The sequence below is a fragment of the Electrona antarctica genome (assembly GCF_951216825.1).
Source record: "Electrona antarctica genome assembly, chromosome: 10".
Taxonomy (NCBI): Eukaryota; Metazoa; Chordata; class Actinopteri; order Myctophiformes; family Myctophidae; genus Electrona; species Electrona antarctica.
In genome coordinates this window covers 33,806,599-33,950,777 of record NC_136791.1, presented here as the reverse complement: position 1 = coordinate 33,950,777, position 144,179 = coordinate 33,806,599, and the positions used below count along the sequence as shown (strand labels likewise).

The window sequence follows — 144,179 nt, the reverse complement described above, 5'->3', positions numbered from 1 at the left end:
ACCTAAAAAACACTGAAAGCTAAGTGGCACCCTTGTTAAGATGATGTCCATGTGAGCCAGAGGTTGTGAGTTCAAATCCAGCTGAGTTCCTCCTACTTTCACTCTGCAGCATGTTTTGGAGAATAACATCCAGAAGAGAACTGGAAAGAGATGGAAAGCTGAGGAGATTCTCAGAGAGCATGGTGGCACTCTGTGATAAGCTGCTGTCTATGTGAGCCACAGGTCGTGGGTTCAAGTTCAGCCCATGGCCTCAGACGGCATACTATAGCATGCCATTTTTGAGGATTTGAAAAAAAGAGTGATTTTCGTCTTTTTCACCGTAAGATGAACCTAAATAGGTTTGAATGGGGTTTCTAGGTGTAAGTATGTAGGACTAGTAGCATGCCAAAGTTTGTGTTTTTGCCCTTGAGAATGCATTGGGCGTTTAAGTTAAATAACTCAGAAACTACAAAACATTTCAAAGTTAAAAGTTCCAGCATGTGTCTCCACAGTAAGCTGAATTATAAAACGTGTGAATGGAGTTTCTAGGTGAAAGTGATATTTTGACGTGCCACAATCTGCCATTACAAATTTCTCAAATTTAAAGCACTATATTTCTAAAACTATGAAACATTTCTAAGATTCCTTTTCAGGCAAACATGTCCACCGTAAGATGAACCTAAATACGTTTAAATGGGGTTTCTAGGTGTAAGTATGTAGGACTAGTAGCATGCCAAAGTTTAAAAAAAAAAATTGGACGGCATACTATAGCATGTCGTTTTTCATGATTTTTGAGGATTTGAAAAAAAGATAAAAATCATGAAAAAACGACATACGTCCATGGTTTCGGACGGAATACTATAGTATGTTGTTTTTCAAGATTTTTGAGGATTTGAAAAAAATGTGAAAATTCTGAGAAAAGAAACGACATACTATAGTTCATGATTTCGGACGGCATACTATAGGATGTCGTTTTTCATGATAGAAGAGCCAGAGGCTTGTTTCCATTGTGGTTCATAAACATTCGATCATTCTAGATAAACAACAGCACAACAAACATTAGACAAATCTCCTGTTATTTTATATATTTTATTTCTTTTTTGTATCGATGTTGTAACTCAAAGGCAAAGGAAGACTGTGTTGTGGCATATAGCAAGTAGCTCAGTGGGTTAGCCCACATGATTATGATCACATGATCTGGAGGTAGTGGGTTCAAACCCCATTTAATTCAAGTCTTTACTTTCAAGACCAATTCTAAGAAGTTCAAAACAAAAAAAAAGCGGTGTGAAGTGGCTGGTACCAATGGCGCAGTGGGCTAATCATACGGGACACCACAGGATACTTTGATACCTTGACGGTTCAAACCACTTGTCGGTTCGATTTAAATTGTTCAACGATTTGAATCGTTTGATTTAAATTGTCGCAGCACGGCCTAATAGTTCATGGTTTTGTATAGTGTGAGGATTTGAAAAAAAGTTGGAAAAAACGACATACTATAGTCCATGGTTTCGGATGGCAAGCAATCAAATCAAATCAAAGTTTATTTGTATAGCACATTTACATTGACCAAAGACAAACCAAAGTGCTGAACAAGAGCATGTAAACAAGAACAGAGCAACAACAAGAGCATGTAAACAAGAACAGAGCAACAACAAGAGCATGTAAACAAGAACAGAGCAACAACAAAAGCATGTAAACAAGAACAGAGCAACAACAAGAGCATGTAAAGAAAAGAAAACTAAAACAAAAAACAAAGCAACAAGTGAGAGCAGAAGTATATACAAACATGGTATAAGAAGGATATGCGTTTTCAGGCAACATTAAAATCCAGTGAGAAAAAGTGGGTCTTTAGGAGAGATTTAAAAACACCCAGGGACTGGGCAGAACGAATGGGAGGGGCAGGGCATTCCACAGTGTGGGAACGGCCACAGAGAAGAAACAATGATGATTTGACCCCCTGGGGACCCCCACACGGTAACTGTCATTTCTCCGGGCCAGCACCTGTGGGTCTTGAAGTTCCTGGGACCCCCCCGGGGACATCCACATGGAGTTTCACCACTCAGTTCACACAGGTGTGATTTTTTTAATAACATTCAGTGCAAATTTTCAATCTAAGCTCCAAAGAGAGACTTTATGTACTTTATTTATTATTCCATCCTGCTCATTCATAACAATAGCCCTAGGCCATTAGTCCTACTCTGTATATGTGCTTTGTTTTTAATTATGTTCACAGAGGATATTATCATTTTCAGTAAGTAAATTAACAGCTAAAACAATGAAATACTAATCAACCAGCATGCTAATAATGAGCGACCAGTAGACGAGCACAAACAACAGCACGGCGCTGTACAGTAATACAGGGGCAAAACACTAAATCAGAACAAAACAAGGATAAGCAAAAAGAAAAAGGACCAATAACAGTCTAAACTAGCAGTAAACAATTACTTTAAGTGTGATATATTCAAGTACAGGGCCCCCCAAATGCCCCCCGACCCTCATCATACAATGTCCACATACAATGTAAAAAATAAAAAAAGTCTCAGAGTAGTACCTTGTGTTTATATATTCTTTCTGGGCCTCTAAAAGCTGTATCCAGTGGTTATCATTTATCAGAATTCCCAGTTCTCTTTCCGCATTTTTCTTTATTCAGCCTGTATCTGAGTGCATGCGAATAAAAAAAACGCATTTTGGCACCAAAGTAGGATGTAAGATTTTCTGATAAGTACGTTAAAAAAGAAAGACTGTTGACTTTATATGAATCGACTCGACTGCGTTTGGGTCACAGTGCAACCAGTCTAAATTCAGTCTAAATTCCAGAAGGTTGTGAACATCATTTAAACCTGATTTATACTTTGTCGTCCCTCGCCAAAAAACAAAAACACAATTAAGCATTACTCAGCAACACTCAGAGGAGATCTAGCATGTGAATAAACAAATCCTGGCCTCATTACACGTACCAACCAAGAGCGTGACTGTAGTTATAGAAACGTCCTTGATTCAAGGTATGCACCCTGCCTGGAGCCAAAATTATACTCCATACTATGGTGTCGCTTGCCGAAAATAATAGATTATTTAGATAGATACACTGTTGTACTATGGAGTATAAATTGAGTTTAACGTTATCAGTTTTTTAATCTATGGTTTGGAAATTAAGACTTTTTTGATGGTGACATTTTATTACTCACCCCCACACCTACAAATTGTAACAGATTTGTTTTAGTCATTAAATCAAATGGGCATTATCGCATGTTGCCGAAACAAACATTAATCATTGGGCATAATCTGGACAGGTAATCTACTCTCCCCACTACAGCTCGCCTGTGAAAGGGATAGATAAATATATTTACGGCCCTCCTCTGCAGGGAGTAGGTATCCTCGCAAAATGATGTCATTAGTCCTGAACAATAGCTTCTAGCTCCCACTGCTGTTTGCCGTTGTGCAGTGTGCACATTCAATAGGCCGTAGCTCAAGATCAAAATCAATAATAATATTCTTGGACGAGTGAGTCTAATGGCTGAAGAATCCCATCACGTGCTAGATGCCTGTCGGCAGCCCAGGCTCTTGTGTACTGTTACCGTAACTAAAAAGATAACTTAATCGACACATCTGGGGCAGCACAGACATAATCTGTACACAAACATTATGTATGAGTACACAAGGAAACTAAACAGCTTCACAAGAACTATGTTGGTGGAACTAAGTAAAGTAAGTAGCAATTGGGAACCATAGGCCCCGAGCCGAGCCATGTGGCCCATAGGTCAGGAGGAGCCCATCTCCTGTTCCCATAGGTCAGGAGGAGCCCATCTCCTGTTTCCGTAGTGCAAGGAGACATTACGCTAGTATGTCACAGTAACCAAGACATTCACGAAACTATACTGACCAACTTTCACGCTCTTCATGAGTTTAACCTTTACTTCACCATGCATTTCAGGCTTTATTATGCACATTGTATGTACAGTACATACTATAGTTAGTGACATGATCTTGGACAGACGATACGGACACACCCTGTTGTAGTAAAAAATAAGTTAGGTCCATGATAGTCCTGGTCTAGGATTTAACTGAACTGAATTTACAAAAAATAAGGTAGGCTTTACTGTTTTGTTGTGGTGGTCGAATGTTTGAAGTGATTTATAATGACATGCTATTTTTCCATTTTCTTTTTTCTTTGTTGTTTTTTCTTTGAAAGGTATTTCTTTGAAGAGTTTGTAATCTTTATATCTTTGAAAGGATGTGCCTTCCCAGTATTCTGTTTGTGGTGCTAAACCAAAGTTATATGTTTCAACATTGAATTCAGGACAAAGTTTGGTAACACTTTACAATAACGACCTGTTATAAAGCATTTATAAACATTAATATCCGTAAATGTTTATCATCCGTAAATGACATCCGTAAATGTTTACCATCCGTAAATGTTTACCTAAACATTTACACATTTTAACTTCATAAGGTCCCATATAGACTATACATATTTCCTTGACAATGACAGGTGAAAGCCAATTTTTTTTGAAGTGTCAGGTTCTGTTGATATACATTATGTTTCTGTATTGTTAAACTTGTTCGGACAAAGCATTTGAAACCGAAATCATCATTTAGACGACCATGGTCTCATTATTGTGTTGAGAGTAGTTATTGTAGATTGCATTGCCCCCTCTGACTGGAGGAGAGATACAAGGTCCAAAATGCATTTACTTTTTTATTTTCGTAATGTTCTGAGATTTGTTGTTTGAGTACTCTCTTTGTTTGCCCAACATATGCTTGTCCATGGGGTGATGTAAGCATGTAGAGTACTGAAGTATTACAATTTTGAGTTGTTTGACAGAAACGTGTGTGGATGGTTGAAGCCTGGTGGGATGAAATGTATACTGTACAAGGTTGCCTCTGATTGTTGGTGCTCATCAGAATGATAGGAAATCAATTATTTGACAGAGAGGAAACCAGAGTAAAGATCTGAGAACTGATGTGATATGATCCACTTTCTTTGTATTAGAAAGAACTCGCAACAGCGTTCTGAATCAACAGTAGCTATGTCCGATCGATTTGTTTTAGGGAGATTTGTAAAGACGGTACTCGTGTCTACTGAAGATGAATGCAAGTTTTTTTCCAAATCCTGCTGAGCCATAAGTCCTTTAATCATTGATACTTTTGTTGTTTTTGTAGTTTTTTGGGGGACATTTTCAATCCTTTATTTATTAGATAGTGACAGTGGAGAGAGACGGGAAATGGCAGGAGATAGACAGCAAAGGGCCTCTGGTCAGACTCGACCCCAGTGGTATGTGCTCTAGCAGGCGAGTTCCCCCTACCAGGGAATCTGCCTATGATCTGATCTGATTATGATTATTATGCTGCGTTCACACGGGCAGATACAGTCTCCAATTATTCATTGTCAAAGATACAAAGATGCATCAATTAATTTGGGACTAAAGTGGTGAACGGACAGACTTGACAGAGGGTGGCCACCCTTAGAGCCCTGCCACTAGCAAAGCTAAAAAGAAATCGCTTGGGAATACAAAGTGTGTGCTGACATACAAAACAAAACATCCAACAAAGAATAATATTTGATAGTAGTATATATTATATATATTATATATATATATATATATATATATATATAGTATATATTGTTTGCAGAAAATGGTATAATATGTTTTCTTAGTTTTTGTATGGATTTTCAGTGAAGAGCAGTGAGACTTTGCTCTCGTGTGGGCCGACAGTGACATTAGCATGGTTCCTGAGGGACTTCAGTGGATTAGCATCATGACCACGTCCTGCGCATCTTTGATTCCTGTTCTCCTCTTCTTCCTCTTCTCCACTCATCGATCTTCTCTCTCCTCCTGTCCGTCGCTCTGTTCTTCCATTTCATTCCCTTCCTGCCTGCTCACTCTGCAACCCATCATGCTGGCTTTGCTTCTATGCTGTCTCTTCGCCTCAGCATGGGTTGCTACTTGCTCCCATGCCCTCCTCCACTTGCGTCTCCCCCCTCCCTTCCTACTCTCCTGTGGTATCACAGCCAGCGAGCTTGCTTCACGCTAGCTCAATATCACCACGTAAGACACCATTTCGCATTGACAGGACAGCAGAATTTACATTCCTCTTGGCACCCACAGGGAATTTGAACAGCAACGACGATGGGATTATAAAAGTAAGAAAATGTTTTTTAATGTTTTGTTATGTGCCTGGGATGTTCAGGAGAAAAGACCCTGTGCATTCCTAAAGCTTGGCTGACATTTTCATCACAAGAAACTTGACGTTGAAGGGGCATAAAAATAAAAGAAAAATCAATGTTTAATGAGCTTTTTGCGCCTGTCGTAGACATGCGCAGAGCAAGTTCAGTCAGGGAACCTCAGTACCGCCTCAGCATCACGCTCCCATTCACATGATTCACTCAGCCAATCACACACTCACTCCATCTTCATACCGGCTACTTTAACCGGAGGTTTACATTCCTCCTTCTGCTTGCTTGCTCGCTGCTGCTACCGTATACCTGCGCGCTGCAGTATACAACTTGCTTGCTGCTACTGTATCAGCGTGCCGCTGTATACCAACCTTCTGCGCACCCACCTCCACCCCAGCTACCACCTGTCGTTTTGGATCTACTGTTTAGGTACGGGGGATTCAGAGTCCCTATGGTCGGGACTGATGCGCTTGATCTAAGTACCTAAAAAGCAGATCCAATACATCGCCAAACCTTAATAAATATACTGTATTGCTCATCTATATTCAATAAATATATATTACATCCTTCTTGAGTTGTCTGACTGAACTAGTATAAGGCTGGTTTAAGAGGTGCAGTCCATACCCAGAGGTGCAACACAACGTTCTGATAAAACCTCACACTGTTTAGCAGAACATTTTCCTAGTTACACAAAGGAAAATGAGAAATCCTAGCCTGGCATGGCCAGACTAATATCACTATGCGTACAGTGCGTAGACATTAGTCTGGAACTTCGGTGTGGAAGATTTATTTCCAAGGGGCGATTACAAACAGATCCCAACGTCACAGCAAAAATGTCTCACTTTGAATAGATTGGTCACCCACAAGTTTGGGGTGAGCAAAATATAATTCAAAGTGCCAGACCAATCTCCCCAGGGAATTTTCTTTTCCTGTGGCAGATTTGTCTGGTTTCTAGGAGAAAATCCTGAGAAATCCTGCTTCAGGCCAACTTCAGACAGGATAACGTTTTGGTGAAAGGAGTATCTCCTTCAAACTGAATGCTATAGCGGCTCAAACAAATCAATAAGACTTCTGTGCTCATTCACTGAATCAATTGCAACCCATTTGTTGTGGGAATATTTGCTCCCGTCCCACTGTTGCTGTTCTGATCCATACAGGTGTATAGTAGGATCAATCCCCATTCCCTGAGCCTGCAACTCATCATGTAAGACCAAGGTTCAGACCACATTGCCAGTGCCATAGTGCCAATAACCAATTGTGTTCAGCATATGATAATCAAGTTTGCTCCTTGAAATAAAAAAGCCTCAATCATCAATCTGCAGCCTGGTATTTAATGAGTAAATAATGTAGTTAGTTAAAGTGATTGCATAGATAATTATTACATACAAAGTCAAATTGATGTATAAAGGTTGACCTATTATTAACACCGTTATTGAACGGCACATTAAAGAGCTCTTTACGGATCAATGTGTAATAAGTGAATACGGTATAGGAAGATTCCCACTAAAATGGGATATTGGCAAGTTTTATAATAGCTAACAAAATGACTGAACGCACACTATGAAACTCAGTCACAATACTTCTAACTGTGTATATAGTTTGAAGTGATGTTAATTCAAGATACATATCCAAAAATCTAACGTGATGAAAATTGTGGAGTTTTGATTGGTGTACTGCTTTCATATATTACCCTGCCCTCATGCACATATTGTTCTATATGTGTAGCATAATCTTTATTGTAATATTTTGTATACTGTATACTTTTTAAGTCTGTGAAGCACTTTGCCCAAGACAAATGTCCCCTTTGGAGGCAATACATATTTACCGTACCTTTCAAATGACCTAGGAGGACATGAATAATATGCCTATAGGCCATATATTAATCATAAAAAAACTCAAGTCTCCTAGAGGTTATAACTAATTTAAAGGTAGAGCAGTGCATCTAAACTTTAATAAACAGAACGTTAAAAAACAGTTTTCCTTGGAGCCCCATCCATCATACATTGGACAAAGCTGAGATCCCCACAGGTGCGCATGCAGGCACACACTGCATGTATTTTTCTGACATTTCTGACATATTAAGCCCTACACTCGTATGATGAATAGCAAGAAATGATGATCTACAAGAGTCTTTATTTAGACCTTTTGGCGATAAGGTCTAAATAAAGTGGGTAGATCTAAAAGGCTTCCCTTCTAAGTAGCTGGGAGTTAATATCTCCACCATGACTATAGGACCTTTTACATGTTAAATTACCACACATTGAGAGAGGAAATATTGTGCTTCATTGAAATGTACTGCACATGAGCTTCTGATGCCTCTATTCCTTTTTTTAAAGATATTTCTGGGGCTTTTTCTGACTTTATTGATAGATTGAAAGTAGGTTGACGGGTAAATGGGGAGAGAGATGGGGTCGCCGGGATCAGGAGTCAAACCCGCAACACGCTGTCAGGCTTTCCAGCCTCTGTGCCCAGACCGCTAGGCCGGCCCGTGCCCTGATGATGCCTCTATTCCAAATAGTAAATCTGCATTCTGAGATTTGATAGTGTTGAGGGTTTTTTGTAACCATCCTTTCATAGAATGACGAGGGCAATGGTACTTTTGTAATACTTCCATTTATTCGGCATTAGAACCGCAATACTACAAATTGGTATAGTACAATAGGTATAGAGCCCTGCTTTAAGAATGGTATGTAGTGGGTCCCACGAGACCCAATGCAAATATCACATGCAGGCGTGAGCGGTTATTCATTTGTTGCGGGCAGGAACATGCAGTCAAAAATAACCTGCCGGTCTTGGGATTTAGCACTAACCAGAAGGATTAATTCAATGCAGTGTTTCTCACAGCATACTGTATATGTATGTGTAAATTCTACACACTACAGTATCTCTGGATCCATATAGTTTATGGCTATTCCCTATGCTCTATAAGTGTTGGTGAGTCATTCGCATTGGGTTCCTGCAGGACACAATGCAAATCTCGTGGGAGCAGGCAGTTTAAACTTTGCTGTGGGCGGTCAAAAATACACATCGCCGGAGCGGCCGGTAATGGTCAGAAATCCTGCGGGAGTGGGACTTAAGAAAACAGTCCCGTGAGGGGCTCTAGCACAAAGTCCAGATCGAGGACACAACGTTTGCAAAGCCAGAAGATGATGTGACATACTGTAAGCAAGCAGCAATATGTACTGCCTTTAAACCTCTGGAAACATAACAGTAGCATCTTCTCAGTACTGAAAGAGCTGATTCTTTTTTTTTAAACTTTTTTATCCCACAATTTTGTAACCCATTTTCTTCACCCAGTGCCTATTTCCTATTTCCTAAACTGTAATCCTGTGTGGTACTCCCTCTCTGCCAACCTGGAGAGAGCCTCAAACTGAGCTCATGCTTCCCTCAATGCATGAGGAGTGAGCAGGGCGCTTCTTATCACTTGACAGGGGGGAGTTTCCCTATAGGACGTACAGTTGGGTGCCACCGATATTGTCCCTTATCATTTGACCCATTTAGGCCTGACCTCAACATTTTTAAAAAATCTTCTAAAACCTCCAGTTTTCTGAAATAAATATTTTCACGATTTTTCAAAAATAGCAGATCTACAAGCTCGTAGCGCGCCACTCGGTGGCGCGCTATGAGCTTGTAGATCTGCTATTTTTCAATAGCTAAATTATAACAATGTTTAAAACACCAAAAGGGGTTCCCGCCCAAAATGGGTTAACTGTCCTTTTGCGCAGATCACGCAAACCTCAGCAAAAAGAAAAGGACAATATCGATGGCCTCCAACTGTAGCACGTTGAAGGAACACATTCCAACCAGTTCCTTTCCCCTCCATCAGGTGCCAACGGCTGACCAGGGGGAGGCAGTATAGAGACCAGTATTACTGCATGTTTTTTGTGAGGGTATACGTAGTGGACACAGGGAGAACATGCAAATTCCACACAGAAAGGCCATTTTGCCAACCCCACTATAGGGTAGCGGAGGTGTTTTAAGGATTTACAGTATAGGTAGGTATTGTTTACTTGGGAACGCCTCTTACACAATACTAAATCCCAAAATGAAGGATCTAGGGCTCCTGGCGCGAGATGGAGCCCATAGTCACAGTGCACTTTATGCTGCGCTTTTAAACAGAAGCACACGTTCATTACATTGGGATTACTTCACAAGGAAAGTGATCTAAAAGAAGAAAAGACTGTGATATATAGTAAGAGTTTGAATATAGGCTATAGCAACTCTGATTCTGATGTAGGAAGAAAAAGTACATTTTCACCATGTCTGTCTTACTATATGCTTTTATTTAGCAGAGATGAGTGATTACAAGTCTTAAAAGAGTGATGAGGAGGAGGAGAGAGAAAGTAAGGGGGCTAGTGAACAAAGGGAGACCAGAGGAGAAGTAAAAAAGAAAAAGTCTGTTTTCATTTTTTTATCTTCTTCCTTGAAAGAGGAAACGACTCATAACTCAAATCCTGTGAGTCAGGAGGTAGTGCGCTTTCACTGCCAGCACAGCTGTTGATGTTGACAAATGGTTTTGATTTCTTACCACCTAAAATCTATTACAGAGAGAGCTCAAGCCTCCCCTACAGTCTGCAGCAAATATCAGTACTGTGGCAGCTGAGACCGCCTCCACCTTTCCAGGGGAAAATAAATCTAGACAGCACTTTAAATAAAACATCTGTGATATCAGGTGCCCTCTTGATGACCCCAGTGACACATCTCTGCCACCTGTAACCCCTCCTATAACATCTAAACTATCGCTTGTATCTCCATATTTGTCTCCACCAGGTCGAAGGCATGGGGAGAGAGTATGTTTTGCACTCCGTCCGTGTGTCCGTCCGTCCTTCCGTCCGTCCGTTACCAGCTAATCTCCGGCACCGTTAACCCGGTCGATGCCAAACTTTGCACACACACTCCCTGGATGCCAATGATGAACCTCTGCCCCACATTTTCCAGAACGGCCTGTTATAGCGCCACCATGAGGCAGCTTTTCACATTTTTTACCTAAAACTGCACCGATCTGCGTGAAACGTTGCATGCACACTCCCTAGAGGCCAAGGACAAATCTTTGACCTGCATTTTCCGCATCTGCCTTTTATAGCGCCACCAGGAGGCCGACTTTTGTAAAACACATTTTTGATATTACTCCTCCAGATTCTGTCCAAAAATCTCACAAATCGTTACACAGTATCTCTATGGTCATGTGCTCAAGTCGGATCTGTCCGATATTTCATATTCCATCCTAATTGGCTATAATTGGCTTTCACAGTTTGCAAGATTGCCCCGTTTTGAACAAAAGCCTCAAATCATGAACGCAGCATGCAATTTACGTGAAATCTTTCACACATTTTCTTACTAGGCTGAGGAATATATCCCACCCTTTTCACATTGAACTGTTATAGCGCCACCAACAGGTTGATTTTTGCAAAACACATTTTTAGAACAAAATGCCTCAAATCATCCAATTGGCGTCACCAGGCACTCTGCATTTCCTCAACAAAATGAAGAAAACTGTTGCAAAAAACAAAAAAACATGTTTATATTACTCCTAAACATTTTGCCAAAAATCTCACACAGTCCTATCCTCCTGGTGGAGACCTGTGCCCAGAAGGGCACTTTTTCTAGTTTATGTTTTTTATGTGACTGGATGCAAGTCGGGAACGGGAAAGCATGCTTCACCCAGTTATTCAGTACCCGTTGTCATTGTACCTGTTGTCAAGAGTACCTAATGTGGTACCCACACAACCATAGTAGTTACAGGCTAGTCTATGACATCAGTTTGACATCAGGGATCTCCATAAGCCCATATATGAGCATAGTGCCGCGGTCGGATCAGCGGTTCTGGCCTGACTTCCGACTGACATCGCACCGGGTCACAGATAGGTCAGACAGTTCTTGAGATGCTGTTCTTGAGAACTGTGGAGTCTCACTCTTTTTCAAAGATATTTTTGGGGGCTTTTTGCCTTTTTATTGGTAGTTTACAGTAGACTGACAGGAACGAGTTAGAATCCGACTCCTGTCTATTCTCTGCCTTTGGTTTTCTGTTTCACTGCATCCTCCAATCTGAAATAAAAATCAATCAATCAATCAATAAAAAACATAGTCAAATAAAACACGCACGCACGCACGCACGCACGCACGCACGCACGCACGCACCCCCCCCCCCCCCCCACACACACACACACACACACACACACACACAGCATGTGACTCCATGAGAACTGACCATAAACAAAGGTTTGCTTTGTCTATATGGTCTCAACATGAGACCATATAGACAACAAGAACAGCAGTGCACACTGAAACAGGTTTTCAGTTAATTCCTTCACCATGGGCAGATGCTCTCTCTGCAGACTATGACCTTGCCCTGAAAGGTCCCTTTCATTGTTGCGATGTGATGCACAGCGTCAGCACAGCGACAGATGAAAGCATGCCTCCATGTGACACACACACACACAGTGACACACACAGTGACACACACACACACACACACACACACACACACACACACACACACACACACACACACACACACACACACACACACACACACACACACACACACACACACACACACGACCTTCTCCTTACTAACAGGTTGAATGCACTAATTGTGGAAATCAAAGGTAGTCTTCCAGCTTTTGCTGTATTGACAGCTGGCCAGCAGGTAGAAAATACCACTCAATAAACCATCTCAGTCCTGAACAGAAATCCATTTTTGTTCAGGGCTTACCAGCCTTTCAATCCATCAGCCAGAGTTAAGAACCACACAAAAACAAGCGAACAGATACCAGGAGGGTGAGAGGGTACAGAATGGTCCCTGGCAAACACTGTATAAAACAGAAACAGAGGAGTATTGTCTTCAAGTAAACTGAATGAAAATGCTTTAATTCAATGTTAAAAAATCTCTCTTTAACCTTTGGTTGGGGGGTGGTCACATTTACTATGAAAACCTGCATCTCCCGTCCGTCCGTCCGTCCGTCCGTCCGTCCGTCCGTCCGTCCGTCCCGCACCTCCATATATGGTCAAGCCTCATGACATCACGTCTACATAGCCTATGTGGTCACGCCTTGTGACAGCTCATGACATCACGTGACATCATGGAGACCCTTAGATCTCCATGACATCACACCTCGTGACACGTCACGCCACCATATGTGGCATCTCCATATATGAAGATCACGACACTGACCTAATGTAACCCTGGATAACCATACATAGAGAAGACTGGATCATCACCTACATAGATCTGCATATACGGAGCCGGCTAGCAAATCTACATCTGACCTCAAACCCTTAGATCTCCATATATGGAGCTCAGCTGACCTGTTCAGGTGTTCTGACATTCCATATGTTGATCTGACCTCATCAAACCCTGTACACTCAAGACACGCTCCATATATGAGTAATATGACCAGTACAGAAATTCATTACATATGATCTGACCCCCCATGCCAAAGTGCCAGCGCTCGTCCAGCAGTCTGCCGTCACCCAGGTGGATTATTAATTATTATTGTTTAAGCAAAACAATTGCAATATTCTAGTGCCTAATTAAAATAGCCCTCTGTGGCTGAATGTGTTCTAGCAGTTGTAGGAATGCATATGAACAGGATTGTGCATCAATTGACCCTGGTGCTTCAAGATGACTTTTTCTATGAAGAAATACACAGCTTAATGGAAATACAATCATCACATTTAATTTCTCCTAGGCTTAGCATAAATTAATCATTTAAGACAAGCATAACAATTGTGTTAGTACAAGAATGCTTTTGAAAGATAAACAGTGAAACCCTATTAACATATTGCAAATGCCCATGAATTAAGACAACCCATATTTTGCTCCTTAAATATATTTAAAAAAAAACATTATCTCCACACACGAACAGCCTTAAAATAGCCTCTTCCTCTAGCGAATGCCCCCATCTGCATGGGACAGGATGTGTTTCCGGGGAGTGAGGGTAACAGAGGGTTAGGACACCTGCCTTAGAAACATATGGAACAAGCAGCTAGTGATGAGATGGGATGTGACAGTCTAGAAGATCCCTGGAGATGCACCTGTGTTGGGGGTCAGCCAATAGCTGTGGAGACATCTGTGGACCACCAGAACCAAAGTAAGATTTCTCGGCCCCTTAACATTGGCTAATGACCTCGCCTCTCAACACACCAAGCCCATATGGACTTAGTAGTGGGATATTTTAACCGTTGGTATGTAAGGGAGCAAGCAAAACACATGACAATAATTGTAAGTAATCATGAAAAAGCCTATTCACTTAGGAGAACTGGATACTATCCAGTGGATAGTCAATAAAATGTACTTTGAACAGTCTGCCCATGTGTTCTTAAACTGTACGATCAGCAGAAAACAGTCAAATGATAGCCCTAATTCATTGATTATTACTTGCGCAAGCAGAGCGCGCAAGTACTAGTTTCGCCCAGGACGATGCGTATGCACTGTCCCAGCAAATTACGTAATGACTACTTGTGCCTGATACGGCAGTGGTGCCAGACTACATACATGTATACATAGGAGCATTACCTCTAATCCTCCCGACACTAAAACATATCGTCATTCCGTCACCATCGAAAACCAATTACACTCTGGCATTGGGACCTTTAATCCACATCTTTATTACGTCATCATTGAGAGCTAGTCATCATTGAGAGCTAGCATATGACGCCAGTTATACCCCGACGTCATATGCTGGGACGGTGCATACGCATCAAAAGTAACCACAGTATACCACTAATCAACTTACAAATTACATATACATATACATAGAGGCATTTCCTGTAATCCACCCGACACTGATCGAGATATACGTCACCATCGAAGGCATTGGGTCCTTTAATCCACATCTTTATTACGATATACTTCATAATACTACTTTTTTACGTGCAAAAAGTAGGTACGTAGCAAATAGCTAAACCTAATAATTCAATATTTCAATCATTCTTTCAAAGAGAAGCTGAGATTTGAAAGTTTGTAGCGGTCGACAGTACTTGCGCGCTCTGCTTGCGCACAAGCAAGTAGGCACTCGACAGAGTGCAGTTCTAGTTATTATTTTTTTCATGAGCATATTATAAGGAGCAGTTTTGAGATATTGAAAACCAAAGATTTGATATACCATATGGCTTTACTGTACATCAAATGATATTGATTCAAGTACATCCATTCCAGACAAACACCACTGAGGTGGCTGCAGATGATTATTTTTGTTGTTCCACATTCATCTTCTTGAAAAGCTGACTGCCCAGGTGTTGAGTATTTAGATCTGTTTGAGACATATTTGCAATTGCATTTAACAGAGTTACAGTTTTGTGGTACAGTGCATGTCTGTACCACTCTAGGCTGAGGTGCACTGCAGTGTGTGTTTCTGTTTTGGTGGTCTTACCAGTTAGGCAGTTACCATGCAGTCACTGTGGAGAATTTTGATCAGTTCCCATTTCCAACCCCACCCCACCATGGTTTTCCGTGCAAACAGTGCAACATCATTTCTTTGTCAATAAGCTGTGTGCTGTAAGGTTATACATGTTCGATTAAGGAGGAGCTAATTTATGCGTATCACATTTTGTAAATTGAAACAGACATTCATCTCAGCATTTATTTAAACTCAAAGCCTTACCAAGTTTTAAGGCTGTTTTGTAAGCCTTATAGCCTACAGGACTGGTCTAACTTGCTGACATGGAAACAGAGCTTCGACTCTGTATTGCATGCAGAGGAGTGTCTCCATGACTCCATTCTCCTCATGTTTTAATTCATAGATCATATGGGGGGGAGTATTTTTTGATTGATTGAAATATTTATTAACAGTTTGCAGAATTACAGTACATTTCAAGCACAAACTCAATACAAAGACTTAACTGAGTGGACGACCCAATTAAGCATTACACTTGTTTACAAGAGGGTCCACCTTGTTCAATTCATCAAAACATTTAGAGACTACAAATATATACTTCTATAATTGCCTTGCCTTATTGCCTTGTGGTTGCTCTGCAATAGTCATCACTTCCTTTGCTGTAACAGTAAAATGACCTCAATATTTTAATATTAGAATATATAAGCAGAAATCAGTTTTCCCCACAGCATTTCCGTCGTTACTGCACTGGCGACGCAATAGTGTAGAATAGATTGAGAACATTGGTGACAAAATAATAAATAAACATATTGGCCACTAGGTGGCGACGTTCGTCCAGTGAGAGACACCGGCGCCTCATTCATTCCAATGTCAAAAACTGAGGAGAATAAAGAATATCTGATATTGCATTAACTATAAACCATTAACGACAATGAATAATAAAAAGCAATATATTTGTTTTAAAGAAGAAGTTGTTCAGAAAAGCCAAAAGATTCTGTGAAGTTTTGATGAATTAATGAAACAACAAAGCTCTGTTATTGTCTGTGTGTCTTCTTGTGGCGTTTTAAATTCTAGCATATTAACATATTTTGTCGGTGAATATACGTTTAGGAAAGTGCATGTAGCCTACCTACTTGATTGTGTTATGTTCCACCAAGAGTTGTCTGGCTACACAAGACTACTCCAGGAGTAACCCAGACCCAGCTGAAAACTATTAATGGCAGAAGAGGTTACATTACAGTGATTTCACTTTAAGTTGTTCAGGCAGGATGAGTTGTTCAGGCAGGATGTTGAAATTAAATTAGCCATTGGGCTGGTGGGGCCTTCATGGCTCTCAGGGGCCCTTCGGGCAAACTGGACCACACGAGAGAGAGAGAGATATATATATATATATATATATATATATATATATATATAAATATAAATGAGGACCCTCGTAGGGGTTAATCCATCCCTGGCCTGAACTAGCTTACAGCATTAAACCCAAACAGAAAACGCAATCATAGTTCATCCAGAGCTGCCAAGTTTCAAGACAAGGCAAGAGTGAGACTTCAGTGTCCTGATGCGTTTTATATGTGCCACATATGATTAACATATTTGTGGATATATATAATAATAATAATAATAATAATAATAATAATGGATTTTATTTATAATGCACTTTACATTCCTCAGAATCTCAAAGTGCTACAGTAGGCATAATATATGAAACAATAGGTAAAAGCAGAAAAAATTACAAAATTACATGATTAAAAGCAGGAAATAAAAAACAACAGTTAATGAACACGAGGTCAGAGAATAAAATCAGTGGGTTTGGGGGAAGGCCTTATTAAAAAGGTAGGTCTTTAGTCCTCTCTTGAAGCAGTCGATTGACTGTGGCACTCTCAGGTGTGGGGGGAGAGCATTCCACAGTTCAGGGGCAGCTGTGCAGAAGGCCCTGTCACCCATGGTGCGCAGGTTGGCCGTGACGGGGTTGAGGCAGTATGTATTTGATGAGCGGAGGGTGCGGGTCGAGGGTTTCAGGGAGACTAATATATATAGGCTATATAATATAATATAATATAAATATAATATTTTTCCTTAAACTGTAAAAGAAAATTATAGCTATAGCATATGATGCTGAATGATAACCCACCTTTTGAATAATATAGCATTTAACAAAATGAGTGAAAGAGTTGCACCAGGTGAATAAGAGATGGCCAATCAGGATGGAGTCTGAAAATTCTGAAAGACCCGTTTCGTTTAATGGTTATAGAGAGACTGTGTACCAATTTGCGTGATGTTTGGACAAATCTGACTCATGGCCAATGACAGGCCAAGTTGCGTCTCTCACACACACACACACACACACACACACACACACACACACACACACACACACACACACACACACACACACACACACACACACACACACACACACACACACACACACACACACACACACACACACACACACACACACACACACACACACACACACACACACACACACACACACACACACACACACACACACACACACACACACACACACACACACACACACACACACACGGAAAGGAAATATATTAACATATATGCCAATATATGGCAAGTATATGCAGAATATATGCCGCATATATGCCATATTCAGGTTCATATATGTGCATATATGTGAATGTGTATCATATATAGCTTATATATGACCACATTGCTCTGACGTCACTCACTTTACCTCTGCGTTTTGAACCCAGCTTTTGATTGGAAAATGAATGGAAAATGCAACAACAATAGTGACAATAGCAAAGGTCTGTTTGCCTATATGCAAATTTTCACTGAGTTGGGTATGTCACCGGTGTATAGGCCTATTGTCCAATCAGATGAGGGCAAAGCACATAAAAGAGTTCCGAATTGCTGGCCAATCGGAGTGGAGAATAGAACGTTTTTTGCACGATTTAAACGTTTTTAAACGTTTTCAACGATTTAGGCAATTGAGGAGTGTAATACATAGTCTGCTTGCCTATCATTTCTCACTAATAAACTCAACTAATTATGTTAAAAACTGCAGCTGAATCTAATTTTAAAATAGCACTCAAAGTTAAGTTAAGTCAAACATCATGTCATCACTGTTTAATTACTAAAACTTGAATAAAATGACACTCAGGTCGATGGTACGATAGTTAGATAGCCCCCGAGCACAGGGATCATAGTTATACTAACTGCTACAAGGACAAGCTCAACCATAACCGACAGGCTGTACCAAAAACAATATCTATCAGGCCTATAGCGGAGGCCAAATAGTATGTCATATCATAATGTATTTAACAGTAAGTATAAGTAAGTGGCCAGTTGTTATTGGGTGACCAGATATCTGGAAGATGCTGAATAAATATCCTGGCTCAGCTAAAGAAGTCTGTGTCATTCATACTTAATGTTCATAGTGTTACCATTCATACTTATTAATGTTCATAGTGCTACTATAGTGTCAGAAACGGTATGTATTACGATAGCAAAGAGTCGGATGTATGACCCGTTCATGGTAACAGGAGATAATTCACGTCAAATTATTTACTAGCAGTACGGGCGGGAGACCGTGCTAACAAGCGGATGTAGCACTTTAGCGGTTTCCTGTTTCCCCGCCGCCTACAAAGCCCATAGAGTATATAAAAGGATAGAGACTGAACTGGCGCGAAGCTCCGCCCCCCCCAGCTATTCATGTCAGTGGAAGTTGCTCAGTGGCGTTTTGAAGCACCCGGAAGACTGCCGGAAGTACCGTCTCAGAACGTCTACTTCCGCATTTGACCACCAAATTTTGGTGGTCAAATGCGGAAGTGCAACCGAGCGCTCAATGTTAAAGCCCAGCTGCACGGGGTTTCCCGGTCATGAATCCACGGGTCCGCCTGTAGTCCCTCCTCCTACCACTAGGGCCCAGTGCTTCAACGTTGAATAGCCTCACTGGCCCCTTGACAAAGCCTGATATGAAGAATGGATTAGCTGTTTCGAACGATTCTGGCTTGCATCAGGGTTCGTATTGCAACCCGAGGAAAACTAAGTGAATACACTGATTTACACGATGGGAGACGCCGCTGAGGATGTACTAACGTCACTGAATTTGACAGACGAGAAGGAAAGTGACTACCACACCTTGAAAACGAAGCTGGATGGACATTTCGTGGTGAGAAGGAATGTCATTTTTGAACGTGCAAAATTCTACCGAAGAAATCACTAAAAAGGTGAGAAGGCGGACTGTTTCATTACTGCTTTGCATTGCTTAGCAGAGTACTGTGAGTACGGAGCACTGCACAGTGAAATGATAAGGAACAGACTGGTCGTTGGACTCACAGACCAGATACTCTCTGGTCCAGAGACTAGTCCAAAGACCAGATACTCTCTGGTCCAGAGACTAGTCCACAGACCAGATACTCTCTGGTCCAGAGGCTGGTCCACAGACCAGATACTCTCTGGTCCAGAGACTGGTCCACAGACCAGATACTCTCTGGTCCAGAGACTGGTCCACAGACCAGATACTCTCTGGTCCAGAGACTGGTCCACAGACCAGATAATCTCTGGTCCAGAGACTAGTCCACAGACCAGATACTCTCTGGTCCAGAGACTGGTCCACAGACCAGATACTCTCTGGTCCAGAGACTGGTCCACAGACCAGATACTCTCTGGTCCAGAGACTGGTCCACAGACCAGTGACTCTCTGGTCCAGAGACTGGTCCACAGACCAGATACTCTCTGGTCCAGAGACTGGTCCACAGACCAGATACTCTCTGGTCCAGAGACTGGTCCACAGACCAGTGACTCTCTGGTCCAGAGACTGGTCCACAGACCAGTGACTCTCTGGTCCAGAGACTGGTCCACAGACCAGATACTCTCATTTGAAACCCATAATTCCGACCTACCAATATTCCGACCATGAAGCGCCTTGCGCACGGCAGCCAAGAGTCTCACGCACTGGGCGGCCGTGCACAAAGGTGCCGGGCATGAATGGAAACAGGAACGCAAGGACTTTTTGCTATCCCTTTTCGGCAAATACAAAACTGTACTCTGCTGCTGTTTTTACATTTCTGTCCAATAATAAACTATTCATTCAATCAATCAATCAATCAATCAATCAATCAATCAAAAGCACTTTGTGCACAATGCACTCTGTAGTGGCACTCCGTCTAAATGTTCTTAAAAATGTACCCCTTGGTGGAGTAGACGGGAGGCATCCTTTGGTTAGACATAGCATTGGTTAGACATAGCATTGGTCCGACTGGATTAAGGTTGGTGATGATAAGACAAAAATAACTTTTCTTAAAAAGGTTTTACTCAGACTCAGGTCAGGTCAGCTAGACCTTTTTAGACACACATCACTCATGAAAAGCAATTCAATCACCAGCATAGCTTTTTAACCTTTTTTAGCCAAACTAAATCTTAATCTTTATCATGAATTTACTTAAACATAAAACATTGACAATTGGCTCCTACACACTCGATTTTTCATGGGGATATAGGCCTATGGGCTAATTATAGTAGAGGAGGCCAGCTCTGCCAGCACCCAAATGACATGTTTTTTTAGGACCCTTTAAAACCCATTTTGGGCGGGAACCCCTTTTGGTGTTAGCATTATGTTATGCTTTAGCTATTGAAAAATAGCAGATCTACAAGCTCATAGCTCGCCACCGAGTGGCGCGCTACAAGCTTGTAGGTCTGCTATTTTTGAAAACTGACGACTGACATAGAAACATAGCTTTTTCAGAAAATTGTCAGGATGTAGAAGACATTTTTAGAATCTGATCTCAGGTCAAAATGGGTTAAAATGTCCCATGGCCCATGGGGTTCCTTTTTAACCCTTTCTTACACCTATCCCCAATCCCAACAATGGAGATAATCGAAAATACCATAACTCTTGAAGTAAACAACATACATAAACACATTAACACATTTTTCTATATAATTCGGACCAAGGAAACAGAACAGAAACAGCAAAAAATTACATCTATATTTTTTCTTTCCAAATTCCACTACATACTCAAAATTAATGTTTTAGCCACATGTTTTTTTAGGGCCCTAATGTTCTAGTTAAGATGTTGTCTTGTTCACTAATTCATTGTACGATACTACGTAAAAAAAATCAAGCCCAGACATTAGTTGACGGAAATATATGAAACATTTTTTCTTTTCTTTTCTTTTCTTTTCTTTTCTTTCAAATTCTATTGTAGTAATTAAAAGACATGTTTGAGTATTATTAAGTGCAGGGGCTGTGCAGCATATAATTTATAGCATGCAGGGTGGGGCCACCCCCACAGAACTGGCATGCCTGCAGGCGAAATAAGGAAACCCTGTTTGCTTTGACCTACTGATCAGTTGACAGTGGGTATAAATTAAATTTCATCACACACGCTGCAGAAGGGCCTGCTTGTGCCTGCTATGCCTAGTCCTGTTGCTGAATCATCGCCTGACGCCAATAAAAACATATTTGGGGAGATAAACACTTCCACAGAACCGTGCAGTTTAGTGCACTGTTCCGTGGAAGGAAATACAATATCTTCAGTTTCCTACGTCCTACTAAACAGGTACTTTACTCACCTGTCACTGTCTTCAGGTCAAAGGGAGAGAAGGTGATTGACACCCCCCCCCCCCCCCCCCCCCTTTATGTTTTATTAATGTATTTCTATTCCAACCTGTACATGTAGATTTAATGTGTTTGAGAAACTTATTGTTTGTTGTCACTGTTGTCATTGTGAATGAATGCATGGGACCCGAATGGAAACAAGACCGCAAGGTCTTTCTTCGGTGCTGTCCTTTTGGACCAATGCTGTGCTTGACTGTACCCTGTACTGTTTGCATCTTATTGTCTAATAAAATTATCAATCAATCAATCAATCAATGGTAGGGAACCACATGCAATACCATCACGGACCACCAGTTGTCCACGGAACACCTGTTGAAAACCCAGATTGATTATGTGAGGTATAATAAACAGGTCATTATCGAGAAATAAAATCCTGACAAGATGATTAAACACAGAGACGACATGTTTATCCCGCTTATCACACGGCTACTTAATATATAAATTAATACATTGACCCAAAAGTAACATCAAAATGAGGTATTTCCTTGCTTACGGTACTGAAAGTATTCCATAAGTGTTGTGCCCAGCGCAACACGGTTGATCAAATACATTTTTGATTACTGCATAGTCTATTTCTCGCTTCAAAAAACATTCTTGAGAGCAACGTTTAGTTGTAAATGCGTTTGTTTACATCAGGGGTTTTCAACAGGTGGTCCGTGGACCACTGGTGGTCCGTCAAGAAGGTGTTGCATGTGGTCCCTGACCATGCATTTAGTATTGTAGCAAAGTGAAGATTTTGTATTTTCTTCCACAGAACAATGCACTACTTTTGGCAGACGTGGAAGTGCATAAATGTTATCATTTATTGGGAAGTCTGAGGTTAAGAAATTCCACAGAAAAGGGAGTTCTCAAGAAGGGTGCAGTCTACCAGTTTACCTGATTGAGTCATCATTATTAGGAAATGTGCCCATGTCTGCTCTATCATTACTGTATCAGTTAACCTGAGTTTAATGGGAGGATGGATAAAGTAACCGTGGGATAGGAATAGATCAGTGGTTCTCAAAAGATATATATCTTTTGGCTCCGGACCACTCGTATATTTCAGTTAAATAATGCCGTGGCTTGATATAATTTGTTGCACCTAGTATCGTGCAATGAATTAAATCAATCCCTTAACAGTCATGATTCTTTTTTATTAGCTATCAATTCAAATATTTTCTTACATTTGATGGACTTTTGAAATACTGTATTATTTAAACATTATTTTAATACATAGATCTAACAAAGACATTTTATTTATATTTTAAAACATTTTCTCATGGACCACCTGCAGGCCTATTATGCCATGGACCACTAGTAGTCCATGGACCACCTGCAGGCCTATTATGCCATGGACCACTAGTAGTCCATGGACCACCTGCAGGCCTATTATGCCATGGACCACTAGTAGTCTCATGGACCACCTGCAGGCCTATTATGCCATGGACCACTAGTAGTCCATGGACCACCTGCAGGCCTATTATGCCATGGACCACTAGTAGTCCGTGGACCACCTGCAGGCCTATTATGCCATGGACCACTAGTAGTCCGTGGACCACCTGCAGGCCTATTATGCCATGGACCACTAGTAGTCCGTGGACCACCTGCAGGCCTATTATGCCATGGACCACTAGTAGTCCATGGACCACCTGCAGGCCTATTATGCCATGGACCACTAGTAGTCCATGGACCACCTGCAGGCCTATTATGCCATGGACCACTAGTAGTCCATGGACCACCTACAGGCCTATTATGCCATGGACCACTAGTAGTCCATGGACCACCTGCAGGCCTATTATGCCATGGACCACTAGTAGTCTCATGGACCACCTGCAGGCCTATTATGCCATGGACCACTAGTAGTCCATGGACCACCTGCAGGCCTATTATGCCATGGACCACTAGTAGTCCATGGACCACCTGCAGGCCTATTATGACATGGACCACTAGTAGTCCATGGACCACCTACAGGCCTATTATGCCATGGACCACTAGTAGTCCATGGACCACCTGCAGGCCTATTATGCCATGGACCACTAGTAGTCTCATGGACCACCTGCAGGCCTATTATGCCATGGACCACTAGTAGTCCGTGGACCATCGGTTGAGAAACAATGGTACAGTATGTAGGCCTATGTATATATTGCATAGCATATATGCACATAAGTGTTATGAAAGCGCTACTTCATCATGTATAAATATCACAATTTGACAAACTAAACATTTCTGGTTCTGTTCAAACATAATGTAAAATGTATGTCAAGTAATATTAAATGATTGTGTGTTAGCAGTGTTGGTTTCAATGGGTGCTGTCAGTGTCATACACTGTGTGCAATGCCTAACTCTGACCACAAGGCAGTAGTATTGCTTAGGCCTGTCAACATAGCCATTCTTACCACTATATAGGTTCGTGTTTAAAAAAAAATACCTCATTTGTGGGCTATGTCTTCTTTCACCTTGTCACAGACTACAAACAACTTTAATAATTAAAGGTTGATTACAAAATTGTTTTCATAATTCAAATTCAATTATATTTGTAGGGCCTACATCTTACAGTAGCCTACACAACAGTCTTTGGAGTTTGCTGCTCAACATTGTAGCAGCAACAACATTGGTTGAACTGTAACATATGTTAACTCTGTGTCTTATCTGTCTACCTGATACTCTCTTCTTCTCCACCTCTCCAAACAGTAGCTCTTCTGGTTTCTCGTCTGCCATCTTCCACACTAAATGCATGTGTGCCAAGTACTGGGAAGTAGATCTGCTGCTTAAATGACACAAATTGATCAACGATATGCATGATTGATATTATAGATAACTAGATCAAGGGCTATATATTTTGTATTCCTTTTGTTAAAGAAAAAAAGCCAATCATTCTGTTTTTATCTAACCACAGCACTGGAAAAGCCCTCCTCAAAATAGTTATTGAGTTATTTAGCAGACAGATGCAAACAGACACGCATTAGTGCTGTTAGACCCGAGTGTGGCCTTTGATGTCAATCATGATGTTGATAACAGTATCATTGTTGAACACATACACAGCACCATAGATGACATGGAAGCACCATAGATGTCAGTATCATGTAAAGTATCGTCTTATTCTCTCAAGAACAGAACATATTCCGAGCTGCGAACAAACAGCAGAGGGCACAGTTTTTGAGTGGTGCAACCACTCCCTTACGGAGCTATGTGTGTGGCTGCCTGGGTGCCTGTGTATGAGCACGAAAATAGCATGGTTGTTTTTCACCACCTGTGCGCAACCTAAGACACACACAAACACATATTAACTGTATATATGATTTTGGGTGTGCCAGTACAGTACAGTACAGTAGAGGGTACATGGGAGACAGTACAGTATGATATATGGTATACAGTACATAGAGGGAACCCCACACGGTAACTCTGTCATTTCTCAACCGTTTCGGACGTGGGGCGGCTCGCCGCAATCGGCCCGGCCCCCTGGGGGTCTGGATCTGGATGTTCCGGAGACCCCCACATGGTAACTCTCTCATTTCTCTACCGTTTCGGACGTGGGACGGCTCGCCGGAACCGGGCCGACACACTGGCTGGACATGTGGGTCTGGAACTTCCGGGGACCCCCACACAGGGTTGCACCACTCACTTCACACGGGTGTGATTTTTCCTCTTTTTTTGCCAATCCATGGGTTCCCAGATTAGTATTATGTCGTATTATGGTCAGTATCATGCAGGTCACTGGTCAGCATCATGTCAAAGCACCACCATAACCATTAATATAGTCATCGCCATAGTCAGCACCATAGTCATTAAGTCAGCATCATAATCATTACCATAATATAGAGCCTGTGCAAACTTAGACCAAACATTTGAGGCAGAGGTTTTGAAATGAGTGTCACACTAATTATGTTAATATGTTCCACCACTACCTACAGTCCATTATGCTCTTTGTAGGCCTAATGTTTAACTTTATAGCTGGATGGAAAGGTCTGTAAACGTCTGTAAGAAAGGGGTCGAGAGGCTTTGATCTTCAAGAGTCTTTTCTTTTTACATAAACTGGTTCACTTAGCCTATATAGGCTATTTATGTGGCTTCAATTATAAAACACAAAGAACACTCTGCCTCAACCAATCAGGCTCTGCCAGTGGGCCGAATTGATTGCCAAGTACACTTTTCAGTTTGCAGTCTTCACACACAGGCACATACAGATTTCCATGTGGGACACCGGCTGACAGTTAAAACGGGTGCTATGACAACGTATATCATTAGGTTCCCAAGTTGCATCGTTCCCAAGTAGGCCGGTGGCCGACTGCGACGGGCACGTACAGGTCTAGTTATACCAAGCACCGAACCAGAGGCGATGATGGGGCTTTTTCTGTTACTGCCCAATCCCTGTGGAATGCACTCCAAACACTACCAAAGAAGCCCCAACCCTCCTCCAATCCATCAGAACGGCTCTCAAAACCCACCTCTTCAATGTAGCTAGGCGGGAAATTGCTGTTTTCAATACATGATAGTTCAGTTGGTGATGAAAGCATGAAATTCGGCACAGATGACCTTCATATGACCCTAATCGATAATCAACCTCGGGCCACGCAGAATTTCAATTTTGTTTCAAGGTTTCCCACGAGTTTCAAAAATGGCTGCAACTGGACATACGTTTTGGACTATATCACTTCGCTGGGGCTGTAAATAGATTTATTTCCCCTCATTTTGATGTAAGAGAATATGTTCTGGAGGTATTTCTACCAAGTACGATATAAAAAGTAACATTAGGTTCAAATATGGCGGCATGTTTTCCAATATGGCTGCCAATAAACTGTATAAATGTACATCTGCTCATGGTTAATGCACAGTTGGTGATACAAACATGACATTTGGCACAGATCACCTTTATGACACCCTAATTCATAATCAACCTTGGGCAATGCAGAATTCCTAAATTTTTCAAGATGGCCGCCAGTTTTCAAAATCGCTGCAACTGGACCTACGTTTTGGATAATATCACTTTGCTGGGGCAGAATCTTTGATCTCCCCCTAATTTTGATATAAGAGAATATGTTCTGGAGGTATTTCTACCAGGTAAGATAACAAAATTACATTAAGTTCCAATATGGCGGCATGTTTTCCAATATGGCTGCCAATAAACTGTATAAATGTACATCTGCTCATGGTTAATGCACAGTTGGTGATACAAACATGACATTTGGCACAGATCACCTTTATGACACCCTAATTCATAATCAACCTTGGGCAATGCAGAATTCCTAAATTTTTCAAGATGGCCGCCAGTTTTCAAAATCGCTGCAACTGGACCTACGTTTTGGATAATATCACTTTGCTGGGGCAGAATCTTTGATCTCCCCCTAATTTTGATATAAGAGAATATGTTCTGGAGGTATTTCTACCAGGTAAAATAACAAAATTACATTAAGTTCCAATATGGAGGCATGTTTTCCAATATGGCTGCCGATAAATTGCATAACTGTACTACTCATGGTTCATGCGGCTCATGGTTAATCCACAGTTGGTGATACAAGCATAACATTTGTCACAGATCACCTTTATACCACCCTAATTGGTAATCAACCTCGGGCCATGCATAATTCCTCTATTTTTCAAGATGGCCACCAGGTTTCACCAGTTGAAATGGCTTCAACTGGGCCTACGTTTTGGACTATATCCTTTTACTGAGACTGTAATAAGAGAATATGTTCTGGAGGTATTTCTACAAAGTAAGATCAGAAATAACATTAGGTTCCAATATGGTGGCATGTTTTCCAATATGGCTGCCGATAAATTGCATGAATGTACATCTGCTCATGGATAATACACAGACCGGATACAAGCATGAAATATGGCACAGATCACCTTTATACCACCCTAATTGGTAATCAACCTTGTGCCATGCAGAATTCCTCAATTTGGGAAGATGCCCGACAGGTTTTCAAAAGCCCAAAGCCCAATTGACAAGTTTTTATTGTGTTATTGCAGTACCAGGGCACACTGGTTGACACTATAGCTGTGATACTCAGCATGGGGTTCAATGCTAATACATTGTCTAGTTTCCTAAATGCTGTTTAGCTTGCCCCAAATTAAATAGCCACACCTGAATTGACAGGATGTGCCAGCGTGGGAGAGCCGAGCCAAGGAAGACAGGGCTTTAGTATTTCGGAAGGTGTACAGATCATATAGGAATTACATAGCATTGGATGAATGATCGGACTGGGGGTAGGATAGTGATGTTACTGAGCCCAGCCCAGTTGTAAAGCCCATAATTATTGTAAAGTGCATTTTTTGCCAGGTGGAAACCTGGCATACAACAACTCATTTTATTTTAGTGACCTAGTCATGATTGGCTGCCCCTATTAAAGCCAATGGGAGTCTGACCACATACTCTGAAATGCCTAAGCTATGAGAGTCGGAACCACTTGTGTAGCAAATCGCGTAGTAGCAACCTAGTCATGATTGGCTGCCTCCGAAGCCCTGACACGACGCAACGCGGCCATAACAAAACACAGTGATTGAACTAACAAAGTTGTTTTTACAAAATTAATTGCATGCCAATTATTTTTTACCCCAAGCAACTTGATGATGGAATTCAGTTGACACTTGAACAAAGCTACATACCATGACTCATGGTAACATAAGTTAAAAACATCAAAATTGGAAAGAAAAAGGAAGTTAATATCAGAACAGAAGTGTAAAGTATCTTCGGCTAAATTCACTCGCAGCAGCCTTAAAAGTAACATCTGCCCATTTGCGCCACATTTTAAAGTGATTTGGTAGCTTTTGAATGGCCTGTAACAAGACAGACAAAACTAAGAATCTGCACAAAGCCATAACTTCATACCAAGCTGCAAAGATGTGCCAAAAACCTTCACCAAGCTTTATAGGATCTAATATTGGAACCTAATGTTATTTCTGATCTTACTTGGTAGAAATACCTCCAGAACATGTTCTCTTATATCAAAATGAAGGGGAAATTAAAAAATACAGCCCCAGCAAAAGGATATAGTCAAAAACGTAGGACAAGTTGAAGCCATTTCAACTGGCGAAAACTGGCGACCATCTTGTAAAATGGAGGAATTATGCGTGGCCCGAGGTTGATTACCAATTAGGGTGGTATAAAGGTGATCTGTGCCAAATTTCATACTTGTATCACCAACTGTGGATTAACCATGAGCAGATGTAGTTATGCAATTTATCGGCAGCCATATTGGAAAACATGCCACCATATTGGAATTTAATGTTATTTTGTATCTTAGTTGGTAGAAATAACTCCAGGACATATTCCCTTAGGTGGAAATCAAAGATTCAGCCTCAGCAAAGTGCTATAGTCCAAAATATAGGTCCAGTTGCAGCCATTTTTAAAACTGGCGGCCATCTTGACAAATTTAGGAATTCTGCATGGCCCAAGGTTGATTATCAATTAGGGTGTCATAAAGGTGATCTGTGCCAAATGTCATGTTTGTATCACCAACTGTGCATTAACCATGAGCATTTATGCAGTTTATTGGCAGCCATATTGGAAAACATGCCGCCATATTGAAACCTAAAGTTATTTTGATCTTCTCTTATATCAAAATGGTGAAATCAAAGATTTACAGCCCTAGAAAAGTGATATAGTCCAAAACGTATAGGTCCAATTGCAAACTGGCGGCCATCTTGAAAAATTGAATTCTGTGTGGCACCGGGGTTGATTATCAATTAGGGTCATATGAAGGTCATCTGTGCCGAATTTCATGCTTTTATCACCAACTGAACTATCATGTCAATTTCCCGCCTAGCTAATGGGCTTATATAGCTTTCCCCAACTAATAGCACACCCCCTTGTTTTACTATTCCAGCATTTTACTTTGCGATTTCCTATTTATTCAAAGCATTTTTCTATAACAAGTTTTTTTTCCTCCTATCGATTTACATAATTAGTTGACGGCTCTTCTGGTTTGAGGAATGATTTATCCTATTGACTTTCTATTTATCAGTTTGATTTGGTGTCCGTTTTACTTTTTTGTTGAGGCATTTGAACCAGTTTCTAAATAATCTTCCGATTGACTTCATAGTTGTTTAAATTGTTGAGTTTGAGTTTTGAACCTGGAACCCTTGGTTTATAAACCCGACATTATTTATTGTGCTTAAAGTGGGTGAAGTGGTCCTTTACGCTTTTAGAATTGACATGGTTCTAACATCTAACAGCAGCTTTGAACCCTAAACCTTCCGTTTACACATGGAAGACATCAATGACTAAATCTTTAAGCTCATAGGATTTAAATGGGGAATGAACATTTTCCAAGTAATGGCATCAAGAGTACAGACTAGCAAACAGCAACTAGACTGACCTGAATCTCTGCCCTCCACACCCTCCTGTCTACCATCAGGGTATTGAGCTCCTCCACACCCTCCTGTCTACCATCAGGGTATTGAGCTCCTCCACACCCTCCGGTCTACCATCAGGGTATTGAGCTCCTCCACACCCTCCTGTCTACCATCAGGGTATTGAGCTCCTCCACACCCTCCTGTCTACCATCAGGGTATTGAGCTCCTCCACACCCTCCTGTCTACCATCAGGGTATTGAGCTCTGTTGTGTCGTTAGCTCTGCTGTCGTGCCAGTGTCTACAAAGAGAGACAAAGACCACAGTGATGGGTACATGGTTTATTTTTAAACATAAATGATTTTTATTGAAAAATAAATTACAGTAAATTGTTTTCTCTTCTTGAAAAGACAAGGTATCTCCGACTCCAACCCCCTCACCACATTCAATAGAATGCTTACTCTGCATGATGGAATCCATGTGTTCAGGCCAGGTTTCTACATAAACGTCCAACATGATGAAAGGAGGGTGCTACTGAAAATTGTACAGCAACAAAAGTAATATCCTCTTAACATACCACTCGATTTAAATCAGAAAAAAAGCCACCGTCAATTTCACTATAAAATGTATACAAACTTTATTTAAATATTCAATGTCACATACATGCCCTGTTTGTCATACACAGAAAATGAGACTGTACAAGACTGGCGCTTGATGGAAGACAGCTGTGGATGGAATTGGTTTGATAGAGCAGCTTTGACATAACTGCCATTACCAGTAGTGCCGTGTTGGGTTTCTCAAGTTCATGGACTTCTAACAGTAATGGATAATTTCACAGACGGTTTCCTCTGACTTGGACAGAATCAGAGTCGACCTTATTGCTACAAAGGCTTTCAAGAATCCCAGCTCAGCGAGACAATTTTTAACAATTTGGGGAATCGGTCTGTCATTTGAGTTCATGATTAGGCTACAATCCCCTAAAGAGGGCTGCAATAGTTGGATTAAAGAGAACTCAAGATTGCCAAACACTGGTTAATTACACATCCAAGAAAGATCACATACTGACAGATCTTCTCTATACGTTCAGACACACCGTCCAATCACTATGAGCTTCCAAAAAGTAAAAACCACTTTCATTGTACAGACTAATGAATTACGATGCCTTTGCTGGTAAATATACTTCAGGAAACCCAGGATGAGAGGCTTTAGCAAAGGCAGTGGAACAGAAATATGGTATGAAATGACAATCCTCTCTGGGCTTTAAAAGGGCCTAGCTAGCTTTAATGCTGTACAGCAGCTCTCAACAAGCATGCAGAGGGTCCACACTGGCCCACTACTTATAACACTAAGGGCAGATAAAATGTGTCAGTTCCTCTAAAACAACAAATAAAATAAAGGAAAACTTCAGCTTAGAGGCTCAAGACTTCCTGCAGAGCTCCTTGGGGTTACAGTCATGACAATATAAAATCACAGTCCCAGAATTACCACAATGCCATTATGCAAGTTCTTAATATGCCATAGTTGGGACTCCTCTCAAACAGTGTCAGAGGACAAAAAAGGTTAAATGGAGGGATCATCCACCTTCATACAGTACCTGGTCAAATCCATAATGTCCATGGCAAGTCCATGGCAAGGTTGGTGTCAATTTGCTTACAGTTCAACAGATTCAGGAAATATTTCCGTAAAGGTTTCGACAACTAATAACTTCCAGTTCCATCATTTCATTTACTTACAATTCTTGGATGAGGCCCTGTCGAATATGCTGAACAATAAGTGAATTGAGGTCAGCTCTGAACTCTCTGGTGGCATTATGGTCATTTCAGACGAGACAGGTTTCCTGTGACCGTTTAAAACCGTGGAGAGGAAGGCTTTCAGAATGCATTCCTTATTTCATACAGCTGCTGGGGGCTGTGACAGTTATCCCTGAAAGACTGCTGAATCCTCAACGAAGTGCAGTTAAGCTTATTGCTGAACGTCAGACACATTATGTACATGTCAGTAGTGTACAATCTTTTGTGTGTGTGTGTGTGTGTGTGTGTGTGTGTGTGTGTGTGTGTGTGTATATATATATATATCTGTCAGCATACAGTTACATATATCACGACGTGATTTGATGGGATGTGTCGCAACATGGCACATTGGAGAAGATGACACATTGTTCAGGTCCTGTTTTGCTAAACACACAACGCTGGACAACTTAAAAATGTCCTCTTCTCCTTGTAACATTTTGCGCTTTGTCCTCCTGGCCACCAGGGGGAGGTGGCTGTGTGTGTTCAGGTCCACTAACAGCAGACGGAACAGGAGGACAAGGGGGGCGTTCAACTTTGCTTTTCGAAACAGTTCCACAGTTAACTTGTAGGACCTCAGCACATGGAGCAAGTGGGTGGGAGGCAGGGGAAGATGGGAGGGAGCGAGAAGCAGCGGGGACAGGGAGGGTCAGTGGGACTTTAGCCTGGTGTTCTGCGACACCTGTTCTTGTAAACTGGCTCTGATGGAGTTGACCACCGTCTGCCTGACGTTATCTTCCATATATTGTTCGCTTAGCGGCTTCAACACCTGCAAGAGGATAGAGGGGTGTCGGAGGGGGAGTGGGGGTAAGAAGCAGAAAAGGGGGTGGGTGGGTGAGGGGAGACATGGAGGAGAGTCTGGTGTGAGAAACGATCAAATGGACAGATACAAACACCCAATACACGACACCAAAAAGGAACTGAAAGAAAGGAGGAAAAAAGGTGAAGGGGGGGAAACATAACAGGATATACTCTCCAAACATGCTGGGGATGGAAACTCAATATGACCGGTCTACGAAAACCAAAAACAATATCACACCGCACGAAAAAAACCCAGACACAACCCCACCCTCTTGACTCACAGTCGCCGTGACTGGAAGAGGAGCCAGACAACGCATCCATCCGTCATAAACTAGGGAATAAGACATTTAAAGGCCGTAGGGGTAAAGCTCCATGTGTCCTTGTGTCCCTGAGATCCTGCGGAGCCAGGCCTGCCTGGCGTCACGTACTGAAACCTGTTGGGGACCGTGGATGAATAAAAGTTTGCTGAGGATTCGATGCGAGAGAAACTTAAGTTTGACGGCTAGTCGATAAGGTCGGCCAACAAGCCGTTAGTATTTCTTCTTCTTGAAGCCGTGGTTGAGAGGGGCCGGCCCTCCGAGGCCATGCGGTGCTGCTGCTCCTGGTAGCAACGAAGGGAGGAGAGAGGCCGGCCAGGGCAGGCGACTGCTGAAGGGCGCCCATAGCTTGGAAATCACCTGAGAGACAGCAGGGAAGGGATCAGAGGAGTTAAAACACTGGTAGCTGGACACAGAAAGGTGGCTAGATGGAATGTGTCGGGTGGGGGGAAAGGGTGCAAGAAGGGTGTAGAGATTTAAGGAGTTGGGGAACGGAGAAATAATCGTACAAAGAAAGGGAGAGAGAGAAGGATGGAAGGATACCGACGACGGGTTAGGAAGAAAAAGGGGTTGTGGAAAAAAAGAAGGTAAAAAAGGTAGAGTGGTCGGGACACAGGAAGTATTTGCAGGCAAATTTAAAAAGTAAAATCATTTAAACAGGAGCCGAAACGCCTCTCACCTTTCTGGGAGTCCTCTGTTAAGTAGGGGAGCAGGGAGGAAGGAGCAGAGCAGAGGAGGGAGTGAGAGAGGGAGGGGAGTAAAGGAGGAGCTGAGGATAAGGTCTTTACACACTGGTAGAATAATAAACGCTCCTATAATAAATGTGTTAATATCTTTGCATCATTTATAGAGTTTATACCTTATTCATATAGGTTGATGCTTTTATTTGCATTATTTGATCTTGTTTCACTGTCTAATAATTTTGTTCTATGATACAAACAACACTTTGAAAACGTATTTTTGGGGTGCGTTAATTGCATGAAGAATAAATAAACTGCTTCTGGTGTGTAAAGACCTTAAGGGGGTAGGAGAGTTCAGGTGACATTACATTTTACAACTTTTTTTTCTTTAGTGCACAACACAAATCTAACAACAACAATTTCTTCCAAGTCTATGTTCAGAACATTTGGACCCCCTGCTGCTTCCTAGAGTTAATTCAGCAGCCTATTGGAGGAACAGGTGAGATAAAGGGAGAAAGTAGGAGCCGACTGGCTCAGAGTGAAAGGGGATTGCTGGCAGGCTGAAAAGTTGGTGATGAAAGGAAATGAAAGAACTGATCGAGGATGGATGATGGGGTTTAAAGTCTGTTAAACAAAATCAGAACTAACTTTAACGTAACTATACAAAAGTATAGACTATATCTATAAAGTCATTATATGCAAGGTGATTTCAGAGAATCGTCAATCATTTGCTGCAACCAGGCTGAAAAGGACACAAGTAGACAACCATGTATACAAGTAGACAACCATAGTATAACATGAGGTAGACGGTACATAACCACACACACACAGTCAACAGATCCATGTAAATTATGTCTGACCTGTAAATGTCATTCTAACCACCGTTTTGACCATTTTGCCAGTATTAACAAATTGACTGCCACCTGGTGGACGCAAGAGCTAACGCTAGACTCCGACCCGGAACTACTTTGTTTGAGTGTGTTGCACACAGGATTGGGCGGCCATCTTAGATTTTAGCAAGCTAAAATGAAGCCATCCTTGCTCTAGAAAGCGCCAATGTTCCAATCGGGATCACCGGATAATCAGCGAAGACCTCCGAACATCGCACGTTTTATCAAAACCATGGAGAGCTTCATAGATTTAGAGTTATTCTGCTTTTTAGTCCGGCTGTATACAAGAAGTGAACGGCACTGCGGATGCGCGAAACCAGCCTAGGATCACTGAAGGAGGAAAGGCCAAGCCAAAATAAATAAATATGCGATCCAGTTTGATATCAATAATAATGCTTATCTGACGTAACATTCCGCCAATAGCGGTTGCCGGTTGGATTCTAATTGGCGGAACGTTCCGTCACGAGCAGTCAATTTGTTAAGGTGCGTTTATTCCGAGTTCTCAAGCACACACACAAACCATTCAATCTGCTGCCCATGACGACCCACCTGTTCCCAGAGCGTTTCGGCCACCAGGTCTATTATCGTGCCCAACTCGCGGAACTCTCCAGAGTACTTGACGTAGGCCCAGGCACAGAGAGACATCAGCGCCACGCCCATGACCAGGTTGGCAAGCACTGCCAGCCCAGTGAGGCCAATGAAGCCCGTCACGGCCGACACTATATAGGTGACGAACATGACGGCAAACAGTGTGGCAGGCGTGCGCGCCGCGTAGAAGATGTTCTTGCCGTCGTTGTGCTTGGAGAAGTTGCTGTAAGCCTCATCGAGCTCCGCTTCCAGCTGGCTCTGGTAGCGCTGGCAGAAATCATCCCCGCCCATCTTCTTTACGGAGCGGAACTGGCGCACCGAACAGTCGCGGGCCTCGTCGTGGCAGCGCTCCAGATCGGTTGGCGCGATGTACGGCTTGTCCCCACCGCAGATCTGAAGTTGGGGGGGGGGAGGATTAAATGGTATTGTATTTCTGCTTCAGGAAATTGCTTTATTGCAGTTGCCACACAATTGGGAAATTAAAAGAAAATGTAGGTACAAAAATTGGAATAGAAACTACTTATTATATAATAATTGGCCTGTACTCTGCAGGCCAAAGAGTACACAGAGGTGATGTCACTGATCACATGACCCCAAATTCTAGACCTCCAGTTCTAGGCTAAACAGAAGTGGGGGGGACTGTATTATTTCCACACAACAACGCTAAGTTATATTAAGGACAGTTCAATGTTGAAAATGAGTGGTATTCCCCTAAAAATAAAAAAAACACACAATCAATATAATGCATAAATAATACATAGTACTAAACAGCTACAGCTAGAAATGCACTCTGTCGAGGTGTCAACTTGTGGGCAAGCAGAGCGCGCAAGTACTGCTACTAACTAATGTCTATTACAACTGCTGTTCTAAATCCTTTAGACCCGTTATTGACCTTATACCAACCTTGAAACTACCTTAGTTGCATCACCATCAACAGCCAATAAACCACCACACACACACACACAAGTTACGCTTGCGCAAGTAATTACAGACAAATATAAGGTGTCCGAGGTGTCTCATATGTGGCCATCCAACAAGACAGTTGGAGGGTACAGCTCTATGGTGGGTGTTTATAGCTGTAATACAACAGGTAGTCATTCATTACTTGCGCAAGCAGAGCGTGCAAGTCATGTTTTCAGTCAGGTGCTACGATGCGCGTGTTTGGGGCCAGCACATGTTATGACGTGCTGGCCCCAAGCTGACCGTGCAGGTATGTTTTTGTCATGCTACGAAGCATATGTCCTATACAATTAAGATCTCCTTGCTGAAAATAGCTCACAATACATCATGAGCTTGTAGATCAGCTATTTTCACTGTACGTTCACCCAAGATATTGATGAGGTCAGTAGATTAATTCAAATACACTGGGTTTAAAGTGTGGTGTGAAGTAATTATTATGTAGATATTTGCCGGCTGTTATGTGTAGCAGTTACTCTTGTGTCTGCGGTGTGTTGAAGAAAATCTTAACCCATTTTGGGCGGGAACCCCTTTGTGTTTCAAGCATTATGTTATACTTTAGCTATTGAAAAATAGCAGACCTACAAGCTCATAACGCTGCACCGAGTGCCGCGCTACGAGCTTGTAGGTCTGCTATTTTTGAAAGATCATGGAAATGTAGTGCAAAGCTTTGAATATATATTCTTTCAGAGCGAACGTTTTAACTCAAATCTTTGATGCTGGGGGGTCCCTGGCTGGAACTACATATTTTCAGATGGGGGTCCGTGGCCAAATGCAGATATTTCTGGGGGTCCTTGACATGAAATGGTTTGAGAACGACTGAGACCGAGTCATGATTTAGAAGGCCTTTGTAGAATCGGCCTTAGGTCAAAATGGGTTTTGTTAAGTATTCGTTCACGAAATACTTCACTCTATGGGATGTTTCCCTTGCGGAGCAAAAGGGCAGAAACTTCATTAATATACTCCCGCAGTACATATTAATCCATGTATGTACTGCGGGTTTAAGACTGATGACGTCAGACGCCCTGCTTCTCGAAGCATGTAGTGAGCGCCTACGTCATGCGTCTTCATTCGCTTTCCTTCTGCCGAGCTGTTAGGACAGGCTTCTGTTTTTGAGTCAAGTGTTTTGGGCGATTTATACCTTGAAAACCGGACAAGAGTTACAAACTCGAGTACCGTAAGGTTCCCTAATACCTAGACTTTCTTCCGACAGAAACTTTTCACGAAAAACTCTGCAGAAACAAAGCTCCACGGTCTGAGTAAGTTCTAGCTAGAACAATTTTAAAAAGACCGCCTTTTCTGACTAAAAGGCTAGTGCTAGCTACAGCATAGCACCGCGCTAGCGGTTAGCTTAGCAAAGCTCTACCCTTTTTCTCGCTAGCTTCTCGTTTCGGGGCTAGGACGCCCGCTACTTTTGGCTTAGCTTTTCTCTCCACGAAGGTTCTATCCTTTTTAGTTAGCTAGCTCGTTCGGGGGCTAAGAAGCCTCTTACTCGCTAGCTAGCTTAGCACCGCAGCCGCGGTTTGTTAACGAGGGTTCCTCCTTCAACGTTAGCTAGCTAGTTTCACGCGGCTAAGAAGCCCTTTCACTAGCCTAGTTTTCACCCTTAGCTACGCGGCCGAGAAGCCCTTAGCAAGTTAGCTTTCTCCACGTTAGCGGACACCGACGCCCTTTCATAAAGTCAGCTAACTCCTGGACCCCTTCACGACGGAAGACTACCAGCATGTATTCCCCGTCGAAGGAGTCCGCCGCCGCCGCGAGACGCCACCGCAGAGGCATTGTTCTACGACCCCAGAAGAGATGCGCTGTGGCGGGATGCGGCAACACGATGTCGGGCACCGACAATCACCAGGTATGTCTGTACTGCCTCGGCGTACAGCATGCCCGCGACGCCCTGGATACCGAGGACTTATCCCATTTCCCTAAATGTGGAACAATGGACGTAAGGTTCCTGAGAGGAAGACTGAGGCGCGTCGAGGAATTCTACAAGAAGTACGAATTCAAAGACGGCCATGCTCCGGAATCCTACGAGGACCCCGGGCTCGATGACTATACCCAGGAACCTCCACGGGCCAGACCGAGGCAAAGGCTGGACTACAGTCCGGTTGCACGTAGCACCCCAGCTTTGCCGCGCACAGGAGACGCTCGATCCAGAGGCCCCGCTCTAGCGCGGCCTATACCGGCTCCTCGTAGCCGCGCTACAGCCACGGTCTCCTCCCAGGCAGCTGCAGACAGGGCCGACGAGGCCCGCTACGAAGCTTGTGGAGCCAGACCAAAAGCGGCGCCAAGAACGTCGACCATTGCTCGCCCTCTCATTCCTCGTCAGGTAAGCACCGAGGCTCGACACCCAGTAGCTGGGCCTCGCCACGAGATCCCAGTTATTGTGGAAGGGCGCTCCGCCAGGCCGATAGCGAAGCCCCGTCTTCGCACCGCGGCCTCCACTACCATGGCAGCCCGCCTAGACCCCTCTCCACCACGCAGCACAGGTCCTGTGCAGGACTGGGCTGGTCTTGAAGAGGGGGAAATCGACTATGACGAACTCCCCTCCCCCCAGGAGAGGAACTACGATGAGTATGATGTCATAGACGAGGGCTACTACCGAGAGGACGGGCGAGAGCAGGACTACTCGGAGGAGGAAGACGAGTATGTCTATCGTCGCCAGTTCCAGGACGGTGAGGACTTCGAGATGGAGGATTTTCCTCCCCTCGTCGTCAAACAAGTGCTCGAGGCAGTACACCCACCACCTCAGCCCCTCGCTGATCTCCCCAAGGATTCTTCTACCTTGATGGAGATTTACAAGAGGGCTGCGATCCGCTGTAACCACACCTGGGAGGAGGTCGCTAGCGAAACGGTGCTGTTCGAGGGACGCTCTGAAGACAACCTCCCCCCTCCTGCACCAAGAAAGCAAGCCATTCCTCAGGCCAAAGGCTTCGTGGACACCATGACCAAAGCCTGGAATAACCCCATGGCCAAGACAGAGGCTATGCACCGCCGTGGCAAGGGGACAGCCACTGAAATGAAGGGCATGGACAAGCTGAACCTGCTCAACATGCCTCCCATGGACAGAGCCATGGCCTCTTATCTGGCCAACCCCCAAGCCCCCACTGTGATCCCACAGGACAAGGAGCCAGTCTTCTCCAATGCAGCCGACAAGGAAGGGTCAAAGGTCAACAAGTGGCTGTATGACCATATGACCTTCGTCGCCAGGGGACTCAACGCGGGGTCTCTCCTCCATGGGTCCATGAAGGCTCTCCTCTTGACGATGGGCAACATATCTACCCCAGAGAACCTGGCTGAGATGCGCCGCCTGGTACACGAGCAGGCCCAGCTCCAGTACAACATCACCAAGCACACTGGAGCGGCTCTGGCGTCCTGCATCCTTCTGGAGCGGATGAGGTGGGTGAACCTCGCCCCTCTCCCAGATTCCGTCAAGAAGGACATGGTGGGGAAGAACATATCACACGAGAGCCTGTTCCATGGGGTTCTCGAGGATATGTCAGTCTCCATCCAGAAGGCGGAGACGTCAAACAAAACCATGAAGGCCCTCCAGCCACTGGCTGTCAAGAACCCAGTCGGCCGCCCCAAGGCCAAGCGTCCCCCATGGAAGCCCAAGGCGGACGGAAAGGGCCCACCCAGGCCCCCGAGGGACTACTCCGACGACAGGCAGCGTCCACCACAGGGTCCACGCCCTGACCGCCGCCGCTCCCCTCCGCCCTACAAGCCCAGAGGAGGAGGACCCAGAGGACGAGGAGCCGGGAAGCGGAAATGACCCGCATGGCGGGTCCCTGAGGGGGGTCAGAGCCTCACCCCCCCATTTTCTCCCACAGAGTTCAAGGCCGGAGGGAGTGGTCACGGACCTCACCTCCGAGCCGGCGTCGAAGCGCTTGAGGACGTGTGTACAAACTGCCATGGGCAGCAATGTACACACGTACCAAAATGTTGTTATGTGCAATTCACGTGCAAGTGTTCAAAATGTTTTTCTTACATTAAAGATTCAAAAAACAAAAAAAACACAAAAAACAACAAAACGAACTCTGAAGGGCATATGCCCACCTATGGGAGAAATAACCCATTCTGCATCAGCACAGGCTGGTGCAGTCCAGGACCGTCACGCCAAATTTTTTCTTCACTACCCGAAGAAACCACTAGAGGGAGACATTCCACACAAGGTGAGTCTTCCCCTAGGCAAACCGTTTCAACATGCCCACAAGCCACAAGAAGACGTCACCAAACAGGCGGGCCTCCCCCCACACACGGGGAACCCCCTGTCACGTCATCTGTCGAAATGGCGGGAGTGCGGGGCATCCTCATGGATCATGCGCACTATAGCGACCGGATACAGGCTCCAATTCGCGTCGAAACCGCCCACTTTCGAGAGAATCTTATTCTCTCAAGCGAGTGGACAGGAAGCAGGCATTCTGCGGGAGGAGATCACATCCCTCCTGCAAAAAAGCGCCATCACGGAGGTTTCTCACAAGCAGGAAATGAACGGATTTTATTCCCGCTATTTCCTGGTGAAAAAGAAAGGCGGCGGGCTGAGACCCATTTTAGATCTCAGAGCCCTCAACCGCTATCTGAAAACCTTCCGCTTCAAAATGTTGACACCACCAGTCCTACTGCGATCTATCCGCAAAGGGGACTGGTTTACGTCAATAGACCTACAGGACGCTTATTTTCACGTTCCAATATACCCACCGCACAGAAAATTTCTGCGCTTCGGGTTCGAGGGGAGAGTGTACGAGTACACGGTCCTCCCCTTCGGAATGTCACTGAGTCCGAGAGTCTTTGTAAAATGTACAGCAGCGGCTATCGCCCCACTGCGACAACAGGGCCTTCGTCTAGCAACTTACATAGACGATTGGATCCTATCTGCGGACTCTCAACAAGAGGCGCTGTCACACACACACGTAGTGCTCAGCCACCTCCGCTCTCTCGGGTTTCTAATCAACTACGAGAAGAGCATGTTAACGCCGACGCAGTCAATAGACTTCATCGGTATAACCCTGGACTCCGCCTCTTACAGAGCTTGTCTGAGTCAAGAGAGAATAGACGCAATGCTACAAACTGCGACATCATTCAAGAAGGGACGCTCGATTCCCTTCCATGTATGTCTCAGGATGGCGGGGCTTATGGCTTCCTAAATCCATTTAATCCGCCTGGCCAGGCTACACATGAGACCATTCCAGCAATGGATGAACTCTCTGCGTGTACCTATGTACCGTCGCCACCAACGGGTAGAAGTGACATCACACTGCATACTAGCCCTGAAATGGTGGACAGACAGACGGATCCTTTCAGAAGGCGTCCCCATGGGGAGACCTCTGATCAGGAAAGTGGTCACCACAGACGCAAGCATGACCGGCTGGGGAGCCACGCTAGAGGGTACCACGACCAGGGGGGTGTGGTCGGAGCGCTTACGCTCCTCCCACATCAACTATTTGGAACTGATGGCGGTTTTCCTCGCACTGAGGCAATTCGAACCGCTCATACAGGGCTGCCACGTGCTGGTGAGGACAGACAACACAACGACGATGTGTTACATAAACAAACAAGGCGGTCTCAGGTCCCCCCCTCTTCATCAGTTAGCTCGAGAGCTCATTCTATGGAGCGACTCTCGGCTGCTGTCCATCACAGCATGTCATGTCCCCGGTATTCTGAACACAGGAGCAGACCTGTTGTCCAGAGGACCTCTCCGCTACTCAGACTGGTCTCTACACCCACAGGTAGTCACACAGATCTGGAGCAAGTACGGGACACCCAAAGTGGATCTGTTCGCCACAGAAGGGAACACAAAGTGCCCTCTCTTCTTCTCGATAGAGGGGCCATCGACGCTGGGACTGGACGCCCTGTCACACCGATGGCCCAAAGACCTACTCTATGCATTTCCCCCACTGACCCTCATTCCTCCCACTCTGGACAGGGTGAGGATTCAGGGCCTGACAATGCTCCTAGTAGCCCCAGCCTGGGGGGTCTGGAGGTCGGAAATAACTCACCTCCTCTACGACCAACCGTGGCGACTCCCTCTACGAGTGGATCTTCTCACTCAAGCAGGTCGGGAGATCTTCCACCCTCGCCCAGGGGACCTAGACCTATGGGTCTGGCCCGTGAGAGGGTGATGTTGTCTGACGTAGGTCTCCCTCCGAATGTCATAGACACAATTCAGAGGGCAAGGGCTCAGTCAACAAGGGCCCGCTACGACACGGCCTGGCGCGTCTTCGAGCAGTGGTGCTCAACACGGCCTACCCAGGTGGTCCCCTACCAGGCGTCAGTAGTGGACATTTTGACTTTCCTACAGGAATTCCTAGACAGGGGTCTAGGCCTCTCCTCAGTCAAAAACAACCTGGCAGCAATCTCAGTCTGCCATGTGGGGTTTGATAACGAGACGGTATGGAAACACCCTCTCGTTAGGCAGTTCGTTAAAGGCGTACGAAGGGAACACAGGGTCAACAGATCCCTGGTCCCCTCCTGGGATCTAACGCTGGTCCTGAAGGCTTTAACCATGGACCCCTTCGAACCACTGTCGACAGTTAGTTTGAAGAACCTGACACTGAAGGTAGCCCTCCTAGTTGCCTTGACAACTGCTAAAAGGGTCAGTGACCTACACGCCCTCTCGACCTCGCCAGAGTGCATGAGGTTCGATGACAGGTCAACCAAGGTCACCATCAAACCTAACCCAGCCTTTATCCCCAAGAACGCTCTCTCTGTGTGCGTTCCAGTGGACCTACAGGCTTTCCACCCCCCTCCTTTTGCTTCAGATGAAGACAGGAGGCTAAACTGTCTCTGTCCAGTAAGAGCTTTACGCACATACGTGGACAGGACGGTTCCCTTTAGGATAGGGAACCAACTATTTGTATCCTGGGGTACCAGGACCAAAGGAAAGCCTGTCACAACGGTTAGTATCTCCAACTGGATAGTGCAAGCCATCCGCCTGGCTTATACTAGTCAGGGAGTGGAGCCCCCACAAGCGCTGAGGGCTCACTCCACAAGAGGCATGGCAGCATCCTGGGCACTCTGTAAGGGTGTCCCAATCCAAGAGGTCTGCACCGCTGCGAGCTGGTCCTCTCCCTCAACATTTGCCACATACTATAACCTAGACGTGGCAGCGCCCTCGGTGGCGCACGCAGTGTTGGGGGCTGCCGCACCATAATGGACCTATTAGGCCATTAAACCATGTGTAATCACATGAGTCTAGATGCCCTGGCCCATAATGGACCTATAAGGCCATTAAACCATGTGTAATCACATGAGTCTAGATGCCCTGGACATACCAGGCCTGCCAATAAGCATCTACCCCGGGAATGTATATCAGCCCGAAGCTGCTGCCATTCTCCACTGGGACCGGGCGACCAACCAGAGGTTGTCCAGCCCTCATTAGGTTGCCATATAACCCTGAACACACTTGACTAAGTTCAAGACACGGGAGTTCATAAGGTCCCATAGAGTGAAGTATTTTGTGAACGAATACTTAACAAAACGAAGAGGTTTCTTTAGAAACCAAGGTTTTGTAAGTAGAGTGAGCGAAATACTTCACTCGAAACACCCTTCTGTCTTGGCCCGGCAGAAGGAAAGTGTTCGAATGAAGACGCATGACGTAGGCGCTCACTACATGCTTCGAGAAGCAGGGCGTCTGACGTCATCAGTCTTAAACCCGCAGTACATACATGGATTAATATGTACTGCGGGAGTATATTAATGAAGTTTCTGCCCTTTTGCTCCGCAAGGGAAACATCCCATAGAGTGAAGTATTTCGCTCACTCTACTTACAAAACCTTGGTTTCTAAAGAAACCTCTTCGTTTTAATGTCATTCCACCACCAATAAAAATGGAGTGTTCGTCCTTACCTGCTCCATGTTCTTGCTGTACAAGTCCTTGGCTCCTGCCACAGCAGTTAGGTTATTGGCTTCTGCGGTCGCCTGGGAAGAAAGGAAAGCTCTTACAAAGCAGAATGGGAGGAAATGGAACGTGAAATCGTAGCAATGTAGCCTTGTTAAAAATACATTAGAGGAGTGATTCTCAACCTCTGGATAAGGGCCCACTTGAAAAGAAGAAAAAAAGAAAAGTGTCTGTGGCTCACCCATATGACCACTTAACATACCATACCAACGTAGTATATTTTAAGTTCTTATTTGATGGTATGGCTGTGAAAGCACACTGTTCAAGGTTTTAAAGAAATAATATAAATTATACCATTATAAATAAATAGGAATATGAATGTTAAATTATCATTTAAATCTGAATATTTTGCCAATTATTTGGGGGTCCACTTGCAATACCCTTCCACAAGTTGAGAATCACAGCATTAGACACTCTCAGGAGAACAGACCTGTAGCATAGACTTGGGATGAGGCAGCTCCTCTCCTTGGTAGATCTTGATGTAGGCCTGCAGGAAGGTGGAATCACGGATATTAGAACTATTTATTTAGTTTAGGGGGGGGGCATTGCCATCTTCATGTGGGCCATCATTGTGTGCCTGATTGACTATGTTTCTATTGACAGCAATATTCTGAAATGAACACACCACATTGTGTTACCTTTATCCAGGTCCGGTCAAAATCCTAATTGAATTAAGATGTCAAGTATTCCAATTGTACTAACATTATTGCAGGACAATTTTGACATGTATACACCTTAATCAAACTATGACTAAGAGAATGTTCCATGATGTCCTGTGTTTTTGGAATCCAACACAAACCTGCACGGTCCAGTCACTACGCAGACTATGCTTCATGAAGTAGCATGTAAGCAGGATTATGAAAAGAAATATGCTCTATAAACAACCCAGGCAAACAGCTCAATATATATTTTTAATAATGGTTCAAGATTCAAGAGTTCTATTTCTTGGTGTAGATAGCTACGTATTTGTTTTTTGATTCCAATGGTTATGTATTCTTCGGTTATTCTAGTAGTACTTTCTCAATGTAATTCTTTTATCATGTTCTTATACCATGTTTTTATATACATAGTTTCTATACTTTGTCTACTGTGAAGCACTTTGGTCAACTTCAGTTGTGTAAATGTGCTATATAAATAAAGGTTGATTGATTACTGCTTGATTACTTATTAACCCATTTTGGGCGGGAACCCCTTTTGGTGTTATGTTATACTTTAGCTATTGAAAAATAGCAGATCTACAAGCTCATAGCGCGGCACTCGGTGCCGCGCTATGAACTTGTAGGTCTGCAATTTTTGAAAAATCATGAAAATGTGCCTCAAATCTTTGAATATATATTCTTTCAGAGTTTGGGGGGCATGTTACATATAATTTTTGTGGTTCTTGACATGAAATATTGAGCACCACTGATACAGAAATACATTTTAAAAAATAAAACATTTTTTATTTCGACATCAGGCCTAAATGGGTTCAATCGTAAACCAGTAGAATATGACATGAAAATGCTGGGACCTTGAAATACTCTACGAGGTCTCTGCAGGTGACTTTGTTCCCTCCGATCTCCTTCTCCACCAGCCGGTCGGGTGCCAGCAGCAGAGGAACCAGTTTGGCCAGCTGCCGTGTGAAGTCCCCGTCGATATCTTTGTAAGACAAACACACAAATGCACATGGGAACAGGACGTTATATTTAAGTAAAGGGGTTGGAATCTTTAATCTCACTATCAAGTGACAGCAAAAGAAAAAAAATCTATTGTAGGGTAGGCCAGGGGTTCTCAACCCGTGGGTCGCGACCCCTCAAGGGGTCGCCAAATTATTTTGGGGGTCCCCCAAATTATTAAAAAATATGTTTTGCAACTGAATGGCTGTAAAGTGGAAATGAAGAGTTTACATATAGTACACATAGTACATGCATACACCTTCCCTAATGATTATGGTTTCAGTATTTATTTATGGTGTATTGTCTCTATTATTAAGGTTATTGTAGCAGTCAATTTATATTGGGGGTCGGGAGGGGGCGGGGCGCCCGAGACGTTGCCAAAGCATTTTCGGGGGTCCCCGGCCAAAAAGGTTGAGAACCCCTGGGGTAGGCTATATATATATTCATTAAAGTATCCTCTTCTATACCTCAAAGGGTGAAAATATGTTTTTGATACCATGTTAACACAAAATATATGATTTGTCCTTTAAAATATATATTTTTTAAATATATTTAAGTGTGCACTCGCCAAGTATCTTTGCTCCTCAGCATTGATTGGAGTTACAGAGTTTATGATGGGAAACCAATTTCAGTACAACCGACGACTTTTCCATTGCATAGAACAGGCTCAACTCGACTAGTTGTACAAATACAAATTTGACTAAGCAACTTTCACTTAAAGTTGAGTAATATTTGACCAGGAGTATCTATACATATGTACAGTACATATCTGTACTGTACTGGAGTGGAGTACTTTGTGTACCACTGGTTGTCAGTGTCACACAACATCCAAGCCCCTGCGTAGCAGTAATGCTACATAATGGTAATCTTAAAGCTAATGCTAACCCCAATACTGTCAGATGTATGAATGAAAGTAGATGTTTAGAATAGTGAGATAAAAGTGGCATACTGTGTCATAATGTGTTTCTGGTCGAATGAAGCTCTGTAGCTAACATTACTTAAGCTAACATTACCCACTTGGTTGCTTCTTGAGTTGCACAACATGCGCAGGGGGAAAACAACAAAGTTTGACAATTCGACTAAGACAAGTGATCTGAATAGCACAACACCAGCGCTAAGGGCCCCAGTACCATGCTTAAAATTCAGGGGATACCCTTGTGTACGTATACGGTACAACTCTGGTTAGTAGATGTGCAACCATTGACATAGAAAGGTTGATGGCTCCTTCGGCTCTGGGGAAACATGGAGGCAAGCTTTTGCGGAAGCATAGCAGAAGCTTCCGTGTGCGTCCAAGGAATGTAATGGTGCGTCACAGAAGGGGATGTTCGGTAGGCCAATCAGAGGCAATGTAAACATTTGTTTTCTCATGCCAATAAAGCTCCTTTGGATTGAATTGATAAGTCCCAGAAAAGATGCGCTGTGATTGGCCAGTAGTCACTAGGAGTGGCAGTGACACAGGGTGCCTTCCGCACGCACACTTCACTTACGCTGGAGACACTTCTCCAACAAACTGCAGCGGCCAACATTATATCCATGTGTGTACCCACCTTTGAGTCGGCCATCAAAGTATGGGTTAGTGGCCACCTTGAGGCCGGGGTGGGGCAGCAGGAAGCAGCCGATGTTGGAGAAACAGGAGTGGATGTGTTTCCGCACATTCTGAAGCTCCTCGTGTTGGTTCTGCTTCACCTGGAGGACAGGTTGAAGGGACATATACTTTGTTTGTATGGCGTGTGTCAACTGGAGGACAGGTTGAAGGGACATATACTGTGTTTGTATGGCGTGTGTCAACTGCGTTCCTGTGGGCATTTGAAACTCTGAGCTAATTCTGTTGATCATGATGTGTAGTTCAGAAACATTTCAGAAAATGTAGGGAGGTATATCATTTCCCCAAATCTAGTACTTTCTAGAATTTGAGGTGCACTTAAAATGCATATGGAAAAGATATTAATCTAAATGATTAACATTTCAGCAGAATATAAAAGGGGCAATTTATGGCACTCTGTGATTGTGCCCTTTGCCCCATCTTTATGCTTAGGAAAACTCATCACACTCATGTGAAGTGAGGGGCGCTCTTATCATACATCACATTCTGTGCTCAGCCAATCAAATCATCACGTCATTCCGGCCAATCACTTGACGTCCTCAATAAGTACTTTTCTCAGCCAATCAAATCATCACCATGGGGTGATCAGCCAATCAAATCGTCGTGTTTGTGTTCACACAAACAGACAAAGCTGGGCATAGGAGGGGGATAGCCTACCTCGAAAAAGACATGCCCTTTGGATTATGCATTTCTGATTATTTTTTTATCACACCCGTGTGAAGTGATGGGCACTCTTATCATCATACCTCATCTCATTCCGGCCAATCAATTGCGCCCTCACTTTTGTCTTCAATGTTTGCGTTTACGTAATGTTTGCGTTTACACAAACACTCAAATTCATTGTCATTTGTCAATGGCATTTAATGTTTGGTTTTGGGACAATGACATAAAACTGGCCATTCATTATCAATGGCATTTAATGTTTGTGTTAAGATAATGTTTATGTTTACACACACCCTCAAAGGTGGACATAGGTGGGGCTAGCGCACCTCCAAAAATAACGGTGATTATAGGACTTTTCTTCCCAGCTCCTTACCTGTAGCCGTTTCTCCAGGAAGGCTTTGCCTCCCTCCAGACCATAGTCATGCTCATAAGGATAGCTCCAGTCTCGAATCAGGAACATCAGGGACTGGAACACACACCCCATAGAGTTACAGGTCAGACTCAAGAGTAGTTTAATGCGTGATTTATTTATTTTGGGTCAATGCCGGAGCTTGTGGGTAAATATACTACACACTTGAACACAAATCAAACGTCAGCAGAATAAGAGCTGTACCTGGAAAGGTTTCAGGTAGATCTCTTCCATAGCCAGGCGTCCATATTCTGTGAAGAGCTACAGAACAGAGACAATATCAAGAGCTGGAATGTATGACAAAGAATATGATATTGATGTAATTCAACAACATACTTCCAACGTTTTTATGTGTCCCTTTACTTAAAACTGCTATAAGGAATATTTGGTCAAATTTTTAATAAAAAAAGAAAGTAGTCTGTGACACATCTGGGGGCTGCAATCTGCAATCAAAGATTTTCCTAGAAGCTTTGTCATTGGTCGATTTGTTTGTCTACTTCCTGATTGGTCATTTCTGCAGGGTTTTGACCAATGACAAAGCTTCTAGGAAAATCTCTGAATGCAGATTGTGGCCCCTAGATGTTTCACAGAGACTTAATTTTTTTTGGAGCGTTTTACTCATTGCTGGCTGTCTGAATACCAAAAATCACACCTGTGTGAAGTGAGGGGCGCTCTTATCATCTTACATCAATTACAACATAACTTGTTTAAGCAACGGGTGCTAATGCTTGTTTTAGTCCTCAAAACAAACATTACATTTCTCTTTATTGTCTATGGTGTTATCTTAAACAAGCATCGTTGAAAGACAAACATTAAAGCTGTATATAGGAGGGGCTAGTACCCCTCAAAAAAAAAAAAAAAAAAAAAAAAAAAAAAAAGGGAAAAAAAAGGACATTACATTTTTGACATATTATTGCTTATAGCTACACGCCAGCCAGCAAAGTGGCCAACATGCACCACACAGTGCTGAATATGAAAATGATGTGTAATTATGGTTCCATAAGATTCTTTACTTTAAAGGGGAAAATCACCCATTTTCAACATTTTACTATGTCATTAATATACCTTAGAGCTGTTGTGTGGAAATAATTAAAAAAAGTCCCCCCCATTCTGTGTTTCCTAGAACTGTAAGTATGAAAAAAATCATTAACATGGTGAAACACATCTTGATGATGTCATCAAGATGTGTTTCACCATGTTAATGATTTTTTTCAGACCTCTAGTTCTAGGAAACACAGAATGGGGGGGGAATTTTGTATTATTTCCACACAACAGCTCTAAGGTATATTAATGACATAGTAAAATGTTGAAAATGAGTGGAATGCCCCTTTAAATCACTACTATCAATTCAATCAATTGTGGTTAGAGCGTCCGCCCTGAGACTGGGAGGTCGAGAGTTCGATCCCCGGCCGGGTCATACCAAAGACTAAAATGACCCAATGCCTCCCTGCTTGGCACCCAGCATCAAGGGTTGGATCAGGGGTAAATCCCTGCGACATACTGGAGTCATGTCCAGGGGGTGTACTTGTGCAACAAAGTTGCCTCACGCTACAGAAACAGGAGATAGGCTCCTGACCTATGGGCCTCATGGCTCAGCTGGGCCTCAAGTGACCTCGCTGTGGAGCCATGTTGATGGAGCCATGTGGATGGAGCCACGTGGATGAGACTCGTCCACCAAACATAGTTCAGCTCAGTTTCAGTTTATTTTTATTTATAGTACAAAATCATCCCAAGGGGTCTCTGTGCACTTCGCAGCATTAATCCATCAAAAACAAATCAAAAGACACAAAACATAGCAATTGATTTCCGTTGCAGCATTGATTTGAAGATTGTATCTTTCCTGCACGATTTGGTACAAGTCACGGCTGAGGAGACACTAGCGTTTATCCAGCTGCAGACCATGACAACAAGTAGTAACTGCCAGCAGCACCTGTCGTGTTCTTTTCTCAGCCACCTCTTTACACTGTCAGTAGGATCCCTGCCTACCACGTCCTTCAACCCAATGTTAATCAAATGTAAATTTCTCCTCGTCTTGTGGCACCTTGAATAACGTCCTGCACCATATTGCACAGTACACAGCAGCTGCTATGCACCATATATAGTATATATATTATCGTTGGTACTGTGTGTAATTCTTCTTGTGGAAAAGAGACCCCTGTATGACTGTACAGCCTGTAAATAAAACCCCACGGTTGTGCCGTTTGTGAAACAAGCTTGTAAATATCTGGAAACCCCTTACTTGTATTGTAAATAATGATAAGAGACCCTATGAGTGTGCCATTTGTGCGATCATGAGACAATAAAGATTGTAAAGATTCTGATTCTAACTAAGTAAATAAGGTTACGGGTATGTGATACAAATTCTTATCCCTCAATCACTCATCTGAACCTCAGGCCCCTGGTTAATAACCGCAACAAATGCTCGGGTGATTGATCGCATGCATTCTGGTTGTACCTTATGGTACAACATGATACTGACCTGCAGATGTTGGAGGTCGTCTTCCTGTATGTTCTGGGACAGATTGTAAACCTGAAAAACGGATAGAAAAAACAACATGTGCCGTGAGAGAGAGACTAATTTTTTATGAAAGAATATTAAAATACAAATAAAAATAACATACATAGAAACACAGAGGCTTTTTAAAATCACACCTGTACAGAGCTGGTCATGGTGCTGAGGGCGAACACAGTAGCACAATCCTTGATGGTAGATTGGCTGTCAAATGCTCCCTGTGTGTCGACTAGCAGCACTGCAACCTGGAGGGACAAAGGAGAGTAGTTCAACCCATTGACTACCAAAGGACATGTTTTGACGACCCGTCAATGCAAAGCCCACACCGGAGTCTTTGGTGTCACTGGTGTTTCCAGTGTTTACATTAGATGGCGCTCTTCGCCAACATAACCCTCAGTCATACAGGGAAACAGGAGATCACGTGATCGTGAAATCTCATTCGCCGTTGACTTTCTTGTTATTGAATAAAAGAAAAACAAAATTTCTCGCCTTGCTTCTTTTCCTCTATTTTTGGCCAGACATGCCATTTTCAACAGACAATAATTGGAGGATCGAAATGAAAAAAAAAAATGCGCAAGCACACGGAAAACCTCCGTTTATCAACGATCGGGGGATCGATCGTACTAGAGAAAGGTAAGTAAAAACCAAACAATACTGACAGGGACTGCATTATTTATTCATTTACTCTGGTAGTAAATATAAAATGCTTTTCAGATACAATCAGTGTCAGAAAAGTACTGGTGAAAATGGAAGAAAACCTCCCTTTAAATCTCAAAATGACCCCGATTTTATTTTTTTATTTTGACTGTCATGTAGCACTTACAGACATAACTAGGGGTGCACGATTATGAAATTATGACCGATATCAGATTATTTGCAAAGTCATATCTGCCGATACCGATTCCGATATTATACGGATTATGCTGCCTTCAAACATTAGAAATACACAAAACAAAGTCATTGACGGTCACATAATTATAGCATCATCAATATCTGTGAAAATAGTCGGGATTAATTTTAGACAGATCCGATACAGCATTTTTATGGCCGATACGGCCGATTCGATACGCTACAGATTATATCATGCATCACTAGACGCAACTCTTAGTAAATGTATCCATTAATAGCAAAAGAGTGGGAAAACCTGCCTATAATAAATCATCACATAGACACGTACGTGTGTGCGGGTCATGTGCCCAGCTGCACCATGAGGGTAAAGGTTTGGTTGTTCAGACCCAGCTGCTTCATGAATTGACGGATTGAAAGCATGTGCAGCATTTTCTCTGTGTGCTTATGTGTCTGCAAGTACATGCTGGTCTCCTATTCATTACATCCCTATCTTTGCTACATCATGCATTGCCTACGTAACTACTTGTTGCTGCAACAACTTTATTTCAAAGACAAACAACCACACAATCTCAATGATTAAAATCTTAATGAGAACAAGACAGACCCAAAATTGGCACTACTCTACTTAAAGGGATAGTTCACTCCCACATTTTTTTCTATCGATTTCTCACCCCATGGAGACTTGAATTCATGCAGATTTGTGTTTTAGTCGCATTCTTTAGCCAATAATTTGATGAACAGGGTTATCCCTATGAAGCATCCCTTTACCACCATTTAGGCCAGAGGCCAAGTTCTTAAAAACCTATGTAGTTATATACGATAGCCAAAATCTAAATGACACAGATCCTTAACCGGATTTAACGGGTTGAACACAAGGGTACCCAACTGTGGTCCTGAGCTTCCACCTGGTTGGGCCCATATAATGTGTCTCTGACAAAGTTATATTTAACACATTCAGACCGTGCAACGTGTGGGAACGTCATAACTAATCCAACAGACGGATCCACATCCTAGCGCATTTTCATTGATATCAAACTAGAGAAAAATATTCAGAATTTTTATTTATTTCTTTTTAGTTGGCCTCCAAGGCCACCATACTCCTTGCTCTTCGCACATCCACGGTCCCGTTCACTTCGCCGTTTACCGCTGCACTTCTGACCTGCCTCTCGTTCAAAAAATGAACGAGGGATTATTCAGCGATTTTTATCGTAACGAGAGCAAGGTAAGCAAGCAAAAATATGTCTCCGTTTTTCCGGAACGGAAGGGGTGGGCTTTACAGAGTAAAAGCGGCCATATCTTCCCAGCACCCCAAGCTTCTATTTTGAAAGAAATCCCGGCGCTGATTGTGTTAATTGGTTTAAATGTCAGTTTATTCTCTGAAGAACTTTGTGTCTGGCAACAGTTGGCGCCTACCTTAGTGCCGTCAGGCTTTTCGACCACGAAGACCTCACTCCACACCTGGATACCTGTTGTCTCCCTCTCACAGCCTCCCCTCCAGGTGAATCCTGTCAGGGGCTCATCGTCCCCTCCTATCCACACATTGTTCTGTTGCTGCTGCTGCTGCTGCTGTGAAGGAGACAGGTGAGAAAATACATTCGAATTAAATTAACATTAAGGATTTTACTGTGTAGAGCGGACTAGCCATATTCTCACTTTGTAGAACAAAAATGGTGGACGTTATGGCAAGAAAATAAGATTAGATTAGTGTTTCACACAGGGTTAAGCCACACATTCCAATTATGTTTTTCATGGACAGGATCCATGAAAAACATAATTTTCAATTTCAACCAATTATGTTTTATTTTATGTTTTAGGTATAGAATCAAGTATTACACAAAATATACATTGGGTGCCACAAGAGAAAAGCTCCCATCTGTGAACACTGCATCCACCATTGTCTGCACCTCCACTGGGCAGATTTCTAATCACTTCAAATAAGGACGTATAATGGCGAAAGGGAACAATGTTTACAAAGGTGACATGGTTTACTAAAGGGACCAGACTGACCACACTATGAAAATGTTTAAACTGCCCTCAAAATCAAAGCACTGATTTACAATGCAAAGTATGTCTCAACAATGATTCCTGGTGACTGGCTTAGACAGGGCTCAGTCTCAGTGACTGTGTGGCAAGTGGAGAAAAAAACGTTTTAATACCAGCTTGTATGACCTCTACAGTGGTTCACTTTTGTTTTGTTATACTAAGCATAACAAACAAGTCCTACTTGCATAGGTAGAATAAGCAAATTGTCAACTAAAGCATAGTTTTATAAAATGCACGTAGTCTTCTCAGAATTAGATGAAAGCTGCTGCTCCTCCTCACAACAACTGAGCAGCTTAACATATGGCAGGTTCAGACTTTCAGTTGTGTGTGTGTGTGTGTGTGTGTGTGTGTGTGTGTGTGTGTGTGTGTGTGTGTGTGTGTGTGTGTGTGTGTGTGTGTCATGGGTCCAGCTGCTCCTATAAGGTCTGAAGGACAAGTTAATACTTCCAGTTGTCAGCCTTACACTCAACACCCATCTGCTTCATGGCTTAATGGATTGAAAGCCATTGCAGGATGTGCTTGTATGTCTGCAAGACATGGATGCTATATTGCTGGTCACTCCTATGAGTGGACACATTTTTGACATGAAGTGTTTGCATAATTGCTGGTCACTCCTATGAGTGGACACATTTTTGACATGAAGTGTTTGCATAACATAAGGGTTGGAATGCCCGGATGTTAAAATAGGACAAAGGAAGCTAAATGTTTATTGTTTTTGCACGATTATGCAAGCATGATCATTGCGAGCCGATGTGTGATCTAGGGCCTACAGGCTCAGTGTTTTACACAAAAGTGAATAGAATTGGCTGTGTGAATAGGAGGAAGGATTATGTGCAGGAGGTCATTTATGTCTTAAGATTTTATTTTAAAACGGCACACGTGCCTAATGTGGCCTAACCCTAATTATCTCCACTTGGCTGAAGGCAAGGGGGGACAATTATGTGTGTGGCTAATCCTGCAAACTACTGAACTGCTCAGTGTTTTGGAAATATTTTGGTGGGATCAGGCTGAAACCATGCCCAAATATGGACTCACACATCCTAAATGACACATCATAGACTGGACACCTGGCCTGGGGGGAGACACAGACACTATGCACTTCAGTGAGCACAGGCACTCTAGTAAAACTGGCCAAATTGTAATGCTATGTCAAGCATTATTTCCACTAAACTGCTTACGGCACAAAGATTTAATTTCAAAGACAAAAACCACATTGATGATCTTTGGAAATGTCATTTTGACAATCAACAAGACTGTCCCAAGATTAGCACACATCTACTGAACCCATTTAGACCTGGAGCACCTATTCATTGTCTCCGCCAGGCCAAAGGCATGGAGGTCCGTTTTTGAAAATCATAAATGCAGTGTCCGATTGCCCTGAAAGGCAATCAAATGCCTCCCTTTTCATATTGTCCCATTATAGCGCCACCCGGAGGCCACAATAACATACCTGACATGGTGGAGACCTGGGGTCCGAGGAGCACTTTTTCTATATTCCAATCTTTAATTCAAATGTGAAGTTTTTCAGAAATCTTGGGACAGGATTTAGAAGGCGTTTAAAAAAACATAATCTGCCTCAGTCAGGTTTAAATGGGTTAAAACACAACTATCCCAGTGCTCCAAACTATTTGTGGCCATAGTAATTAGCATTGTTCCCATTTCTTGCAACTATGCTACTACCACATGATTGTTGAAGCACTTAGCGAGGTGACGCAATACACGACGACATTTTAGGTTATTACCAGACCAGTGTTATGCCATATTACCATGTATGCGTATAATAAGCGACATTGGGCTTATTTTTCTGTTAAGTCGCTTGTAAATATTGGTAGTTGTGGCCCAGGTTGTGTTTTTTTGGGCTTTTGAGTGTAGTTGCTTTTTTGGGCTTGCTTCCAAATGTTGTATAAACCAATGGTTTTAAAACATTTTCATGTCAAGCTCACAACGCATCGCAGCTTGTAGATAGTCTAATTTCAAATATCCAATGTAATATAGGTTTAAAGTAAAGTGCTCATGTGGTGGCTTCTTTAGGGCTTGTTTTCATAGAAAACAAAATCTGGCAACACCAGTAATTACTGTGTGTGGGGGAAGCGTCTGACCTGGTTGAGCATGTAGCGCAGCATGAAGTCCAGCAGGAAGGACTTGCCCTTGCGGAAGGCTCCGGCCACAGACACCACCACCACGTTGAGGTCCTTCACGTGGTCCTGGAGCAGGATCTTCTCCAGCGCTGCCGTGTCCAGCTCAAAGTTATGCTCATCTTCATCGGCCAGTACGATCTGGACAGGCCCGGGCTTTGGCTTCTCCTCCACCCTCATCTGAGGGAAACAGTTTTGACATGACATTTTTTCTCTTTTTACACATGCAGCATTCTAAATCATAGCCGATTTTTGTCCTGTATATTCTGAAAAAGCATTGAATTATTAAATGCATTCACATTTTTCTGTTATCATTATGTGTCTCCTCTTGTGGAGACACATAATGAAGGCAGAATAAAAGCAACCATAAAGGCAAATAAGGAGATAGGCCTATTTAAAGCTGCTGTAAGTGAATCAGGGGTCCAGGACCATTTGGTTGCCTCACGCTTGAGACGATGGTATCCCTCACCCTTTAGAACATTCTAATGCAGGAGGGGCTGTGATTCTTCCATTACTTTTTTCATTTCTTTCTTTCTTTTATTTGAAAGTGAAATATCCCTTTAAAAAAAGAAATTGTTACTTTTTAGTTTGACTTATAGGGCTACATGCTTTGTATGCTTTGAGACTTTAGCCTATTTGTGCCTTGGCTTGAGCACAGCGTGTGCTTTGGATTGCGAGATAAGAAACCAAAAGAGGCCAAGACAAAATCAAGATATTCTTTCCATTTTACATTCTCTACATTTGTGCAGTTCCTGCAAAGAGGCTTTATGTGCCAATTCTCACCACCTAGAAACAGTTTAGCTGCTCATAAAAAAAAGAATGATTTGAATAAATCAAATGTTATGTTTAAATGGTGCTATATTCTGATTTACTTTACTGCGATAGTGTGTTTGTTCAGTAACAGGAGTCTCCATGTCTCTCCAGATCTTTATTAAACATAAAATGCATTTGCAGGTTGGGGTACCAATTTCATCCAATCAGGAGAGAGAACTCACACTTGATACAGAGATTAAACAAGTGAAATTGGAAGTCATGTCAAGTCAAGTGGAACACAATAAAATGTAAATCCCTGTACCGTGTGTGTTTGGTCGTCGTCGTTCATTCTGCTGAAATGAGTGCGTTTGGCTTTTCTTTTTTTTACTAAAATAGATGTTGGTCCATTGTTGTCTATGGCAATGAAGCGATTTTCCCTAGAAATGCTCTGAACGGGACATTTGTTTACAAATGTTGGTTGCTAAACACAGGATGGTATAACTGCCTCTGTGTCAGTCCATTGTCATTTGGTCCCCAAGTTGGTTGGGGAAGTCCCATACAGAGAACACACGTTAAGGGAAGGTAAGAATAGAGTGTCCTTAGTAAAGCATCACCTCTTCCTCCTGGACCTCTTCGTCTGGTGAGGGGGTTAACCCTGCATCTGTGCCCGAATCAGAGTCCAGCGTGAGTAGTAGCCGTTTGCGATTGCGGCCCTCGTCCCCATCCACGTCCTCAGGCCGTGCTAGCGGAGCCCTCTGCTTACGCCGGGCAGCGGGGACATCTTCCACCCCGCTCACGCCTGCCAGAAGAAACAACAGTGAGATGGATAAGACGACAACGATAACTTAGGGAATATACTGCTTGGGCATGGCATCAAAGAGCAATTTGTTGGTCACAAAAAAAAAGAGAACCAGGAGACTCATCTGACCTAATAGTAAAAGATGGTTTATTGTGTTAAAAATGTGAAACCGTGCAGCAGTGTGGAATTAGTTGGGTCATGTTGTTGTTGGGAATGATTCCAAAACCAACAACATTCTGCACTAGGCTACATGTTGTTATCCATCTAGGTCAGATTCTGAAATAGCGCTGAATGGAAATCCAAAAGGGGCAGAGAAAAGGGATGGGAACAGGACGTTAAAGGGATAACGTTTCACATCTTCTGTAGTTTTACTTTGATTTCTGTGAAAGCCAATTACCAAATGAAGAGTCTGAAGAACAATGTTATACATGGCCAGGTGGCAGAGGCTTTATGCTTAACCCACGACTCGAGTATCTTCATGATGCCACCATGCTGTATCGTTCTACAGCTGCGATGCTAAAGATGTGTTGCTATATTGTTGTGGTCCCAACAGGACCGCCGTAGTCAACGTTAACACAAAAAAGGAACATTTGACATTGTTGGCGTGTCTGTAACAACCAGCAAATATTTATCAACATGGAAAATGTCAATATTCTATGTAGCAGCATCACAATATTAAAATGATACTGTACTCTAATTTTGACTTCCATTTCCAGGTAGGAGGTAGTTATTCTGATGCTGACCCCAAGAATAAAGCCAGCACTCCCTAAAGTGCAATATAAAAACAGCAAGCCTGTACATGACTAGGCTATCCACTGAACAGGTAGGACAAGTAATTACACACTGCTCATTGAGCCACTCACTAGCACTCAAGCGTGTGTGATTGTAGCAATGTGTGGGGTGGTACCACTACCAACCAACCCAAAACTCAGCTTCTGCTAAAAAATAAAGTATAAAAACAGTGCCCTTTACTGTGGTGTTTATATGACCAAGACAAACATCCTTAATACAACAGAAACCTGAGATCAATGGGCAATATACATTTTAATATTCATGGTAGGATGTCAATACGACATCATAGTACTGATGTCAGACTTGAAGTACAACAGGTACAACGATTGATTATTGCATAACCAGAGGTGCATTCATTCCACAGGCATCGTTCTCATTCCAACAGTCATCGGCCTAGTAAGTGAAAGAGAACTTAGGGGTCAACCACACAGTCTGGTTGTGTGTCCTTAAATCACTGATGGGTAATGGATGGCAAAATGGCTCACGGACGGTCCAGACTCGTTTTTAGTTCACCGAGCCCCATGTTTACAAACTCAGTGGTTTCGTCCACAGCCTGTCCATTCTGGAGACAAGGCGCAGTAATGTTCACGCAGAGTGGGACGCCTTCTGCTGTGATGTTATTTTCCTCTCTGCCAGTTCTAACCGGCCTAGGGCCAAAGGGTGCTGTGATCCTGGACAGATATCATGATGACACACAAACAAAACACCACCTGTCGCAAACCACAGCTCAGAGTGGGACTGGCTGGATTGGCGAGTGCCTGTACAGCATATTGACACTCCACTCTCTGTGATGTCATGCACAAGCACAACTGCACAAAAGTTAGGCTAAAACATTTTAGATAATCTTAAAACCTACTGATATTTAGTACAGTGCTGAGTACAGTAGTGCATGATGGGGTCCACAGATGGGTCCATTTGACTCCATTCAATCAATCTGCAAAATGCACCCTATTAGCATCACTGAAGTGTTCATATACCTCATACGGCCCAGGGGGGGGCCACATGTGACCCCACCATCACTTAATGCGGCCCGCAGGTTAATATCAGAATACTGATATATTATTGATTTCAGCTGTTACAATTCCAAATATGCAAACATTACATGAACCGCTTTAATTACTTAAGTCTATATAAGTAGCTTAATGACTAGTATTAAAATGTTAGTCTTTTTTATGTCCAATGTATTCAACTAAATGCATTTGAAACTAGAAAAAGTGCCCCTCGGGGGACAGGTCTCCACCAGGCCAGGTCAGGTTGTGGCCTCCTGGTGGCACTATAATAGGCCAATGTGAAAAGGGTGCCATTTGTTCTTACACCATTGATGGCAATTGGATGATTTGAGGCATTTTGTTCCAAAAAATGTGTTTTGCAAACTGTTGGTGGCCAGTGTGAAAAGGGTGGGATTATATTCCTCAGCCTAGTAGGAAAGTCTGTGAAAGATTTCATGTAAATTGCACGCTGCGTTCATGATTTGAGGCTTTTTGTTTCAAAAGGGCCAATCCTGCAAACTTTGAAAGCCAATGTTAATAGCCAATTAGGATGGAATATGAAATAACAGACAGATCCATCTTGAACACATGATTATAGAGATAGTGTGTAACGATTTGCGGGATTTTGGGACAGAAACTGGAGGAGTAGCGCCACCTCCTGGTGCTATAACAGGCCGTTCTGGAAATTTTGGGGCAGAGGTTCATCGTTGGCATCCAGGGAGTGTGTGTGTAAAATTTGGCATCGACCGGGTTAACGGTGCCGGAGATTAGCTGTTCACGGACGGACGGACAGACACACGGACGGAGTGCAAAACATACTCTCTCCCCATGCCTTCGGCCTGATGGAGACAATTAAATAAAACAAAAAAAATAATAATCAGGATTTCAATTAAATAGCAAAGATAGCTGATCTACAAGCTCAAAACGTGTTGCAGTGATATGACATTAGGCTAATATGCAATGTGGCCCTCTGGAGTGAGTGTGGAAATATAGTGGCCCTCTCCATCGTCAAAGTTGCCCACCCCTGATATACCTGAAATGTAGAAATATCATATCACAACCCTCTGGCAAACATAATTGTCATTATAAAGCAAGCCAAACATAAACAGCCCATCGGTCTGTCAACTGATAATGTCGCCCAAGGCAGGTAGTCTTATACTTGTTCTACAAGCCTGCTCAGAACAGAAGTTAGGGTTCATGACTTATGACTTTTGCTCTGAACATAATTAGGCTTCACGACTTCTGACTTTTAGGCATTAGTCTCATATAGCAAACGAGACATTAGAATCTGATATCCAAAGTTAAACGTGTAAAGGTGTCTCTCCAAAACATGGTGGCGTCAGAACCTGACAATTAGGGACGCCCTGATCCCATCTGTAAGATTAATAGGGCTTAACATAATATTGCAATTTTAAGCAGTTTAAAACGCAACAATTTATTTTGCATTGTAGCTTATTAGGCAGCATTCACCACCTTAAAAAAGTAGTAACAGCAATCATAACTTATGATCTGTTCTAAATGGATTGTGATTTAGAAAGTGAGTGAGTGAGTATATATACACACACACACACATATATACAAAGCACTTGACGAAGCCTACACAGCAAAACACGTTGTGCAATAAAAATAAATGAAGCAAATCTTGTTCTGAGTGTCTCACTCACACACACACACACACACAATTCCAAAACAATCAAGCCATTTAAAAAAGTTAAAGCAGTCCACCATTGACCACTTACCTAAATTGTATTCATTTTACCAACTTTAATGTGCTGAAAAATGTGCTGGTGGTATAAATGCACAAAGCCGGTCAGGCAAAGCAAGCAATGCTGTCTGTGGTCTGCACCTACAAAACAGCATGACTATTCTGCTCAGCACACACAAATTAGGCCTGGACATTTCCCGAGTGTGAGGCAGCATGTCACAGGTTGCCGTCATGGCCAGAGCAACCCTCAGCATGATGAAGTGGCACTGTAGCCACAGAGAGGATAAACACAAAGACACCATTCTGCTGGGATTGCAAGCAGAGAGAGAGAGAGAGAGAGAGAGAGAGAGAGCGATACAATCCAGTATGTTAGCTATAAACTCCACCGCTCTACATCATAAACGAGTATTAGTTTTTCCCAATACCTACTCATTGAAGTGATATATCTAGCGCAAGACTGACTGTCCTATCCGTCAGCTTGCACTAATTTGGGCTACAAGTTAAAATTAGATGCTTCATTTCTTATCTTGTTGAAGCATTGAGCAGATGTTTTCTGGGCTGCCCTAGTGGAGCGTTCACACGAGGCATATGCAAAGATGCAAAGATCACAGAAGACAGAATATTTGTCGCTTTTGTATATCACTGCTCACACGGTCATTAACGGCATCAAGCGTGCGTCCGTAGTGACGTGTGTCGGAGGCTCGGCAGCTGGCGGGGGAGTTGAGAAGAAAAAAAACAATCCAGCATGTAGCTTTGCATCTGGAAGTTGAACCCAGCTCAGCTTCAATGTGTAGCTTTGCATCTGGAAGTTGAACCCAGCTCAGCTTCAATGTGTAGCTTTGTATCTTTTGCAGGAGCTACAAATGTCGATTTTCTTCGCAGCTTCACGTCGCTGGCTTCCACTTACATTGAATGCATCTGCCCATGTGAACGCAACATATGTTCCACACACACACACACACACACACACACACACACACACACACACACACACACACACACCATTAGGTCAAGGGAATGATATAAGGCGGTGGGATAGCCGGTGAAACTCGTCACCATCAGCGGCTTTGCTACATATTGTGGGCTTGTAGGTTATTTTCGAGATTTGGTGTCAAGCAAAAAACAGATAAGCAAAGCGCTGTACCATCAATAAATACAATAAAAGCCCAGTGAAGCACAATAAACAAAAATACTAAGTTACAAACATGGGTTAAAAGTGGAATAAAAATGTGATTTAAAAACAGGTAGTGGAGGCCAGCGTGATGTGGGTGGGCAACTCGTTCAAAAGTTTGGGGGCTTAATCAGAGAAGGCCCGTTCACGATACGACTGCACTCTCTTTACACCAGTCTACAAATACTGAATAGTGCACCTCAAGTCATCTTAAGGTTGAGAGTTTCAGTTAACAATATTCAACCCATTTTATTATTTATTGAAATACTATTAAATGGGCGCCTGCCACACCTGCTGGCCTAGTGGTCCAGGCGCATGCCACATATAGGCTCTGGCCTGGCAGCGTGTCACGTTTTCGAGTCCCGTTCATCACAACCTTTGCTGCATGACTCTCCCCTTCTCTCTCTCTCTCTCCCTCCCTCTTTCCTGTCCGTCTTCACTGTAACTATCAATGAAGGCACAAAAGCCAAAAACAAATCTTACTATTAAATACACTCAATAAAGAGTAAGAACAAACCTATGACGTGAGGTTTGATCTAATACAGTTTAGAAATGTAATTATCTGAATCACTGATAAAAATGAAGAAAAATATCACACCCGTGTGAAGTGAGGGGCGCTCTTATCTTACAACAGCAATTACAACATAATGTTTGTTTAAGCAACGGGTGCTAAATGTTTGTTTTAGTTGTTTCTTAAACAAGCATTGTTGAAAGACAAACATTAAAACTGTATATAGGAGGGGCTAGTGCCCCTCAAAAAGTAAAAATAGAATCCATGGACTGGAGCCCTTAGGGCTCCAGTCCATGGATTCTATTTGCCCTACATTATCAGGGTACACTACTACAGGACCCTGTGCTCCAATCTATCTTGCATTGTCCCTTCCTTTTCTAAGCAGTGTCTATCTTTAACTATGCAGGCCAAGTAGCGTGAGAGAGCGACTGGGCAAGCTAGCCTACATCTCAGCTCTGTATCCCAAAACAGCTCTCCTCCCCAGACTCGTGCACTATATCTGAGGCAGATCTTGTTGAAGGCCAGGTCCACCACTGTTAATTCAGCTATCTAAATATGTTATGTTCCACCAGTTTTAAGGGTAATTTTCCACTGATTTGTATGAGGCTTGGTTGGTACAATAATTCACCATTCATTAGATTTTTGTAGGTGAATGTGAGGATGAGGATATTCAATTCTCAGTACTCAAGTTATTAAAGGAAAACATAAAATATAGTATGCATGACGGCACGACACCAGACCTCGTTTCACGTTTTCATTGCTATTCAAAACAGGGGTAGTCTGGCAATTTTGTAGGTAAGGAGAACACTGCCATTACGCAAAAACAATCAACTGCTTCTTCTGCTCATGCACTGGCCCCCTCCTCTGTTACAGATGAAGATCAATGCAAAATCGAAGGGTTTCCATTAATTGGGCTCCTGCAGCCTCATGGATTGTCAAGTTAAACTCATTTGAACAACAGGCTGAAAGCAAATCATATGGATGTTTTCAAGGCTACTTTTACTTGGCCACAGGACTCTGGAGAATGAGGTTGTGAAAGAGCGCAAGGGAGCAACTACAGCCAATTGAGATGCAGGCACACAATTCCTTGCCACACACACACACACACACACACACGTGGTCGACTTGATTCGGCTTCTCTGGATGCAAGTCAAGCAGGGCAAACTTCAACTGCGCCAAGCTAAGAGAGATTTGAGTCTGTGCTAAGAGGACAAAGTGCAAATTAAGAATGACCAGAGTGAGTGTGTGTTACAGTGACTGTTACGACAGAGCCAGCAGGCCTGTACAAAACAAGACACAAATGGTATTACGATATGGGCAGGCTTATGGGGTACTGTTGTTGAAACAATGATACTTGGGATTTGGTACCAGTACGCCACAGTACCTTTTCCTGGTACTTAACTGTAATCATTTTTATTTTTTAAATCAATCACCCCTGTGTGAAGTGAGGGGCGCTCTTATCATCATACATCATCTCATTCCGGCCAATCACAATTTGCGTCCTCACCTTTGTCGTCAATGTTTAGTGTTACGCAATGTAAATCAATTCAATATAGTTATTTCAAATGTAAATTCTGTTGTAACACTCCTGTATGGAAATAAATTTCACTTGGAATTACACTATTTATCCAAAAAAGATGGTGGAAGCGCATAGCTTTGCTCAAGGACCCAAATGGTGTCAAACTGTGTTTTCCAACACCATTTCAGCTAGCCATTACCCTCTGTCAATTTATACACATTCCTTTAGGGGATAAAATTTTGATTTCAGGTTAACCCATATACTGCCACGTGCTGGACGCACAGCCAACCTCAGACTGCCGAGGCCATTTCAATGCTGCACACGCTGGACCCACATCCTGTTTTGGGTGTCCATGTTTAATGCTACATAAATAGCGTCAATGCTAGAGAGCTAAAATGAAGCCATCCTTGCTCTAGAAAGCGCCAATGTTTCCATCTAAACCACCGGATAATCAGCAAAGACCTCCGATAATCGCGCATTTTATCCAAACCACAGAGAGCTCCGTAGATTGAGTTATTCAGCTTTTTAGTCAGCCTGTATAAAGGGAGGTGGACGGCAGCGCGGTTGCGCAACCCGGTCTAGGATCGCTAAAGAAGGAAAGGCCAAGCCAAAATAATAATAAAAATAGAAATCAGCGATCCGGTTTGATATCAATAATAAAGCTTATCAGACGGAACATTACGCCAGAAGCAGTTGCTGGTTGGATTCCTTCTGACGGAACGTTCCGCCACGAGCAGTTAAACCGTTAAGAGAGTGATGCAAGGCAGTGTTGAGCATCACGTACAGCCATTCAGAGAAATTTGTTTTAACACATTTTCGAGGTACCACAATTAAGCACACATTAGAGCTAATGGAATTAAAGAAAACAAATAAATATCACAGTAATATTTTGGTCAATACTGAGACCATGATTATTTAATATGAGTACATGTAAACAGTTTTTTCTTCGTATTGCCTTGAGGTCCAGACACACACCATGTAACAATAACAAATACAATATTTGTCAGACTCCTTGAAACCCAAATTCAGAGAATTTTAACCCATTCTCGAGGTACCAAAATTAAACACAGATTAGGGCTGCTGGAATTACAATATTTGTTGTTTTTCTCACATTAGCCTCCTTGAAACCCAAACGCAAACAACTGAATTGGTTTTACCTTTCTTGATGACGAAAGGCTCTCTTTCTTGGCTCAAGCTGGACTAAACATCCCAGTCTATTTGGATTTAGAGAGTGGTTAAAACAAACCACTGTAAATGAAAGCGGGGTTGGGGACGAAATGAGAGCATCATTGCCAAACATAATAAAGCGCAAAAATCCTATCGTCATTATCATGTTTTCATAATCATTGACCTGAAAATAATTTATTGATTGAGCAGCTCGAGCCATAAAGATGTAAAGTCCCACATATTTTGTTTCCCGTTCGAACCTGCTGCTGAGCCAATCAGAAGAAGCTATTGGAAAATGTAACCTGGGACTACAGTTATGCACAGAGCCTATTATTAATATAATGTGAATAGGTACTCTGTAGTACCGAGTCTACAGGGGCAATTCTCTGATTTCTGACTCTCAGTAAAGGTACCAAGTTCGGTACTCAACCTTAGATATGGGACTCAGGATCATATCTCAGTGATATGCACGGTAGAGATTGTTTATCAACTCTTTCCATAACAGTCTGGAGTTAGAGATTAGCCAAAGACTTGGCAAAAAGTTGGGTTTTTAGCTGTGCCGTTTCAGATCCATATAAAGCGATACAACACGTATATATGCATGTCAATTGCAGACAACAGATGGCTATTAAAACATGTAAACAGGTATATATGTCAATAGCAGACTATGTATTAAGAAGGCACTATGCTCAGGAATGAATTTAATCAATTCACCATTGTTGCTAAACTAACCACTTAAACCCTATACATATAGTTCAATAGGGCCCCCCAAGCTCTGTACTAGGTCTGCTCCTTTTTTCCCCCTCGACACCAAATCTCCTTGGAGAAAATAGCTGATCTACAAGCTCACATCGCATAACATACAACACATTGTTAGCCGTTAGATCTGCCATCTTTGGCAAATGTTTCCCCCAGAATAGGGATGCTAGGGGCGAGCTCAATTGGAACACAATGGCCATCATCCAATAGTTTATCATAAGAAACGTATTTTTTTGATTTATGAATGATTCCGACATCCAGCAGCCACACAAATAGGTTTACGATTATTGCATTATACTAGCTTTTCAGCCATGGTGGCTGATAGACTAGCATAGCAGCCTACGAGCCAAGTAGCCACAGTTAAAATGTATCAGCATTTGGCTGGTGGCTAGTGTTCATTTCCTAGCCCGTTTGCAACTGAAATGAAACATAACATAAAAGCCGATTGTGAGTGTGAGTAGATTAATGTTTCAAGTTAAGCTTAACTGGAAAATATAGGCACATGATTCAAATCCATTCCCTTTTACATTTGTGCATGCAATGAAACCATGTAAATAGATTAAAATAAATGTTATAGTGCAGAATCTTGGTATGTTATATTGCAACGATCAATATTTGATGTCTCTAGCCTTCATAAATTACACAATTATTCAACAATGATTTGTATGTCTTTATATACTGAAACCAGGCTTCTGACTAATACAGGGGAGAGCAACAGCAGGTTAGAGATGCTTAGTGTGAACCCTTTATTCCTTTACAACATTGGCTGATACAATGTATTGTTTTATATCAATACTTGATATTGAACAGTTGAACTTCATGTTTATCATTTAGGTTTTGGAGCAGGCCTATATGCACTTCAGCAGGCGAAATGAGCATCTGGTTGGATGTGCTCTCTCTCTCTCTCACATAATCTCACAGCATCAACCAACACACAGTCACGGCACGCACACGATAATTGTATGCCATTGCCAACAAATAACAAACAAGGATTCCCAAAAGAGGCTGCTTTAGGCTGCAGCCATTGGACCAAACTAGCTTGTAAATTAGCTTTAAAGTGGACCACCAATAATAGAGCACATAAAAATAACCAGGTCATTACCAGGATGAGCTCAGGCTTTACTGGAGCCAAGTCAAGAAGACCGTTGGTCTAAAGAAAACAGCTACTGTAGTGTAAACTAGTAGAGGTTAGTTCAGATAGAGACCGAGGTGAGCTGAAGCATGTGGATGGTCCGTCATCCGCCAGTGGACCGAGGGTGAAAACAAAAGTGACTGTCGAAGCTACAACATTGTAACAGAAAAATACAACGAATCGTTCAGTCAGCTGACGGTGTGTATTACACCAGAAAGTTTGACCCATCGGGTTCTGTGACGGCAGGGGTCGCTTTTTTCCACAAATTCGCAGAGAATCTGTCGAAATTCGTCAAACAATCGAGAGCTAGATTGAGTCCCTTTCGCCCCGTTTCGTAACAACCATCGGGATATTTGTGTAACGGCAAAGCATCGCTTTGTTGAAAAGGTAAACAAGAACCAGAGTCACTGGATTTGATAGGGCACTAAATTCGGTGTACCCGAATGTGTACCGCAGAGTGTCTTACTAGTGAAAACATAGGCTAACGAAATAGCGACAATTTGCCACTGACACAACTACGACGACTGCAGTCGATTCCAAAATTTTCGCAACACAATAACGTAGATTATTTCAGTCAATGAAATGTTCAACTCACCTTCTTTGAAGACGCGGCTTTTGCTTTTTGGTTCGAAGTGATTTCGGTTTCTCAGCCCGCTTACCTCCGCCATCTTGCTGTAACTGAAATTGAACGTGGCTGACGTCAGAGATAATTTCTTTTTACCCTCCTCCTGGCTCAAGTTCACATAGCTGCTCCGAAATAAAACAGTAATATCTTTTAATATCGCAGCAATATGAATATTTTGTTAAAATGTTAGCGATGGTAGCCTGGTGTGTTTGTTAAGTTAAAGAAGATCCCCCGTCTCTCGAGCTCTTATAAACAGAATGAAACATTTTCAAATGGGTCACAAATATCATCCAATCAGGAGAGAGAGAGAACCCTTTTATTAGTTTAAATTTGATAGCGTGCTAATTCAAAAATGGTCTGCTAGTTTTTTCTTCTTCATCACTTCCAATTTCTCTTGTTTATCCTGTATCTTACTGTACACATTTCTTTCTTTTGATTTCTAAACGTTTACTTAAATATCAGGGGTTTTCAAGTAGGCTACTCATTGTGAATCAGGGACTACCCAGGGACCACCACTCTGACTAAGAATCAACCTGACCACTGTTGTGTTGGGATGGGATATCGATATGGGCTAAGATTAGTGCTTTCATAACACTTGCTAGTAATGCATGGATACACTACACTGTTTCTCAACCGATGGTTCACTGACTACTGGTACATCGTACATGGCATAATAGGCCTGCAGGTGGTCCAGGGGAAAATGTTTTAAAATATAAATAAAATGCCTTTGTTAAATGTAATAAAATGTGTTTAAAATAAATAATACAGTATTTCAAAAGTCAATCAATGTAAGACCAGTAAGACGCCTGAGGGCGAGAAGCGACCTTGCCCTTTAGGGCGTGCACGCATCCGCCTGGCTGACAGCAGACTACTGGGCGAGCGCTGGCGCTTTGGAATGGGGGGTCAGATCAACATATCCGCCTGGGTGACAGCAGACTGCTGGGCGAGCGCTGGTGCTTTGGCATGGGGGGTAAGATCTTAATTTTTGGGCCTGTTGAGAACTAGTTTTCGCCAGCTGCCGGGCGCAACTGCACTAATTACTTTGGGGCAGGCCCGTCTAGAGTTTGAATGGACAGGTATCAGTCAAAAGGGAGACATCAAAGAGGAAGGATGGATGGGGAAGGATCAACATGGAATGTTAGAACAGGTCAGCTCCATATATGGAGATTTAACAGTATATTATATCAAGCCCAGGCATTATTTAACTCTAACTGAAATATAAGTGGTCCTCAGAGACTTTTTTTTCTTTCTTTGTTTCTTTTTATTTTATTTTATTTTTATTTATTTTTAGAACCACTGATAGTGATCTAGTCTTGCGTAGCCAGACAAGTATTCCACAATCTGTGAGAGGCAACAGTCTGTAAACGCAAGACTTTCTTCTGGGATTCCTATCCCACGGTGTTACCCTTATTTCATTCTCTTACTTTAGCCAACCTTCCATTAAACTCAGGTTAACTGATATACAGTACTGATAGAGCATCTAGACACATGATGACATCATTATATTATGGGCACCTTTCCTAACAATGATGACTCAATCAGGCAAGCTGGTACACTTACCCTTCTTGAGATTCTAACTCCCTTTTCTGTGAAATGTCTTAACCTCAGACTTCCCAGTAACTGACTAACTTGGCGCACTTCAACGGAACAGTGCACAAAAGTTTAGTGCACCGTTCCATGGAAGAAAATACAAAATATTCACTTTGCTACATTACTAAATGCATGGTCAACAGTTAGGGGCCGCATGCAATACCTTCACTGACCTTTTATTTTATTATATTTTTTGCATAGTACTGTATGTCAATAAATGTTCTGATGAATTGAAAATGGAGGACCCCATGTAAACAAGCCATTGTGCTTTTCTGGGTATCTCAATCTTAGCAGGCCTTGTATTGAACTGTGCTTTCTCGAACTGTATTTATTTACCCTACAAACTGTCAAAACAATTTCCAATCAATCAATCAATCAACACTGTAGGCCTACTAGTTGTCCTGTTTGTTTTGGGGGGGTTTTATCCATTTTTTATTTATTTTATATTTTCTAACAAGACAAACATGTAAATCCCCAATGCACATAGGTGGCCTTACACAGGGACAGCTAAAACAATGAAACAAAAACAATAAAAAGGGGGGAAAAATAAGAGAAAAAAGAACCGTTAAAGACAAACAAAATCGATATTCATATATAAATAATATACTGTAACTCGAAAAACTCATGAGTCAGCAAATTATAATAGGATTTTTTTTGTTAAAAAAAAGGGAAAACAAAAAACAGAAGAACAAAAAACAAAAAAACATAGACACTACAAACCAGTACAAGACAAACACAAACAAACACAGACAAGGACGAGACAAATAAGACATGTACAGTACAAGGGCTACAGATACAGACAAGGGAGCCAAAAGCAAACCGTTGGTCACAACGTCATATCAATTCAATAATGAATTGAACTGCGTCAAGAGCTTTGGACCAGTTGTCCACAGTGTCCGCTCTAGTTGTCCTGTTTGTCACTAAGGGTTGGAGAGACAGGGAGACCCCTGTTACTAGACTATATAGCAATGATTATAGGCTACTATGGGAATATAGAGCTATTTGACACACAAAAACATCCCCCTATATTCCATTCCCTTCATTGGCTCCCGGTTGCTGCCCACACAGAGTACAAACGCTGAGGCAAAGGCATGGCACCCCATACCTCCAAGGCCTGATCAAACCCTTCCACTCACTTACAGTATCTACAGGGCTCCGTACTTATCAGCTAACAAGCCTTCCCCAAAACACCCTGGACAAGGCTCCACACAACCTAGAATCCTAGATTCTTCTGCCTCCTGGCTCCCAAACTGTGGAATAAACTCTCCATTGCCGTCTATATGGAGATTCACTCCCAATATCCTGCCATAATCTGCAGACTCACCTCTTCAGAATCAGAATCCACCTCACCCACTATAGCACGAATGGCCAAGATATGGCTACTATATGCATATCTTGGTCACTCGTGTGTTTTGATTCCAAGATCTTAGAAATACATTCAGGAAGAGCAAATAATGAACATGCAATTTTGATATGATTTTGATAGAATATTAGCGTGTTAGTGTGTTAATAACATCTTATCATCTAGGGAATTATTTAAACAGATGCTGGGATGCTGGAGAAAATTGTACTTTACTGCCACACAGGCATCATTGGCAAAATCATAAACAGGATAGGAAACTATTAGATGTCATGCAATAAAGGCAATCTATCAACCCTTGCATCATTGAGGGATTTTATAAAGTCTCCTCTGTTCAGTAGGCCTAACACTGGCGTCATGTGTGGCATGCAGGAATGGGAGAGGAAACTAGACATTTCCTCCTCCATGTTTATGTCAGCATAATTGCTTTGATGTATTTTGATTATTCTATTCTATTCTGAGAGAGAGAGAGAGAGAGAGAGAGAGAGAGAGAGAGAGAGAGAGAGAGAGAAGAGAGAGAGAGAAAGATGGTGAGGTTGGGGGCTTAAATGAAGAAACATTTGAACTTACATTATGTAACACTGAGGTTCATTGCACATGAACCTTTCAAAACTATGTGATGGTTCATTAAAAAAACATGGGCTTTTTTTATTGACTCATCATGGGGAACTGTTATCTTCTAAATCATAATCCATGTTTCTTCAGAAATGAGACAATGAAACCTACTGGAATGTAGCTCCCGGCTCTACTGAATTAAACGTTGTCCTGTCCATTACTAAATAGCTGTATCAAAGAGATAAGGTCAGCTTCATCTAATCACTTTATAGTGTTTTACTACCCTCAATCAACCCATGAACCCGTGACATGACATAATGATGTTTACAAATCTGCTGAAAAGACTACCTGCTGTGTGGTGGAGCAGGTAGTCTTGAATGTATTTCTAATACTAATATTTAAGTATTCTGTTCGCTTGGCTTTTTTGTTGTTGTTGTTGGTGCTTTTATCTAGATTAATAACTTAAAATGAACGCGCAGAGGGGTGGTTCACTCTTGACAGGATGAACCCAGTCTGTCACTTTCCCACCATACTGGAAAGTTGGCCCGCCCCCAAGAACAAGTAAGAAAACAAAGGAAGTAGATCCCTTTTATTATTTTAGTCCCTGGAAACAAAGGTTTTGTTTTTGTCGCTCTGCATGTTTTCTTTATTTCAATAATCTCAACCCTAACGTTCATGCAGATTTTCATACATACACTTATTTTTACTTGATGTCATGTCAAGAACCTGATGTTGGATAGGAAATTGTGGAGGGCAGCGATCCAGGAATCCCGAGTTGGTGTTGGCTAGACCTCACTCTCGCAGCAACTAACTAACTAACTAACTAACTAACTTGATGTCATGGTGTTGAACAAATACAAATATAAACAAAGGCACTGCATATAATGCAGGCACAATTATAAGAACACATAACACAGCAACAAAACAAGTTAAAGAAAATAAAAGTACCATAAAACATGACCCAAACTTGCAAGATGCACACATACACAGGTCGGTAATAGAATACAGACTCACACAATTGACCCCAAATAGCACCATACATACTGTAGCCTATATGTGCTGTAGGTATGACTGTTTTACTGGACCCTAATGGACAGTGTGGATCACACTCACTCACGAGTGAGGGGCTGCCCCACACACATATCCTGGACATCATACTCCATCCTGGGATTAGATATGGCATCATACTCCATCCTGGGATTAGATATGACATTTATAAAGTATCTGTGCTACTGCTAACTTTACATTTAGAGTCATACTCACAGTGATCATAGATAATTTATTTTAGGCATAGAGGGCAGTCTAGTGCCCTATTTCTGCTAGGGAGTGGTTTTATTTTTCTAATTGGACCTGATTTGTTTCCAAAGACTTGGTGAAAATAATTGTTTTCATTTGGACTTTGGAAGAATTGGCACATGGGTCCGATACTTTTGCAGAGGGTACTCTTTTAGGTGCAAGTAATATAGTTTGAAATCCTTTCCGTTAAATCACACTTGTGTAATGAAACGAACAGAAACTATTCTTAGTAATCCAAATATGACAATGTTTTGACTTTCCTGCAGAGGACACAGGGGGAGAGGATGAAGGTCCAGGGTCAGGGAACTGTGTATATGAGCATACAAAGGGGCATGCCACCCCGCTATGATGGACTATATTCACTGAGAATGTATAGCAAACAGCATGCCCATTGTCCAGAAAGACAAACATAATAAACAGGGAGTAAAAACATGCACAGAACTGCTCCTCACTTTGTGCATCTTTCAAAACACTATGCAAACAAAGGCAGAGAGATGTGCAAGTCGGAGGTTCGATTCCCAAACCTGGCAGCCTTTACTGCATGTCACTCCCCATCTGTTTCCTGTCACTCTTCACTATAAAAAAAGGAAAAAAGGTGACAGGTTGGGGGACATTTGCAGGTGCATTTGTGTCAGTGTAACAGGGCACAGTGGGAATTCAAGTCAGGGACAAACATTGATTTCAAGATTTTAAGCATTCAAAATTAAATTTCACAATGAATAACATTTGGTGAGAAACATTAGAACTATACTATATAATAAGAATTCATATTTCTTTATTTAGATTGAATTTGATTAGTTATATTTGTAACTAAAGCTGAATAAACATAATGGGGGACATAGCATTTTAGCATACCTCTACTCAAATCAAAGGGATTCTTTTATATTTATTTCACCCTGAGGTACAAATCATTGTGTTCTATGGTAGAGAAGTATTAATATTAATAGTACAAGATAAGCTTTTTGCAATTAGTGTTTTTTCTGTGTATCTTGTGAATTTACTATACTGTATTATGTCATGGGGACACAAATGGCACCGAATGCGAATACTAATATTTGTTTGAGGAATAGATTTTTAATGATATGCAAAATCTAATCTATCTAGATAAATAAATGGGTTGTAAATTTGACAGAGAAAGAGAGGGAAAGGGGGGGTTACAGTATCGGTGTGAGAGGTTGGGCTAATCTATGTCACAGCTCCTCTATTCTTAGCTTGTCCCAGTAGCTAGAAGAAATATGAGAGACACGAGGACAGCAACAAGCTGGGATAAATTTAGAAAGGGTGAGAGAACAGTGACAAAATCCCCAAATCTAGCCCTGTGACCAGGTGTGCCTTTCTAATAGATGGTTGGGGAAGAACAAGTGGGGGGGGTGTTCATGTGCGCTATTAAAGCACTCACCTGCATCATTGCTGTTTCTCATCAGCTCTCCAAAAACATTGAACCTTGTACCTGGGTTCTTAGAAGTTCTTCTCCCCGTCACTGCGATTTATATATTAACATGAATACCTGTGACAATGTTTTTTTGTCTTGTCATGGCCCAAATAAGAGCCATTTAAACATGCTTGAACCCAAGGACAGTCTCTACGTGAACCTTTGGTTGGCTTCCCAGTGACACCAGAAAGAGGTCATTGTATATTTAAAGTGTGCCATCTAGTGGAATCAAAGTGAAATAACAATACATCAGACAATATCTTCTGAAATATAACTGATTAAACAATTACAAATGAAAAGGACAAAGAGATCCATTCATACAATGCAATGGATACAATAAATACAATTTATACATTAATCATCAAGGAAAACTAGTAATTTATATGTTTTCCACAATGGAGGCCTCAGATGAATATGATGAATCTTCCAACCACCAAACTGTACAAGATAAGAGTTAGCCAGACCAACACCAAGAAGATTACACACAGATGTTTGAGATGTCTGGGTCACATGCTGAGAATGAAGCAGTCTCACATGCTGAGAATGGAGCAAAGCATCCTTCAAGCATGTTGAATGGTTTGTTGTGTCCGACATCAGTGCATATTGGAATCTCCATTTATATGCATTTCCATTTGACACAGACAGTATATGTTGTGTCTGACACGAGTGCATATTGATCTCCATATATGTGCATTTGACGCCATGCTGTAGTGGTCCAGCAACCGAAACCAGTTAACAACACAAGATAAGTCTAGTGTTTTGACTCTGTATGATGGAATGCCAAGGTTGAACCAGAAAATAGCAACAGGGGGAATAAGACTAGCCACTGCCAAAGACAGGAGCGTTTGTTACACTGCGCTGAAAAGTACTGCATTCATAACAGCTAGTTTTGCATTGGCAACGGGTGGCATAACTCAATTAAAAAGTTGGAACATACCCATAAAACGAAAGTTGCATTACCAAAAATGACCAACAGAGGAAGACAGATTATTACAAATACACAAGGTTTATTTCCTCCTCATTAAACTGTTTTATGCAATATCAGTAACATTTCATTGGTCTGAGCCAACCTCGCATTAGACCACCCCAAATCACAGGATGGAAAAAAAAAACAAGACCAAAGTTGTGCTTGCACTGTTAAAGAGTATATACAGCTGATATAAAGCATAATATAGTATACAACAAAAGCAGCCTTTAAAAAGGCATTCAAATGCACAAAACAATAAAAAAATAAAAAACGTAACACTGACAGGTGTCATACATTTCTATTCATACAAACAACTAAAATGGACTCATACTAATCAAGTGATAAGTGGCAAATATTTTACTAAAAAAAACATATTGAAAACATTCTTTAAAAAAAAATCTACTTCAACTTTCTTTTTGATAGGAAATGGCACCAAGTTTGCAATGAACAACTTCACTGGCACAATTCATGTCAACAGCTGCTTTTGTTTTGTTTACCATTTACAAAGACAATTGTCTGATACTAAATATCTATCAGGAAGACACTCGACTAGAACATTGCAACTTACACAAGGACTGGAATCAGATTCACTAGACAGAAAACATGATCTCTCTTCAATACCTGTACCCTCATCAGCGTTCCTTACTTCCTTCCAAATCAAGGAATATTAAACACAGAACAATTCCAGACAGAAAGTGGTGAAGCTTCAGCTAAAACTACAAACAACTAGCGAACAGACACGAGAGGTACAAACATGACAACCCTCAGGGTAAGACACCGGAAACCTCGTCTTTCGATGGAAAGCCATCTGTGAAACTGAACTGACACAACCTTCCACTCTGAGAAATCATTGACAAGAAGTGCCAAAAAGACCCAAGGGCAGTGTCCTCCACCTCCAGGCAAAAAAGACACACATACTGTACATGTATGAGGTTTGCATTCTGTGACTACTAAAACGGAGAGACATATTTATATTTGATCAGATGTTTTTACATGCAAAATCATTGGTGGATTTAACTGAATTAGTGGTTCTCAAAGTGGGGCCTGGGGACCCCAAGGGGTCTTTGAGGGCATTCCAGAGAGTACCCAACAAATTGATAATTAAGAACCAAATGAACGCTTATGGGTCTGGAACTCTATTTGTACTCACCTAGAGTTCACTAAGGTTTTTACAGGGTAGACGCGGTTCCTAAATGAGTGTGTGTAGTTCTTCTGAGCACGTACAAATGCATGCTAGGTCAATATCAATACTACAGATGTTTGGTGCTCCCTGTTGCATCACAAAGCCTTGTCAAAATGTATTCCTCACCACAAAATGTTAAATGTATGCCACATAACTGATTAAGTTTTCTTGAACTAGCACATATTTATGATATTCATTTTTTTTAAGGTGGTTTAAGTAATATTTCAAGGTTAAAACAATAAGTTTATATTCCGATAGTAATCATTGCTATAGTTTGTTCGGTAATGGGGGTCTCCCCCATCTCTCCAGCAACGTACGCATTTCAGCTTATAACCTGCGTCAGCGTTGCATCAAAATCATGCAACGCTAACGAAGGCGATAAGCCGAAACGTGTACGTTGTGCTGTCTGCTCTGCAGCATACTATGCCAATTTATAATAACGAATAAAGTGCCTTAATGGACATGCATTTCCGTGAGTTCTCTTTTTTAGACATTTCTTGTAAAGTTATCCAATCAAGATAGACTACCCATTTGTGAGGTTACATTTTATAGGTTTCGAGTGCCAGTTTTGTGCCACCACTTCCAATTTGACTTGTTTATCATGTAGGGGTTGTATTTTCAATTTGCTAAAGAGCTGGAGAGACAGGGAGAATGTAACTGAACAGTCTATTGCAATTGATTACTATCAGAATATAGTTATTTTATTTAACATTAAAATATAAGTTGCTGCACCTTTAAATGGATATCAGTTTACATTTTTGGTATCACTGTACTAGTTGCAAAAAAATTATAAAAAGGTTGATATTAGAAACCGCTTTAGTTTTCCCTCCCACAAGTCCAATTTGAACTTTAACAGAAGCTTTGCGCACATTTTAAGGGTGATTTATATGTTGCGTGCTCCGAAAATAGCCAATCTACAAGCTCACAGCGTGTTGCGATGCATTGTGAGCTTGAAGATCTATTTTTGGTGATTTGTTTTGCACCTGGTGAACTTTATCTAACACACATCAAGAATTCCAACCACTGTTAACGTGACAACCGTTCTAATCTACCACAAATATGTCATGCCACACCTGTGCTGCATTCCCTCTCCAGTTTCTCCATTAAAAAACACCTGTGCTGCATTACCTCTCCAGTTTCTCCATTAAAAAACTAAAAACAAAACAAAGCATACATCAGGCAGCCGAAGAACGGCTAAATTTCTGCAGCTCTCCTAAAATGGAAAGCAAATACTGATGGTTCCTTTTTTTCTTTTGCTGCTTTACAGCTGATATTCTGTGTGCAGTCATAGTAGGAAGCGTATGTGAGTGCATAAAAAATATAAAACAAAAACAAAGTTCAACTTATGTCAGTTCCATGGGGTCTGAATTAAATAGTTACTGTGAGTTTAGATTGTGGCTGTGGACCTTTACTTAAAATCATTTCAAGCTTGTCCTTTTAGGGGTGTGTGTGTGTGTGTGTGTGTGTGTGTGTGTGTGTGTGTGTGTGATCACAAAATGTTAGGCAGAGCTCTCCAATTGGGTTGCAATTGTTCTAGATCATGGTCCTAAAGGCGAATGACAGTGCCGCACCCAGTGCCAATCCAAGGGACAGGAAGAAGGCCATGATGGCTCCAGCAGTCTCTGCTTCGTGCTGCGCCACCTTCCTATACCACCAGAGGGACAAACTCATTAGGCCTGGGCAATTCCAACTTTATTGTCACATCACTGGTTAAAGACGTTTTTTCGTTTTTGTGCAAGATCCATCATTTTGTTGTTTTTCAGAAAGGGAGAAGAAAAGGGAGGGGGGACGGTAAACTGGCTTATCGAAGCAGTACACCTTCTATGCAAACACTTGAAGCAAAAGCTTCCTAGAGCATTTTGTCAAGATGGCATCAAGACAGCATCGTGAAACCCATTTGATTTTAGTCTGCACCCTTTTTTTGTAGCAGTCATTTTTGCACCGCTGCCAACGTTAACATTACACCACGGTTCCGTATCCGCCTGTCATTGGCGAATACATAACGTGTTTAATGACTGGGCCTGGAAAGACCTGGGTGGGCCTGAGTTTTTTTAAACGAGCTTAGATAATATAATGATCAGTGGACGGTATAATTTACAATTTAGTAAATTTAGAGTGACTTTTACAATAAGCAAGAACACCACAATAGAGGATCATAAGTAAACTAAGAACCTATCATCCATCTAACAATAGAATATCTGTACATTGAAACTATAAACAGAAACACTGTAGAATGCAATAGAATAATGACCTGGCATCTGTCTACATAACATGCTATCTGACAAAAAAAAAATCTGACAAAGCATCCTCTAGTGGATTTCATGAATCTCATATGGTGCGTGAAGAAGTCAGTCTGGGTTGGCCTGGACCCATCCAGGCACACCTGTAGCTCCATCCCTGCCATGCGCCATTTACCGTTATTCAGCCATTTGATATTTTCTGTTGACTTTAATAGTCATGTATGGATGAGTGAGGAAATGGCTTAAACCAACATTACAGATAAACTTGTTACAGTCTGTAAATTATATAATTCCCCTTGCCGCACACTGATGCAAAAACATTTGCCAGTGATCGTCTAAACTGCATATTATTCCAGTGATTAAATACATCCACAAATGTTTATAAATCAGGCTCAATTCTGGCAAAGTTTGTTTTGTACTTACTTGGGTCCAAAGCACATGCATAGGCTGGCCAGGTATCCATTGGAAAAGGCGAACACGATTATGAAGATGATGTACCAGGCGTCATGGCCAAACCACACAGGGAGGTAGTGACGAGGCTGCACGTTACACAGCATGAACAGAGGTACAAAGACCACCCGGAGAGCACACAGGATGGGTAGCCAGATACTGTCCTTACCCGGCTGGGAAGAGAGACAGCGATAGAAAGGTTAGGTTTTTAGTTCTGTGCTTTTTTCAGTTATTGAAATCACATTCAAAAGAAAATGTGAAATGTGAAAACACCACAGTACGTATATGGTAAAAATCTACAAATTGGTGTTTTAGACTCATTCTGTCTATACACAGGTTTGTAAATATTTCTTAGATTTAAGTGTCTTTTGAAAGGTGTCCGAGATAACAATGATCCATGCAAATGCAATTCTTTCTCTTTCCACGTAGGAAAAGAAAAATAACTGCATTGCTTTTAACCACTAAAACCCTACCTACTTCATTGACTGGGGTCCCCCAGGGATCTCTACTAAATACTCTAGTCTTTCACTCTACACCAAAAATATACAAACTCGCAATATGTCACAACATTACGAGGTGAAGCCATACGAAATTTCATTCACTTGTGCATTTTATGTATCTGCTGAATGACAATAAATATATCCCTCTATCTTGTGAGCTTGTAGGCCTATCTTTTGCCAAATGACACCACTGACACCCATGCATTTTCCAATTAAGCGATAAGAGTGAAGATTTACTTTGTCAAATCAGCTCACATGGATGTGGAACAGCTGACTCTTGGCATTTTGTTATCTGCACTTGTAGACTGAGATGCCTCAGTAGAGAACAGCTCTGCCCTGGACTTCAACTCCCAACTCAGTAACTACCTTAATCCTCTACTCCTGCATTCCAATGAAGAGTAGGCTAGGCAAACAAACTACCCACTTTGAAAAGGCAGACGTTCTCAAAAGACCCAAAGTCATGGGTTTATTTTTAATTCCACAGTTAGGTTTGAGTGAAAGTATGGGGAAACTACTGTAAGAATGTTTCCCAAAACTGGAAAATGGTAGCCTATATTTCTAGCAAGAGTGGAATACATTGAGTGTTCAATTCCCACACAAAGCAACTGAGCGAAAGGTCATCAGTCAGCAAGGTCATTCTGACCAGAGACCTTGAAAATCCTTCATTCATCCTTGCTCCAGAACATAAGTAAGTAGCCTTGCCGAGCCATGATCGAGGCCCATAGGTCAGGAGCCTATCTCCTGTTTCTGTAGCGTGAGGCAGTTTGATGTACCCCCAATCCGACCCTTGATGCTGAGTGCCAAGCAGGGAGGCATTGGGTCCCATTTTTAGAGTCTTTGGTATGACCCGGCCGGGGATCAAACCCCGACCTCCCAGTCTCAGGGCGGTCACTCTAACCACAAGGCCACTGAGCTGGTTAGAACATAACTGATCGGGAATTAATGCAAATTATGCAATCATGATTCATGAAAAATGGGCTAGAAACTCTAGCGGACAGCAGCAAGACATGGATAATTAAATGATGAATTGATTTGAAACCATGACATTTTATTTGTACCATTTCTGGAATGTTATGCTTTTCTAAAGAAAACACTATCATGTGTGAAAGCTCTACTCTCTCCCCAAACAAACATCCCATCGCCAGTTGAAAAACCACTTCCTTGACCAGTCACTCCTTCACAAAGCAGTTCTGTCGCATCCTCTTTCCAAAACAAATCTCTGGCCTACACTTGTGGTTTGCTTGTTTGTCTTCTCCAGAGACTGCATGAGTACACATTTTTCCATGATTCCAGTGTTCCTCCCAGTGACATAACTAATCCTGCCACAGCCAGTTGACTGCACAAAATTGACTGCATGTGTATATGAAGATATATGAAGAAGAACCTCTATGGCAGAATCAGCCTACATATTGTTATCTAGCACATCAATTTGCCTAATCTGTACGGTAGAGTATATTAATACAATACAACTAGCTGTGATTGGGTACCAATTTCAAACTTCAAATTACATTTTACTTTCGGAACTTAATTTGTGCAGTGGTTAACAACAGACACAATAACACAAGAATAAAAACAATAGTACAGGGCAGGCATAGTACTATTGTTATAGTACCCAGGCATATAGAGTGTCTGCTTGTGAATAGTAGGACCCCTACTGGTTGACAAGTGGTTTTGCCTGAAACTCAAAGAGCAAAAATATTGTTTGCTCTTTGATAACTGTGTCAGGGGTCAACTTGTTGACACAGCTGGATGAGCGTACTGTAGATGCATCTTGTACATCAAGTACATCTCTTGTATAGTGACGTATTTACAGCCTTTGTCTGTAAATAAGCGTTTACACCAACAAGTGTTCTTGCCCAGCACTAGCTGTTGCTACTATATTGGTAGAGTTTGTGCTCTGCTACTGACCCACATACAGACAGCCGTCAGGCTCCTTCCAACCCAGTCCATCACGTTGAAGAGCAGGAAACATGAGACAGGGATGAAGTACGTGTCTGCAATGGGGCGGAACACAAAACAAAAAAGTCATCAAACAGCAGCGAGACTGCACCGCAGGCCACTGGGCTCCAGAATGTCAGCCAATTAGAGAAAATGAGCAGTAGGCACAGTAAACATTTCTGGTTCACAGACAGGCTGGTTACATGGTGAGCCTTAATCTTAGCTCTGCGCGTCAGATATAGTTGTAAGGAGCTAGATTTATGAAAAATGCACCATATCAGTCAGAAATGAAAGAATATCTAAGTTAGGTTACCAAGAATGGGACTGCATTGAGGACGTTAGAATTTAGCTTTCTAAGCCTCATCATCATGGTACAGAGTTGTACACCAGTAAGAAGCGAGCCTTACCCCAGGACCCGTTATTAGCTATCGTGGACTTGACATCCACTGTGACTGCAGGGAACGTTCCAATGGTAATGGTGAAGATTAAACACACAGACATGGCCATCACCCAGATCTGGTTAGAGGGGAACAGGATATACCCCATGAATGAACACTCCATAACAACAGTTAAAATAAATAACAGTTTAAATAAAGACAGAAAATAAAGAAATATTGTGAATGCTCTACTAAACACAAACATTATTAAATCAAGTTTTTTTTCCACAGGTATTAAAATAACCATTAATAACAAGAGCCAAAGCATGTTTGAAATTTGGGGCAAGTTGCCCTCATTTAGTGTAAAATGTTATTGGTTTGAGGTGATTTTAGTGAACGTACAAATGACAAGTAAATATACGGTAGGTAAATCTCTAGGTTCGATTCCGATTCAAAGGGCTACGATTCGATTATAAATCGATTACCAATACATCACAACTACAAAACATGATTTAGTTCCTCGTCACTTTGTGACTAATAAACAAAGGGCTTGCTAATGATCCATAATGAAAACAGATTAATTTACTTCCATTATCTTTTATTACACTACAAAGAAACAAAGAAACTTTCTTTTAAAAAAAATAAACATACAAAAATGATAAGAAATATATTTTTTTTATATATATTATATTTGTGAATTGATTCATAATCGTCCATGTCCGTATCGCGATTAATCTATGAATCGATTTTATTTTCCACCCCTAATATATAGTACTTATGCAGCAGTTACAAAAATAACAGTGTGAGGAAATCTGTCTTGGGGGTAGCTGATTAGATGAGTCAACCATATAAATCACAATGTCCCAGTTTGAGTCCAGCTGGATGGATGTGAGGGAATCCTGTCTATGTTCCAGAAAGGGAAAAAGCTGTCATTTAATTAAGACTATTGGCTAGGCTATCCGTACTCCGTAGTGCTTCCCAGAGTGATGACTGCAAAAGATAGTGAGTGAGAGTATTTTCCTTGTCTTCTCAACTGTGTTTGAGATATGGTGATGTAATTAATGGCAGGAGTGCTTTCACCATGTGCGTAACAGATGTGTGTTAAATATTGCCTTGTGTGGCAATACTTAACACAAACACTTCTATTTATCATAGTTTTGGGCTGAGGTTGAGTAACACGCCATTTATCATGTTTTTGGACCGAGGGTGAGGGAGAGCACAGGGTAGTCCGGCAGCCGGGTGTTTTTATTGGCCTAAAATATGGTCTATATACATACATTCATGAATCCACTTGCTGACCGGCTGTCGTTATTGAGCAATTTGTTTTATAGGGGAGGAAAAAATGTCAACATTTCATTATGCTTTAAGTAGCATCTGAATGTCAAAATGTCATTATGCTTTAAGTAGCATGTGACGGACGTGTCAAACTAGGAGGTTTTGATGATTCTGAATCCATTCCAGTAGAGGAATGGAGCCTGGCGCACACCATAGGTACAAACATACTTTCTTTATTGAGCAATCTGACAACGCTTTGATCTATTTGATCTTCATCAGGGCATGTGAACATACAAACATTTGAACTTTTATAAAACATCTGCTCTGAATCCATTCCAAGTATTAGTTTTGCAAAAAAAACACCCCTTGGGCTAAAAACAGCCAAATTTCCCACTTTAAACAAAAGAACACTGTTGGCTGCCGGACTAGGGTGGGTTTTGGGGAAGAGGAAGGTTGCCCAAGATGACTGAAAGGACAGACTATATAAATATTGGAAACTGTTCCGTTATAGCAGGCCATAACCTATTATACCTCCTATTAGTCCACAGAGGGTGGAGTTTAAGGTATGTTACTATGTTGGGCATGAGACCTGGATGCCTGCTTCACAGTATTTATTTGGAGTACAGGTATAGAGCGTCGCAGTCCCGCCCCCTTTAATGACGACGCCAGGCCCAGGAAATAGTTCCCAATGCATTTTTCCCATAGACATTTCAAGCGTCGTACAAAGCCAACTCTTGTCATGACAAATCATGACAACAAACACAATATTTTGGACCAAACAAATAATTACAAAGAAAAAAAAACAACAAAAAGTGTTGTAACCTGCCGTTTTCTTCTTCTTTCTAATTATTTGTTCAGCCCGAAAATTTTTGTTTGTTGTCATGATTTGTCACGACAAGAGTTGGCTTTGTCCGCGGCGTAAACGTCTTTAAATAAATACTTTCTGAAAAGTCTATGAGGAAAATGAAAGGGGATTTCTTTTCCGGGTCTCTCGAGGGGGTGGGACTAAGACGCTCTATATCCTAAACCTGCCATTAAACTGTATCCCCAGGGGAAGTGCCAGTAGATGATCTGTGGCAATCACATAATTGTGATGTCTCCCAGCACATCTGGCCTGGAGAAACATTGATGTTGTTTGCCTTCTACTGTCCTATGTAAATAGCATAACGGTCTAAAAATTGTTTCATAAAAATAAAGCTGTGGTGCAAATCAGATCCGTCTTTCGAGCTTGTAGATCAGCTATTTTCATACGACATAGCATGTCTGCGTATGCACTATGCTTGTCACTCTGCCCACAAATATTTCCCTCAGAGGGGGCTGAAACTACTCGCAGACACCACAAAATACAATCCAAGTCACATTTCAAGGTAGCGTTGTTGCAACGTGCACAGAGGGAGGGACCTAGACCACTTGTGCCCTATATACTGTGTTGTTCAAATAATAGCGAAAAAGACAATCTACAATGTCGATCAGCCATTTTCACTATTTTTGAAATAATGTAATTTCAAATGTGATTTTTTCTTCCTGCAATGTTTGAAAATCTGCACAAAATAGTGATGCCAGAGTTGATGCATGCATTTACCTGTTTGAAGATGGCAAAAACGGAAACAACAGGCTTAACCTCCTCTTCTGTCAAACCGACCACTGGTCGCTTCTCTGGAACACACACACATGCATTATTGCAGATTAAAAAACTGTCTCAGGAACCACGTTTTTGTGTTTATTATGCTAAATGTTGTGGGCTCAAAATCACAATCAGTTGCCTTGATTTGGGGAAACGATCATTTTTTTATTAAAATAAGAAGCAGTTTTAAGAAGCAGCAAATGATGCATTGTTAATGTTGAACATTGTCAAATTGTCAGTTTTGCATTCCATTACAATTAGATTATCAATAACATTTATGAAATACATGGATCCAAGATCACAATATTGTGGAAACTAGAACCTGTTTATAATGGTCATAGGCCTACATATTAATCGTATCATCATCATCATTTTACGACCGCGGTCGAGATCATGGATTCCACAATGCTACGCCAGACTTCCCGGTCTTTCATTGCCACCCCCAGTTCCTGCCTACTGAAGCATGTGTCCCTAGCGATGACATCAGGGAACGACAGCTTTCTACCTCTGGTCCACCCTGAGGCAGGACTCCAGAGAAGAAGGGAAGATATAACCTCATTGTCAGCTCTGTAGCAGTGGCCGGCAAACTGCGCTCTTCTGGATTGGACCAGTGAAGAAACACGGGGAAGGTTGCCGTATATTAGATTAGTCGATGGGTGGCTCTTCCAAGACAGATAAATCGTATACCTTTCTTTAGCAAGTCCAGCTTGTTCTCCTCATCAGTGGGTGTCCTGGATCTGTTGCTCTCCGTGTAGTACTGGAAAAACTCCTGCATAATAAAACAGCAACTACCATGAACACACTCAGTAAGCCAGTAAGATTTTTTTTGTTTGTGTGTGTGTGTGTGTGTGTGTGTGTGTGTGTGTGTGTGTGTGTGTGTGTGTGTGTGTGTGTGTGTGTGTGTGTGTGTGTGTGTGTGGCTGCGTGCGTACTGTGTATACACCTTAGAACTGTTTATTGGCATACAAACTCACAACTGGCCAATAAAAATAAGGTTCTGTCCGAAGTTTTTCCGAATGAATTGTCTCCTGTCTTTCCACAAAATAATAGCAAATGCTCGATAGTGGGCTCGATAAGGACCCGGCTCGATAAGCCTGCTCGATAAGGTGATCGTTATCAATAAAAAAATAACGAGCTCCATCCCTAGTCTACACTGTGAGGAAAGGAGATATATGGCAACCTCACCATCCTGGGCAGTGTTCATGTTACAGTATGGAATAATGGGATATGTCTACACTGTGAGGAAAGGGGATATTATTATGGCAACCTCACCATCCTGGGCAGTGTTCATGTTACAGTATGGAATACGTCTACACTGAGGAAAGGGGATATTATTATGGCAACCTCACCATCTTGGGCAGTGCGAAGTAGGAGACGATGGCCATCAGGATGACAACGCAGGCTGTGATGAAGTAGCCAAATGCACTGTCCTGCAGTTCTGCGCCAGCTGCAGAGAAGAGAAGAGATAGGTGGGATCAGACATATGAAATATACAGTACATTATATTCATGTCTGTGCTCCCGTTTTAGACTTATTTACCAATATTCTGATCATGTTTATGCAACATTCATGCAAAAGTAAGGAACTGCAGGGACAATTATTTGACACACCAACAAAACATTTTGTCTGTGTATACCAAGTTTTACTGCCTTGGTTTGGACAGAAAGGATAGTCCCAACTGGGGATCTTTTTTTTTCATGGAAATTTTATTTTAAGGTCCCATCATTGATAGTAATCAAAACGTGTGAGAGAGACGTACTGGCCAGTGCACATATCATGGAGAAGGCGGCGAATGTGCCGGCAAGCCCTTGCCCACTCATGATGGGTGTGGTATAAGATGCAGGCAACATCCCTGCCAGTCCGAACAGACTGCTCTGGAGAATCGCACCAAATGCTGGAGGGAAGGAAAGACAAGATTAACAAGGACATGAATATTCATAGTCAAGAAAAATTAAAATATAAAACAAATCCCATTTCCAATTGGCCCCTGGTGGACCCCTGGGGATGCGGCTCCCTCTTGGAAGACCTGTGAATTAGTCTAAGCTTGTGGAAACACTTTCATGGGCACTTTAGTATCAAATCTGTATGTTTGGTGAATGAGGCCCATTGTAACCACAGAAAATAAATAAAGTCATGAGTGAAAGTTTTTCCCCAATGTAAAATTAAGACAAATTGTCCCCCGGAACAACGGAGAAAAGAAGGTGCCTTATTGTGAATGTGAAGGGACAACAGGAAACAAGCATTAATTCATTTATTTAACAGTTACGTAACCATTCATTCATTCAACAAGCACTTCTCTTATAAAAGACGGACACCACCACATTTTGACCAACATTATAGCTTTACATTATAGCTTTACAGATTAAATTATTTTTGGTGCTCAATTAGCCCAGGAAGTCATGTTGGTGTGCGTGTGCTCTCACACTACTCTCCAAACAATGTGCTGGTATCTATATCAAAGCTTTTGGGCTCACAGCATCCTCCCCTTTAAAAACAAAACAGGCTGTTTTCTGTTAGGATCTGATCTGTGGGTCAGGGCCGGCCCAGGAGGGTGAAAAGAGAAGGGGGGAGGTAAAGTTTATCCCTGCTGCTTTGTAAGTCACTCCAAATAAACCAACGTGGTAAGACTGAAGAATCTGTGTTCTAAAGCTCAGTATGGCACAGCCAGATCTGTGTGTGTGTGTGTGTGTGTGTGTGTGTGTGTGTGTGTGTGTGTGTGTGTGTGTGTGTGTAAGATGGGAATTTCCTGTCCCAGTTGATCACAGTGAGTAAAAATGGAGATACGCGAGGGCACATGTCTGCGAGTGTGTGTGCTTTGTGGTGTACCAACTTTGTTCAAACATGTTATGTACTAAGCTGACGGAATAGAGTTCCATTCCTCCTGACTGACTTAATATTGTGAGTGGGAGAATGAGAAGCGAGCGCAGCATATATACCATGTGCGACTGCCTAAATGAATTAATGCAGCGGAAAAGTGGGCACTTGGTCGCTCAACTCACAGTTGATGCAGACTATTTTGATCATGGTGAGAGAGAAGAAGGGAAGTGGCGCCATGTCCACCTTCACCAGCACGGCCGTCATCAGGAACACGACCAGGATGACCGTCAGACTGCCCGAGATGCGCAGCTTCTGAGGGATCCTGAAAGAAAGGCACGGAGAGAGACAGACATACATAAGTAGCCGATTGTGTGTGTGTGTGTGTGTGTGTGTGTGTGTATGCATGTATACATTCATTCATTGTGCATAATTCAAAAGGTCAGAGTGCCAGAGGGTCCTAACCACTTTCCCATATCCCCAAGATTGTGTTTTAACCAATGAGCGAAGCCAATTGAGAGAGACACGCAGAGTCGCAGACACAAGTCACTGGATTCGTGCTCTCTGCCAGTCAGAGAGCACAACTGCACAGTAGCATGATATTTGTTGGATCCAACTTCACCAGCCAGCCTTACAATTGATCAATTGTATGGCGACGGGCTACTAACCATGGATGGGACCATGTATAATGCACAGTACAATCCTGAGTGTTTAAATAACTCAGGAGTGTACAAATGTATACATTTATAGACTCTGAAGAATGTATTTAACATTGCATTCCTTGCATTTCTACACTCAAGAGTTCATTTAACACTGAGGATGTTGCCGTGTAGAGCAATACTGCATGAGAAAAACGTGGGAAAGTCACTGAACCCTCCACACCATCATGCCATCACACCACATGTATATGAAAACTAACCCTCATATCAGATCTTAAAGATGGAGTGCCGTGAATTTTTCCACCCTAAAACATGATCATCAGGTCTTATTGTTATATAAGGAGGTAAGTGTACAGTATTTGTTAAAATGCTGTTTTTATGTGGGCACGCCCACCAGTTCATTAAGTATGCCTGGTTTGCCTGGTGGTGGTGATGGGTGGTAATCCACCTGAACTGAAGCCACACCCACAGCTGTATGATAAAAGGGGAGGAGTTAGGGGAGGGGCTGATAGTGTGATGTCACTATATTACTGTTTATTTCATTGGCCCGTTTGACTGTCAAGGGTTTATCCTCCTGGAAGAAACCCTAAATACAAAGTTAATACACCATTGCACATAAAAACGACTCCAGGGTGTCTAATGAAGTACTATCACCTCATAGACACATGAAAAACTGGAAAAATACAAAACTTGTGGCACTCCCTCTTTAAGTTTTGTTAACCGTTACAACACACTAAGGAGTAGTAACAGTGAAGCACAGAAGGTCTTGTAGAAGAGGAGGTTTTTGGGGATGAAAGCAAGTAGATGAATAGCATTCCTAATATTATTATTATTATTATTATTAATAGCATTCCTGGGTGTGTTTGTGCAGGGGGCGATGTGGGTCTGGGGTAGGTCAGGGATGGGTCTGCCACCCACGATCTCTCTATCGAACTCTAATTTAAGACAACATACCAGAAGCCTACAGAATATAGACAACAAAACGCAACATCATATAACTCCAGGAGTTTAATCCTTAACCCCTGGCCCCTCTAGGGTGGTTAAAGCTACAATTAAATCCAAAGCTTATTTGAATTACATAAAAATAAAAACATTTCAACCAATAAAGTAAGGTACTCTGTAAGGTAGATTGTTAATTCAATACTAGCATATCTGCAGTGTTTGGAGGTTTTCTCCATACTTTTCCATTGAGGAATTCTGTCCTACCCTTGACTCTGGTAGGACACTGACAATGTAAATAGTTATTAGAATAGACGCAGACACTAGATGCATTGTAGTTCGGGCATCGTTGCATTTACAAAGGATGTACTTTCATATTCGCTTGGAATCCCCATTAATGATGTCATTGATTGGCAGGTTTCTGAACTGTACATAGCACAGCAATGAGAGGCAGAGAGGGGAGACAAAGGTTGTAGCATGCTGGCATCTAATAATGAGCATTAGGGCGGAACAATTACATTAAGATATGGTTGCCTAAGCTGCCAACGCCGAGTTCATCAGAGGTAATAAACCATGTGAAAGGGACATTTATTGTGTGCTGGCTGTTCCTTCATTTCCATTTGTACCTTTGAGCCTTGCACCTAGAAGAATACTTCTTATAGAATAATAGAGCCTTGCACCTAGAAGAATACTTCTTATAGAATAGAGCCTTGCACCTAGAAGAATACTTCTTATAGAATAATAGAGCCTTGCACCTAGAAGAATACTTCTTATAGAATAGAGCCTTGCACCTAGAAGAATACTTCTTATAGAATAATAATAATAATAATGTACCTTTGAGCCTTGCACCTAGAAGAATACTTCTTATAGAATAATCATTCTAATTTGTACCTTTGAGCCTTGCACCTAGAAGAATACTTCTTATAGAATAATCATTATAATAATAATGTACCTTTGAGCCTTGCCCCTAGAAGAATACTTCTTATAGAATAATCATTCTAATTTGGAGTGTTGCAGGTTTTCGGCTTCTGCAGTTTCTCTTCCTCTCATTAAGATATGGTTGCCTAAGGTTGCCTCAGTCTGTATTTGGAAATGAGTGTGCATTATTAAAATAATTCACAACTATTAGTATAATATATATTGCAATAATAATGTATGGTTGTCACAGACACAATGCCAATAAGTCCCACCTGCGCTTGTCTCACAGCACACCAGTGTGTTTGAGAACCACTGCTCTACACCAGTGGTTCTCAACCGTTTCAGACCGTGACCCCCAAAATAATCATATTTGAACTGGGGACACCCCCACCCCGATGTGCACCCCACCCCGATATGCACGTAGGAGTTGTAGTAGTTGAGGCATTACATTTAGTTTGACTCAGTTCTACAGATACATATTTATGAAAATAGCAGATCTACAAACTCACAATACCTTGCACATGTTTGCCTCTTTCTTATATTATTTGACAATTTGGCCAATATCTGACCAGTTTTTATAGTAGTTTGTCGATTACTTTTGGTGCAGTAATCGTCTCTTTTCTTTCTCCCCCCCCCCAGGTATTAAAAATGTATTAAAAGTCCTTCAATTGTCACGTCACTGTGATCACTGGATGAGAACCACAGGTCTACACTATAGGGAACGCTTCTCTAATATGTCAGGAAAATAAAGAATCCTGCTGCATTAGAGGACCGTTCACATCTCTGGTGTGTACTGTACTGTACCTTTGGTGTATGAAAGAGTTCAGGCAGGTGAAGATAAGCAGGGGCACCATGGCACACAACGTCATCACATTGTTGAACTTCGATTCCAGAACGTTCCGCGTGTCCCCAACCACTGCAGTCCCGTTGACCGTGCTATTGACGGCGTTGACGCCATCAGTGGATGGGTCCTTAAGCCTACTGGTGAAGTACTGGGGCAGAGAATCACATTATGATGTGTGATGCGTTTAGATTGACACAAGTCACTTAATGGTGTTGGAAACAGGTGCATTCATACATCATGACAAATTATCTCACAGAGGTACAATAGTATAATTTAGTTCTGCACCCTGAAAAAGCTGAACAATTTAAGATGTAAACAAAAAAGGTACTTTATTGTCCTAAAGGAGTCAGGTTGAGAATTTAAAAAGGAAAAAAAAGGAAAGAATGGTGGATTTGAGAAGCTAGGCACATTCTCCAGACAGATCCATGATCCTGAGTGGGACCAGGTGGTTTTGGGTGGGAGCGTAAACAAACAATTGATCCTTTTAAACTGAAATGAGATGACCCTGCCTCCGAATACAGCCTGACCTTTTAAGCTTTTAAAAGGTCAGGTTCATTGGTCTATTCTGTTTAAAAACAGTAAAAAAATAATAATACATTTGCTTTTCTTCCTTTATTGATACACTATACAGTAGAGATGGACAGGAAACAGGGAGAGGGATGGGGAGAGACACGCAGCAAGGGATCAGGATTAGAGCCTATATGTGTGGTATGCATCTGGACAGCTAGGCCAACGGGTGCCCCTTTAAATTAAACAGTAAATTAACAGCAACATGCAAATGAAAACTTTTTTTTGTCCAGTCACTGTCATAATTACCATTGTTGCCGTCATGAAAAAATTCCATGGCAACAGAGTTCCCAGGCCAAGGATGAAGAAAATGATCCACACTGCATTGTATCTATAGGGAAAAGACAAACCAAACCAAGAGGATTTCATAAGTACCTCTATGTCATGATTTAAACAGTTATTGTTATATCACATCACGTACAGCATACTGTAGTTACTAGGCTAGCAAACAAAATGATGGCGCTTTGGATTCCAGCTACAGTATAAATAGTATCACTCTAATTTTGGATGCTAACCAGGTCACAGATTAAGAAAAGTTCATTGTTTAGTTGGTAATGAACAGGAGTAAGGCACATTAGGAGGAATAGTCCTCTCCTAAAGTAAGCATTTCACGAGAAACACAGGTTCAGCACGGTAGCAATAATGAGTGGCGAAGGGAAAGCCATTAGGCTTGTAAAAACGGCTTGTCTTACTTATCCCTCTGTGCATTGATAGCCGTCATGTTTTCTGCTGCACGGTGTGAGGCACGTCTTCAATCAGAGGTTGGCACCAGGTCTGAAATCACAGCAGAGTAACAAATGTCTCATTAGGATATTAGAAATATTCTTGCAACTTGTATATATTTATATCAGCAAACTGTATTTGCAAGCGGATACTATTAGGGGGTGAAACAATCAATTGAATGAATAATTATTTGAAAAAAACAGGGCACTCTGGAGTAAAAAAAAGAGGATCAGCCTTTATTTAATTAAAATAAACTGGAAACTGCCAACATGTTTAGACATTGGGAGATCTTCATCTGGGCGAAATGCATAAAATACATAAATACATAAAATACTCATGCCATTTACAACTTGAAATTAAATTTGAATGCTCTTTGTTACAAATAGACCTAAAGTTATTTATGACTGCTAAAGAATTATGTATAAAGATATCCGTAACTTGAACTTCCGATGAATATTTACTATAATAATGTACTTTATTACCTTATTTTACGGTCCAAAATAATTAAATAAATATAAAAATACACAGATTAATCAATAATGACAATAATGATTAATTTGCAGCCCTATGGCAATGCCATCACTGGCATTGGATGATTAAATCATAAAAGGTGCAATGCTGACAGTCATGAGACTCAAACTCTCCAACACTGGTGAAATCAATGCATCTTACTCAGAGTGAAACAAACGTGAACAAAGAAATCCATGTGATTAAAAACTACCGCAGACAGTGAGCCTGAAATAAACAAATGAATCCTGGTATTTTGCTGGTAACGTTGCATCACCATGTGTGGAGTCACCAAACAACCTTCAAACAATGAAACATTGCATCACTCTCTTTAGTGGAGAAATCAAAATTAAAATTAGTTGCAAGCATTCTCTACAACAACACATCTTTCATAGCAAAACATTTTTTCTTTTATCAATATTCTTTGTAAACTTACTTGGGAGGAGGAGGCCTGAGTGATTCCTATGGATTGCCTGAGGTAGACCACAAAAACTGTCTGGGAGCTATATGATTTTCTTTTCAATACTTTGCAGAGATCGAATGGGAGGCAAACCCACTTCACAGCCTTGCATCAGACCTGCCCCTCTGCACATCCCAAGGAGCAGCCCTCCCGTTCAAGGGCCTACCCTCCACCCATCTCTCTTCTTCCAGTTCCACCCCCTATCCCAGTTTCCCCTTCTGCCCTTCCTTCAACCTCCCTCCTCTCACCCGTGATCCCAGTCTCCACAGTATGCTCCCTTGAGTCCCTTCTTCTCCATCATGACATTCATCATGTTTTCTTCCACATTCATTTCTTCTCCTAGTCCCTAAATGTTTTCATCTTCTGCTCTCCCCTGCATGTTAAATATTGCTCTTGTCACAGGTCGTCTCATCGCCCTTCCTGCACAACTTGCCTCTAACATTTTAGTTTTCTTTTTTTGGAGGGAGGGGGCATAAAAGCATTTTTATGCTTTATTTCAGATACTGTTTAACCAAAAGACAGAGGGAGAGGGGAGGTTAATTGTGAGACAAGGGGGCCTGATTCAAACCTGGGTTCTTGTGCTCACAGCGCATGGTCTGTGTGGCTGTGCACCAAATGGCTGAACCACCGGGTACCCACAACAGCACAGCTCTTCTTTCTTAGGGCCGATTCATACTCCTATTTTACCGCTGTTTCGGCGCTGTAGTGCCGAAATGATTTCGGCTCGTCAGAAATTTTCAGTAGCACCGAAGAGCCGACTTTAGGACGGTACCCGCCCCCCCGAACCTCAAATGACGTCACATTGTTGGCTCTACAGAGCCGAACCGACTTTTATTCGGCTCTAAAATAGGAGTATGAATCGCGCCTTATCCTAACGTCTCCCCTGCCTCGTCTCCATCTCTCATCCCATTCATTTCTTCACTCAATTCATCACAACCACCCATCATCACTGACTTTTATCCCCTTTTCTTTCTCCTCCCCTCGCTTTGTTGTGATGGAACACACATGTGCTTAGATAGTTAAGTGACAACTTTCCCATACAGAATAGCTGTTCATAATGTCCCTCCCTCCCTTTTTAAACAAATAATCTCCTTTATTGTACACAAGGATGAATACACTTAAAGCCATTTGGCATCCTGTCAGACAGGCCAGGCAAAGTTTAGTTTGGGTCCACTATGTGGAGGCTGTGGATCAACATGTTTCCAATCGCTAAGAAACGGCACCATCCAGATACTTTCCAAACACTGCTGTAGTGTGTGGCCTAAGCAGTGCTGCACAATACACTCGAACACAAACTACAAAACTAACAATTGTGAGCATTCCCACTCCTGAAATGTTTGCAAACGTGAAAACTCTGTTCATGCCAAGGGTTGCAATAGATTCCTGATATCACTGGGTCGCAGAGGTTTTTCCTCTATGGAGAAAAACATTAACCTGACTGACTCAGGCCCAATCGCTAAAGAAAGTCGTCCCTTTATTATACTGTACATTTATTCTCTCATTTACTGCATTACTGTATTGCACTTCTGGCTAGACGCCACTCTTCATTTCATTGTCAAAGTATTTGTATACTATGTGCAGTGACAATAAATTGAATCTAATCTTTTTCTCGCCGTCAGTTGATTCTTCAATCTTCATATCCTCAATCTTCATTTGTTTATTTTTATTGCAAGATGGTTCTCAGAAATGAACAGTTGTGTTCCTCTTGAGAAGATCTTTTGAGAAATGGGCTTGAAACATTTTTTAAGATTTGGCAACCTTATTTGAATAATATGGAAACATTGTCCTGTTACTGTATCAGAGATGTTATAGGTTAGTTACCCATGGTCTTGAAACTACTTAATTTCTATACAGTAGATTTGTCTCTTCTGTTTTTTGTAATTTTTGTATTATTTTATTTTTATCTTCATTATGCTTTAACTTGTCTTCTTGTCGGTGGGTTTGTATATGGGGAGGGGGGAGGGTTGTGGTATGTGTAATTTTGTGAAAACAGGAGCCTGATTGAGAAGGTGGCCTATGTTGTGTGCAAGAGAGACAGAAAGGCAGGAGGTCATGAGAGAATACATTACTGCACAATACATGCCTTCTGGCATGCCAATGAAGCCATGGAGTGCAGACTGCAGAGCAGAGGCTTCCAGTTCATGTACAATAGAATCCCCACATGATTCTATGGTAAATGGTTCCCGTGTAGCAGGAAATTACTCAATTACCTATGTCACATGGACGCACACCTGACCTCTCTACTACAGATGTTATGATCCTCCTTGTGAGATTAATGTGACTAGAAACTTTAGAAAGCATGGAAATTATCTTTTGACCAGCCTGGATTCGGATTGTTGGATTCTTTTAACTGAATGAAATAGATTTCTCTTTTTCTTTCTTTTTAAATCGTCCAATAAAGGCTGGGTGCTCCGAGTCTAAATCTCTATTCTGAATAAAACTATGGGTATATTTTGTGTTAACTATGAAACCTTGCGTTTTTGTCACGTCACGTCACTCACAATCCCCATATATTGTGAATTTGTGAACAGGTCTCGTGACATCATTATGACATAGGTCTTGTGACATCACTATGACATCATCAGGGATGATAGTAAATTCCATGTGTTGATCCTTCCTTTTCGATGTCTCCCTTTTGACTGATACCCGTCCATTTAAACTCTAGACGGGTTTGCCCCAAAGTTATTTGTGCAGCCGTGCCCGGCAGCCGGCGAAAACTAGAGTTCTCAACAGGCCCGAAAATTAAGGCCCGGCCCTACCTGGGCCCTCATCAAACCCTGTACACTCAAGACACTGCGGTGGCAGTGTCTTGAGTGTACAGGGTTTGATGACACCCTATGCCACCCTCCATATATGGACTATGGAGCTGACCTGTTCTGACATTCCATGTTGATCATCTGACCTCATCAAACTCTGTACACTCAAGACACGCTCCAGGAGTCTTACAGGTATTATGTTGTTAAGTTTTCTCTAAATCTCCTTAATGACATAACTCAATGTTTATTTACTGAAATTAGACTTCCAAATAAAGAAATTACAGATATTTTGGTGAAATATTTTCCTTTAAACTTTTGAAAGATTGAACATCAAATGAAATATCATAATATAGTCAATATATTGCCCAATCTTAACCGTATCACTGCCACCTGGTGGACGCAAGAGCCAACGCTCGACTGCCGACCCGGATGTACTTGGTTTTAGTGTGATGCACGTCCGTTTGTGGTGTCCATTTTAGATGCTAAATATATAGCGTCAATGCTAGCAAGCTAAAATGAGGCCATCCTTGCTCTAGAAAACGCCAATGTTCCAATCTGGATCACCGGATAATCAGAAAATACCTCTGAACAGCGGTTTGTCAAAACCATGGAGAGCTCTGTAGATTTAGAGTTATTCTGCTTTTTAGTCAGCCTGTATATATAGTGTATACAAGAAGTGAGCGGCAGTGCGCATGCGCAAAACCGGTCTAGAAAGAAAGGCCAAGCAAAACCATTTTTTTAAAATACAGCGATCCCGTTTGATATCAATAATAAAGCTTATTTGACAAGAGCGTTCTGCCAGGAGCAGTTGACAGTTGGATTTTAATTGGCGGAACGCTCCGTCATGAGCAGTTTGTGTTAAGTCAGCCTACCAAAGTAGATAGGATTTTGTCCCCTCTCCCTGCCCCTCTCTCCCTTTCCTATAAAGCACTTGTATTGTTCAACATGCCCTCAGTTCTCCCTCTCTGGCCCTCATGACAGTCAGTCCAATCCAGCAGAGCAATCCAATAAGGCCAGACTTTATTACAGCCAATGGAATTAAGAGATGCCGCAGAGTGTGTCCTAAGGCTGACGGATGCCGACCTGCCCCGTCAGGCAGCCACTGGTCCAGTAACCAGTTGCCGGTCATCTGTCCTAGCTCTGCTAAAAACGTGCCATCAGGTAAATGCCAGCTGGCATGAGAGTGAGGGATCCAGTTCTAAAGAGGTGCAACATACAAAAACCTACTCAGGGGGGCACTATGCCGTTTGTCCACATTGACACACACATAAAAAACAAACCAACTGCTTGAGAACTGCAATAGAAATGTAAAATGGTACCAAGCAGACAGTAATTTATCATTTCCTTCTAGCACACTACTAGTATTCAGAAGAAAAAAAGCCAAACTCAACTAAATCACAGAGTTCAACAAAAGAGGGCTGAGCACAGATGTGTTTTGAGTCAGTCTTTTTTACATAAAGGTCTCAGCCTACATCAGCTTGATCACAAGGCTCAGTCCTGATTAAAGATGACATGAGGGCATAGCCAGAAGATATATGTAACAGGTTGACCTACATATCTCATATCACACACACACACACACACACACACACACACACACACACACACACACACACACACGTTAAGTACTTAAGTGTCAACGGCAGCAGTGGCTCAGGAGGTAAAGCAGATGTCTGGGAACCATCCTCAGTGATGTATCCCAAGGTCATCACGGTTTCGGGTCTCACAACATCATACCCCTCACTCAGGTGACCCAGCCGGGGTGATCAAGTCCTGACTTACGTCCCAGTGGCTACTGGCTAGCTACCCACAATCAGTCCCATTAGGTCACACAGTCCGCTGCTCTGCCAGGACTGGGAGGTCTGGCGCATGGAAGGACTAGGCTCTGTGGGTTGACTCCTGTCTGGGCCCCTCCTACGTCTCACCAGGTCCACTCCTGCTCTCACCAGGTGCAGCGCAGGACCTGTGCGTTGCACCAGACTCCCAGCACCAGACACTTCATTCAAGAGTGGCGGATTGAGTATTAATAAAAAGGTTCAATCAATTAATATCAGTGACACACGGAGATACAGCTGATGGGAGGGGTCTAAAAGGCACTGCCACAGATCACCAACACCTTTTAGAATTAAGCATAGCAAACATTCAATTGAATAAGTGAACAAGTTCAAACAAGTAAACAGCAAATATTCCTGCTTGTCCTGTAGTGCAGGGGTAGGCAACCTTAGGCATGGGTGCCAACATTGGCACAGGGGAGGGTGGTCACTGGCACACTGGCATAAGTGTGTGAGAGAGATATTTTATTTTAATATTAAGAAGTATTCAAAAAAAGTTTAGTCTGTGAAATGAAGTCCCCTCACATCTTACACCCTGCACATAATTCTACATTCACTCAAACTCTGGGCTCTGAGTCTGTGTGAAAGAAAATATGCCACATAAAAAGGTTATGTACAGCCTATGGACAATCAAAATCAGATGGAAATATTACATTTTTGATGTGGTGGCATAATTAAACTTTATGTTGATACGGCACACTGATTATCAAGAAAATTAAAACATGGCACTTCATGACAAAAAGGTTGCCGACCCCTGCTGTAGTGTACTATACAGTACTTTGTAAACTGCATCTGTGTCATACTCTTAACCTGAAGCAGAAGCTTCTCCTGAAGCAGAAATAAATCAGTATTAGAACCCAACTGATTAGAACATTAGTATATCCATCTGGTCAAAACCACAGAGAACTCCCTAGATTAGGAGATACAAGCCTTTCTTTCTGAGCAGTAAACAGGGACGTGAACGGCAGCGCACATGCACAAACAGCAAGGAGTATGGTGCAGAAGGAGAGGCCAACAGTCTAATGGTTAAATGGTAGCCTCTATATCGACACGATTATAGGCAAGGATAAGATACTATTGCTGTCGATTCATTCAGTGGTTCATAAACTGTGGTGCGTGCGTGCACCCCTTGTGGTGCGCGGACGCCTTCTAGGGTGTGAGTGACATGAAAAGGCTAATGGTGGTGCTATGGTTTTATTTTAAATATATTAACATTTGCCAATATATGGCAAATATATGCAGAATATAGCCTGTGCTGCAAACATTGGGAACCGCTGGATTAATTGAACACACAACGGTTGCCACATTTTTGGGTCAGATTTTGGATAGTCCTAGACCACTGATTAGTAATACCAATGTATTGACTGTCTTGATTTTATCAAATATATTCTAATCAATTTGAAAAACTTAGATTGAAGTTTTTTTATTTTAGCTTTTAAGCAACAGAAAACACATCTGAAACATGCCTTTAACAATAAGAAAACACCATAAGCACAAAGCTCACAATGTATTGCAAATGTGACTCATTGTAGATGGTCCATTTTGGAAACTTTTGTCACCCACAATGCAGACATTAGGTTGAAGTAGTTAAAGATTGAGACATATAATATTGGCTGCATAATTGCATATGCTGAAAAATAAAAAAGGTCAAATAATGGGTGCTATATTAACGGCCAGATCGATAGATCGTCTCTAGCCTGTAGGTACAACTGGGAGAGGTATTATGTTGGTTCAGCAGCACGAGCAAACTGAGAAAATGAGACAGAGTGTTGGTACCACAGCTTTAAACAAACCAGACAGTACTTAAGTTCTCCCATGACCACATACCTAGTCTTTTAAGTTTAGACAGGCTATTACAGGAGGCTTCACCACCAGGTTAATAAACAACAACCACCAAGAGAATGTTATTTAGAACATGGTGAACGCTTGAAGCCACCACACTGATTTACTGAAGCCAGGACCGGTTACCTTTAGTTTAGGGGCTAAATCTGTAGGAGAGTCACAAACAATAATCTTGGGGCTGGGAGGACGCTATACACAGATCCCATCCCAGTCAAGACAGGACAGTCACAGTCACACACAAGCCAATTACACACATCAGTGCACTAGCAGCAGGTATATTGACTGCGGACACCAGACGTGAAATTGCACAGGCTTCTTTTAGTCTCATCTCTGGCTGTCCTTCACGTATGCACAACAGTATCTGCCATCCACAACCTCCACTAAATGGTGCATTTATATAGCGCCTTTATCCAAGGCGCTTTACATAGATTGTGCATTACATTCACCCATTCACACACACATTCATACACCGATTGCGGCGGAAGCCATGCAAGGTACCAACCAGCACATCGGGAGCAATTTGGGGTTCAGGACACTTCGACATGTAGACAGGAGGAGCCGGGATTCGAACCGCCGACCCATGGATCATTGGACGACCTGCTCTACCTCTTGAGCCACAGTCGCCCAGACGAACTGAAATATGACCATTGATCATCATGCAAGCCTGTACACAACCACACATGGTTTTATGAATTTGTCAATGTACTGGTTTTTTCTCCCTGGAAATAAAAACGTCTGGGTTTCCGAGGCTAATGTACTGGTGACTAGGCGCTGGTGTAATCCGAGTACATTTTCAAGAATGCGATCATGGCCCAGGCTGTTTGAATAAATACAAGCACTTTACAGATGCCAGTCTCGCCCATGTTTGTGCAATATACTGTGGAGGATTGTTCCGATTTATTTTTGAGTGGTGCAACCACTCCCTTACGGAGCTATGTGTGTGTGTGTGTGTGTGTGTGTGTGTGTGTGTGTGTGTGTGTGTGTGTGTGTGTGTGGCTGGGTGGGTGGGTGCCTGCCTGCCTGCCTGGGTATGCGCACGAAAACAGCATGGTTGTTTTTCACCACCTGTGCGCAACCTAACACACACACAAACACACACGCACATATTAACTGTATAATATATATGATGATTTTGTGTGTGCCAGTACAGTACAGTGACAGTACAGTACAGTAGAGGGTACAGTAGAGGGACCGGCACACAGTCATTTCTCTACCGTTTCGGACACGGGGCGGCACACCGGAACCAACCACTCCCTTACGGAGCTATGTGTGTGTGTGTGTGTGTGTGTGTGTGTGTGTGTGTGTGTGTGTGTGTGTGTGTGTGTGTGTGTGTGTGTGTGTGTGTGTGGCTGGGTGGGTGGGTGCCTGCCTGCCTGCCTGGGTATGCGCACGAAAACAGCATGGTTGTTTTTCACCACCTGTGCGCAACCTAACACACACACAAACACACACGCACATATTAACTGTATAATATATATGATGATTTTGTGTGTGCCAGTACAGTACAGTGACAGTACAGTACAGTAGAGGGTACAGTAGAGGGACCGGCACACAGTCATTTCTCTACCGTTTCGGACACGGGGCGGCACACCGGAACCGGCCCGGCCCCCTGGGCGCGTTCCTGGGGGTCTGGAATACCCATGGTCGAGGCAGGCAGGCTTCAGAAGTATGGAAGTGTATACTTTTCCTATAGCATTAGCATGTAACACGTGGCCTTCACATCTGTGCCTGATACTAGTAGAGTTTGTTTTCCTAGAAAGACGTATAATATAAATGTATTCATTTATCCTTATGGACAATGTCCTATAATGCTGAATTCCAACTTCACAGCTTGTCTCCTCCTGCTTTTACTCTTGCAAGGAACAGGCGAGCCGTGAGTGAATCCAAAAGGAGAATCTGTAGATCAGTATTTTTATAAAAATCACACCTGTGTGAACCGAGTGGTGCAACTACACATTTATTGTTATAGTTACTGTACTGTAGACTTTGTTTTTTTTAAACATCTTGAAGTGGAAGTGGAATTCATGCACGCACGCAGCATTCATGTGTGTTGCTACGTGCTAGCCTGGCTAACGTTACTTTTTTGCTACTACAGTAGGCTGCACGCATGGACACACGCGCTGCGCACACACGCACCGCGTTCATGCACGCACGCAGCATTCATGTGTGTAAAAAACTCACGTTCCGTTCAACTTCACAGCATACAGTGTGCGTGGCTGTGTTGCTGCCTGTTTGTAAACATATATTTTGTCTATGCCTCTCTCTCTCTCTCTGTAATCAGCAGGCGACAGTGCAACACTATCTCTCTGTCTCTCTCTCTCTCTCTGTAATTAACAGGCAACAGTGCAATACTATAACAGTGCAATTCTGTCTCTGTTTATGGCGCCCCTACTGGTACTCATGAGTCACACATGAGTCACACACAAACATAGGTTAACACGAAGGTAGTCACATAGGTAGGTGAACACGGACATTGCTGTTCCTTGGAGTAGTTGCACCACTCAAAAAAATGCTGTGATGTAAAAGTATTACATCACAGACTTAAATAGTGAGAAATTAGTAAAAGCTTACACCATGGTTATCTGATAAAGAAATATGTACTATACTTAAGTTAAATGTTGTAGAACTTTGTAAGGGATGGTAATAAAAAGCTTATTGAGCTGTTATTGAGCTGTGGTGGTTAAGGTGAAAATTATGTCATAGTGGCTGGTATGACGTAATTTCAAAAGCCAGACGTGTGCCAGAAATACACATTCACGCTTATTAAAGATCATACATAAATTATAATCCGCATTTCGTATAGTAGATTGAATCACTCACTACTGCTTGTCATCAGAGTTAGTCTCATGTCAATCATATGGCCTTCATTGGGCTTGTCCTCACACAACCAAATGTGAGCTAGATAGACTTACTTGAGACATTGAAATACATTTGATGAACCCAAACTAATAGCTATAATAAATTAGAAAGTATCCCCACAAACACAGACCACAAATGAAAATTCTAGACAGATAGCCATACATAGTCAGATATCTTCCACATGGCTGGAGAGAGGTTTGCCAATGGGCATTCTGTAGCTAAACCAAACAAACCCAGCAGGCCTAGGTTACAATGTTGGGGTTCTGATACTCTGCCCGTCTGCCAGACTAAATCACAGAGAGACAACATTGACCCTCAAACACTTCTGACAGTTAAATGCAATTTGTTTACAACATTGGAGGACAGGACTGCAACCAAACTTCCTGAGACTTGACATATCTTCACAGCCATAACAATATCAGCACACAAAAACTGCCATTTTAATTAACAACTTAAACCCTATAATTAGTTGACCAGAGTGCCCGAGGGCTAAAATATGGACCCTCCCAGACCCGGACTGGTTCAAGTGGTTAAGCAATAACTATCTTTGGGGGGGGGGGGAAAATCACACCTGTGTGAAGTGAGTGGAGCAACTCCGTGTGGGGGTCCCCCTGGGATCCAGAAGTTCCAGGCCCACAGGAACGTGCCAAAGCTGCCGGCCCGGTTCCGAAACGGTTGAGAAATTACAGTTACAGTGTGGGGGTCCCCAGGGGGTCCCTCTACTGTACTGTACTGTCACGCCCGAAATCATCATATAAACAGTTAATGTGTGTGTGTGTGTGTGTGTGTGTGTGTGTGTGTGTGTGTGTGTGTGTGTGTGTGTGTGTGTGTGTGTGTGTGTGTGTGTGTGTGTGTGTGTATAGGAGTGGTTGCACTTGCACCACTCAAAAAGTGGTAGATAGCCATGAGTCGGCAGAGAAACAGGCTGTATGTGGTGGTCGTAGAGCAAGTCTTACCAAAACAGATGCAGATCAAAGTGTGCTCTACTCACCATCACAGAAACTTAAGACTGGATTCTTCACGAAACACACCTGAATAGCGCCCACTCTGTGGTGTTAACCCCAGTCAGAGCAGATGTCTCATCCTTAGTCACGGGAAGCACTTACTTAGCACAGATGAGTGACATGCAGATGGAGATTGTGCCCCTTTACTTGTTTCAATAGCTACTCTAAGCCTTTAACAGATCTTAAAGCTCCTGACAAGTCGGTAGCTACTGGCTCCCAACCATTACATTTACACCGTTTATCCTTTGATTTACGCCTAAGAAATGTTGTAATAGAATTGGCTCCGTGAGGGCTGTCAAAACATGGTGGGCACTGGGTAGACAAAGGAATGCAGCCATAGTACAGGACAAAATCCACCAAAGGATGTGGATGAAATGAAACACGGGAAACATTTTTTTTGTGCAAGTTAAATGGGCATCACATGCTCAAGTAACCCCAAATGACAACCAGGGGTTGAAGAAAGTGGTTCCCAAACTCATTGTCCTCCAAGTGACCCACACCCCCAATATGCTCTCAATCCCAATTTCCAAGAGCACTAGCTTCCCCTCTGAAGTCAGTTCAAGTACTCTGGGTAAATGACTGCCTGATGAACTGGCAGTAGCCAGCAATGAGAACCCCCCCTAATCACCATGACAAAGACTACTCACATCACTGTGAAGTTCAATGTTATATATACACCATACCACAACGAGAAACAGAAGCAGGGTTGAAATTACTAAAATTACATGGACAGGTCAATGTCCTGTACACATTTTAAAACGAATGTGTAGTAACAACAACAGGTGTTGTTACTACACTCCCTGTGGTACAAAAGTGTATTAAAACAAAAAGGGGCAAGGACCAACACAAAGGGTAGATGTATATCTAAAATAGGGGTTGACTTGTAGAACAGCCTGGATAATGAACTAAAGCTATGCACATCACTTAACAAATTTAAAAAGCTATTTAAAGGTAGAGTATTAAATAGATATAAAACATTATCATAAGATCATTATTACTATTATTATTATCATAAGATCATTATTAACACTATTAAACATTAACATAATATTATTATCATAAGTCTAAAATGACTAAGTTCTAAAAAATGCCTTATTTATTTCTGTTTCCTTTGTATTATGTTTATTTTCTTTGTATACATTTTGTATATTTGTTTCTTTTCTTAAAGGCTAGGCAAAATAAGCTTTGGCTTCAGCCTAGACCTTTTCGGTGCTACCCCTTTGTTAAAAACTTAAATGCAAATGATGAAACTTAACATGTAAATGTAAAGCACCGAAATAAACTATTCATTCATTCATTCAAAGACAGATGTTCATTTACACCCACTGTTTGCTGACATGGAAAACAAAGCCACCATTCTAGTTCTCTCCTCTCCTGGGCAGGGTCAACAGACACACAAATAGCCCCAGACACATGCAATGATATCCCAACCAGGACAAACAGTGAAACACCCACCCAAGTTAGACATGACCTATACTTAAATTTAGATACAGCGAAATAGCAATACACAACCATGCCCTAGTTGTATAGTACTTGTTTACAACAAAGAAACAATGCCACAACTAAAAACAAGAATTAAATAAATGGGACGAATAAAAACAAAGCTGCACATACGTAGTAAGGAAAATGTGCCTTGCCTTACTACAATTTTGAGACATTAGTCATTTCCATTTGACTCATCATGCTGCCAGCCAGCCAGCCAATGCATTCATGCTAGCAAGCTGAACACGTGGGCGCAAATGCATTCAAAGTATTTACTATTCTGCCACAGGACATTTCATCAGCCGGGTTTTTTAAACGTTACATGCAGCAAACGTTTTTAAGTTGTGTAAATACAAAAAACAATGCTAAAACGTGTTAAATGTTAGTCTGGCCCTGGTTTTATAGTGTAGTTTGATAACTTTGATAAATATTGCGGAGGATAATGGATCTTGCGTTGGTTCAAGATCAAGTTTATCAAGTTGTACAACCGAATCCGTATCCGTTCATAAAGGAGCTTGCCTTGAGATGGCATGAATGGAATGATTTCCAATAGGAGCCAATTTCACATAATCTCCATTTACATTTTCTTGACTGGACAACGTACGTGGTCATAAATTTGGTAATACTTTACAACCTGACATACGGTAGCAGCCGGTGGGAAGGAAGGCTACTAGTGGGCAGCAGCACCCGGTTAAATGAATCAATAGTTACACTACAACATGTGGCCTATCGAATTATGTAACTGTTGTTCGCTTTCATTTCCTAGCTCAGCACTTTTGTTTTTTGCATAATAATACAACGAGTGTGATACAACATTTAGCAATCTTCGCTTTTAATATATCACGTTTACTACTATCAATATTTATTAATTAAATCAACCTGGCTGAGTTAGGCTGATTGGCACAGAACACGTGATAACAATAGAAGATAACCTCGGAAAACTTTCCTTGGTCATACTTTTCGGCGTAACACACCATGGCTGCGATGGCGCTAAATTTAATTCCGCGTAGGCGCGGACCACGACAGGCGGTAAACAAAGGCGGCATGCTTACGTCCAATAACCCTGTGATGTCGTTTCTCCTAGATAAACTTTAAAACCCCACACGCGCACGTTGTATACATTCTGTGAAGTGGTCTTGAAAGTCTTGAAAGCAGCTTACAAACGCAGACTTTACTCAAAACTCATAAGATCACTTCCAAGCTGCTCCCGCACTAACTGTGCAGTTCTCTAAAATACCTTTCAAAATAACTACACATAATTCTCAAATATATAATACAGCCGCGTTCATGAAATTTAAAACTGACCATCAATGCAGCTTACCTGAAGTCAGAGTGTGTGTTTCTTTCCGTCTGTGTGCCCAAGCCTTGCCTTCTTGTGTGTGTATATGTCTGTGTCTGTGAACTGTGGAGCGCACACACCGTCACACTAGTGTTTTCAACTTCTACTCGTCACAGGAATAACGGAGGAGGAGTTTGACAGTCATTTTGGCACTGCATCGACGTGGTTTATGACAGGGAATAAATTAAGAATTAAGAAGAGAACAAAACGAGGGGAGAGGAAGGAGTCGAAGGACTGACTACACATGTAAATGCAGATCTGGATTTAGATAGATAGATAGATAGATAGATAGATAGATAGATAGATAGATAGATAGATAGATAGATAAAATCACACCCGTGTGAAATGAGGGGCACTCTTATCATCGTACATCATCATCGCAGACTTCTAAGTTCTTATTGATTGATTGATTGAAATATTTAAACAGTTTGCAGAATTACAGTACATTTCAAGCACAAACTCAATACAAAGACTTAACTGTGAGTGGACGACCCAATTAAGCATTACACTTGTTTACAAGAGGGTCCACCATGTTCAATTCATCAAAACATTTAGAGACGTACAAATAGACACTTCTATATAGTCAAAGAACAGAACAGGAATTCATCATAAAACTGACAGACAGACTTACTGACAGTTGAAAGCCTCCTATACAATATCATATCAATGTTTGTGTTACGCAATGTTTGTGTTTACACTATGACGTAAAATTCTCCATTCATTGTCAATGGGAATTTAATGTTTGTGTAAGTGTTGACAAAGTTGATGCACACACTAAAAGTGTGTGTGTGTGCGCGCGCGCGTGCGTGCGTGCGTGCGTGTGACAGAGGAGAAAACGTGTGTGTGTGTGTGTGTGTGTGTGTGTGTGTGTGTGTGTGTGTGTGTGTGTGTGTGTGTGCGTGCGTGCGTGCGTGCGTGCGTGCGTGCGTGCCTGTGGCCTATTACCTATTAAATCTCTACCATCTCTTTACAATTTCCCAGTCGATTCGGCACGACGAGTCACAAGCCTGCCTTGTGATGTTCACTGCAAAAGATAGTAGAGGTCAAAATCAAGTTAGTCAGATAACATCTAGTTGTACTCGTAGACTGCACATAGCTCAGCTGCAGGTCCGCCTTTCATGCCCATCTTCTACACATGACCTGGTTTACAGGAAGCAACCTAATCTTATCGAACGAAAGCATTTAGCTCACGTAGTGAGCTTGCAGATTGGCCATTTTCGCAATTTGCGTATGACAAAGTAGCCTATAGGCCTATGTAGGTTTAAGGGTTTAAAGCTTAATATCATCAAACATGGCTATTAAAAATGCATGGAGAATTATTTCCTGGGCCTGTCGTCGTCATGAAAGGGGGCGGGACTGCGACGCTATAGGATTCATGTGGTTAATACAACAAAATTGTAAAGCAACATGTATAGACCCCTTCATGGTGTCTACTTCTAGTATAGGAATCAGAATCACAGACACTAGAGGAACTATATTAATTTTAGTTACACGTTGTCCACATGCCATTGCCAAATGCAGAGACGTGTTGATTTGGGGTAAAGGTCATTAACCACTCTGAGACATGTTGTCAGATGACATAAGAAGAGAGGATGAGAGAGTGAGTGAGTGAGTGAGTGAGTGAGTGAGTGAGTGAGTGAGTGAGTGAGTGAGTGTGTGTGTGTGTGTGTGTGTGTGTGTGTGTGTGTGTGTGTGTCTGGCTGGGTCTGTCCGACCACGAAAATAACATTTGTTTTGTTTTCACAACCAAGTGTCACCTAACACACACACACACACACACATATTAACTGGATGATTTGGGGTGTCCCTCTACTGTACTGTACAATACAGTACAGTAGAGGGACCCCCTGGGGACCCCCACACGGTAACTGTCATTTCTCGACCGTTTCGGACGCAGGGCGGCTCGCCGGAACCGGGCCAGCACCCTGGCCACATTCCTGTGGGTCTGGAACTTCAGGGACCCCCCCTAATGACCCCCACACAGAGTTGCGCCACTCACTTCACACAGGTGTGATTTTTTATTTAGAAAGACACCAATAGTTTCGACACAATAAGTCTTCTTCAGGGTAATAATGGAATTATAAAAATTACACCACACTACGAAATGCTACAAAAATAAACCGCAATTTATACTACAACAACACACAATGGATGAGAAACAAATATCTAAGCCATCATGTGCCCAGTTTAGGAAAAAGGAAGAGAGACTCACAAAAGGTGCGGCAGTGGCTCAGGGGTAGAGTGGCCGGTAGAACAGCTGTATAGCAACCATGAGGTTCCCAGTTCAATCCTGGGCTACCCCAGAGTTAAGGTGGCCTTACACTAGCCGATAATCGGGCATTTTTGACGCTCGGGGGGTGCCCGACCGCTCAAAGCGCAATCGGGATCGGCCCGATCAAGAATGTTTGATATTTGTTCTGCCCCGCTCCGATTATCCTGTAGTGTGTGGTGCTATCAGATTTCATATTGAAAAAAATCGGCTAGTGTAAGGCCACCTTTAGTGTCAAATTAAGTGTCCTTGAGCAAGACTATGGACCCATAATTGCTCCCGATGTGCAGGTTGGTGCATTGCATGGTTTCCACCACCATCGGTGTATGAATGTGTGGGTGAATCTATGTATGTAAAGCGTCTTGGATAAAGGTGCTATATATCATTTAAAGAGAAAGGTATGCCTATTTAATAATGAAGCCTTGCCGTTATTAAAATAGTCAAATTAATGAATGTTCATACCCAAAACAATTCATTTAAACTTTTGTTAGAAAGGAAACAAGTACTTCACATGTAAAAATCACACCCGTGTGAAGAAAGTGGTGCAACTCCGTGTGGGGGGGGGGGGGGGGGGGGGGGACCCACAGGAACGCACCCAGGGTGCCGGCCCGATTCCGGCGAGCCGCCCAGCGTCCGAAACGGTTGAGAAATTACAGAGTTACCGTGTGGGGGTCCCTCTACTGTACTGTACTGTACTGTACTGTACTGTACTGGCACACCTGAAATCACCATATATACAGTTAATATGTGCGTGTGTGTTTGTGTGTGTGTTATGTTAGGTTGCACACAGGTGGTGAAAAACAACCATGCTGTTTTCGTGCTCACACATACCCAGCCAGCCAGCTACCCAGCTACCCACACACAGTCACTTAAGGAAGTGGTTTGCACCACTTAACTCCAACTAAATTAAATTATATAATTTAATATATATTGTCTTTACTATATTTAGTACACGGCTGAGAAAAGTGACACTTAAGTCCAACTTGGCTCGTAGGCCAGTGAAACATCCATGTCTCAAATGAAGTCTACTCTATGTATACTACTACTGTGAGTGGAATCGTTTGGTGCAGAGGCGTTGTTTACGTTTTGGTTTGTGCTGGGTCGTGGAAATCTGGATTATGCGTGTGTCGGGCAAGTCCGCTTGCTCATGCAGCCGTGGTAGGTCTACAATCCCCACACCCTGTCTCCCCAACTATATTAAGAAGGCTGTGGTTTCGGAGGGAGCGCGAGGCTAGCCAGTTTCCGGAGCTGGACCACAGCAAACTTAGCACCACTGTCTTCTTGCCAGCACCAAAACACGTGCTTTATTTACTGTACAACACTGGAGAGTTCAAATTGGTTTAAAGCCTATTTAACGTCATTCTCTCACTTTATTGTTTTTGGCTCTCTTTCTCTCCCCAGACTGGTTTATTGGCTTGGATTGAAGAAGGGGAACCCCAGGCAACAAAAAAAGGGACACAACCCTGGACGTGTTATTCCATAGAAGAGAGAAGCAGCAGAGAGAGAAAGTGAGAGTGTGCATGTGTGTGACAGAGATGGAAGCAGGGAGAGGGACCTGTGGCTGCATGTTTTCCACAGTTGCGGACAACTTGACCTATCCCTTCCTCTTGTTATTCTCCATCTGCGAGCCAGACAACAGTCAGAGACAAGTAACCACTGCTGTGACTCGTCAAATGTTGCAGTTGGTTTTCATTTAATTCTACTTGAAACAAACCAGAGAGAAGAAGTACTAGGTATCCAGATGAGGGTAGATGCGTGTGAAACTGTGAATCTCAAAGTGTACATCTCTCATCCAAGGCTGAAGAACTAGACACCAATATTTCTTGGCTCCGTAGTCTGTAGCCACCTGTGGGATAGAATCTCTCATCATTCCCATTGTCATGTTTTAGCATTCAGGAATTTCAGGTATATAAGTTTAAGTTAACATTATCGTTATATACATCTAAATAACTCTTGTTAAGGTACATTCAGTACCACTGCCACCCTGTCCGTAAACTTCCTGCTAGCCCTGTACAATTAGCTCTTACATAACTAAAGGAGCACATGTTTATGAGACAAATAAACATAGCAAATGTCTAATTCAAGAATATCCTGTAAAATATGTGGCATAAAAGGCAAGTGGTGGGGAAAGGGGGAGTGCATAAGATTAAAAGGGGTGGAAGTGGCTTTGTGGCGACACACTGAGATTTAAGAAGACAGGGAGAGAAAGGAATTCCAATGGATGGCCTCTTTAACCTCTAAATGAGCTGTGAGAGAGAGAGAGAGAGAGAGAGAGAGAGAGAGAGAGAGAGAGAGAGGAGAGAGAGGAGAGAGGAGAGAGGAGAGAGGAGAGAGAGGAGAGAGAGAGGAGAGAGAGAGAGAGGAGAGAGAGAGAGGAGAGAGAGAGAGAGAGCGAGAGCGAGAGCGAGAGCGGAGAGCGAGAAGAGAGAGAGAAAGAATCTTGTGGAGAACCAAGAGTCATTCCTCTAGCTTTAGGATTAACCTCAAAATTGACATTTGACAGACACGAAAATGAGAAAGAGAAAAGCCACCACCAAGCCAAGGAGGTCTGTGAGAATTAAATCCCCCCTTATGTTTACCACACCCTTCAATGCCCAATGGACTGCAAGACTGGGCAGGTCTGTATCCCTGGATGGACCCACAATTCTTGATATAAAAAAAAGGTCTGCCCAATTCCCCCCATGTACTGTACTAGTACTACAATTTACAATTTACAATTTAGGCATTTAGCAGACGCTCTTAATCCAGAGCGACTTACATTAAGCAATAACAAAAGCATGGCATACATCACTGTTATACACCTGGCCTAGGGGAGCCAAGCATACAACAAAAACCAGGGGAGACGCAGTACTCAAATGAAATATAAATTTATTAAGTAATCAAAAATAAGAAATTAAATCAGATCAAACCAAATCAGGAGCAAACAGATGAGGTGTGGAAATCAGTAGTCAGTAGTGTAGTGCGTGTATGAATGAGTGGAAGGTATGAGTGCATGTTGAATGTATTAACAAAGGTGTTGGAGAAGGTGCATAGTGGGAGAAGTGCAAGAGAGCAATGGATACAACAGAGCTGGAGAAGGGACTGGGGAGACAGGCTTTTATACAAGGCGTCGGCACCCGGGCCCAGGTGCCGCCGCTTGACTGATTGTGATGATCATCAGCTCTGCTCCCCAATCCACTGCAAGAATAAGGAGAACAGAAATTAGGACAGCAAAGCAAAGAAACCATAAACGAACCAAAGTGAACTATAACTATAATATATATAAAGCTACACCAGACCACCTAATATAATTACCATACTATATACCATACTACCATACACCCTAACATATAGTACAATACAGGGGCCGTCACACCCCCCCCCATAAAGACGGGGTCCCAAGGGGATCACCGGACCACTATTTACATAAACATCCTATCTACCATACTGAACCTCTACTCCAAAGGCCACCACCACCCTGTCACAGGCTTCCACCCCAGCAACCGAATTCAATGAAGCGTTTTTAAGAGGTGAAAGACAGCGGCACGAGGAGGACCACTGGAGACGAGTAGGACTAGGACCTCAGTCATGAGGAGCCCGTGACAACGCATCGGCCACCACGTTCTCCGTCCCTTTAACATGACGAATGTCCAAGGCATAGGATTGCAGGAACAGTGACCAACGAATCAACCTCTGGTTTGGACACTGTAGAGAGTTGAGGAAAGTCAAAGGGTTATGGTCTGTATAAATGACAACAGGGGTACTACCACCTACATAAACGTCAAAGTGTTGTAAAGCTAAAATCAAAGCCAATCCCTCTTTTTCAATGACTGAGTAGTTTAGCTGGTAAGAGTTGAATTTCTTGGAATAAAAGCTAACCGGCTTATCTATTCCTAGATTGTCCTCCTGCATGAGTACGGCCCCCGCACCCACATGACTGGCATCCGTGTAGATCGTAAACGGTCTGTCAAAGCGTGGAGCCGACAAAACAGGAGCGGTACACAAGAGTGCTTTAGCCTGCCCAAATGCTTCCTGGCAAGTAGGTGACCAGTCAAACTGTACCTTAGACTTCAGTAGGTTAGTAAGAGGCGCCACAACAGTTGAAAAGTTCCTACAAAAACTACGATAATAACCTATTAGACCCAGAAAGCGCATAAGCTCTTTCTTCGTAGTTGGAACCGGATACTGCTCAACAGCTTGCACTTTAGCCTCAACTGGACGGACTTGGCCCTGCCCAACCACCCGACCCAGGTAGGTTACAGTCGCCTTTGCGAACACACTTTGCAAGATTGACCGTGAGCCTTGCCTCCCTCAGGCGACTGAACAGCTCCCGAATGCGCTCCAAATGAACTTCCCAGGTGTCTGAATAGATTACTACGTCATCGAGATATACTGCACACCCTGGCATGTCCCAAATCACTTGATTCATAAGGCGCTGAAAGGTAGCAGGCGCATTACGCAATCCGAACGGCATGACCTTGTAAGAATAAAGACCATTAGGTGTAATAAAGGCGGCTATCTCACGAGCTCTCGCTGACAAAGGCACCTGCCAGTAACCCTTCAGTAAATCAAATTTACTCACGAACTTAGCGGAGCCCACCTGATCAATGCAATCTTCCATTCTAGGAAGTGGGAAAGAATCGGGTTTAGTGACATTGTTCACTTTACGAAAATCCGAACAAAAACGAAAAGTACGGTCTGGTTTAGGAACCAATATACAAGGTGAGGACCAACTAGACGCACACGGTTCCGCAATACCGTTTGTCAACATGTAGTCAACCTCGGCTTCCAAATATTGACGCTTGTCTGCATTAACCCTGTAGAATCTCTGCTTTATTGGCTTTGCATCTCCAATGTCAATGTCGTGTTCAATTAAATGAGTACAAGTCGGTGTATCACCAAATAGGCTTGGAAACTCTCGGATTACCTCTGCAAGTTCCTCCCGGCCGGTCGCAGGCAAATGAGCCAACATTGTATCAAGACACGCAAGCGATTCTGAATTTTTCAGTCGACCGTGCACCAACGCTGGATCCGGTGTACCCAAACCATCTTCCTCTACCTCCCGACTAGGAGACAACACCGGAACTGCCATGCAAACTGCATGAGCCAAGCCAACCTCTGGCTGCACACACAACACTGGTGTTTCAGAAGTGCGTGCATAGTACGGCTTAAGCAAGTTCACATGGCAAAGCTGGTTTGGCTTCCTACGTTTAGGCGTTGAAATAATGTAGTTTAGCTCTGAGACCTTTTTTACCACAGTGTGTGGACCAGAAAATTTTGCCTGAAAAGGTGAAGTGACAATGGGGAGCAGGGCTAGCACCTGGTCTCCCGGAGTAAACACCCGGCGCTCGGTTTTAAGATCAAACAACCGTTTCATTTTACCCTGAACTGATGCTAAGTTTTCTTTAGCCATCACCCCAGCTGTGTACAGCCGATGACGAAAACCATTAACATAGTCAATCAAATTTTTGGGAGGCTGTGCCTCTATCCAATCTCCAGACAGTGCTGCCAATGGACCTCTCACTGTATGAGCAAATACCAGCTCATTTGGACTGAACCCTGTGCTCTCTTGTGTTACCTCTCTAGTAGCTAGCATCAGCCACGGCAGACCCTCTTCCCAGTCTTTACCCATGTCAGTGCAGTATGCGCGCAGGATAGCTTTTAACGTTTGGTGAAAACGCTCCAAGGCCCCCTGACTCTGAGCGTGGTATGCAGAGCTCTGATTGTGGCGCACACGCAACTGTTTCAGGACCTGAGAAAACATATGCGAACAGAAGTTCGAACCTTTGTCAGACTGAATGACCTGAGGAACGCCGAAAATAGAGATAAACTGAGACAGAGCACGCACAACTGACCGAGTTGTAATGGTGCGGAGAGGATAAGCGGCAGGGTAGCGAGTTGCCTGGCACATTATCGTTAACAAATAAACTGCTCCCGACCTTGAGGGCGGTAGAGGACCAACACAGTCTATGATTAGATGTTCAAAAGGCTGGCTTATGGCCGGAATGGGGTACAATGGAGCTGGTTTCAACTTCTGATTAGGCTTGTCAGTTAACTGGCATGTATGACACGTTTTAATGAATGTTGCCACATCTCTCTTCAGACGAGGCCAAAAGAAATGCCTAAGCAGCCTGTCATAAGTCTTACTCACACCAGCATGTCCAGATTCATTGTGTGCTACCTTTAACACTGACTGGCGGAGTTTCTCTGGCAACACAATTTGAAACACAGGTTCACCCACAAACCTTCCATTATGTGGCAGCCATTTTCTCACCAACAAGGAATTCTGCAGAAAATACCCACAAGCACTGTCAAGAATCTCATCCTCTGGTCGCACCAGCGGCACCAGCTCCTTCAGAGACGGGTCCGCCTGCTGCTCTGCCACCAGATCTGAACGTGTTATGGACAGTGGAAAATCAGCAAGAGGTATTGCAAACTTGTCAGACACTTTAGACTTAACTGATTCTTGTGACTCAGAGTTCCCCTTTAACTTAGCCATTGCACGTGTCACCGCACATGCTGAGAAAACCTCTGGAAAGTCACGTTCACTTTTATCCATCCCCCCAGTTAACAAAGGAACAGACGTCACCACTGCCGGTGGAGGAACCGTTGCCCACACCCGAGCACCAACCAGGTCGTTCCCCAGGATCACAGTCACCCCTGGGATCGGCAGCGCTGGGCGCACGGCAAGCTTCGCTTCCCCCTGGAATAATTCACATTTGAGGAAAACATTATGCAAGGGAACCCACAGAATATTCATATCTATGCCACGGATAGGCACCTTGTTACCCGTGTCAGAATCCTGAGTTAAAGGGAGAACACCAGCCTGAATAAATGAGTCAAAAGCACCTGTGTCCCTCAAAATAGTTACTGGCACTTCTTTCCCATTTTGCAGCAAAGCCACAGAGCCTTTCATGATGAACGGGCGGTAAGAATCCAGTGCTGCAACTGACGTATCCTTATTTGAGCCGCAATTAGGTGTAGCACAAGTGGACACCGGACGTGGAGCACCAGCCCCTTTTGGTTGCGAATGTCCTGCAAAATGTTGAGTCCTGGGGTTTCCATTTAACTTAAAACACTCAGACTTCCAATGGCCCCGTTTATGACAGTAATTGCAAACCTTATCTGGCTCACGCAAATTACCACTGCCATTAGAATGACTTTTAGCTTCAGCAGGAAGAGGTTTATCTGATCGGTCACGAGACTCACTAGCAGTGTTGCCACCGCCCGCTTTAAACTCTCCACGGTGCTGCAAGACAAAATCATCAGCGAGCGCCGCCGCATCTGTTGCGTTGCGCGCTTTCTGCTCGTTGATATACGTAGCCACTCGAGGTGGAACGGAGTTTTTGAACTGCTCCAAGATCATTAGATCACATAGCTCATCGAAATCAGTTACCTCCGAGGCGTTATACCAGCGCGTAAAACTCGTAGTCAGATCACGTGCGAATTCTAGATGACTCTGCTTGTCATGTTTCTTCCAATACCTAAAACGCTGGCGATACGCCTCGGGTACGAGCTCGAACGACTTCAGCACCGTTGCCTTGACACAAGCATAATCTTGGCTGTCAGCCACGCTCATTGCCGAATAAACCTCTTGCGCCCTGCCAGTCAAAACGCACTGCAACAACAATGTGCGCGCAGAGTCAGGCCATCTACGCACGTCGGCCATACGCTCAAACATGGCAAAAAATGCCTCTGGATCACGTTCGTTAAACTTTGGGACCAAACGTAAATTACCACCTATATCGAAACCCCCTGTGGACTCAGCAGGTTCTGTGGTGGACACTTGTGCAGCAGCTGAAATTTTACCGTCCCTTATCAGGTCAAGCCTGTTTTGCTCTACTTGCCATTTAGTTTGTTCAGAATCATGTTTCATTTTCTCAATTGCCACTTGCGCATCTAACCTCGCTCTTTCCTGGTCAGCCTGCAATTTAGCCTGTAACATAATTAATTCCTTTTGTTGTTCGAAAGTCAATCCTGTCCCTGACATCATGACCGTAGGCACCGCCGATGCGGCGTTAAACGGAGGAGGAGACACCTCTGGCTCTGCAAACTCCTTCTTAAACAAATGGTGCCTCAAAACCACTGCTATGGATTCCTTTGTCTTATCATTTGAATCAAGTTTAATCTTATAGTGGTCTGCTATTTTAATTAGTTGGTCTTTGGTGCATTGCATTAACAGGTCCTCAGATGGACCGGCGATAAATGCCTCTAAAGTTACCATCCTGGCTGTGCACGCTTAAAGCTCCCAGCTGGTAGAAAAAAAATACAAAAATACAAGTGCCCCTCTAGCCTATATAATCCCCAAGCTAACTCCACCCGTCTTCATGCCGGTTTGCGGAGGGTACTTATGCACTGAAGGCCACCGCAAAGGCCTAGCTGATACCGAGAGGCAGGGAGGGCAACCAGAAACTGGCGACCCGCATGCACCTCTCAGCTGTGCCCCCGAGACGACCGTGCGTACGCACAGCCGCTACAGCCGCACCTTGCACCTAAACCACCCCCCGGCCTATGACCCAGCGAGCTATTTTCTATTCCCAGAACTAAACGCGCCTACTAGAGACACTCGTATACAAACAAAAACAAAACCAGCCAAGCAAACTATATATATATATTTATACTATAATAATAATTATTATTATATATATATATTTACTTTAGCAGCACAACAACCAGGAAAACCTCTCCACTAGCACAAACTTAATCAAACAGAGATTAAATGCAAAGTAACCAAACTTAATAAATCAACTTCAAATAATCAAACAAATTACTGCATCTCCCAAAGTCAGAGTACATTCACAAGAGTGTACGCTGAAGTAAACATCGCTTAGTAGTTTGTACTCACCGGACTGATGAATGGACAAGGGAAACCCCGGAATGGTTCCCAAATGACGTCACTTCATTCACAAAAACCCAAAACCACGGCGCAGACAAGCCATTAATTAAGGCCAAAGACTACCGCGGCAGAGAACAAAGCAAAGAACAAAGGCAGAAGGGCGAGTCACTTGACTCTCCAAACTTACTGCACAACTATTCAAATTTCACTGGACAAAGCCCCCATTTGTTATACACCTGGCCTAGGGGAGCCAAGCATACAACAAAAACCAGGGGAGACGCAGTACTCAAATGAAATATAAATTTATTAAGTAATCAAAAATAAGAAATTAAATCAGATCAAACCAAATCAGGAGCAAACAGATGAGGTGTGGAAATCAGTAGTCAGTAGTGTAGTGCGTGTATGAATGAGTGGAAGGTATGAGTGCATGTTGAATGTATTAACAAAGGTGTTGGAGAAGGTGCATAGTGGGAGAAGTGCAAGAGAGCAATGGATACAACAGAGCTGGAGAAGGGACTGGGGAGACAGGCTTTTATACAAGGCGTCGGCACCCGGGCCCAGGTGCCGCCGCTTGACTGATTGTGATGATCATCAGCTCTGCTCCCCAATCCACTGCAAGAATAAGGAGAACAGAAATTAGGACAGCAAAGCAAAGAAACCATAAACGAACCAAAGTGAACTATAACTATAATATATATAAAGCTACACCAGACCACCTAATATAATTACCATACTATATACCATACTACCATACACCCTAACATATAGTACAATACAGGGGCCGTCACATCACATATATAAAAAGTAGTTATCATGAATCATGCATAGACTAAGAACGTAACAGTGGAGTATCTATGTAAACTATACATACTATACTATATAATATATTATACATGTGTACTATAAAGTGCTATGACTACATAAAGTGCAATTCTAGAGCTGTCTACGTAACAAGCTATAAGTCTGTTTAAAATACTATCTAAGTCTACATAATGTGCTATCTAAGGGGCTAGGCTAGGGCAAGTGCTACGGGCCATGGTGGAGTCTGAAGAGGTGGGTTTTCAGACTACGGCGGAAGATTGGGAGTGAGGCTGCAGTTCTGACTGTGATGGGAAGTGCATTCCATAGTTTTGGAGCCAGAAGGGAGAAGAGTTTGGGACGTGTGGAGCGTTGTCCCGGCGTTTTTAGTGAAGGTACCTCCAGCTTCCCTGCGTTGGCTGATCTGAGTGCGCGGGAGGGTTTGTAGGGTACGATCATACTTGTGAGATATGGGGGGGCCATGCCTTTGGTTGCTTTGAATGCCAGCATCAGAGTTTTGTATTCTGTGCGGGCAGCGACCGGGAGCCAATGGAGGGAGCGGAGAAGGGGGGTGACGTGTGAGAATTTTGGCTGGTTGAAGACCAAGCGGGCTGCGGCATTTTGGATCAGTTGGAGGGGCTTAAGTGCACATGCCGGTAGGCCAGTAAGGAGGGAGTTACAATAGTCAAGTTTTGACAAGACTGTTGTCTGGATTAGGAGCTGGGCTGACTCCTGGGTGAGGAACGGTCTAATTCGTCGTATGTTGTAGAGTGTAAACCTACAGGATCTAGTGACAGCTGTGATGTGTGTTTTGAACGAGAGCTGACTGTCCAGGACAACACCAAGGTTCCTGGCTGTCGGGACAGACTTTACCAGGGCGTTGTCTACGGAGATAGTTAGCTCCCGCATAGGGCAGGACTTAGCTGGGAAGAACAGAAGCTCCACTGTACTGGTGTACAGCTGGTCTGGGGAGGTTGTAGTCAACTGAAATGATCCTCTTATACACAGATTCACACATTCAATCACACATCTTTGATCCCAAGGGAAATTCAGTTTATTATAGCCGCAGTAAGCATGAAAGACAGATAAGGTATAAGACTAATCGGCCACTTATTTTCACCTGCCACTGAGTAGTTTCACCAGGACAGCTTACCATGTGCAGAGGAACAAACTATCCCTCCCAATAGTGACTCCTACAGGCCAACCTGTAGGACAGCAGGAGCGAGGTCTAATCCCCATGAACCTGAATTTATAAGTGGAGCGACCAGCCAAGCTGGAGGCACCATGGATGAATTGAACCTGAAATCTCAGAACGCCCGGATGCCAATGAACCCATACATGTAGGCTTAGGTATTCCTCTGAATCCAGTGGTGGATTTGGGGTATTAAATGTCTCAATCCCAGAAAATATGTGACGGATCCCCCCCAAAGTGCACTCTGTGAACCCAAAATCAGATTTACAATTTACAATGTATTGGGACACATTGTGCTGTTTGGACATTCTTCCCAGCAACACAGAAATCATGGATATACAAAATGCTTTGCACAATCTGAGGCACATGTTTTCTGTTAAGACACACCCATTTGGTTTAGGACACTTTTAGGGCAGGATACAAAAATATTTGGGGGATTAACTGTGACCTTTCAGTTCCATGGTGGTCTCTCTAACCACATGTTCATAGCAGTCAACTACATTATACTGTATCTAAGACGTGCAAAAATATTTTCCATGAATGAAACGCGTTGAAACCAATGTGAGTGTGACATATATGTATAAGACTATGTTCCAATCCCCATCGATCACCAGAGAAGCATGTCAGAATATTTTACGCAAGTGCAACAGATGTGATATGGTTTTAATTCTCTCCCCAACTCTCGCCTCTGGCAACATCTGCACAGAAATCCCTCTGGAGCTATTACTTTTTAGTTCGTAAGATTGCATGCGTGTTGTGTATTTTGTTTGTGGCATTGTAAACTTGGTTATCGGGTAAAAGTGATATGCTGCTCTGCTCTTGGGCACGTTGGCCATGAATTTAGACAGAGGCTCATATAAGAAGGTATTGTCTTTGCTAGCTTGAATGATTGACTCCTAACTAAATTATGTAGCTTCAGTGCAGTGACCTAGAACATGTACACACAAAAGATCCTCAGTTAATTTAACTCACTGAGGGTGAGCATACAAATGTAATATGTACACCTTCAAAAGTAACAAATTGATAAATTAACAGTAAATTAAGACTAAATTGAGTCATCTATAGACTAGTATGTAATACTTCTGTGTTGTGAATGACATCAACTTCAGCACATTTCAGAATTCACAGGGTATATTTATGCATCATGCCTTCTGTTATCTGTATGCCAGTCAGCTGATTCCTGCTTCATGTAACACATCGGTATCAGTCTGACCTTGGTAGTAGTGAGTGTGTAGTATGTCACGTACTTCTTGGCTAACAGCTACTTACAGGCTAATAACATAAAGAGTGGGACTGTGTGTGTGTGTGTGTGTGTGTGTGTGTGTGTGTGTGTGTGTGTGTGTGTGTGTTCAAAATTTGTCTTGGGCATGTGTGTGGTTTTAAAAAATTGTCTTGGGCGTGTGTGTGTGTGTGTGTTTTAAAAAATTGTCTTGGGCGTGTGTGTGTGTGTGTGTGTTTTAAAAAATTGTCTTGGGCGTGTGTGTGTGTGCGCGCGCACGTGTACATTTGTGTGCAGTGCATGTGTGTGCAATGTGCATATCATCTTAAATCACTGTTTTGGTCATTTCGCCATGGTCAATATATTGTGTAAATGCTATGATGACTCCCAGCTGCCGACATTGATCCTATGTGCATTTTAACTATATATTTAATTGCCATGGACTCACGGTGGGACACGACGGAGGCTCAAATATAAACTCACCCCGTTACTCTGGATCCAATGCCTGTGACTTTGTGTCTTGGCCACTCCTAGGAAAAGATCCCCATCAGAATTCCTGACCATGGCCCACTGAGGCCTCACACATCCTGTTGGCTCATCCAGAAACTGTCATTCTGTTGGCCAGGTCCAATATTAACGACAAACAGGCTTGCAACCAAAGACAAGAGTGCCGCCATTCTCATGTTTCCCTTGGCTTGCTTGCATCCATCGGCTATGCTGTTGAAACCTTCCAAAAAGCATTACTTCGCTCCATGAGAGTCTGGGCTCAAAATAGAAACAACCTTGGATTTCGACTTTGCTCGCTTCTAACCACCTTTTATCACCTTAAATGCTGGATGCAACATTCCACAGTCAGCAAATGTCTCAAATATTTTAAAGACCTTTACATCTTTACATACTCTTGTGTGGGAGAAATTCGGTTTCAGCTTCACCCAGCTGATAGCTGTCCAGATAGTTGTGCTTGGGAGGGAGCAGTTAGGGGTTAAGTGTCTTGCTCAGGGATTCATGCAGGGGACCTTCTGTTTCCCAAAACGGCCTCTCTATATTCAGCTATGCCCGTCTTTGTCCAGGAGTCAAGCTCCGAAAACGCGACTCGCCGGCAGGCGCTCCGTCTTCCCCACCAGCTCCAGATTCGCTAGTGCCTACTGCCTAGCTTAGCTCTCTGTTGACAGAACGCGAGCTAACTAGCCCCAGCCACGCTAACTAGCCCCAGCCACGCTAACTACCTGCAGCCCTGCTAGCCCAAGCGTTACCTTTCATCACGATGATTGTTATGCTAGCCAGCACGGAGTAGCTACTAGCCTACTAGCTCATCCACGGACAGCGCTAGAAGAATACAGAGCATATCGCCACTCTATGACGACAGCTTCCCTCCGACACGGCCTACTGCAACTCCAGAAGCATGAGCCTCACCTGTGATAGACGGGAACACCTCCTCGGCCCGGAGTTGGAACATCAAGCCCGGCTACTAAGTCGACAGGCTACTAGCAGCGCAACGCACCCCGCCATGTCTACTTTAGCCTCGAGCCTGCAGTTTCCAACGCCTCTCGAGCTAACCACCGGTGGTGATGATGAGATGAACGGATCCTCAGGTCGGAGAACCCGGCTCTCCCGACCGGTACCAGACCCCTGGCCTAACCTCCCTCCCACCAGCAGGAGATCACTCGCCAGGCCAGGCGCCACCTCCACCACCACTGGACCTCGTCCTACTCCGATGGCGACAACACAGTGGCGCGATGAGGACTCCATGGGCTCTTCTCCCGCTACGAAAACTGCCAGAGCCACACGTGACCCGTCCGTGGCCCGACGTCGACAGCCTGCGGCCTCCCTCTCTCAGAGGAGCCGCCAGAGCTGACAGAAGCTACAGGACCAGACCACTGAGGTGGTGAGGACATCGTGCTCCCTTTTCACTCAAGGATCCCTGACTGAGCCATCTCCACTACACAACCAGCCCCAGGTATGTGATTGTGATGCTAGGTTTGTTTAGCTTAAGCTTAAACTTACAAGGTCGGGAGTAGCAACCTCTTTGATGGCCGACATGGCTGAGGGAAGTAGAGGTGCTGGAGGGGCTGGAGCCCCCCCTTGGACAGGAGGGGGAAAATAATAATAATTTTAATCAAAACAGATTTCTGTTATTAGGCCTAATAAATATGCTGTATTCACAGTATCGGTGCCTTATCCTGGTTAATTTAATTGTGTCAGTTTGCTTATGCATGTGGAGAGACGAGTGAGGGAAAGTAATAGCCACTTTTCCATGTGAAAATGCGCGAGTACGTGCATTTTGCGCACCCCCTACTGGACGTCCAGCAACTCCTACTGTAAATATCTTCCCACGGCCATGATGGCCGATACCATCCTAGCCTTTTAGGTTTCAGATTTCATGCCGACTAGCAAGCCTTGTCGCGGGATATTAGTGCTACACTACTGGAAACACAGACTTGGCCGCTTACACTACTGGAAACACAGACTTGGCCGCTTACACTACTGGAAACACAGACTTGGCCGCTGGCCACTTTGGCTATCTTTCCTCAAGCACAAATTTGTCCTCACCACTAACCTCCACTGCGCTACCTGGCGCAACGAGGCACTGTTATGCCGCTTCTCCCGTGCGGTCGTCGGCCACCATGTGGATGACAACCGACGCAGCGACCCCAGAGTTGGACCAAGCGAGACCGCAACGGCCTGCTCAGCCCAAGCGCATATTTAGCCTGCAACAGGGCGGCACACATGCCCCCCTGCGGTCTTGGACTCCTGAACGAGCACCACGCTCTCCAGGAGCAAACCACTCCCCCAGGCCCACGGCTCCCGCCACCGCCACTAGGCCCCCCCGTCCTGTGCACGTGGCACCAGCCACTCATTATGTTAACGATCACAGCGGCGCACCGTTGAACAAAGCGGCGCCCTGGCCACCTTTCCTCCGTGCAGCACTCCCGCTACTGGCGAACAAGGGCCTCCCCCCTCCCCGCCTGGCCGCCAACGGCAAGAGAGCCTACAGCGGTCTGAACCTTCAACGGCTACGGCTCCCCACGTCTGGCCCTGGCCTGGGCATGTTGGCCTCGGCCTCGCGCTAGCCACCTTCGTTCCCCGCTCTGTGCGTGTCAATGCACCAGGCCAGACCCCGTGCCGGCCTCCCCGCCCGCCTCGACACCATCCTCTGCGCCCCAGGGGCGGCAGAGATGGTCACCAGATTTACGGGCCTAGACAGGAGAGACGACGGACCCCTGGACCCCCACAGGCCGCCGCCTCCTCCTCCAACAGGGACAGGCGTCCTCGAGACCACAGCAGGACCACCGACGTTCCTCCGCCACCGGACCTGACGCACCAGGCTCCCACGTCTGTGCGTTCTGGTGCAACAGCCGTCTTCTCTCGTTGACGGCCTGTCACGTCCGAGGTCTCCTGAACGCAGGCGTGGACCTCCTCTTAAGGGGCCCGCTCCGCTACAGCAATTGGTCCTTACACCCCCAGCCAGTTCGGGGTACAGGTAGCAGACAGGTAGCAGACAAAGACATGTTCGTCTCGGAGAGGGTTGTTCCTCTCCCTAGAAGGAACACCACCCCAGGCATGGATGCTTACAGCACAAGTAACCTTCCTTTAGATTATTCCTTAAACTCAGACATTATGTTCTGGTTCCGGTTCCTCACTTTCAATAATTCCACCAGCTAAAGGGAGTGTTTTCATTCACCATTATCTATCTATCACAAAGTCGACTTCCCTCTGTTGACTGCTATTAAAATAGCCTGGAAACAAGATCTTGGTGTACCCATCACGAGGATGTCTGGGATCATGTTCAAACCCCCGGCAACTAAACATAGATCTAAGGCCTTTCCTTATTCAACAATGTGGAATTCTATTCTTGGACAATGCAAACATCCTGTGTGTACACACTGCACAATGTGCATATCATTCTCTTATGCAGGTTAAAGTGGTATACCGAAATCATATGTCTCAGGCAAAACTGGTTGAATGTACTGTGACAACAGTCTCACTTGCAACTAGAAAAGGTGCTCCTCAGAGCAGAGGTCTCCACCAAGTCTGGACCGACTTGCATCAAACTTTGCATACACACTCCCAGTAGGCAAAGTAAGTTCCCGCCACCCCACATTTTTCAAAATGGCATCCTGAGTGCGTGAGGTTGTGAATATGTGTGCACATGTGAGTGAGTGTGCATAAATGTAGTCACCAACCACCTAGCCTGGGCACCATTCCATTTCGGGTTCATGAACCGGTCGGGAGCGGATGATATCACTACGTCATGTAATGTTGTAGTATTGTTTTGTAGTCATCAATCTTCTGGAACTTCCTTTTCCCTCAAACTGATTTTTCTCAATAAAAGCTACAGGCTACGAGATATTTTATTGTTATTCTTCCGGTTTGAGGGAAAAGGAAGTTCTGTTTGATTGTTCCTGCCTGATGACTACGAAACAATACTACAACATGACGTAGCGATATCATCCGTTCCAGACCAGTTCACACGGCACTTTTGGAACAGAGACCAGGCTTTCCTCCGAGGTTACCAACCACCACACACGCACACACACACGGCAAGCTATATAAAGCTAATAAAGGAGTACTTGGGAGGGGGGGGTTAGGTACAGGCTGACTGTTTTTCCATTGACACACACACACACACACACACACACACACACACACACACACACACACACACACACACACACACACACACACACACACACACACACACACACACACACACACACACACACAGCTATATAAAGCTAATAAAGGAGTACTTGGGGGGGGGGGGGGTTTAGGTACAGGCTGACTGTTTTTCCATTGCATTTGCCAATGGGTTCCCAGCTTGAGGGTTAAGTGATTTGCTCAGGGACACAAAGGCCAGAGGGTGTGCTGGTGACCTTGTGCTTACCAGGTGGTTTACAGACACTCAAAATATCTCATCAGCAATGACTGTTGCTGATGCAGCGTTCATTTACACATAGGGAGGCTGGCAGAACCTTCACTAAAACAGCCGGGACAACGCTCCACACGTCCCAGACTCCCATACACTTTTCCCTTCTGGCTCCAAAACTATGGAATGAATTTCCCATTTCAGTCACAACTGCAGACTCACTTCACTTCCAATCTTCCGCTGTAGTCTGAAAACTCACCTCTTCAGACTCCGTAGCACTTGCACTAGCCTCGACGACCTTACAGGTGTATGCAAAGGCTACATTTATGTCATTTAGCATATTATGTAGACATACTGTAGCACTCTATAGAGTTTACTCAGTTTCATTGCACAGATATTCTACTGTTAGACAGATGTTGCTTATGATCATTATGATAAACTATTTCTGTGTATTATTTGTGTATTACCATGTGTAGTCCTTGCTTACTTTACAGTAATTTGCTCTGGATTAAGAGTCTGTCTGCTAAATGCTTAAATTGTAATTGTAAATTGTAATTTACTGTATGACCAGAAGTGGTTCTGTTAGTTACTGCATAGGTATGAGCTCTGATTTGTCTACATTTGAGGGGACACATACAAATATATATATACACATGCATATAAATAGATGTACATGCATAGACAGACAAATCTTGTTAGACTTTTTGGCCACACCATTTAAAAATAATCTGTCTTTACAATATGTTGATCAAATGTGTGCCTAGCTGAAACAGTTTCCTTTCTTATCCTATTCCTTATGTTCTCTAAATTCATATATATTTATAATATTCTCTGTAATCTCAAGTCAGTCCTCAGACCAGATCCCTCTATTGCATGGTATAGTATTTCTACTTATTCAGTTCAGGAAAGGTTGAATGAAAGAAAATATATGTAATTGTACAAAATCAAGACTCATTTGCTTCGCTGTTTTTTTTTCCTCTCTTTTTTCCCCCAAAACATAATGGCTGCATCCACCACTCACAACTCACTTTTATTGAAGACCTAGGGTTAATTTCCTGCAAGGGATCTTCTCAGCCAACAGGCTCTATATCACTACCAAGGTCAGATAAAGGGCATGGAGCACAAACATGCCATTAGTCAAACATGCTGCCTGGGAATTAGGGCAATATTGTCCCTTCACCTTGAATATTTGGTCTGCACTGAGCTGAACCACGAAGGCTATCATGAGCCTAAACCAGCCCTGGGGCAACATGCTTTAACAACAGCAAAACTGAAACAGACCTGGGATTTGGCAACAGTCTTCTTTGGAAAGCCTAATGAATCTATATAGCCAATAGGGCTGAAGTTATTGCAGTCTCTTCAACTAATTTAAAATGCCAAATAACTGTGTGTTATCCAGTTTTGAACCATTTTTAATATGGTTCTGAACTTTGTAGGACTAGAAGACCTAGATCTACTCAGGGATAGGCTACAGGTGGTTTAGCTTCTGCTTTGTGTATTTGCATATGTAATGTTCTGTAAGTAAGTAAGTAGCCTTGCATGCTTCTCACTGAATGTAGCAACTCTTCAAGCGAGTGCGAGTTGGTGTCACCCCAGGTCTCTGCACAAACTCAATACAAAGGCTGTTAACTGTGAGTGGACGACCCAATTAAGCATTACACTTGTTTACAAGAGGGTCCACCATGTTCAATTCATCAAAACATTTAGAGACGTACAAATAGACACTTCTATAGACAAAGAACAGAACAGGAATTCATCGTTTACATTGAGACATGCCCAGACTCACAAAGGCCACCAGACATAATCCTAAAGCACAGTGCCGTCGCTACCTATACGCGCAATACGCACTGCGAATAGGGCAACACGCATGAGGGGGACAACAAAATGTGTCAAAAAGTGCCAAACCGACCCTCAAAATAACAATTTTCACCGCGGCTCCGCCACGTAATAACGAGCGGCCGTGTGTGCGTCCTCGCAAACAGCGAAAATAGCCGATCTGCATGAGGAATAATAGCGCTCTCGTTGGGGTGGGGGGGGGGGGGGCAGCACAAATATCCTTCGAGTAGGGCAACCAAATGGTCAGCTACATCCCTGCTAAAGCAGCCATTTCAGCTTCATATCACCGCACAAAGTTACAAAATGCTTTATGTAAAACGGAAGAAAATCTTTAGATAAAAATCACACTCGTGTGAGGGGCACTCTTATCATCATACATCACATTCCGTGCTCAGCCAATCAAATCCATCTCACATTTGGTACAGACAGATGCACAAAGCTTGGTATAGATATGACATAGAAATGACATAAAATATAAAGTGCAGTGAAAAATAATAAAACCACACCCGTGTGAAGTGAGGGGCGCTCTTATCATTGTACATCATCATGACGTAAAATAGACACTATGCCTATTTGCTCGTCCACATGTATGGCGTAAATTCTCCATTCATTGTCAATGGGAATTTAGTCTTTGTGTATGCCAAAAATAGCCGATTTGCTCATCCACATATGACGTAAATTCTCCATTCATTGTCAATGGGAATTTTATGTTTGTGTAAGACGAATATCTACACTACACTAATAGCTGAATATAGGGCCCTCAAAACATTAAGTGATTAAAAAGTAGATGCAAATATATCAAACGTGAGCTCCTTAGGGAGGTCATTCCAGACCTGAGGGGCCCTGACAGCAAACTGAGTGTTAAAAGGCTCTCAATGTGTGAGGGTAAGTATAAGGACAAGGTGAACCATTTTCCACTATATGCAGAAGACAAATAAAATAGATTTTCTCTCCATTCACACATAGACAATGGAGGCAACCAAGGCACCAACCTGCTCATGCAGTTAGGGGTAGTGTCTTGCTCAAGGACACTTCAACACAGTAAGCCAGGAGGACCCAGGGATCACAATCAGTCAGGGTAAGGCTGAGGATGACGAGAACCACTTTCCACTTTTTATCCTGTAGTAGAAAAATAAAAAACAGTTTGTCTCCATTCACACATCGGAACGGAGGCAACCACCTGCTCATCAGGCTCAGCAGTTACTTCGACACTAAGCCAGGAGCAGGTGGGGATCGAATCGGGAACTATCCAATTCCCAAGCAGCCACTGTACCTCCTGTGTCACAGTGCCACCCAATCAAACAAAGTCAATATCCTACAGACTTACAGTAACAGTAAAGCAGAACCAGGTGACGTCACAGCTGTGACACCCCATGTGATTGCATTGCACTTACATTCTGTGCATGTGAAACACCCGATTTGAACCCAGGTCTCCCGCGTGGAAAACCAACCAAACACTCAAGTCAGAGGGAATCTTTCTAGGCCAAGAGACATTTTGGGGGTTCAAACTGAACTACTCTGCAACATTCACTCTCCTTTGACCTAGCTGGGACTGGGAAACCTGATTCAGGTCATGGCACCAATGTAACAACCAAGATCCAAACCCAGGTCTCCCATGTGGGAAACCAAACATCTACCATTTGACAAAGAGGGAATCGCCCTTGCCTAGGCTTTTTTGGGCTTCAAGCTGAGCTAATATATGAACTGATAACCCATCAACTAAACACAACCATCTACCTCACCCAGTGACTCACCCACACCCAGGACTGCAGGCATCACTGGCATTCCTAATCTCTTCACTATAGTTCTCCTCTCCTTCCTCTGCTACTGCTGTCCTCAGTATCTGGTCCTCAATTATAAGAACCCAATGTCCTGGCCAAATATGTTCCCATGAATATTTTTGTTTAAAAAAGGGGACAGTAGTATCTGGGTAATATGAAGCATTGGTTTTAGAGAACAGGCTCTGGACCATGCAGAGCTGAGCTAGGTAACGTGATGCTGCAGCAGCCAGCGGGCCCAGTATCATCAGTGTGTGTCACCTTGAGAATATCCGCAATATTACATCTGTCTCAAAGCTGTGTGTGTGTGTGTGTGTGTGTGTGTGTGTGTGTGTGTGTGTGTGTGTGTGTGTGTGTGTGTGTGTGTGTGTGTGTGTGTGTGCGTGTGTGCACATGCGTGCACGTCCAGTAGAGTAGACTCTACTGGACAAGTTACTGAAATAATTTGGTGACCCCAGAGGGGTCGTGACTCGTGACCCACAGGTTGAGGAACAGGCAGCTATGAAATACCCAAGACTTATACGACAACGATAACACAAATACTTAAAGATGGTGTAGGCTTTATGTGAGCTATTTACATGATACGAAGTGCCTTAGTTTATAGTTCAGTGGGGTCTATTCGTGGATCTCTTTCATGGTATTCCCTGGTGTGTGTGCCTGTGTGTGCCTGCGTGTGTGTGTGTGTGTGTGTGTGTGTGTGTGTGTGTGTGTGTGTGTGTGTGTGTGTGTGTGTGAGACTGTGTGTGAGACTGTGTGTGTGTGTGTGTGTGTGTGTGTGTGTGTGTGTGTGTGTGTGTGTGTGTGTGTGTGTGTGTGTGTGTGTGTGTGTGTGTGTGTGTGTGTGTGTGTGTGTGTGTGTGTGTGTACGTATGTGTCTTATTCTAGCACTCTAACCCTGCTGTGAAACACAGTCAAATTGTGTACGAGTTGAGTTTCAACTTCTGGCGTATGGCAAAGTTGACTCCAATCTGCAAGGTCACTATCTTTTCAACTTCCTCTACAGCTATCACAACATACAGCAGCAGCCTATTTGTATCACCAAAACGACGCAGAGAGAGAGAGAGAGAGAGAGAGAGAGAGAAATAGCTCAACACCAAACACGTATACAGTCACGCACTAGCCCTGGTCCAGCGCGTTAGGACCAGACAAGTCACGCACCTGTCACTACGGGCTATAACAAGTTTAACGAACGCACTGCGATTTTGTGACCATTTGACCTTCATATGGTCCAGCGTGTCACCTTTTTCTATCTGAGCCATAGCCTAATATATTGCTGCGGCTTGCCGCATCACGTCATCAGGAAAGACAGTAGGACACATTCTTGAAAACTGATACCCCGTCGTTTCTGTAACCGTAATATTGAGCTGAGCAAAGTGTTTGACAATTGGCATGGAAGAGGCAGAGCGACGCACCGCAGCTGTGTCAGCACAGCAATAGCGCAAAACAATTTGCTTTTTGCCGCCCTCCTTATCGCCGACGTAAAACAGACAGACTTACCCACATAAACTCTGCCCTGGAATGTCCGTCCCGTTTCCCACACCGCTTCATTGCGTAAGAAACAAGCTGGCTGCGAACATTTTCCCTTCTCTATCGATGCAGTTGGTGACAAAACTCATCATGCTGCATTCATTCGGCGGGCAGCAAGCGCAGCTCTGCAGAGGCAGCTAGGGGGGCTCTGAGTTCTGACTGAGCTGCTGTCAGTCCCAAATTCAACACTTTCAGGGCAGTCCAGTCAGTCCACCCAGCTTTTTACAAATCCTGGAATTTAATCCTTACTACGATAATTACGCCATTGTACAATGTGCAGAGCCATTCATAATTGTGTAGGCCTATATAGGTCAAAGTTTTCTGGAAAACAAAGCGCAATTCAAGTCTGGGATATTTAATCATTCATGTCAATTGAGGCCTGGCTGCAACTACAATAGCTGACAATCGGTTTAGGGTTATGTTAGTATTGTGTAATTATACGGTAGGGCTTTATCCTATAACATAAAAGGTGATAAAATGTGGCTTAGTCTATAAATTGAATATATTATACAGGTTAAGGAGTTGCTGCGAAGTTGAGTCTGGCATGTTGATGTAACTGTAAGTGATTTTCTTTGGTTAAAATAAGTGTTAATATTGTGACGGCAGCGGTGGCCGAACGGATAGCGGCGCGGTCTTGATACCGGAAGGTTCCTAGTTCGAATCAGCCGTCCGACTCGTTAAAAAATTACCACCGCTGAAGTGCCCTTGAACAAGGCATTGAACCACTACGATGAAATGTGTTCTATGAGCAGGGCCTGGCTGGAAACAAGTTCTTGAGCTTAGCCCAGATACCCTGGGTAAATATAGATTTCATTTCATAGTATCTATGCATTGCTATATAGTGTTTGTAACAGGAGTCTCCATGTCTCTCCAGCTTATTAAACAGAAAATGCATATTCATAAGTAACCGAAACTGGGATACCAAATGTATCCAATTAGGATAGAACGCAGTCAGTCGACAGGGCACAGATTAAACAAGTGTAAGTGTAAGTGAGGACATAAAGAAATGGGCAGACAAAATTGGAACAGGAACATACAAATTAAGATCACGATTGGCTGAAATTTTGTCACCTACCTGAAAATGTTTTTTATCCTGTTTATTAAAGAGCTGGAGTCACACTGACAGGGAGACTCATGTTACTGAACAAACAGCAATGATTACTATCACAATATAGTGATTTAAACTTTTAATAAACATATTTTTTTAAACCAAAAATATCTCTTACACTATACCTTTAAAATGTTCAATCCTTGTATACCCAACATGACAATTACCATTTGGACAAGATCATTGTCTTCACCAGGCCGAAGGCATGGGGAGAGAGTATGTTTTGCACTCCGTCCGTCCGTCCGTGTGTCCGTCCGTCCGTCCGTCCGTCCGTCTGTGAACAGCTAATCTCCGGCACCGTTAACCCGGTCGATGCCAAATTTTGCACACACACTCCCTGGATGCCAACGATGAACCTCTGCCCCAAAATTTCCAGAACGGCCTGTTATAGCGCCACCAGGAGGCCGACTTTTGAAATACACATTTTTTATATTACTCCTCCAGATTCTGTCCAAAAATCCAGCAAATCGTTACACACTATCTCTATAGTCATGTGTTCAAGATGGATCTGTCCGATATTTCATATTCCACCCTAATTGACTAACATAGGCTTTCAAAGTTTGCAGGATTGGCCCTTTTGAAACAAAACGCCTCAAATCATGAATGCAGCGTGCATTTTACGTGAAATCTTTCACAGACTTTCCTACTAGGCTGAGGAATATATCCCACCCTTTTCACATTGGCCTGTTATAGCGCCACCAACAGGTGGATTATTGCAAAACTCAAATCATCCAATTGCCATTAATGGAACAAATGGCACCCTTTTCACATTGTCCTATTATAGCGCCACCAGGAGGCCACAACCTGACCTGGCTTGGTGGAGACCTGTGCCCCGAGGGGCACTTTTTCTAGTTTGCTTCTCATTCTGAAGGTAAAAACCTTTGAAGTTAGTTGAAGTCATACTGTCATAGTGCCAGTACCATACGTATACAGTATATATAGCTGCATGGGCTGGCTTGGTTTGAGTTAGTGTCACACCAGGTCGGTCTCTGGGTCATGTGGGGCTATGTTGTGTATATTATATATAGAGTACGCAGACTCACAATTAAAAGCCACCAGACATAATAATCCTAAGGCAATAAGCTGTATGTCACCACTCCCATCCCCCCCCCCCCCCCCCCCCCTAAGACGCCTGAGAGTGAGAAGCGGACGAGGTCGCGCACGCATCCGCCTCGTTGACGGCAGACTGCTGGGCGAGCGGAAATCAACATGGAATGAATTCTGTACTCCCTAAGGACTCGGAGCATGTCTTGAGTGTACAGGGTTTGATGAGGTCAGATCAACATATGGAATGTCAGAACAGGTCAGCTCCATACAGTATATGGAGATCTAAGGGTGGTTTGATGAGGGCCCAGGTAGTTCCGGGCCTTAATTTTCGGCTTGTTGAGAACTCTAGTTTTCGCCGGCTGCGGCTGCACTAATAACTTTGGGGCAGGCCTAGACAGGTCTAGAGTTTGAATGGACAGGTATAAGTCAAAAGGGAGACATCGAAGAGGAATGATGGATGGGGAAGGATCAACATATGGTATGTCAGAACAGCTAGGTTCTGACATATATCCATATATAGAGATCTAAGGGTTTGAGGTCAGATGAGTTGCTGGCCAATATTGATGACATCAGGGATCTCCATATATGGGCTTAACTGCGACAGCAGGTTGCATTTACTAAACATCCCTGATGATGTCACGTGATTTCACGATGACCTGGGCATCATATATGGGGGCTTGCCTGGGGTGACCAGGGGGCTGATGTCACGATGACCTGGGGGGCTTGCCTGGGGTGACCAACCAACCAAAACACACACTGACAGGAAATGCTAGATTCTATAGTTGACTGCGACCTGTGGTCGCAATTAACCTAAATTCTTAAAATTTGAGTAAGAACTAAAACAGGCTTGACATGACAAATGGGCTCGAGTCCCATATATTTGTCATATCACTTGTGGTTTAGCTGAAATAGTTTATCCACTTAAGCCCTATAGCCTATACTTCATTGTCAAAAAAATGACAGAAGATATGAACTTTGTTTGTTGTTTTACTCATTTTGAATTAAATCTTTTTTCTACTATTGTTTGATGATGTGTTAAGGGCAAGGCTGCACCTGTAATGGGAATTACAGGTTGTTTTACAGTAGGCATACAGTATATTACTAACCCTCATAAGTGTTGTAAGAAAGAATGCTATGTGTTGGGAACCGCATCCACAGCTGCAATAAATCAAAGCAGTTTTGCAGCCTTTTCCAGCATGAAATGATTAGTCAACAATTTGTGAATACTGGGTCTAGAAAAATGTAATAGGAAATAAAGTTAATGTCAGGCTCTATGCAACATGCAGCAAATGCATCCTATCCCAGCAAGCCAAATTACCTCATGACGACGTTATGACGTCCTCCGGTGAGATCACAGCCCATATGGGCATGATCTTTACGTCATTTCCAGGACGTCTTCACCAGTTGAAATAATATAGCTTATTCTGGGCCAGATCTGACTAGTTATATGACTTAAGTGGATCTGGCCTCGATCAGACTCTCTCTGATTCATCCAGGGACGTGCAGAATGTATGTTGGTTGAGATATCAGGTGATATTCCTGAGATCTGACTAGTCTTGGTTTGACTTGATCTGGCCACAATCAAGACGTCACTAATTTGTCCAGGTCCTGACCGTGCTTGCTGGGTTTGGCCTCTCTCAAGACTTCACTCAAACAAATATACACTTGCATTTGTATTATGGACATATCTGATTCTGACTAGGCCACTAGGGCATCTCTAACTAAAATCTAAATTTAACAATAGGACATTGCTGCAATAAAATAAAATAAATAATAAATAGAAAATAAACATATTTGTTCACCATAACTCCCACGCCAGAGAGACATGTGCATGCCGGAGGATGTCATACCTCCCACTTCAGCAAGGGGATCAAATCCACTATAGCAATAATTTGATTGATTCCAGACCACAACAGCATCCCTCGCCTCTATGCACAATTCTCTGGACCACCACACCCAAGCATGAGCCAAAGTGCATTTGGAATGCACTCAAATATTTCTCAGAGCTTGGCCTGTTTGGAGTCCTAGGGTGTTGTATATGAATAACTCAATATTGAGTTATGTAAGAGAGTGCAAACAGAATTCCTGATGATTGTTGAAATGCAAAAAAGGATTCCTGTTTCTTGATTGCTGTTCCTCTACATGTCATGTGTTGTTTTTCTTTCTTTCCCTCTCCAACATGCACACAGACCTGCCACCCCCTGCCTTTAATTCAAAGTGACACAGCACAGTTTCTGGCCTGACCCAATTGAAGAAAATCCCTTCAATTCACTTCAATAATTAGCAAGTAACTTCATTTCACATAAGATTAACCTTTTTTTTCCTTCCCTCAGAAAGAAAGTGGGGCAGTCTGGCCAGACTTAGGACCTGTGTCAACCCATTCTGCTTAGCATGCCTCTTATGACCCTTTAGTACATAATCTAGTTGCATAAATGATAACCCAAACTAGTTTAGCCCAGAAAGGTTTAGCTATACCTTAGAAAAGATATGATCTTTTATCGACTGTGAGATAGGCCTACAGTAGATCTGAGTCTTTGACCTATGTTTCAAATTTGTTTAGCCATTGAGACATCTAATTAAAATAAGTTTATTAGCTTTTCTAAGCCCAGATTTGAGCCATTATGTGGAAAACCCTTCCCAGGGGTCAAGAGAGTGCTTGGTGGTCTTGTGTCTATGGGAATGGTTGTGTAACCAGATTTAAGACAATTGTTGGTTTAGCATTTTGGCTGCAGGTTCACAAAGGTCAAGCGCCATCATTAGCCGTTTAGCTTCACAAACTAAAATGAGAATGTTTCCAAACTGTCACATTCCTAGGCAGGCTCATGTTTAAATGAGAGACCACCCGGGTCTTCTACTAGTTTTACTTTTTAGGGCCCCTTACACAGTTCACAAGACCATGCATGAGTGGTTCAAATGGTGATATGAAGAGCTGATTTATGCGTTATGCCTGAAAAAATATATATGAAAAATAGCACAGAACAACTGTTGCCCAAAGTATCCTAGAGATTCTGGACATCATTTTTTTATAATTATTATCCATCCATCCATCTTCAACCGCTTATCCGTAGTCGGGGCCGCAGGGCAAAGGCTCCACCAGAGAGCTCCAGACTTTCCTCTCCAGAGCAACATCCAAGGCCAGTGTGGCAATGTAATCCCTCCATCTGGTCCTTGGTCTGCCCCGGGGTCTCCTCCAAGTGGGACGAGCATTGAGGACCTCCCTAGGGAGACGCTCAAGAGGCATCCTAACCAGATGTCCGAAACACCTAAGCTGGCTCATTTCCAGGAGAAGAAGCACCGACTCTACTCGCAAAGATTAGGTTAATATTAAATAAACAACTTTTAGGTTAATGTTTTGGTAGCTCATCAATGCCCATCAGAATGCCCATCAATCAGACAACAGTGTGATGCAGGATGTAAGGCATAAGCTCCCAAACATTAGGGAGTCCTCCTGTGTTCTGAGGGCAGTTTTGAGCTTCTGTAACTCTCTGCTGAACTCAAAAGCATCTGGAACAAAGTAAGGAGAAAGGTGGGAAGCAAGCAAGGACAGATGCATATAATTCATGCAACTTTATTTTACACAAAATGTAACAATACATTTTCCACACAATATATTTTCTTGAAAAAGGCGGCAGTATAGAAGCTACCAGCCATTAGCAGATCAATCTCTGATTAGAATGCCACAGCTAATTCTCAAACTCAGCAATACTTCAGTTGTTTTAAAGACCCAATACGGAGCCAATTATGTCACATACAGGCTCTACTGCAGCCTGACAGCGAACCGCAAGTTTGATTCCCGAGCCTGCATGGCCTTTGCCGTATGTCTCTCTCCCCCCGTTTCCTGTCACTCTCTCTAATGTACTGTAATGTATCTGAATAAAGGCAGAAAAAGCCCAAAAATATCTTTAAAAGGCCCAATACAACAGTAACAATTACAATGTGTCTTCTGATGCTCTTGTCTTGAGTGTGCTGAACCCAAGCCCCCAGAACCAAGAGGAAGAAGTGAAGCACAATGAACATGCTGGCCGATCATAGGGACTACAGCGTATTACGGCTGGGGCCAGACACATGAACGATCGAAAACTGTTTCGTCCAATGGGCTCAACACGGAGGTTACACTACTGCGCATGTGAGACGACGCAATACACGTCACATAGGACCCAAATAAGCCCTGCCCGTCACACTTTTCCAACCCGGAAGAAGGGGTAAAAATTTACCCAGCACGATGTAGTATGCACTGGGTGAGCAACGCCAATTGAATGGGAGGGGATTTTAGGTACCCTCTCTATTATTTTTGAGGGCCCTCCTATGTCCAGCTTTTGGTGTGTGTAACCCAAATTTTGTCCTAACACAAACATTAAATGGCATTGACAATGAATGGACAATTTTTTGTGTTTGTGTAAACACAAACATCTCATGGAATGAGATGATGTATGATGATGTACGATGATAAGAGCGCCCCTTACTTCACACGGTTGTGATTTTTAACTCTATGGCTGAACCAAGTCAGGCCAAGTGGCATGGTTAACACATTTTGTGTCTTAGCAAAAGGTCTTGCGTTCACATTGATCTGGGCAGAATGGGGCCTTTCTGTGTTTTCATGTTCTCCCCATGTTGACGTAGGGGAGAACAGTAAACACATCATGTATGTTAGTTTCACATCATACAGTAGATTACATACAGCAGTAAGCTGGCCACTGGCCTTAAAACTGGAGAACGGCTACCCAGGTCATCAATTTGTTCTTAAAGGACAATACATGTCTGTTCACAGTTTGACATATATTGTGAACAGTGACCATTTTTCAGTTACTGGCTTATTTTTTTGCGGCAAACACACAGCTAGTATAAGACACTATGTCAGTCGGTCGGTCAAAAATGTTTGTTACGGATTACATGCTTAGTTAGTTTTCCATTTCCTTCTAAAACTTTCTTGTGACCACCGTGCTCTGATTTATGGTGCATTACCAGCTTAAATCAACATTGTAGAATAGGTCGCACACACCAAGAATCAATTTTCAACAATTCTCTACATCAGGACAAATGTTTCGGCTATCCAGCCTTCATCAGTTTCCATTTCCTTCTAAATCATTTAAATGTCACCAGAATTAAGTAAATGTTGGCTAAACATCATTAGATGGTTAATCATGGATGTTAATTTTCTATCTTATTGAGTACTACTGGGTATAAACTAAAGGATAATCTCCTGTTGTTGGCAATGGTCCAACTTTCCAGTAGACCAGTGATTTGAGTGTGCTAAGAGGATTTATATTGTAAGACAGGGACCAACAGTTTTAAAGTTTTTGTATCGCTTTTCTAATTCCCCTTTAGAATTACATTATACTTAAAATAGCTCAGATTCATTGCTGCCCTATGTGGCAAGCAACTAAGTTCACAATGTTGGGTATTATCTCCCTTTACAGAATAAAAACTAAATACCTTCTAACCTTTTGCACAACCAAAAGCTTTTTCTTCCATTTGAATTCTCTTTTTAAGTCCTTTCTGAAATGCTTCTTGAATTGATTATTTGATTCTTATTTTCTTTTAATAATTTGCATCGTCATTCCATTTTTACCTAGTCATACTAGCCTGACACTCAGCCTGAATTTTTCATTTTGTTTCACTTCATTATTCAGAATCAGAACAAAGATCTGGCATAAAACTGCCTAATGTGTTCCAGTGTTAAAAAACTTTCAGCCAGCCTACCAAAAACCGAGCAAGAGCTCGACACACAGAACACATTGGGGAAGAGAACGATAAGTTTCAGGTAAACTGTTTTGACAAAGCAGCCCTTTATGCTGTATATGTTCATCTTGTTTGACTGTGAGTCATTAAATGGTACTTGAGGTGTACACTTTGAATAAAGTCTCTGCCACAGACTTCACACTTGTAGGGTCTCTCTCCTGTGTGAGTCCTCATGTGTTTCTTCAAATGCCCGCTATGGGTAAAGCCTTTAGTGCACAAAGTACAGCAGTAGGGTTTCTCCCCTGTATGTATCCTCATGTGTATTTTCAGATCCCCGCTCCGGCTACATTCTTTGCCACAAAGAGGACAGCAATGCAATTTTACTCCTACATGACTGGCCATGTGATCCGTCAAAGCAGTGATGCTGAGGAAATGTCTGTTGCAAACTTGACAAATTCTCGTGTCCATGTGAGATTTAACGTGAGCAGCGAGATTGGCCGTGGATTCAAAATTGTTTCCACACACGCCACAAAGGACCTCGCCGTAATTTGAATGTATGCGATTAACATGATTTACCAAGTACCGTTTATAGGAGAAAGACTTCCCGCACAAATGGCAACAATGATTATTAGATGTGTCTGACCTTCCACTGGGCAACTCCACCAATTTGCTAGCAGTGCCAGGAGACCTCTGTCCATTCACTATCTGAGCTTGCACCAATTCAGATTGATTTAGACTTGATGGCGAGGGTTCAATCTCACAATCACCGTTTTGAACATGGGGTTCAGAAGCTGCAGATAATGGCTGCAGTCTGTAGCGTATCATTTCAGTTTCCTGCATCTCATGAAACTGCCCTTGGTTTTCATAGTTTGACATGTGAGGTGGCAAACATTGAGTTGTTTCTTGTTCATGTTTCACTGAAGCAGAGAGGTAGAGGGTTGTAGCTTCCCTAACCTCTTGAAGGGGCTCTCCGTGCTCACTGCTCCAGAGATCCTGACGTTCCTCTTTCACGTGAGGGGGATCTGGGGATCTCTGGGGTGATTTGGGGCTCTGCTCCTGCTCACAATGTTGCTGTTCAGGGAAGACCTCATCTTTACAGATGGAGGCCTGAGAGGAGCCTGGTGAGGGAGAGAGAGAGAGAGAGAGAGAGAGAGAGAGAGAGAGAGAGAGAGAGAGAGAGAGAGAAAGAATATAAACAACTTCCTTTGGATATATTTAAATGTTATTCACAAACATGTTGCTTCACGCAACATGTTTGGGATTTGATTCATGGGATTTGATTCATGGGATTTGTAGGTTAAAATAAAGACGCCTTTACTTTTTCTGTGAACGAGCATGTGGGGAAAGTATATTTAATTACATAATTAATCAAAGAATCAGAGAAAATAAATGAACAGCCTGTATTAATGGACCCGATCTGTGGTTTAAACCTATCATGCGTGGAAAAAAACAATACAATATGCACACCAGAATGCTGCTGCCATCGTGCACACGACACCCAGTATTCTGATGTGCATTTATATAATACGTTTTTTTCATGTTGAATTTTTTATCAGGATGTGTGTGCCTTTTGTCACTTTGTAACACCTTTTTCTTACTGACCCACTGCTATACATAGAAAAATGATTGACTGCCTGCATGCGTAGGGTTAGGGCCAGTACAGTTGTACTGTTGTCACACCTCAGATGTGACAGCAGTAATGTAGTGCCCTCTTTCTGGCAGGTGGTGGGCACTACCACACTAGCTGGTGTGGTGAAATAAGTGCCAAAGATGTGGCACATTTTTCCATTGTGAATATTCAGATGGGCTGTGAGGCTTACCACAAAAATTAAACTGCCTCTGCATCTGCACATGCTGCAAATCATCTCTCTCTTTTCTGCGTGGGTTTGGCGGAGAAGTATTATAAAAGATCCTTTGTGTTTTAATGACTTCCCACACACTTTGCTGCAGAAATAACTAAGTCTAAGTTGGATCTTGCTCACCATTGCTTTCCACAGATAGAGATGCCCACCCTCTTGTTATTGTTTCAGAATTTGTTTGTAAGCTTTAATACAGCCAATACATCCTGATGTTCCATACCCTATGGGGGTATATCCCACTTCACAAGTCTTTGTAGAGCAACCTACTGTACATATATACATAGTATACATAGTATAGTATGTATAGTTAACATAGATACTCCACTGTTACGTTCTTAGTTTACGCATGATTCATGATAACTACTTTTTATATATGTGATGTATGCCATGCTTTTGTTATTGCTTAATGTAAGTCGCTCTGGATTAAGAGCGTCTGCTAAATGCCTAAATTGTACATAAGCTTAGCTTACCTACTAAATGCACAGGTCTATAAGCTTTCTTAGTATTATTTGTTTTTTATGGTGGCTCCTGGGATGCATACTATCTATGCATGCAGCCAGGGAGCCACAGTAAAAAGTGTCATTGTTTTTCTTCATATCTTTAAGATAGTACATATCTTTAAGAAGTCACAACAAGTTTTACATTTACTGCAAGTCATTAAATTGACCCATCAAGTAACTCACCACAACAACAAAAAAGCATGGCATTATTATAAGCTGAAATAGCAAAAAGTGGACTTTTCTGATGAATATTCACATGTCATGGCCCTACTATTCTAGCAGGGGTAGAACTAAATGTGACATTGTTTTATCCACATCTTTAAGAAATTAAATGGATTGAAGTTTTACTTTTACTGCAAAAGTCATTAAATTGACCCATGAACTGACACCATCACTGACTGCTTAATTTACCTACTTACTACATAATTACAGGAAATCGATATTCATCAATGTCTTCATTAGCTCCGTTTAGATATGAGGTTCCAAACGGAGCTATGTCTTCATAATATTGTCTGCATGTTGTCACAACAATGTAGGCTAGCCAAGGTCCATATGTCTAAGACGAAGTTAAATCAACTTATTAAAAGGCCAAAAGGGGATAACAGCGGTAGAAGTTTTCACTTTGCACTGTTGAAATATGCATATAAAAACATTACTCCCCAATTTAATCATAATTTACGTGATACATTGCTGCATGGGCCAAATGTAGACTTACCTGCTGCTGTAAGTGCTGTTTGCAGAGCACTTTGAATTATCAGCAGCTTTCTTTGACGTTCAATCTCCTGTTTAGACCGAAAAATCTCGTTTTCATACTCTATTATGGTCCTCTCAAATGCTCCAAATATCTCAACAGCAGTGGCTGTCAGTCGCTGATTGACAAATGCTTTCAGTATTTCAGTTTTAGACATTTCGACGCGTATTAAATGTTGTGTTTTAGGCAGGAAAAAAAACGAAACTGTGCCGGAACCCGGAAGATTAGTACCGGAAGATAAATAAATGATCCCGATTGTACTATGGTTACACAACGGGATGCTGCCCTCTGCAGTTGTTAGAGCGCATAACCGACTCGGTCGAGACTCCTTCGATTTATGAAACATGTCCTTATTTAAAAAAAAATGTCAAAACAAAAAAAATATTGCAGAATAAAAGTCAGAAAGCAAAAATAATAATACCTAGCACCTGTAGAAAACATACAATAAAAGGATACATAACAAAATGTATCTTGGTGCTTTTCTTTTCTTTTTTTTCTCCATTATTTAGCCCAAGCTCATGTCTCCTGCAACCAAAGTCTGGGTCCCAACCTACTCACCATTAGTGAGTAGGGCACACACTTTATTCGGTACGGTCGCCCCTTTTCCATCTCGCCCCACTACTCTACCTAGCTGTGTAAATAACAAACATAATTCATGTTGGTCAATGGTGATTATATAAAAGGTATTATCATATTAATGTATCATTGTTGAGTTCACTCTGTATATCCATGGGCATAATAATAGCATGATGATGCAATTACAAAACATGGGCTACATGGAAGAAATTTGTTTAATAAAACGAAATTAACTGCTAGAAGGTCCTAAATTAACTTAATTAAGCAGTCACCGTCTCTGTCTCATGTTATTCTTATTAATTTTACAGAGTATAGAGATCGACTACTATACATTCCAATAAATCTGTAGCCTATACAAGATAATTTCAGATTTCAGAGAGGGAGGGAAATACTAAATTCACTGTTAACTAAACATTAACATATTTCGCGGGGGCGAGTTGGTAAAGGGGCGAGTCGTCTGATGTAAGAGCCATATGATTATGGGTTTTATACTAATTGATAATTGATGATGTCACCACAGGGCATGGCCAAGGTTGCCTGCAGGTATTTAATGCGTCCCCAATCAAGCAGCAGGTGTTACTGATTGGCAGAGGCAAACTGTTTTCAACTGTGTTTCTGTGAGCTGTAGTCTGTCTGTATCCTGTTTATTTATGTGAGTATTTATTGTATGCTGAGGTGACAGATCGGCTAATTAAATACCTTTGTTTGTGGACAAGTTTGGACTTTCAGTTTATTTGAGCACACCCAAACCTCCTTGCCGTCAGTTAACCAGTGTTCAAGCATAGGGCTTGGACACTACATAACTTAAGGTATTCCTCAAAGTGGGGTAGGAGAATCTGACTTGAGGGTCTTCCAGGCGGACTCCAGCTAAATGACTATCGGTGATAAATTAGGAACCAATTAAAGTATTAAACCGCTTCCGGTCTGAGGTGTACAAATAGAACCAAAAAGGCGGCTACATACCAAACCAAACTATAGGGGTCCTTGAAATTAAAATGTTGTGAACCATTGCTTTAATGTTCCTTTATTAAAGTGGGCTTCTCTTTGATCTCAAATGAATAGTAGTATGCATCTCCAGCACTTGGACATGGAATACTACTGTGTAGGCTCTAGATGGAGCTGTGGAGCTTTGGTTTAGCAGTGATATTCAACTGGTGGCCCGTGGGGAAAATCAGACCCCTCTGAGCTTTCTTGTGGCCCCTAGAACACAATACACATTCCACTGTAAGAATAAATCTATTCTTGGATGGTTGGCTATACATATATGACTATTTAGAATGTTTTTCAAACCGTTAAAGGTTGATTAGCCATTAAGAATTAAATGAGGTTAACCATCCATGTTACTATTTAGAATCGAGGAATTTCAGAATCACTTGAGGTCCCACATAATAACATACCGTAACCTATTCCTCCCGACTAAGATTTGGGACAATATACCAAAACCACATACGGCAAAGCAGACAGAATCAAATCTTTTCTTACCTACCAATCACAAGGTGTTATAATCATATGAGCATCCTGCATACAGCCTCAGCATCCATGTTGATCCTAATATGTCCTGTCTGCTTAGTGACACACAAGTGTCCACTCCAGCAGTGTGGCCCTTCTAGATATAATATGTTGCATTACTCGAGTCGATAGCAGTTTAATCAGACCAGTGATGAAGCAATCATCTTGGTGTAAGCTACAGACTCATCTTTAACTTGGTTCTCCTGTCAGCATGGCTGTTTTAAAAAATAGTATAAAGAACTACACTACTTGACTGTCTGCTCATGTCCTGGCATTTAAACGTCTTACCTCTGTTCTGTTTATTGGATGTTATGTTGATGTTGTGTATTATGCAGCAAGACATTAAAGCCAAAAGGATAACACAAAAAAATGTCCTGGGGACTTGTTTCCATTGTGGTCTTATGTATTCAATTAATCAACATACATACATACAAAAGTAACAC

General features: G+C 42.6%; 2 protein-coding genes across 10 annotated transcripts; both read right to left on the bottom strand.

The window, feature by feature from the left end:
- Window positions 1-30,990: 30,990 nt before the first annotated feature.
- Window positions 30,991-68,208, bottom strand: LOC306930933 (atlastin-2-like). 5 transcript variants are annotated; one of them, XM_079512045.1, is made up of 14 exons: window positions 68,045-68,208; window positions 57,520-57,704; window positions 56,117-56,332; window positions 53,388-53,531; window positions 51,266-51,370; window positions 51,093-51,143; window positions 48,818-48,874; window positions 48,578-48,670; window positions 47,486-47,624; window positions 45,794-45,921; window positions 44,714-44,770; window positions 44,232-44,303; window positions 35,395-35,826; window positions 30,991-33,635 (listed from the first exon to the last, which is right to left on the bottom strand). In XM_079512045.1, exons 1-14 carry the CDS (start codon window positions 68,115-68,117, stop codon window positions 33,489-33,491), a joined length of 1,899 nt encoding a protein of 632 aa, XP_079368171.1. In that variant the 5' UTR covers window positions 68,118-68,208; the 3' UTR covers window positions 30,991-33,488. The 5 variants fall into 5 exon arrangements, with proteins under 5 accessions (XP_079368171.1, XP_079368169.1, XP_079368170.1 ...); XM_079512043.1 differs by having other exon boundaries at window positions 53,388-53,537; window positions 68,045-68,205; XM_079512044.1 differs by having other exon boundaries at window positions 53,388-53,534; window positions 68,045-68,203.
- Window positions 68,209-77,899: 9,691 nt separating this feature from the next.
- LOC306931694 (equilibrative nucleoside transporter 1-like) lies at window positions 77,900-130,808 on the bottom strand. 5 transcript variants are annotated; one of them, XM_079513250.1, is made up of 15 exons: window positions 130,678-130,808; window positions 128,395-128,521; window positions 106,389-106,469; window positions 92,295-92,376; window positions 91,852-91,933; window positions 90,996-91,183; window positions 87,861-88,000; window positions 86,621-86,755; window positions 86,211-86,308; window positions 85,549-85,630; window positions 84,820-84,893; window positions 81,993-82,101; window positions 81,556-81,641; window positions 79,121-79,320; window positions 77,900-78,102 (listed from the first exon to the last, which is right to left on the bottom strand). In XM_079513250.1, exons 4-15 carry the CDS (start codon window positions 92,321-92,323, stop codon window positions 77,991-77,993), a joined length of 1,335 nt encoding a protein of 444 aa, XP_079369376.1. In that variant the 5' UTR covers window positions 92,324-92,376; window positions 106,389-106,469; window positions 128,395-128,521; window positions 130,678-130,808; the 3' UTR covers window positions 77,900-77,990. The 5 variants fall into 5 exon arrangements, with proteins under 5 accessions (XP_079369376.1, XP_079369378.1, XP_079369379.1 ...); XM_079513252.1 differs by lacking the exon at window positions 106,389-106,469; XM_079513253.1 differs by lacking the exons at window positions 106,389-106,469; window positions 128,395-128,521 and having other exon boundaries at window positions 130,678-130,711.
- Window positions 130,809-144,179: the final 13,371 nt, after the last annotated feature.

What these genes read in the sequence shown, in the direction of transcription:
- LOC306930933 (XM_079512042.1), bottom strand. Translation starts at nt 68,117, where the DNA reads ATGGCGGAGGTAAGCGGGCTGAGAAACCGAAATCACTTCGAACCAAAA. An exon ending in CCATGACCAGCTCTGTACAG is followed by an intron (nt 51,144 to 51,265) that starts GTGTGATTTTAA and finishes TCCGTTTTTCAG; the next exon opens with GTTTACAATCTGTCCCAGAA. An exon ending in TCCTGGAGAAACGGCTACAG is followed by an intron (nt 47,625 to 48,577) that starts GTAAGGAGCTGG and finishes CCTGTCCTCCAG; the next exon opens with GTGAAGCAGAACCAACACGA.
- LOC306931694 (XM_079513250.1), bottom strand. Translation starts at nt 92,323, where the DNA reads ATGACGGCTATCAATGCACAGAGGGATAA. An exon ending in ATCAATGCACAGAGGGATAA is followed by an intron (nt 91,934 to 92,294) that starts GTAAGACAAGCC and finishes TTTTCCCTATAG; the next exon opens with ATACAATGCAGTGTGGATCA. An exon ending in TGACGGCTGTCTGTATGTGG is followed by an intron (nt 79,321 to 81,555) that starts GTCAGTAGCAGA and finishes CTCTCTTCCCAG; the next exon opens with CCGGGTAAGGACAGTATCTG.